The 111,857-nt window shown below is 36.1% G+C and overlaps 11 protein-coding genes, 1 long non-coding RNA gene, 1 other non-coding gene and 2 pseudogenes across 16 annotated transcripts; 4 read left to right on the forward strand and 11 right to left on the reverse strand.

Annotated features, from left to right (window-relative positions):
- Positions 1–16,311: 16,311 nt before the first annotated feature.
- LOC104725091 (protein transport protein SEC23 G) lies at positions 16,312–19,702 on the forward strand. The gene is made up of 2 exons (XM_010443696.3): positions 16,312–17,446; positions 17,807–19,702. Exons 1-2 carry the CDS (start codon positions 16,733–16,735, stop codon positions 19,469–19,471), a joined length of 2,379 nt encoding a protein of 792 aa, XP_010441998.1. The 5' UTR covers positions 16,312–16,732; the 3' UTR covers positions 19,472–19,702.
- Positions 19,703–19,786: 84 nt separating this feature from the next.
- Positions 19,787–25,616, reverse strand: LOC104725092 (disease resistance-like protein DSC2; annotated as a pseudogene). The gene is made up of 4 exons (XR_015572978.1): positions 25,121–25,616; positions 22,287–23,404; positions 21,900–22,202; positions 19,787–21,815 (listed from the first exon to the last, which is right to left on the reverse strand). The product of XR_015572978.1 is annotated as a disease resistance-like protein DSC2 (transcript).
- A 6,556-nt stretch (positions 25,617–32,172) lies between these two features.
- LOC147934870 (small nucleolar RNA R71) lies at positions 32,173–32,279 on the reverse strand. Its single transcript, XR_015573317.1, has one exon. It is a non-coding gene; the product is annotated as a small nucleolar RNA R71 (small nucleolar RNA).
- A 4,059-nt stretch (positions 32,280–36,338) lies between these two features.
- On the forward strand, positions 36,339–39,287 carry LOC104725095 (uncharacterized). The gene has a single exon (XM_019232794.2). It carries the CDS (start codon positions 36,619–36,621, stop codon positions 38,521–38,523), a length of 1,905 nt encoding a protein of 634 aa, XP_019088339.1. The 5' UTR covers positions 36,339–36,618; the 3' UTR covers positions 38,524–39,287.
- Positions 39,288–40,274: 987 nt separating this feature from the next.
- On the forward strand, positions 40,275–41,609 carry LOC104725096 (transcription factor bHLH92). 2 transcript variants are annotated; one of them, XM_010443702.2, is made up of 3 exons: positions 40,275–40,692; positions 40,970–41,260; positions 41,376–41,609. In XM_010443702.2, exons 1-3 carry the CDS (start codon positions 40,345–40,347, stop codon positions 41,451–41,453), a joined length of 717 nt encoding a protein of 238 aa, XP_010442004.1. In that variant the 5' UTR covers positions 40,275–40,344; the 3' UTR covers positions 41,454–41,609. The 2 variants fall into 2 exon arrangements, with proteins under 2 accessions (XP_010442004.1, XP_087328798.1); XM_087472672.1 differs by having other exon boundaries at positions 40,970–41,609.
- Positions 41,610–41,799: 190 nt separating this feature from the next.
- On the reverse strand, positions 41,800–43,374 carry LOC104725097 (small ribosomal subunit protein uS19w). The gene is made up of 4 exons (XM_010443703.3): positions 43,212–43,374; positions 42,953–43,101; positions 42,818–42,875; positions 41,800–42,294 (listed from the first exon to the last, which is right to left on the reverse strand). The coding sequence occupies exons 1-4, from the start codon at positions 43,212–43,214 to the stop codon at positions 42,046–42,048; spliced, it is 459 nt and encodes a 152-aa protein (XP_010442005.1). The 5' UTR covers positions 43,215–43,374; the 3' UTR covers positions 41,800–42,045.
- A 688-nt stretch (positions 43,375–44,062) lies between these two features.
- On the reverse strand, positions 44,063–47,752 carry LOC104725098 (uncharacterized). The gene is given in 8 exon segments (XM_019233256.2): positions 44,063–44,388; positions 44,469–44,587; positions 44,674–44,789; positions 44,883–45,015; positions 45,018–46,574; positions 46,681–46,764; positions 46,857–47,234; positions 47,589–47,752. Coding segments are annotated over 7 exon segments (2,487 nt in total). The 5' UTR covers positions 47,215–47,234; positions 47,589–47,752; the 3' UTR covers positions 44,063–44,268.
- A 1,307-nt stretch (positions 47,753–49,059) lies between these two features.
- LOC147934871 (uncharacterized) lies at positions 49,060–49,515 on the reverse strand. The gene has a single exon (XM_087472837.1). It carries the CDS (start codon positions 49,513–49,515, stop codon positions 49,060–49,062), a length of 456 nt encoding a protein of 151 aa, XP_087328963.1.
- Positions 49,516–56,796: 7,281 nt separating this feature from the next.
- LOC147934872 (uncharacterized) lies at positions 56,797–59,822 on the reverse strand. The gene is made up of 2 exons (XR_015571713.1): positions 59,583–59,822; positions 56,797–59,277 (listed from the first exon to the last, which is right to left on the reverse strand). It is a non-coding gene; the product is annotated as an uncharacterized LOC147934872 (long non-coding RNA).
- Positions 59,823–67,941: 8,119 nt separating this feature from the next.
- LOC104725100 (ureidoglycolate hydrolase) lies at positions 67,942–71,031 on the reverse strand. The gene is made up of 12 exons (XM_010443706.2): positions 70,485–71,031; positions 70,296–70,381; positions 70,147–70,221; positions 69,909–70,037; positions 69,748–69,834; positions 69,454–69,662; positions 69,261–69,363; positions 69,093–69,184; positions 68,954–69,016; positions 68,550–68,790; positions 68,264–68,304; positions 67,942–68,170 (listed from the first exon to the last, which is right to left on the reverse strand). The coding sequence occupies exons 1-12, from the start codon at positions 70,686–70,688 to the stop codon at positions 68,073–68,075; spliced, it is 1,428 nt and encodes a 475-aa protein (XP_010442008.1). The 5' UTR covers positions 70,689–71,031; the 3' UTR covers positions 67,942–68,072.
- Positions 71,032–77,533: 6,502 nt separating this feature from the next.
- On the reverse strand, positions 77,534–80,516 carry LOC147934873 (uncharacterized). The gene is made up of 6 exons (XM_087472838.1): positions 80,309–80,516; positions 79,292–80,218; positions 78,546–79,196; positions 78,362–78,449; positions 78,202–78,307; positions 77,534–78,025 (listed from the first exon to the last, which is right to left on the reverse strand). Exons 1-6 carry the CDS (start codon positions 80,514–80,516, stop codon positions 77,534–77,536), a joined length of 2,472 nt encoding a protein of 823 aa, XP_087328964.1.
- Positions 80,517–86,265: 5,749 nt separating this feature from the next.
- On the reverse strand, positions 86,266–87,192 carry LOC104725101 (proteinase inhibitor-like). The gene is made up of 2 exons (XM_010443707.3): positions 87,026–87,192; positions 86,266–86,628 (listed from the first exon to the last, which is right to left on the reverse strand). Exons 1-2 carry the CDS (start codon positions 87,042–87,044, stop codon positions 86,417–86,419), a joined length of 231 nt encoding a protein of 76 aa, XP_010442009.1. The 5' UTR covers positions 87,045–87,192; the 3' UTR covers positions 86,266–86,416.
- A 1,491-nt stretch (positions 87,193–88,683) lies between these two features.
- LOC147934874 (inhibitor of trypsin and hageman factor-like) lies at positions 88,684–89,265 on the forward strand. Its single transcript, XM_087475922.1, has 2 exons — positions 88,684–88,800; positions 88,890–89,265. The coding sequence occupies exons 1-2, from the start codon at positions 88,782–88,784 to the stop codon at positions 89,087–89,089; spliced, it is 219 nt and encodes a 72-aa protein (XP_087332048.1). The 5' UTR covers positions 88,684–88,781; the 3' UTR covers positions 89,090–89,265.
- A 764-nt stretch (positions 89,266–90,029) lies between these two features.
- On the reverse strand, positions 90,030–90,424 carry LOC104725104 (proteinase inhibitor pseudogene; annotated as a pseudogene). The gene has a single exon (XR_015571365.1). The product of XR_015571365.1 is annotated as a proteinase inhibitor pseudogene (transcript).
- A 19,008-nt stretch (positions 90,425–109,432) lies between these two features.
- Positions 109,433–110,120, reverse strand: LOC104725105 (zinc finger protein JAGGED-like). Its single transcript, XM_010443709.3, has one exon. The coding sequence runs from the start codon at positions 110,040–110,042 to the stop codon at positions 109,626–109,628; it is 417 nt and encodes a 138-aa protein (XP_010442011.1). The 5' UTR covers positions 110,043–110,120; the 3' UTR covers positions 109,433–109,625.
- Positions 110,121–111,857: the final 1,737 nt, after the last annotated feature.

Genomic DNA, 111,857 nt, shown 5'->3' on the forward strand with positions numbered 1-111,857 from the left:
AAGCGTGACACCTCAACTTTTGTGTGAGAGCTTCTCTATTAATATATAGTGGATATTAAAAGCAAGTAATAAACTGGGCACAAAGCTCTCTGGCGACGACACGCCATCTTTTCTTCAATAATGTTTCTCTTTTAATATATAGGGGATATCATTATTAGACTATTTAGGGATGCATATATTTAATCTTAGTTTTATAAATAAAATTAAGTTTTATAATTATTTTTAATAGTTTGTTATTGTTTCTTAAAATTTATGAAACAATAAATAAAATCTATTAAATAATTTCAAAACTATTGTTTTATTATTTTATAAACGAGTATAAGATTTTATTTGGTTAGTTATTAAATTAATTAAAATGCAATGATATTTTTTGTAATATGTCACATGATAGTAGAGTTAAACTTCTAACAACATTGTTTAAATAAGTATATATATATATATATTAAAAATTTGGATTACAAATAATAAAATAAAAGGGTAAAATGGAGTTTTAATATAATTATAAAAAGAAAGGGGTAGTGGAAATAGAGATAAGTATAGATAAACAATTTATTTTTCGAAAATATACCTATATAAAAAAAGGTTTTTAATTTTTGAAAAATAAAAATGAATATTAAATTAATAGTATCTTTAAACACATTGTCAGTCCTTCTCACTCAGAGAGACAGACACAGACCCAATGAATAAAAGCGAATTGACTAAATTCAATTTATTCTCTCAATTTGCCCAACCAAACTATCCATCTTTTTTGTTCGAAAAACTCCTTTCTCTAGACAAAACGACAAAAGGATTTTTTTTCTTCTTCCTTCTACTTCTTTTTGAAAAACAATCTAAAACCATGATTTTGGAGGATTTTGTGAAATTTGCGAATTTTGAGATTCTGAGTGATTTTAAGTTTTTAAGGATATTTGGTGAATGTTAGATGAATAAAGGATATAGTTTGGTGTAATTGTTTTAATAGACAAGAGAATTTTAGACATTTTATACTTTTAGCTGAACTATAGTGAACTGCTCGGTCTTCGCTCAGTCGGATTTTCAATGATTTTTGGATGAGTTTTGTAAAAGTGATCTAATTGCTCCGCTGAATTGCCTTTAAAAAACATCAATTTTCATCTCATGATCTATCTGAATGGACAAAGGAATATAACCTAATCATTTTTTTTTAAAGGGTTCGTAATAAAAATCTTCATCATAAAATTATGTTGTTATTGCGAAATGAAGAATTAAATATCCAACCTCACATAAATTTGTTAATAAGTTTACCATTAGTGACTAAAAATAAAAGAGAGAATATAGAAAAAAGGTATGGGAAGCAAGAATAAGAATCAATTTTAATGTAAAAAGTTTCTTTGGTTTAAAATTTATCTCTTTTCAATTTTTTTCTATTTTTTTAGCTAAAATGAGTTATATATATGTATATATATATATATATATATATTAGACTTATGAAAGAAAAAAGAAAAATAACTATGGGAAAATTCCTAAAAAAAACCTCAATTTATTTTTATTTGACTTTTAATACAGAATAGTTTTTTCTATATATATGTGTATATATATATATATATTAGACTTATGAAAGAAAAAATAAAATTAACTAAAACATAAATAATTTTGGGAAAATTCCTAAAAAACCTCAATTTATTTTTATCTAGACGTTTAATATAGAATAGTTTTTTATTGGAATAAAAATATCTAATATATTAAATTGTTGTCAAATAAAACCTTATGTTTAATTCTCTTTTTTTTCAACCTAACAACCTTATCTTTAACTTTAGTTTGACTACAGTTATATATTATATATAAAAATTATACCATTATCAATTGTGCTAAAACTTTTTTAACGAAATTACAAAATACTTTAGTTACAAGTTGAAATGTTGAATGACTAATATTTCCACTACAAGAAACACGGATTGTAACGTCATTTGTTTTTATACTTAACGTCATTTGTTTTTATACTTAACGTCGGTACTAAACCGATGTTAATAATTTAACGTCATTTTGTTAAACGACTTAACATCGACTGACGTAAAAAGATTTAGCGTCACTTAAAGAAGTGACGTTATATTTAACGTCAAAAGAATAACGTCGGTTCTTCTCAATTATAAAACCGACGCAAGTATGCATTATATATTTTCTTTTTATACTGATTATTTATTAAAAACAATACAAATGTGATTCAACAAAAAAAATTGTAAAAGCCGATTCATATAAATCATTCCAGATATCTATTGATCAAAATACAAAATGTAATTTTGTCACTGTCTTACAAAACATAAACATAATATCATAGATACATTTACCAACTCAAAAACTCCATAGAGTAAACCCCAGAGCCATAAACATCTCCTTTCTTGGTGAATGAGTTATCTGCTCGAAACATCTTCGGAATTGAGATAACGAGATGGTCCTTTGATGTTGGCAGCATGTTCTTCATTATAGTCCAAAGTCAGCAACCTGAAGTAAAAGACAATCCACCATGAGCAAAACTCGGAGTCGGGGTGGGGTGGTTTAGACAGAGATTTCAAGGAGAATGAAGATATATTTACCTAAGCTCTCATGGATTGACATTGACCCACCATCAACTTGTTTCTTGGATGATTTGATCTTTGTGGATTATAGGATGGACATTCTAGAATGAATTTAATTGAACATGAACATGGGTTCTGAAGATATGTTTTCTAGATACGCATTAAACTGGTGGATAGTTTTAGTAAATTACCCCATCATGAAGATACTCTAGAGTCTAGACATTCTTCTCAACCTTCCATAGAAATGCCAACGAACACCAACTCTTCTAATATAGCCAACATAATCAGTAACTGGAAAGTAACAAAAACAACATCACTGTTTGTTAATGTATCAATATGACGGATGTAGTGGACTCTAAAAAGATTCTTACTTCAAACTATGGAGTGTAAACGAAAAAGAAATCATTAAGGGAGCAAAGTTCAATAGATAAGCACCATTGTTCACTTTCCCTAGCTATTTATGAATAGTCCTAGAGAAATAACAAGATTGTAGAACTAGAGTCAAGGGCTGTATCAGTATAACTAAACTATATAGTATTTAGTTTTTGTGAAGTGATCCCAACCTGTTGTTGGTGTTTATATGTTCAATTGAATATGGTTTCCTAATAAGTGGAAGAGAATAATGGTTAAGGCTAACCTTTTGATGCCTAGCAATCTTTGCGTCCTCTACTTCTTAATATGATCTTTTGGTAGTCACCTTATATATAACACATGACCATACCTCAGGACCTGCAACACAACTATTCTCATAAGCACTCAAAATTCAAGACCTGCAACAAAAAGTTATTTTTCATAACCAGTCTTGAGAATTTTTGGTTGTGGTAGAGCTCTGAGTCGCTAAACTTTTTCTCCATTCCTGATTTTGGATTCATTTGCCCACAACAATGAATCAATACACTCACTTGTGCAAACAGAACAGTAAAATCAAGTGATATACCATCTACTCGAATCACTAACTCTCAATATTATCAATTTTCTCATGATTCCTGCAAATATCTCAACTAGAAGTAATGTTCATGATTGAAAAATTCTTCAAAATAGAAATCTAATCAAAACCTTACCTTCTACTTACGATTTATGAATCCTACCCAAAAAAATTCTACAAAACTATCTATCCCTTACCATTACAATCCAAGTTATTCATCAGAACCAGAATCAAATTACCAAATGCATCTCAATCGATTATAGAAGAGTACTCTCAGAGAAAGAGAAAGCAAACCTGGGATCGAATTGAGATATAGTTCTTCGTCTAGGGATTTGAATGTCGATGGAGATTATCAATTTGAACGAATCGGAGATGCAAAAGAACTCCATAGAACCGAATCAGAGATAAAATAGTATGAGTTGATCTGGATCGATCCACAACTCACAATTCTAATGAAACTTATTGGTTTTGTTAAGGAAGAAATATATGATTAGTTATTTTATGTTAAAAACTTAAAATTGAAGTCGGTTTAGTAACCGACGCCAAATCCCTTCCCAATTTAATTTTTAACGTCAGTTTTGAAAATGACTTAGAAAAAGTGACGTCTTCTACCGTATTTGTTGTAGTGTTCAAGTTTGTAACTAAATATTAAATATTAAATATTCTCCTTTTGCCTGGTTAGTGTGATGATCATAAACCCCATCATAATGACATTTCAATATTGATGTGGTCAGTCTTTGCCAAAAGGTACGTGGGGCTTGTTGTCTTTGTTATTGTTGGCGGTAAGTATAAGGATTATGATTGTGCCAATCATCAACATCACCTTTTGTACGCAGAACAACATTTATTGGTTTTTCTCGAATAACATTGAAGATATAGTTGTTTCGGGACTTTCAAATATGCCATAATAGCCAGAAAATTAGCATTTGTGTATTTGGAGGAAGACCATTTGTATATTGCATATCCAAAAAGTGTTAATGAATTGTTAACTAGTAAAAGATGCCGATAATAGCAGATTGATAGGGATATTAAAATGTTCCCAATTTCCCATATTTGTTTGGCTTGTGGACAGTAGAAAAGAATAGGAAAACATTTAGACAAATAGAATCCAAATTCATTCGCCTTGAATTTAATCGAGTAACAGAGGGTAAAGATTTTGAAAGAATGCGCCAAAGGAAGTGTTTTATTTTTGGTAATATCTTAAGCTTTCAAATTTTTGTTTTCAAGCTTATTGATCCATGTGGTATTGGTGGTTGCTGTAAAGGTATAGAGAAGCACAACACATTGATTCACACTTGGAATGCGCCAAGCCAACGCTTTAATATTTATTCTTATCAAACTCTTAACCGCTTACAAGAATAAATCTAAGCACTCTTCTCTTCTCTATCTAACACAACACCCTGTGTAGATCTAAGAGAGTAAAACCAACTTTCTCTCTTTTTATCTATAAGAGAAGAAAACCAACCCTCTCTTTCTCTCTTTTTATCTAAGAGAAAGAAAACCAATTCTCTGCGCACTTAATCACCTCCCTGATTAACGTCACAGAGAATTGAGAATACCCCTTCTAAGCCTTATTTTTGTGGCTTCGAAGTTCACAACTATATCAATATTCTAGAATGCTCAAATGGGCACGTCAGCTCACACATCCACATCAGCAACTCAGGCGTTTGTGATTTGATGCAGCTTCCTGATTGGCACATGATATGTATGTATTTTACACTCTTTCATCATGCTTTTGTCATTCATTTTGTTCTCTTAATTCATTCTTTTGCATTGTTTTAGGTCTCTTTTGCATAACATGCATATCTAAGTAGTCTTTGCATTGGTCTTGCACGCATCTTGCATATTGGAGTTGTTTCAGGTGTTTTAGGAGGTGTCCAAACCATCAAATGCAAACAAGGATCAGGAAAGCAATTAAGCGACTCGATCTACACTACCGAGCGACGCAAGCTTCCACGTCTTTGATCGAGTCGAGTGAAGATTTTACTTTGGGATTCAGCTTTCGACATCTTCATCAAAGTTGTAGGGAATTTGATCATCTTTCCAATGCTGTTTACTTCAAGCCAATCGGAGTCATGGTTAATGAGTTATCACCGTTTTAGTGGATGCACGTACGTTCTGAATTCCGACTCGACCTGCACGCAAAGGAGAGCTCCCCCTCGATGGGATGTTAGCAGCGACTCGACCAAGACGTCTCAGGAGGGCTCCTGAGCACCCTCAAGACGCGACTCGATCAGCAGCTCTCAGACGACATCCTCAAGCCGCGACTCGATCGACGTTCTCAAGCCGCGACTCGATCGACGTTCTCAAGCCGCGACTCGATGGACACTCTCACGTCGCGACTCGATCGACACTCTCACGATGCGACTCGATCGATGCTCTTAAACCGACGTCCTGGTTTTGTCCTGAAGACGCGTCCGAGAAGGATTCCCAAACCGACGTTCTATATTGTCGTTTTATGTTTTAGAGATTTCCATGTTTTACTATAAATACGTTTTGTTAAGTTTTCACTCGGACATCTTAGCTTTTATCTCGTTTTTGTTCTTTCCCCTAAGGTTTACCCTAGCCACCAACTTGACACTTTTTATCCCGATATCTTTGAATTTATTCAGTATTTTGATTCGATTTCTTTTCAAAACTTGTTCATCTCATTTTTATCTATCTTAGGATGCTTGATTCAATGTTTTCTGAGTTTGTATCTTTGACTATGATTTTCGGATCTGAGTAGTGTGGTAGTTCTTGAGGATGTGATAGATTAGGTGGAGGATCTTAGGATGTAGAGTGTTTAAGCTTTGATTGTATGATTCCCTTATGGACTAGAGTTATAAATACTAGTTTCTCTCTGATCAATTGGAACTGGGTTTTAGATATTTCCGCATCCAAAAGGTGTTTGATGAAATGTCTGACCAACTAGTGCCAGAGACTTACGTTCCTAGCCTAAGAGATTAGTTGTCCAGGATGTTTGTTGACGTGAATGAACTTGATTTTCATGCCATGCTTGATCATGTTTCTCTAGCGAGAACTAGGTTTGGAAGTGGTTGAGTTTGAGTAGCTTCTGTCAAGAGATTGGATTAGCTAAGTTGTGATGTTCATTGTTTAGGGATAGTTTGCTTGTGGCATGTTAAACACTCTGTAGACTAGGATACTCCACCGACATCAATTACTCCCATCCTTAGGACTTCTATCTTATCTGATTGTTTCTGCATCCTTAAGCTTGTTCTTTATTTCTGTTCCAATAGCTTGCTCATTTGTCTCTGCTCATTTAGTTTGTTTTTGCTCTCTTAAGTTATTGCATTTTAGCTCTTGTTTTGTAAACTTGTTTTGTTCTTGCATCTCATTCACTCTAGGTTGTTAGACAAAAACTCATTTCGAATCTGGCTTAACTTGTGACTGCTTGATTGCATCTTGAGTGATAGTAAAGATTTCCATTTGGATTGACACCTTCTGTACTACAACTGCATAAGGTTAATTGAGACCTACTAGGACATACAAAAATCCTAGTATCAGCACAACGCTCTGTTCGGTACAACGACTTGTTCTTCACAGCTAGTTGTTCCAGAATCTGCATTTACAATCTCCCCCTTTTTGACTGAGTTTGATACTCAAGCATCTCTCTGATTCATCCTGAAAAGACACTCCAACAAACACAAGCCAAAAACAGAACAGACAACAACTAAACAAAACAACAGTCATTATCTAGCAAAATCAATCAACAGTTTGTTCAAACAGAACTATGATTAAGAACCTAATAATCAGAAACCCCATCGGGCTGCAGCGGAAACCATGTTCTTAGTAGCTCTCTAATCAGACTTAATCAATTGGCATATTTTCAAACATTAACAACCTAAGATCAACCAATTACTCAATTAAGTCTCCCCCATAAACAATGATTCTCCCACTAAACCAAGTAGCTATAGGATTCTCCCCCGTAAGCACAGAACTCCTTATCAGAATTATATCAAAAAATAGAATCAGAATCATTCTCCCCCAGCTTGAGTGATCAACTAAGTCAAAAACAGACATATGTATCACAACAATATACTGAGTTATGGGAATCACTTACCTGCTAACGGTGCTTCGCATCCTTAAGCATTTTGATAATCAGCCTTGTCGCCTATTGAAACAGCTTCATGTGTGTAAGCACTTCGACTCTTCTTGCAACCACAACTTGTGTATCATGTTCTACACTTTCAAACCTCTGCTTCACTGTAGATATCCTTCATTCTTGCATCTAAACTAGTTTCTTTGAACGATTCTACGTAGAGTCTTGTTGCCCTTACCTAATCAGATCAGCTAAGCACATATCACTTCTCCAATTCGTCATCTGTAGGGAACTCAAGCATATGATCATCTGTTAACTCAACTATCATCAGTCTCACATGTCTTATACCATCCTAGCCATTTACTCCATCACACTCACACAAAGTGTGATAGTACATGTGAGAATCCAAATGCACAGTACTTCACAGGAACATTCACTGTCTTGATCAAACCCCTGACAGTTGACAGATTAACCCACAAAACTCATATACCTTTGGTTATGTAAGGCTTAATCTCAGACACAGTTTTCAGAAGTCCAACAGCTTCAAACATCCTCACCCATCATTATTGGAACCAAACACAAGCATTCGTTCTTCAATGGATGTAAACGACCTAAAACATAGTATCACACACCTCTGTTTTCACTGCAGATAACGTGTCTCATCACAATCATATGCACCTGTGGATCATCAATGGTGAGACGATCACATGTCCCTCTTTTGTTGACTCCACGACACTGAAGTTTCAACACACTTCTGCAAATGCTCTCTTAACACAAAATATGTCTCCTCGGTGATATAGACGATAATGCACACGTCAAACAGCTGGTGGGACATAGACACTTGCTTCGTAGCACAATCCATCTTCTGGTAACAGTCCCTTGCATCAAATACGTTGATCAAAGATGGAACTCTAATGAATAACCACCTGTTGTACAGACATGAAATAACAACTTGCAAGCACAATCTTCCGTCTAGGAGCACTCATCAGCCTCCGGTACATGTAGCTCCATTCCTTCGTATCATGGAACTGACACTATACTCATTTATCGATACAAAACAAGTATCAGTCTTTCGAATCGTCCTCAGACGCATGATGACTCAACAACAATCCTCTAAAGCCCTTTCACCACTGAGCCAAGTTGTGAGTTTCAATAACAGCTACTTCCAATCCTTCAATACTCCTGGTACACCCAAATATTTAGATGAACACGCAGTTCTTTGATCGTACTTACATGATCAATCTGTCGTTCAAAAAGTCAGACCCTTGATCAATTGCTGCTCTATGGATTTTACCACTTAGAGAATCATGATCATTCTTGTGAGCTGAAACAAATGAGCTTAAACCTGAAACACTTAACACACACATCAGTGCACACTTGTTGAAAACATACAAATATTTCTCATCAACAATATTTACAATTAGCCTCGTGTTTCAGCAATCAATCATTTGAATTTAACTACAAAACATTGATTTTACAACACATTTTTTCTTTTCAGCCTTTTATACACAACCTCAGACATCCAAACATCGTTAATCACAAGAAGTGAGGGAACCAGAAAAGCAATAGACCATCAAGAGCACTTCTATATTAATTTTTACTTCTTAAAGTAAGAGGCTTTCATACTTTGAGACCTGTTCTGTGATGTGTGCCAACTACTTGTTCAGGACTTCACCAGAAACTACCACAACCTTTTGTGAATCTTCAAAGAACAACTCTATGATCAATGGCTAGTCTTTCGCTCTGGCATGCCTTTGATTCTCATGGTTCACTATCAACGGGAAGTAGGCAGCTGGAATTTCCTTTGGAGAGTGCATTGACAGGAGTGTATCAAGTCATTTTTTTTTTTTTGACTTTTCATGATACACTACTTTAGAGCTGAGATTCAACAGACATGAATGATCTTCATAGTTTGATGATATGAACGATCTTCTGTTGAATCTCCTGATTTCTATCAGCGATATCACTTGACTTCTCAACCGCGGATATTTATACATTCCCTTGTTATTATTCTTCAAGGCTCTGGTGCAGACGTACCAGCCACATTACTCTGTTTTTTTTTTTTTTTTTTTTTTTTTAACTTACAAACCACTGGTACTTCTTTCACAATGGAATGCATAATAATGCCTCTCCTCAGCTCTTTGACCTCCTCCTTCACGAAAACGTTTTACGAGATCCCCAATATGAATGGGCATGACATGCAACTATTTTCCACTGACTCTTGCTTAGACAGAGTGTTGATCTTTTATACATTCTAGGAATTCCATGGCCTGTTCTGATGCATGTCCCTGTATCTGATCAACACAACTCACCGAACATATTAGATCTCACAAACACCAATGAATTTTCTCAGAATCATGTGTTGATCCAAGTCCAATGGTTTTTGTAAACAAATCAGCAATTTGCAAATCAGTGCTCTAATGTTCTATTACTATCAATTTCTCCACAACTACTATATGAATAAACTGAATTCAGGGTCCTGTAATTTAATTTTAATATCTAATACATGATCTACAACAATATTAGCAAACAAACAATTATCACACAAAATTGAAGCATTGTTTAAGAATGTACCGTATGCTGTTCTCAATTGTTTGATCCTCATCTGGTGGCTGAAACAGGTTCCCAAGGCATTAACCTTAGATTCAACAATTGAACAAGGTACCTTAACAAGCTTCTGAGCGTAGCAGAAGATCAGCTTTGTTCCCAGAAGGCAATAGCCACTTGATCCTTCACGATGATTTAGAGAGCGATATCTCTTAAAGTTTCTGCTAGCTCTTTTCGCATGTGCCTTTGAAATACTTGACAATCCTTTCAGCAGCTTGCATGTGTGATACTAAAACACTCACAACTTGCAAGTACATAATAGATGTCTGGTTTGCTGGTAAAATACATCTTCAGACAACTGATCAGCCCACCGTACCAGTTACCATTTACACTATCTCTTGAATCATCTTCTAAGATAGAACATTTCCAACTCTCATAGGTGTGACTTCATCTTCACTCCTTTGTTACTCACATGCACTAATCAAACCTTGTGGTGAAGTGAAGGTGTTGCGGCTAGCAAACTCTCCTTAGAGCTTTGTACGATCACTCATGCATTGTTTTCCACAACTTGTCCATGTTTGTCTCTTATGCAACAACATCTACAAACATAGTAACCACCTCTGTAGCTTCGCCTGTCTAAGATATATCACATTGTTGCAGTTTGAATCCATTTGTAAAGCTCTGCCTTGCCACGCCATTAACTGCATCCGAACAACTCTGTGTAGTAGCAGCAGACATAACAACTCTGCCCTCCTGAATCCGTCCAACAGCTTCTTGATGGATGTGATTCTCACAGTTTCCTGACTGCTGCAGCTTACACTTAACAACAACTAGTCAATGCACTCCTTCTGAGATCATGTCTATAGGCATCATAAAACACTGCTGATTGAGCTCTTTTGCTTGTGAATTAGGCGACTTCCATATATAATAGCTATAGTCAGAGCGCTGACCTTCGACTCGAATATTGTGGCACTCATCAACCGCCTGACATCCTTTCTCGGTGAAGGTAACATCTAAACCCTCATCACACAACCGACTGATGCTAATCATATTGGTTTTTAGACCATCGACAAGGTAGACAAATTCCAGAGTGGTCTGATCTTTACACGGAGATACACCTTTGCCTCTGTTTTACCTTCAGCTTCATCTCCAAAAGTGACCATGTCAGCTAAGCCTTCTTCAAAGTTTTGTAGTCTTCCTTGATTCACAGTCATGTGCCTTTAACAACCACTATCAAAGAACCAGTGCTTCACACAAAGTCTGTTGATCATCAACAGTGTGCGCAACATACCAGTTCATGTCACGCTTCTTGATGTTTACTCGCCTGCATCTTCGAACATCTTTGTGACACTCCTTCAGATGCGTGAGTGGTATATTACAATCCAGACACTTGAAACATGCAGCTTTGTGGAGGCTCTGACTTGCATAGTAACAACGACATGTTCTTTTGTTCAGATCTTCGACACTTCACAGTCTTGCCCTAACTTCTGATCTTGTCCTCTTCTTTCAACCTTGTGGAACTTCTTCTGGCGTATGAGTTGACTTACACGATTCTTAAATCTGTAACAATCAACCTTAATATGATCAGTCACACCACAATACCAACAACCATGCAAGTTTCCTCTCAGGTTGTTCACAAAAATCATCTATTTAATATTCTGCAAGTTGAACTCAGACACCCGTTTGACAGCATCACCTCTGTTTTGCAGTACTTCTGTTCCATGGCCTATGTATGAAATCTTCTCACCATACAAGGACCCATTAACTACACTCTTGACACCGCTTGAGTTTCCTCCATAGTTGCTCATACCACAATTTGCAATTATAGTACCCTTGTGAGTGATCAGCCCCCTGTACAGGTCTTTTGCTCCTTTACTCAGCTTCTTGTTATTCTTTAGCTGATCCTTAAGACGTTGTCTCGACAAAGACGAAATGACTTTCTCCTTAGACAACAATTTCTCAAGTGTGTAGACTCTACAAAGCAACTCTTCCTTCTCAGCCATCAGATCATAATTCTCCTTCTTCTGCAGAATCAGATCCTTAGACAGAGCGACGACTTGTTTCTCAACAGATAAACCAGCCACATCATCCTTAGGGTTCAAAACAGACTTCTGATTCTCATTATCTTCTTTGGCTGACTCAATATCACTCCATGTCAGACAAGATTTCGTATGACCACAGCCTTGACGATTTTAACACTTCAGCACGCTTCTTATTTCAAGTGTAGAACAATATGATTGAAAGTGTCCATAACCTTGATATTCAGAACTCTGAGATTCTTTCTCTGCATCAGATTTGGATGATGAAGATTGATGTTGACGTTGTACACCCTTCAGCCTTCTGAACTGCTTCTTGATCAGTACTTCCTCATTATCTTGAACAAACGTCTGAGTTTCTACAGTCTCCAGAGTGAATGATTCCTCAGCCTTCTGATCATTCTTTCTCATCTGCAGTTCATCTGTCTGAACTAATTTCACACCATGATCAACCTTCTGTTCATCAGAACTTAAAGCACCTTTACCATCAGATTTGTGAGGAAGATATCCATGTGATAAGTTTCTGAGAAATTCCTTGACAAACCTCTTATCCTTGTATACCTTCTTCAGCACTACAACTTCCTGATAAGGAGAGCTTAGTTGACAGTTGAAATGACAGGATGGTGATACATCAAATTTTTCTTTCTTCACCCTTCTGGTTTCCTCAAAGAAGCCTTCCAAACGATCCCAAGCTTCATTCGTCGACATATACTCTTGCACTATCGCGAACAGATCCATCAGCAAGCAGAGGGCTTTATTACAGTTTCTCCTCTCATGTTCGTAAGTGTTGGAAGTGACCATCCATCTTCAACAGCGAACCAGGCTTCCATATCATGACTCTGAATCATCTGTCTGAATTGTGTTTTCCAATCACCATAATGCTCAGCGTCAAACATCAGTGGATTGTTCTCATCAACGAACTGTTGTGGATTCACCATACCTCGTCTCAAGATCTCACCTGTTGAAAAGATACACAATTCTTTTATCAGGGGTCTGTTCTGATACCAATTGTAATATAGAGAAGCACAACACACTGATTCACACTTGGAACGCGCTAAACCAACGCTTTAATATTTATTCTTATTAAACTCTTAACCGGTTAAAAGAATAAATCTAATCACTCTTCTCTTCTCTATCTAACACAACACCCTGTGTAGATCTAAGAGAGTAAAACCAACATTCTCTCTTTTTATCTATAAGAGAAGAAAACCAACTCTCTCTCTTTTTTATCTAAACTCTCACCAGTGTAGATCTAAGAGAAAGAAAAACAATTCTCTGCACACTTAATCACCTCCCTGATTAACGTCATAGAGAACTGGGAACACCCCTTCTAAGCCTTATTTTTGTGGCTTCGAAGTTCACAACTGTATCAATATTCTAGAGTGCTCAAATTGGCTCGTGGCCTACTCCTAGAATATATATACACGACTTGAGAAACCCTAGAAGGCGAATCTCCAAGTAACAAGGGATAAGGAAATTGCTTGTTCCTCAAGCTTATCCTTTCTTTATTTGTAGCAGAGAATATTCTTTATATCTCCAAGTAAAATCTCGTCCATATCTTCAATATCAAGTCAGCAACCTTCCTCGACACATCATCACATCCACTCATGTCTTGCCACGTCAGCTCATGCATCCACGTCAGCAACTCAGGCGTTTGTGATTTGATGCAGCTTCCTGATTGGCACAACGCTCTGTTCGGTACAACGACTTGTTCTTCACAACTAGTTGTTCCAGAATCTGCATTTACAGTTGCTCCATATCTTTGTCAAAGTTATGCATTGCTAACCAGTAACTAGATCGAACATGAATGTTGCATGAGTTAACTCTTGTTTTGATCAAGTGACTCATTATATCTGCACAAAGTATAAATAATTATGGTGATATCGGATCACCTTGTCTTATTCCTCTTTCTGGAATGACCATTCCTTGTGGTATGTACTATTTATAAAGATAGAATAACTTATAGAACAAACTGAATCCATAATCTAGTCTATCCATTTTTCAAAAAAACCAAATAGAAGCATTGTTACCTCTAAAAATTTTCATTCCACCCTATCATAAGCCTTTGTAACATCAGTTTTGATAGCTATATAATTTTTTGAAACTCTTTTTCTGGCTTTTAGTGAATGAATCACCTCATGTGCTACCATAACATTATCAATGACTAAACGTCCAGGTATGAACGCAGCCTGTGTATCTGATACAATGGTATTCAAGTGTTTTTTAAGGCGGTTTACCAAGCATTTTGATATTATCTTTTACAGGACATTACATAGTGTTATTGGTCTAAAGTCAAATAGGGTGTTAGGTGAATTTATTTTTGGTATCATGCATATATTAGTATGGTTTATACCTGATTTCATGTAGGAGGTTTAAAAAAAAATCTTTCACTTCTTGTATGATATCATGGCCAATAATGTTCCAATAATGTCTATAGAAACGAGCAGTTAGTCTGTCTGGACCTGGAGCTTTGTCATCATTAATTAAACATATTGCATCATATATTTCTTCTGCACTGAAGTCTTTAGTGAGATCGTCATTAACTGCATAAGTCACAGTGGGATTAAAATCACCAAAATCAATCGGAGAAACCGACGTTCTACTTGATTTGTATGCTTTTGTGAAGTATTATTGAGCATGTCTTCCAATTTCCTCATCTCCTTGATGCATAATATTGGCATCATCTTTTATTAAAGAAATGTGATTTCTAAAATTCCTTGTTTTTGTTCTTGCATGGAAAAAGGCGTGTTACGATCACTACTATGTAAGACCATCTCCAATGTATATCTCTATTTTTTTTTTCTCTAATATAGAGTAACTAAAAAATAGAGCATTGTTTTCCTCCAATGTATTACTCTATTTTCAACTCTAAAATAGAGTTAGTGTTAAAAAATAGAGGTGAGAATATAATTGCTCTATATTTAGAGCAATCCTATCATTTTCTCTATTTTAGAGTAAAATATAGAGTAGGGTTGGAGCAAATGTTGCTCTATAATAGTATTTTGACTCTAAAATAAAGTGGGGTTGGAGATGTCCTAACCATTGGTTTATGCTCTTATTCTACCAATAGTACTCTTCATCCCGATATGCTTTGTTTAATTCTTGTTGCAGCCAAGGAATCCTTCGTCTCTCATTCATGTGTAGACTTTCCATTGCAGAGTTCAGAGTTGACTGAAAGTAGTCTATTCGTTTCGATGCATTCTCATTATCACTATGTTTGCTTTTTGCCATTGCCTTTCGGCAATTTGTTATTTGATCACAGATAGAAAAATAGCTTCCATCTTTACAGGAGTTCCACCCTTCTGCAACCACCTTCTCAAAGTTTTCAATCTGAGTAAGTCTTTTATCAAATATGAATTGTTCGTGTAACCTATTCTGAGGTCGAATTATGTTTGTGAAAATTGGTTTATGGTCTAAGCCATTGAATTTAAGAAATTTAGCTTCTGCAGTCGGAAAACTTGCCTTCCACTCTGAATTAACTATTACTCTATCTAAACAACATTTGACCGTGTAATTTCTTCTTTCCCCTACCCATGAAAATCTATCTCCATTGTGCTTTAAATCCACTAGATCACAAACTAATATCATGTTCTTAAAACTTCTAAAAGTCCATTCTTCTCTTGGTGGACCTCCTATCTTTTCTGCATTACCTATGATCTCATTAAAATCACCAGTAAGCATCCAAGGTCTTGATCTACTCTCACCTAAATTTTCTAAGTACTCTCAGAAAACATTTTGTCGGCTTGGAACAAGATTCCTATAAATACGAGACAAATAAAAACTTATATTATTAAAGTTAATATGAACATCTATGATTTGTTGATCCTGATACAGTTTGGATAATGAAACATTGTCTATCCACATCATAGTTAAACTACCACTCCTTCCTTGAGGGGTTTAGTAATAACATTGTTATATCCTAAAACAGAAGCAAATTCACACACAATAGAACACCTATTTAGAGTTTCACATAAAAAAACATAACATGTTATTTTAAAATACGACATAAATGCTTTAAGAGAAATTGTGTCAGCGACAAATAGATGCCCTGACAATTCCATGAGACAACTCTCTTGGAGGCATAGGAGTTTCAGTGGAAACGAAAAGGTATATCAATGTTCCAATAAACACAAATCCTCGCGAACTCCACCAAATTTGCATTCTCATCAAAATCGGCATCAACGACATAGCAAATTTGACTACAAATGTAGGTAACGATGGCGGTGGTGAGAAACTGAATCGGGATTCCTCTCACTTGAATCCAGAACAGGGTTGTAAAAAGGGAGAGTAGATTTGCAAATTAAAAATAAATAGAGGGTTTGTTTGCAATTTGCTCGGGAAAAAAAAAGAAAAGAAAAAACAGTGTTTTATTTTAAAAAGGGAATAAGCCTTTTATCGGAGAAGAACGAACTCATGGACAAGCTCTGAAATCGTAAAAATCAAAGAATGTTTTTTTTTTCTTCTTCGCCGGCCGGAAAAAAAACATCTACAAACTCCTGTGAAACTCTCCTAGTCCAATTCCTTTCCCTGCCCGTAGAAACCAAAACAAGCTTGAGGATCTGAGAAAATCTTTTCAACACTTTTTTTTCACAGATCCATGAATACGGATATTTTGAAAAATCCCCAATCAGTGAAATCGAAGATCTAAGCTATGGATTTCTTAGAGCTAGAAGCAATCGAAGGATTGAGATGGTCATGGAACTCATGGCCAACTACAAAATCCGATTGCGAATCTCTCGTTGTTCCACTAAGTATCATGTACACTCCATTGATGCACTTCTCTGAGCTTCCCACGATCCCTTATGATCCATTGATCTGTTCTCGATGTGGAGCTGTGTTAAACCCTTACGCTCGCGTTGATTACCAATCTCGAATCTGGTCTTGTCCCTTTTGCTTTCACAAAAACCATTTCCCTCGTTCTTACTCTGGGATCACTGAAACCAATCTCCCGGCGGAGCTTTTTCCGACTTACAGCGCCGTCGAGTACGCTCCGCCGCAGCGGAAATCGGGTTCGGCTACCACGACTCCCACGGCTGCTGCCAGTTGGGGTAATGGGTTTAATCAAGGGCTTAGATCAATGTCTTCGACTTCGTCTTTTTCGTCTCTTGCTTCTACTGTTGGAGGTGGTGTTGTGATTGTTGGTGAGCTTGGGCCTGCGTTTGTGTTTGTGGTTGATGCATCTATGGTTGAGGATGAGTTGAGGGCTGTGAGGAGTGAGCTTTTGTTAGTCATTGAGCAGTTGCCTGAGAATTCTTTGGTGGCTTTGATTACTTTTGATTCTATGGTTAGGGTTTATGATTTGGGTTTCTCTCAATGCTCTAAAGTTGTTGTTTTTCATGGCGAACGTGATCTTTCTGAAGACCAGGTAAATACCCCCTTTGAGATTTGGGACTCTTGCTTAACGTTTTTAGCTTCTTTCTTGCTCTAATGGTGGGATTTTATCTTAGTTTGATTAGATTGAAGGATGCAAATGCTTGAGAATCAGTTCCTTTTTGTTCAGTTTGAGGATTGTGTTAGTGTTTAGTTATATATATAGTTTGATGACTATAAGTGTGTTGAATTGTTCTTGCGTAGTTGGTTCATTGTTGTGATCTGAATACGTTAAACAAGTACTCTTTATCACCTTCGTGTGCTTCATCATGATTGTGTGTATCAATAGCTTGTTCGTCGTAGCTGTGTTGAATTTGACGGAGTTCTTATTCGTTTTCATGGAACATTTGAGCAGATACAACTATATCTCGGACTTGGATATCCAAAGCAGCTTCATCATGGAAAGATGTCAGCGATTCGGAAGCAGAGTTTTTTGCTTCCATTGGCGGAATGTGAGTTTAACTTAACATCTGCTTTTGAAGAAATCGTTCCTTTGGTTAATGTCAAACCAGGTCATCGGCCTCATAGGGCAACTGGTGCTGCGATCTCAACAGCATTGGGACTGCTTGAGGGATGTTCTGTAAGCACGGGTTCTCGGATTATGGTTTTCACATCAGGGCCTGCGACAAGAGGCCCTGGGATCGTAGTGAACTCGGATCTAAGCCATTCGATCAGAACCCACAGAGATATTATTACTGGTAGAGTGTCTTATTACGACAGATCTTGCGGGTTTTACAAGAAATTAGCAAAGAGGCTCTGTGATACCTCCGCTGTTCTCGATGTGTTCGCTTGCTCTCTTGACCAAGTTGGAGCAGCGGAACTGAGATACGCAGTTGAAATGTCTGGTGGATTTCTCTTACTGGGAGAGACATTTGAATCCGAACAATTCAAAAAATGTCTTAGGCATATATTCAGCCGCGATGCAGATGGGAACCTGAGTATGTATTTTGATGTGTCTTTAGAAGTTGTGACGACTAAGGATATGAGAATCTGTGGTGCTCTCGGTCCGGTTGTGTCATTAAGACAAAAGAACGATATAGTGAGCGAAACAGAGATCGGTGAAGGCGGAACATATACATGGAAAACGAGCACTGCCACAAATAAGACATGTGTTTCCTTCTTCTTTCAAGTGAGCAGCGAACAGAATCCAAAACCGCAGCCTGGTTCCGCGTTCTTCATTCAGTTCATTACTCGGTATCGGTATGGAAATGGAGGAATGAGGAAACGGGTTACAACGGTTGCTAGAAGATGGGTTGTTGGAAAATCTCCAGAAGTCTCGTCAGGATTTGATCAAGAAACAGCTGCTTCAGTTATGGCGCGGCTTGCAATCAACCGAGCAGAGGAGTGTTACGCCAGAGACGTTATTAGGTGGTTAGATGACGGTTTAATCCGCTTTGCTTCACGGTTCGGAGATTATATTCAAGAAGATCCATTTTCTTTCAGGTTGACTCCAAACTTCTCGCTTTATCCTCAGTTCATGTACTACCTACGAAGATCACAGTTTCTTGACGTCTTCAACAATTCCCCGGATGAAACCGGATTTTTCCGGTTAATGTTAAACCGGGAAGGAGTTGTAAACTCAATCATCATGATTCAACCAACGCTTCTTCGGTATTCATTCGACGGACCGCCGGTTCCGGTTCTCCTCGATATCCGGTCAGTAACTGCAGACGTGATTTTGCTGTTCGATTCATACTTCTACGTGGTTATCCACCATGGATCAAAAATCGCACAATGGAGGAAACTTGAGTATCATAAAGACGCAAACCACGAGACATTCCGGAACCTTCTTGAAGCACCGGAGATTGATGCAGCTCAGTTAGTGACTGATCGGATTCCAATGCCGAGGATTGTGCGGTGTGACCAGCACGGTAGTCAAGCTCGGTTTCTTCTTGCCAAGCTCAATCCTTCGGTGACTCAGAAAACAGATCATACTGGTGGTTCAGATATTGTTCTTACTGATGATTTGAGTCTTCAAGATTTCCTCGAAGATTTGCAATCTCTGGCAGTGAAAGGCTGAGAAATGTGGGAGCAAACTAGTTAATTGGTTCTGTTTTTGAATTGGTACAGGTAATGATTTTGACTAATTGGGTTTTGTACGAAAAAATTAATACAGTATTGGTATTTTAGTCATCATCTATACCTGTTATTGTCAGGTTTTCTGAATCGTTTAGATGGAAATGGGAATTCGAAATGTATAATTAAGTTTGGACCTGATTTATTACAGAAAGGTTTTGATCTTTGTGAGCTACTGTAATTGTGCAATGCGACAAAAAAAAAAAGTCCCCAGTAATTTTGTGAGACAATTCTCTCTTATCATGAGAAACATGTGAACTGCCTTAAGAAGTAATCACTAGAAAAGCAAACATAACTAGTTAATCACCAAATTACAAGGGATATAGGTTACATGACCATAAGCTTTTGTCCAATCTCCCATCATGCAACATATAAGTGACCAACCTAAACGATGAAGCACCACACTAGTATTTATACACAAAGTTTATCGAAGAGCTTGTTACGCATTTAGCTTCAGCTCCTCTTCTTTATTTACTCACGAGCACACTTGGAATGGAGGAGCGAACTCAAGTTGTGCCTTCTTTAATGACCCGATGGAGTAACTGGATCATGAGAAGCTTCTGCCAACGAGCCGCAATAACCCATCAAATGCCGAGACAATTTCTTGTTTAATCTCTCTGTTTTCTTGTCTTTTTTTCTTGCCTCTGAATAGATTTCTCCAGCTTCTTTGCTGCCTTCCTAATAGATACACACAGTTTCTTGTTTATCTTCTCTGGTTCTTCTGAAGAACTTGGACGCTTCCTTTTTGTGCTTCTCCTTGTTTGTAAAGCGGTTTCCCCAGCACCTTTGTTGTCTTCATAGTCCATATCTACAACGCTATCCTCAAGAGGCAGAGACGATAAGATGGGGTGAGCTACGTAGTCATATTTGGGGTGAGCTACATAGTCATATTTGCAGGGACATGCCTCTACGAATTGCACACCACATCGTAATATCTTGCAAGGAAGGCCCCCAAAATCAAACCGCAACTTGTCTTCTGGAATGTTGTCTTGCTCTAGCGTGAAATAAGAGTTGAGAATAAATAAGTGATCCTTCTCAAAAGTATATGACACATCTATGTATGGCCATTTATACACAGATGTAGAGTGGTTGCCTCTGAGGTGACAGGATATTTGGATACAGCTAGCAGGGACATCATTAGGCCAATCTCCTGCAGGAAGTACAACGCAAGCCTTGAATCTCATGGATCCGGAAAGATGCATATGATCTATATGGATAGTCAGTGAACTTCCTCTAGCGTGGTGACTAAAGTATTCAGGAACTTCCCTACCTGGTAAGATTGCATAGCCACAAGACCATTCTTCAATGAGTAGTTTACGAGCTTCTCGTATCAGTTTCACGCAGTTATTGAACTTGAGAATGAGCTTGGGGTTGTGATATGAGTTACATGGCTGAGATATGCTTTCCAGTGACCTACAGTTTTCTGCATGCAGTTCTGACAGGGAGTCTGGAAGCTCTGGCAGTGAGACAAGTTCCACACAGTCGTGAAGGTGAAGGGAGTGCAGATGTGAGAGATGTTTGATGGAATGTGGAATACTCTTGAAATCATTTTCACTCATACACAATTTTAAGGGGAAGCTATGGATCTTTTCAGGTATATCTGCCGGCAGACTCTTAGCTTGAACATTGTCCAACCTCAACAACAGCTCATGCTTAAAGTTAAAGCTCTGGAAGATTTGTACAGGAAATTTCCTCACATTAATGCATCCCGTAAAATTAAGCTTCTGGAGACGTATTAACTTACAAATGTCTGGCGAGATGTCTAGCAGCTGCTCACAGTATGTCATTGACAATATCTTGAGCCCATTGAGATTCTTGATCCAGTCAGGAATCTCAGTTATTCTTGAATAGTCCAGATACAACTTTGATACGGTAGCTGGAAGAAGAGGGAATGTTGTAACTGTTTCACAACATATCATTGTTAATCTCTTTAGACGATTCCAATGTTGAACTGAAAGAGGCACTTCTCTTATTGCTGTGAAGGATGCACTTAAAACTACAATTTCACTAGAAATCTCTGGAAAATCTTTCAATTTTGAGCACTCGCAAATATTGAGGAAGCTTAGAGACTTCAATGCGAGGTTTGCAGGAAAAGACTCCAGATTTATGCATCCCCCAAGGTGTAAGTAATTCAGCTTTTGAAGTTTTCCAAAAGAGGAAGGAAGTGCGGCCAAACTGCGGCAACGAGTCAACTCTATTCTCTCCAAATTTGTTGCTTTCGAAAGATCAGGAAGTTCTTTCAGGTTGACGGAGGCACACAAATTTATTTTCTTGAGACAGTTGAGCATCTGAAAATGTGAAATTCGTTGTTAGTTTGGACAAAAACTAAATGCACAATGCATTTTACCAAGAAACTGAAGCTATAAACTTACAGGGTATCCTTGCCAGAGCTTCTCCAATTTGCTCTCTCGCATATTGATTTCAACAAGAAATTTCGCAGAGAGTTGAGTTTGCATACATTTCATAGGACATGCTTCCCAATGGAGTAATCTGAGTCTAGGAGGTAAAGGCAAACAGTCCAAACCTTCATCTAAATGCAGTCTGGCCTTATCAGACCATTGTTTGTAAAATCTTAAAATTTGGAGATTATACATTCCAACGAAAGCTCCCTTACCTAGGAACAACTCCTCGATTTCAGACATGTTGAACGATATGCCTAAAACAGTTCCTGTGCCCTGAAATATTCTCCAAAAACAAAAACAAAGTTAGAACAATGTGATTCTTTGAGATCATTCTGAGAAAGCCAAATTAGATGATACAAACAAGGACTTACGTTATTATCTAGCAAGAACATCATTGATCGTTTTAGCATCCACTAGAAATTGACGTTTCCCAGGTTCATGGGTTGATTGTCTACGAACGATTTGTCGCCCCATCTGTTGTAACAAATTGTGCATCGTGATACGTTTGTCACTCGAGATAGATATGAGAGCCCTTTCGACTAGGACGTCAAGTCCACTTTCAATGTCAAGATCACTATTTTCAAGGAGCTGGGTCACACGATCTTTTCTTTCACCATTGAATAAGCATGCAACATGGAGAAAAATAGCTTTGAGATTATCATTATCACCTAAGCTATCATAACCAATTCTTAATATCCTTTCAATGTCTACATGAAGAGTGGCCTTGAGACTAGGTAGTGCACGAATCCACTTCGTTTTGCTTTTGCCACGCAATGATGAACCTAAAACAGATAGACCTAACGGAAGACGAGTGAGCTTTGTAACTTCATTAGCAAGCTCCACATATCCATCTGCTGGGGAATCTTGTCTGAATGCCGATTGACAAAATATCTGCAGAGCTTCAACTCTTGATGGAATCCCCACCTCATATATATGGTTGATATCATGCGCTTCCAAAATATCTTTATGCTTGGTGGTCACGATAATCCTACTTCCAACACCAAACCAGTGAGGTCGATCTGCTAGAGCATTTAGTTGCTCTATGTTATCCACATCATCAAGAACAATTAGCACTTTCCAGTACCTTAGCCTGTTTTCCACAACACCTAGATTTTTTATCCTCAAATCCTTATCGTTGAATAGTTCAGAGAGAAACCTTTCTTGCAACCTCAACTTCGAGCTATAGCTTTCATTACTCCAATAACTTCCTTTAACATTTTCCATAAAAAGAGTAACCTGAAAGTTGCTGGATAACCGATTGTACAATGCTCTAGCGATTGTGCTTTTACCAATGCCTGCTGGACCCCAAATCCCTATCATCTTCACTTCATTACTCTCAAGACTTAACAATAAACTCATCTTTTCTATATGATCTTCGATTCCAACGAATTCATCAAAATCTTTTGACAGCGTAGAATTCAACTCATTAGAAACATCTGTGCAAATTTTTTTTTATCATAGCCGCTTCACTATGCCTGAACAACAGAAATATAATCATTTCTTCATCAAAATTAACTAGAATTTGTACTAGAATTAAGAGACTCATATATATATATATATGTATACATACTAGAATTTGTACCGCGCCGGATTTTAATTTAAAATATTTTATATCTAAATATAATATTTTTAAATATAATCATTCAAATTTTTGAGTATAAATCTATACAAACACTAAACTTACTTTACTAAGTGATAAACATATATATTGTTAAAGATAGATTATAATCTTAATTTTTTATCAATGAAAATCATTGAATATAAATATAATTATTTGAAGTTTAAAATATAAATCTATATAAAAGTCATACTTATTTTACTAACCTATATATAACATATATTGTCTAGTGTCGCACTATTATTTTCTTGGTAAATCAACAATATATCATATGGTAACAAAAAAATGACTTAAGAACCTCACCGGAAGAGTCGACAATCTTATACCTAGAAGAATTTATTCCATATTCATATCCTATGAAAACATCTTTTTAAAAGTTTTAACATCAAATTTTGATCGTTGGTTTAATTACAAAGATAAATTAAATATATTAATATCCCACATTAAATGTAAATATACAAAGTTTCATGAACATTTTTAGTGTTATGTCGCTACAACAATGTTGTCCAAGTGCATCACCTGTCATAACAAGTTACATATTTTTCTAAAACCTCATATGTTATTTTCGGATGTTAATTTTGTGATGCAACCTCAGTTTCGTCTTCTCAAAAAAACATAGTCTATTTTAAATATATTGTTTCTCCCAATATTTTGGGTTAAGAGAATTTGAGAAAATTGATGAAATTTCAAACTTGTTTTATATTTTACCTTTTTATCATATTATAGAATTGTAGTTTTAGTTGATAATATGCCTTATGAGCTATGGTACACCTTTGATCAAAAAAAAAAAAAACATATGGTACACAAATCATATGTCACTTTTTGTAACGGCTTAAATATCATTTTTTATATTTTGTGACGATTGGTTTTGTTTTTTTAGATGGATTATTTTTCAAATGTCTTTTTCATAGTTTTCCCCAAAAAAGTGTGACCATTACAATGTCTTCATTTTTTATCAAAACTTTTAAGTTGAGTTGAGTAATTAATATTAATATTTATTTAAGTGAAATTTAATAATAAGTCTTTGTAGTATATGTTTCTTAGAAACTAATGTTTCACTTCAATTTTATTTTTATGTTTAGAATTTTATAAATACAATTACATAAATTGTTTTTTTTACTCTACCATGCATTACAATCTTACTTCCATTATAAAACTCATTAACCCATTCTAAAGTTTGCAATATAATCATTTTTTAGTTCAAATTTGAATAATAACATTATTACTAAAACAAATTCATAGTATTATATTTACTATTTGATACTTAATTCATTTTAATATAGTTATTATTTTTATTATTTAATAAAACAAATCTATATTATTGTTTTTACTATTTTAATATTTAATTAATTTTACTTAATTTATTTTTTAATTTATTTTTACTATTATTAATTATAAATAATAAATGTGCAATGAATAAATATCTAAGATAGTTATCTTTTATGAAAAATAATAATAACATTGTTAAGGTGGATGCGAAAAAAAAGTTAATTTTATATATATGAAATCTATACATAGTTCTATGGATTTGGAGATAGCAATGATAGTAATAGTTGGAGTGAAGAACACAAACCAGTTTTTTGAATGCTCTCCGGAAATGTTGGCAACATCAATTAAAGCTTGCTTCCATCTCTGCTTCTCATCATGTGTTTTCCCCAAACAACTTCTCTCTCTCGAAGCCCTTCCCAAAATCTCCGATCTGGTACCGTACATGAGACGGATCCACATCGTAGAAAACTGTCATCACCATCTGCTCTTGGGAATCTTTGCACTCCATGATCTCCAACAGTTCGTTTAAGCACCAGCTCGAAGAAGCGTAGTTCTTCGATAGAATGACGATTGAGATTCTCGATGCCTTAATCGCTCGTATAAGCTCTGGATGAATCGATTTGCTGTTGATTCCATTGTCCACGAATGATATGATCTTCCGGTGCTGGAACTCGTTGAGCAAGTGGCTGAGAAAAGTTTGTCGGACGTCTTTGCCTCTGAAACTTGGGAATATGTCGTAAGATGAAGATGAAGAAGCCATGAGGGAGATGGCAAATGCAGGGCTTTTTAGGCCCAAACAGTAAGCCCAAGCCCTGATAAACAACAAATAAATATGTTCATTTGCTTTTAGTTTTTCTCTTGTTTGATTTATCTATCTATGGCAAAATAAGTTTGTATAAAGCCAAAATCAATTTGGAGAACATATGAATATCATCATGTTACTTATTTATATATAGTTGTGGTATCTCATTTACAATTCAACTCTTACATCTCCATTAACTCTAGGAAAATTGCTAGATGTTCTATAATATTTTTAGACTAGATCAAGTCTCACTTTTTTTTTTTTTGGTGACCAAAAAAAAAAAAAAAAAAAAAAGCCTTAGTTATCTCCAAAACGTGAAGGCAGTAATCATGACAGATTTGTTGATATGTTAAAGACTTATTAAAGAGTACTTGTCAAAATCTCTTATTTGGAAGCTTAGCCGTTGACATTGATGTCCTCAAAGTTTGGATATAAGGAAACATTCATACAAACGAACGATTCCTGTTATTTTTTAGAATTTAGACGAGTCTTTGTCATGATATATATAGAAAACAAAACACCATAAAATCAGTCATATTAACTTTTCATTTTTTTTAGTTTGTTCAAAAAAAAAACTTCTCATTTTTCTTGAGAAAGTCACTTAAGAATCTGAATACAAATAAAAGGTAAAAAACTCATAATCCACTTTAATCACTACGAGCTCCGCCATTATCATGACCATCAACGTTAGAAACCATAACCCCCTTACGGAGATTCCAAATCATCAGTCACAAAATAATTTAATTACATCATGCAAAATCACAACCAAAACACCAAATCCAACAGTTATAAAAAAAGCTGATCGGAGAGAAACCAAAGATTTCGAAACAAATCTTAAATGGTATACACTTTTTCAATTATCAGTCAAATACGGAGGGCAATTATTTCTGATACATGATGTTTTGATATATAAACTTAACTGCTTTCTGACTCACGTATCAAAATCTCCACACGAAAGACCCCTCCACTTGATGTTTAATTATATTATATACTAGCTAGGTCGAGTCTCATGCGTTGTGCACGAGTTTGTTATATTAATTTATTTTTTTAATTAAAAGTCATTAAAGTTTGGTTAACTTTTTATCAATTTTTTTGAGAGACTTTACCATGTATTTACTGTATCTATTTTTAGAATTGTTTTATCTCTAATCATTAACTATATAATTAATTTTAAATGATCTGTTTATCATTTTCTAAATTATTAACGTACAATTTAAAAACTCTTTTAATAGTTCAAATATTATTATATTATCGATATTTGTTTTATTGAATTTTAAATTATATTATAGTTTATATTATTTGTATTCTATAACGAGGACACATTATTTTGTGATGTAGCTAAAATGCAATATAGTCATTGTGAAATTTATGATTGCAAAATAAAGTGTTGATATTTTGAATTCTTTGTAGATCTTGAATACAAGTTGAACATTCTTCTTCTTCATCTTGGGTGGCATGCTTTTGTGTTATTTCTAGGTCTTGTATTACATGCTTTTGTGTTATTTCTAGGTCTTGTATTACGACTTCCACATCAATTGTTCTTGTTTTATTTGGATTGTAGTATTCGATTTCAAAGAGCACGATGAGTGGTTGTGGGTTGGCTGGGTCAAATGTTATGTAGGTTATGTGTTATTATAATATTGTTTTTTATTTTTATTTTTACGACTACTCTATAATGGTCAGTGTTATTTTACTGATTTTGTTAGATTGGAACACCATACCGTAAAAATTTAAGTAGTTATTTTAGCTGTCTTTATTTTTATTTTTAAGTGGAATTTTAATTTTATATTCATCCAAAAACTATTTAACACAATTAAAATTTTGAAGTATGATCATTTTCTGTTAAAAGTTCATTCATATTATGATTACTAAAAAAACTCATAATATTATTTTCAATATTTTAAAATTTCATTTATTTCCTTAATAATTTATTAAAACGATATCAGAAAACAAATATCTTATACTCTAAGTTTCACCAGTTTTTATAAAAAATCATGAAAAGAAAAGTGTGTGAAATTTAAAATATATTTTTATTTTCTATATATTGTTTCTATTTCTAATCATATTAATATAAATAGTATAATTAACAATAAATTATTTTTTGAAATTATTTTTTTTCTGTTATATCATAGGGTGATAAAGCAATTATGTTATGATGATACCATTATGTTTTTTTTAGTACATATGTTTTAAAGAAAATCAAACGGTAACTTATAAATTACTATTAAATACAAATTTGAGTTGTGTCTTTAATACAATATATATGATTATTGAATATAATAAAAGTGTGTCAAATTAATATAAATATGTTTTTCTTCTATAAATTGTCTCTATTTCTAATCATTTTAAAATGAATAGTGTAATTAACAATAAATTAATTTTGAAATTATTGTTTTCAGTTATTTCATGGGGGGATAAAATAATTATGTTATGATACCATTTTGTTTTAGTACATATTTTTTAAAGACAGTCAAACTGTAACTTATAGAATACTATTAAATACAAATTTGAGTTATGTCTTTTAATACATTATATATGATTATTGAATATAATGTGATATATATATATATATATTAGAAAATCTTCTATATTTTTAAATTAGTCTATCATAAATTAATTTGGTTTCAGTTTTTACTTTAAAAGTATGAAACCATTTTCTATTTTTATTTGGTTTCAATTTGTTTATATTTTTTAGTTGGGTTGATCAGTATTTTTTTTAGGTTCTATGGTGTATGATTTCATTATGAAATATATTAGTTGCTAAAACTAAAAAATGGAAGGAATATATTTTTGTAACAATGTTGAAAAATATTCAAAAAGCAAACTATACAACAATTATCTTTTTTTTAACAAACTATACACCACATAAGATACAAATAAAATAAAATCAAATAAAAAATAGAATGTTAAATTTAAAATTAATGAGAATAGCATGTGTCACAAAAGTAGAGTGTCAAATGTCACTTTGTTTGGCAAAGTTAGAAAAAACCTTCTCTTAATTAGAAAATCTTCTATATTTTTAAATTAGTCTATCATAAATTAATTTGGTTTTACTTTAAAAGTATGAAACCATTTTCTATTTTTATTTGGTTTCAATTTGTTTATATTTTTTAGTTGGGTTGATCATTATTTTTTTTTTAGGTTCTATGGTATATGATTTCATTATGAAATATATTAGATGTTAAAACAAAAAAAAATGGAAGGAATATGTTTTTCTAACAATGTTGAAAAAAATTCAAGAAGCAAACTATACAACAATTATCATTTTCTAACAAACTATACACCACATAAGATACAAATAAAATAAAGTCAAATAAAAAAAATAGAATGTTAAATTTAAAATTAACGAGAATAGCATGTGTCACAAAAGTAGAGTGTCAAATGTCACATTGTTAGGCATAGTTAGAAAAAACTTTCTCTTATTATATATGATGGTTAGTAGCTGATTTTGTGGTAGATGACTGTTATGACTTAGAAACATAGGGATTAATCCATAAAGATTCTTATTATTTTTCACCAAATGGATCACCAATTGAAACCATGTAAGAAACATATAGGTTCCTCCAAAATAATGAATCTTACTAGATGAGTACCCGTGCAATAGCACGGGTTGAACTTTATATTATACAAAAATTATGTATATTTTTTGTATATTAAAATAGTTTTTCATATTTTAATTAATTTTTAATCAATTTTATCATATAATCTTAACATTTTACATTTAAGTCGTCATCCGTTATAAAGATCATAACTCAATTTATCATATAATCCATTACATTTAAACTCATATATCGCTTACACTTGTTAATTCGGAAGATTTTGTAAAAAGTTTGTTTATATTGTTAAATTTGTTTATATATTTTATTCTTCAAAGTGGTATTATTCTTCTGAATTAATTGGTTAATAATAGTGTGAATGATTAAGGTAAAATTTCTATAGAAATTACGGTTTGATGTTCATATATTTTACCTTGTTTTCCCTTAGCATATTCACATCTTTTGCATGATTTTCTATCACATTTGTTTATTAATGTATAGCTTTAGAACTGTTTATGCATTAGAGTAGATTTGGATTTCATATGCATAGTGTCTTGCATAAACAGGTGATTTTGGATCCTAAGGAGCATGGAAGGAATGCTGAAGAAGATTGAAGCTGTCAAGTGAAGAAAACAAGGGATTTAGAGCTGAAGAATCAAGGTCCGGAAGTCCACTCGACCGCCCACTCGACTAGACACTCGACCGTGTGCGGAGAAGGACTCGACCGGATGGAAGAAGCAGAAGAAGAGGCCACTCGATCTGGCACTCGACCGAGCACCTGGTCGAGTTGACCGAGCCGCCCACATATTTTGTCTTTTAGCATTTTTAGGGCTTTCCTTCCTTTTTCTATAAAATGTCTTTTACACTGCAGCCACCAAGAGAGACTTTTTTAGAGAACAATAATCTAGACCTAGTATTTACCCTTTTGGGAGTTGTTTACTTTTTGCACTTCTTTGCTTAGATTCTTTAGCCACTTTTGAGAAAAAACTAAGAAATCCTTGATACTTGTTGGTTCCATAACTTTCTAAGTATTGAGATTTTGGGTTTGATTTCTTCTTCAATATTGTAGATCTCTTACTCATCTATCTAATAATGCAAGTTTCATTGATTTATGGGTTTATGACTTTGTTCATCATGTTTTGTGATTGTGAGTAGTGGCTTGGGATCTTGAGGATGGATTAGGATGGATAAGGGTTATGGTTATTTAGATTGGTCAAGATTGATTGTTTAATATCTCTTCTGGGTTAGATGAACTCTATGTTATTCTTATACTGAGAGGGTAAGGGTAGATCTTAAGCTTCTTAGCATCATACCAATGTCTAAATTGCTAGATAAGGCTAATACTAGAGATTATCATGAAGCATGCTAAGAGATTAGATGTTTTGTTTGATTTTTGACATTAATGATCTGGTTGTATAATGTCTGCTTTGATATGTAATAACTAGTGAGAGCTAGGTCTAAGAAGTATCTTGGTTTGATTGTTATTGTCATGAGAATGGATTAACATGTATTAGAAGATCATTGTCTAGAGATAGCTCATTGTTGATTGAGGTTTGTTGACCAATTTAGATAACCATAGCTTGAGTCCATCCCATGAATCCATCCTTGGGACCTTTCTTTGTTTATTGATTTCCCTGTTTTAATCCTGTTATTTGCTTACTATTGCTCTGTTTCAATATTTGCTCTGTTTCTGACTTTCGTTCATCAACTCGACCATCCACTCGATCAAGCATCCGATCGAGTGCTTGCTTGAGCTCGTTCAGAGTTCCTGTTTAATCTTCTGCATCTGTCTAGTTTATGTCCTGTTTCATTTCCTGTTGCATTCCTGCTGCATTCATTTAGTTTCTGTTTAATCCAGTTTCATTACTTGTCTTGCTTTACTGTAGTTCATGTTCCTGTTTCATTATATTACTGCTTTGATCATTCTGTTTAATTTGCATCTAGTATCTTGTTTTAGTAGCTTAACATTCTGCATTTCATAATCATCATTAGGTTGTTAGTGACAAACATCTTTTATATTTGGCTTGACTTAGATGAGTATTCACATCCTGATTGCTTGCATCACACTCATTATGGTTTGACATCCTTTATGCTACAACTACATAAGGGTAATTGAAACACCTTGCATCCACCTATATTCACATTCATATCATCATCAACCATCACCACACAAGAAAGCATGTTTCAATTTGGCGTCATTGCCTGTTTGAGTGTTTGTTTGTGACATTTAGGATTTATACAATTCTAAGATTAAGTTATGTTGCTCCTTTGATCACTACTGATTCGAATTCTTCATCTGCTAGGTTGTTTTGAGTCTCAGGTACCAAATCGACATACAATTCGAGCTACCACTCGACCGTCTGCTGTTCGAGTACCTGATCGAGTCACAACCGGGATACAGTTAGTCGGCTCGTCTCAGTCAGTTCGACCTTCACTCGAGCTAGTGCTCGACCGAGTACCTGCTCGAGTCAGTGATCAAGTCTGTCACTGAATCAGTTGATGCAAACAAGATCTAAGGGAAATCAGAATCTTCAGAAGTATCTTGATCACATCAATCGATTACCAAGAGACCTAAGACAGCAGAGAACAAGAATACTCCAAGAACAAGAGAATCAGTTGCTAATGGAGCAACAAAATAATCAAGAGCAAAGGCCAAGGCACATTGGTGCAGGAGATGCTCCCAATACCCATAACCAAAGAGCTGGTATTGTGCCACCTGCAGTTGCCAACAATAATTATGAGATCAAGAGTGGACTAATCTCCATGATTCAAGCCAATAAATTCCATGGGTTGCCAGTGGAAGACCCCCTAGATCACCTTGATGAGTTTGTCAGAATTTGTGGCTTGACAAAGATAAATGGTGTAAGTGAAGACAGCTTTAAACTCAGGTTGTTCCCATTCTCCCTTGGAGACAAGGCTCATTTGTGGGAGAAGACCCTCCTTACAGGGGCATTCAAAACATGGGATGGGTGCAAAAAGGCTTTCCTAGCCAAGTTCTTCTCCTATGAAAGAACAGCTAGATTGAGGAATGAAATCTCTAGCTTTGCACAAAGAAACAATGAAAGCTTTTGTGAGGCATGGGAGAGATTCAAGGGTTTCCAAACTCAGTGTCCACACCATGGATTCAGCAATGAGTCTCTGCTCAGCACCTTATATAGAGGAGTCTTACCCAAGATAAGGATGCTTTTGGAGACTGCCTCCAATGGAAATTTCCTCAACAAGAATGTGGAAGAAGGATGGGAGCTAGTAGAGAACCTAGCACAATCAGATGGGAACTACAATGAAGACTATGATAGAACAGTAAGGTTTGTCTCCAATGATCAGGATGAGAAGTACAAGAAGGACTTGAAGGTTGTTCATGAGAAGTTGGACAAGATTATACTAAGCCAACAAAAGAACATTCATTTCCTTGCTGAAGAACAAGCTCCAGTTCAAAATGGGGAGAGTGAATTTGTTGAGATTTGCTACATGCATAATCAAGGAGGGTTCAAAGGATACAATCAGTTCAAGAACAACAACCTTTCCAATAGAAGCACCAATGTAGCAAATCCTCAAGATCAAGTATACCCACCTCAACAACCCCAACAACAAAATAATTATGCACCTAAGCAGCAACACAATGGTTCCCAGCCTCAATTGTGTTCCCCTCCAGGGTTTCAGACTAACCAAGGCCAAGAACCAGATTTGAGGGCTATGATGCAACAAATGTTGCTTGGGCAAGCAACTAGGCAGATTGAGGATGCAAAGAAGTTTGCTGAGCTGAACCAAAAGATAACTTCTCAGTATAATGATCTCAACATCAAGTTTGAAAGTCTGAACTCTAGAGTGAAGTACATGGAGAGCAACATTGCTTCTACTTTAGCACCAAAACCTAATCAACTTCCTAGAAAAGCTATTCAAAACCCAAGGGAGTTTACTGTAAAAGACATCTCTATGAAAAAGCTGTCACTGAGGACAGTGAAGTTCAAGCTGGGGAGGATTTGTCAATTATTGAAGCCCAAAGTAAAAATATCTCACAGCAAACTGAAGTCGACAAAGCACTCGACCAGTTGCTCGACCACACACACGATCGAGTACCTGATCGAGTGACTGATCGAGTTGTTCCCCCAGAAGCTGTTAAGCCTGTTAAATACATTCCTTCTGCTTACAAACCACCTCTACCATTCCCAGGACGTTTCAAGGCACAAAAGCTGAAGGAACTTAGGGAAATAATTGAAAAGAAGGAAGCAATGGCTTTACAACAAAAGGAAGTCATTGAAAGGAAGGAAGTGATGGCTTTAGAGGAAGAGGTTGTCATAGCATTCAAAGAAGAAGATAGAGGACCTGCTTTGGAACAGTATACCCCATATCCTTTGTACGAAGACATGCTACTTGAGATATCAAGGAAGAAAGCTCAAAATCAGGACAAGAAGGATCTTGAGGAGATTGAGGGAGTTATTATCCCAACTAAAATTGAAGATCCTGGTCCATTCAATCTGCCTTGCTCCTTTAGCTATCTGCACTTCAACAAATGCTTGTGTGACTTGGGAGCATCTATCAGTGTGATGCCTTACTCTATAGCACAGAAGCTTGGGCATACTGAATTCAAGTCTAGCAACCTCTACATAAGTCTAGATGATGGATCCAATACAGATGTGGTTGGAAAATTGGAAAACTTACCAGTCAAGTTAGGCAAGGCTAGGATTCCTACATATTTTGTGGTCATAGATATGGAAAAGGAGTTAGAAGACCCTATCATTCTAGGAAGACCATTCCTAGCCACTGCTAGAGCTGTAATTGATGTTAAGGAAGGGCTGATAACCTTGGATATAAATGAAGGCTTGACCATGAAGTTTGACATCAACAACCCAACCAACTTTCCCACTAGAGGTCAACCTTTTGTTCTTAAAGACAAGAGAGCTTATGAGGTCCCAAGTGAAGTAGAGACTTCAAAAGCTAAAGTCTCATCTCATGAGGAATCAGTGGAGAAGCTCAAGGGTTCAGTTCAAAAGTTGACTGAGCTAGTGAAGGATCTTCAAGTGCAACTCAACAAGAGGTCTTTGAAGAAGGCAAGACCAAGCCTCAAGATTAAGAAGAAACAAGGTTCAATCGTTAAGGAGGAAGTGATCAAGAAGCAACACCAAAGTGATCAAGTTGTACCAGGGAGGATTTCATCACCCCCTTGGTCTCCAAACCAAGCCTGAAAAGGCATCAAAAGTCAAGCTTAGTGACTTTAACAAGCTCACTAGGGAGGAAGTCCCTAAGGTATCATTGTAAATATGTTTAATTTTCCTTGTAGTTTTGATTTCTTTTCTTTTATGTTTGTGTTGGGCAGACCATTTTATGAGAGTATAAATGGGTTTAAGAAGAATTGGACTTGCAAAAGTGGATTCGCAAAGCCACTCGACCAGCCCACAAGAGGTACTCGATCGAGTGGACTAGAATTTCAAGCCCAATCGATTCAATTTTGTCTTGCACGATCGAGTGGAGGGAGAGAGAGGTTCAAATTTCAAATTTTGGTCAAGCACTCGACCACGTGGGGTCGAGTTACAGTAAAAAGTGAGTTAAAGATTCCCAATTCAAATTTGAATGGTATGGACGCTCCACCTTGTCTCTTTGTCTCCTTAGCTTCTTTATAAACAGCTAAACTCGATCCTATGCTTCTCACACTCTCTCATTTGCTTAAAACAATCAAAATCTAGCTTAAAATCTCTCTCAAGTTCATCTTTTTGCTCAAGCTTAGTTCTTTTAGTTTTTGGGTTACTAACCTATTAACTTTGAGCTTTGAGTCTATTCCTTTCAGTTTTCTCTCAAAATGTCTTCAAGAATTACAAGAGCATCTCAACAAGCTGCTGATCGCTCCTTGGGTCGACGTGATGCACAGCTTGCATCAAGAAAAGAAACTGGTGGAAGTACTCGAGCTAGCAAACGACCGAGTGATGGTTCCAGTAGTCGGTCGAGTGGCATGCCGAAGAGAAGACATCAGCCAGTTGAGGAGGATCCTGAGCAAACTGAAAGTGAAGAAGAGATGGAGTTCACTCTTCAAGAACACATGAGGAGGAACAAAGCAAAAGGAAAGAGGCCAGCTAAAGAACAACAAGAAGAAGAGGTTGAGAGTGAGAGTGAAGAAGAAGAAGAAGAGCAAGAAAAAGAACAAGAATCTGGTGATCTAACCCCAAGGCAGCTCTATGAAGCTTTCATGAGGATGAGCTTTCAAGGAACAAGATATCCACACAAGGAGACCATGGAGAAGCTGGGAATTGCTGAAAATGTGAAGTTTCTTTTTGAGAACTGCAACCTAAGCAAGTTCATGAATTTGTGAATAGAAGGGTATAGAGAAGAGAGCTGTGAGTTCTTAGCCACCATCAAGTTTCACTTCTACCCATCTATAACCTATAACCTATAACTATTATATAGTCTACAAAAAACGAAGTTGTGTACTTTCGTAATATTATACAAGGGATAAAAAGAATTGAGATTATACAATCAGCGAGAACAAGCTTGCGTAATTATAACAATAGCCAACCATGTCTCAAGGAAATCAACGATCTTCGAGTTTGATGAAAAGAGGAGAAAATTCAGATTCCATTCTTGAGGTACTCTCTAGAGACTGACGGTAAAGTTAGTCCAGAGGTTTCGTTGCGTGTGGAAGCTATGGGGATTCATGCTTGGCTGTCCACATTTCACCAAGTAATTCTTGACCAGGTCTTCAGCTCGTCCACGTTTCTTATTTGGGGTCCAAGGATACCGTGAGTGGCTCTTCTACTCTGATGCTACTGTACTGTGATCGGAAAGCAGAACATACACCAAATGTGTTGCTAGATCTTTTATCGTACTGAATAATTGTAATGTAGCATGTCAACACTAGTGTAAAGCTTTATACCATCTCACTTTACTGTTCAATTCTGGAGTTCCCTATAAGTGAGATGGTCTAAAGCTTTGCAAAAAATATGACTTGTGTTTCAAGCAACGTCCTCTTTTTTTTTCTGTTTATAAATATCTTAAGTCATTCAATTTAAAAACTTGCCTGTGAGAAACATGACTGGGAGAGGTCTCACTGTTACCCTCCTCAGTAAATGATCTTTATAGTCTTTTTGTCTTTTGGTTTTATAAAGTCAGGTAGCGTTATTATTATTATTTTTTTACGTAGAAGATTATCCAAATATAATACGGTATGATAATGATTTAAGAAAAAGGAAATAACAAAGGAAACATTTATCATCATATATACTGTATATACAAGAGATTATCTCACTAAAATAATATGATTTTTAAGAAAAAACAAAAAAGGATACATTTATCCATTATTGGATTCCAATTAGGATTCCTCCTGTTTTCTAAAATCCTAAACCAACACAACTTTGTTAGATATATATATCGACCACCTCAGGTCTTGTTTTGTCTACGATCTATAATCTCTCTACCGTGAAGCTAACAACAAGGAGACCTAGCAAGAGCTTTGTTTTTCACTCAAGAGGATTAAAGATGCAAGCAAGGAAACGTATATTCGCAATCTATGCGATTTCTGTACTCGTGTTGTATCTTCTCTTCATTGAATCTCCAAAATCTGTTGTTCCTGACAACAACTCACCGTTCAAACGAGGCTTACCTCTCTCCAGAACCGATGACCCCGTTACCATGAGTAGTAGTATTGTTACAATTGCGGACTGCTCGGACCATTGCGATGCAGAAGACTTAGGTACCACAGTTGTAGACTCCGACCATAATGAGAAGGAAGGCATAGGTACCACGTTTGTGGACTCGGACCATGACGAAACGGACGAGTTAGGTACCACAGTTGTGGACTCGGACCATGACGAAACGGACGGGTTAGGTACCACAGCTGTGACAGACCCTAACGAGAAGGAAGACATAGGTACCACAGTTGTGGACTCAGACCATAACGAAACGGACGAGTTAGGTACCACAGTTGTGACAGACCATAACGAGAAGGAAGAATTGGGTACCACAGTTGTAGACTCCGAGCATAACGAGAAGGAAGACTTAGGTAACACAGTTGTGGACTCAGACAATAACGAAAAGGAAGAGATAGGTACCACAGTTGTTGACTCAGACCATTGCGAAAAGGAAGGGTTAGGTACCACAGTTGTGGCAGACCATAACGAGAAGGAAGACATAGGTACCACAGTTGTGGACTCAGACCATAACGAAGCAGAAGACTTAGGTACAACAGTTGCAGACTCCGACCATAACGAGAAGGAAGACTTAGGTACCACAGTTGTGGACTCAGACCATAACGAGAAGGAAGACTTTGGTACCACAGTTGTGACAGACCATAACGAGAAGGAAGAATTAGGTACCACAGTTGTAAATTCAGACCATAACGAAGAGGACGAGTTAGATCCGTTGGTACCTCCTCGTAAAGCTGGCAAGAAAGAGAGAATTGAATGGTTCAGAAGAAAGCTACCTGAGCTGGAGATACTGAGATCGACTAGCAAGAGCAAGAGATTCCATTCAAGAGTTTTGGATCTGTACAAGAATAACTGCTCAGCTCAGTTCTTTATGGTATGGCTTTCTCCTGCAAAAACATTTGGACCAAGAGAGATGTTAGCTGTTGACACTCTCTTCACCACCAATCCTGGCGCATGCTTGGCGATTTTGTCCAACACCTTAGACTCCCCTAGAGGATACACCATCCTTAAACCATTGTTTGATCGAGGCTTCAACCTTATTGCTGTAACCATAGATATCCCGTTCCTCGTGAAGAACACTCCTGCTGAAGCTTGGCTGAAAAGACTAAAGAGTGGCCGCATGGATCCTGGTTCTATCCCCTTGTTCATGAATCTCTCTGACCTAACAAGACTGGCGGTGCTCTACAAATACGGAGGAGTATATCTAGACACAGACATCATCTTCCTTGATGATATAACAAGACTGAGAAACGCTATTGGAGCACAAAGCATGGATCCGAAAACAAAGACATGGTCAAGACTAAACAATGCAGTAATGGTCTTTGACATCTACCATCCGCTTATGCGAGAATTCTTACACGAGTATTCCACAACTTTCGACGGAAACATATGGGGACACAACAGCCCTTACCTAGTCTCTAGAGTCATCACAAGATTAGGAAACAAACCTGGATACAACTTCACAATCTTTCCACCAGATGCTTTCTACCCAGTGAATTGGATCAACATGCCAAAGCTTTTCAAGAAACCTGCAACCAGAAGAGAAGCAGAATGGGTAGAGAAGACGGTACAGGACATGAGCAAAGGGAGTTACATGATACATCTATGGAACAAAGTGACAAGGAAGATTAAGATTGAAGAAGGAAGCGTCATGTACAATCTCATCTCCACTCACTGCACAGTCTGCAGAAACATCAAAAACTCTCATATACTGTCTAAACAGACACAAGGGTTCTAGACTCAACTCACTGCACAGTCTACAGAATCATGAAAAAGTTTCATACTTTCTAAACAGTTACAAGGGTTCTCGTTTTTCAAAGAAGCTTCATGTATAGTCTCGTCTCTACTCACTGCACAGTCTACAGAAGCATCACAAAGTCTCATACTTTCTAAGCAGATACAAGGATTCTCGTTTTTCAAGGAAGCCTCATGTACATTCTCGTCTCCGCTCACTGCATAGTCTACAGAATCATCACAGATTCTCATACTTACTTTCTAAACAGATACAAGGATTCTCGTATCAATTCACTGCACAGTCTGAAGAAACATCACAAATTGTTGTTCTTCTTTTTGTTAATGCTTTTTGGTGTTCATATTTTGCATTACTCTTTCTCTTTGTAAATGACTCAAATCAGATAAAAACTGATTCGGAAAGAAGCAAACTTTCATAGAAAGGAGATGTTTCAAACAAGAACCAGCATCAGAACTAAAATCATATTAAAATTTACAGTGAGAGACAACAAAGTGAGAAGATGACAACCGTGAAGAAGATAACTGACGCCATCGCCGTGTTGCTGTTATCGAATGTGTTGTGTGTGTGTGTGTAATGGGGAATGTTCAAAATCACACATTTCAAAGCCTCATAACATTCAAGTTAATCTTTAAATCACACACGATGGGGCGGAATGGATGATACTGTCATTGATTCTGAAGTACGGTAAAGCGGACGAGCGGCGCCGGAGATGATTGATTCATCGCCATCGTTGCCGAGGAGAAAAGTCTGATTCATTCATGAACTTTTGAAGTTTTAATGAGGCCCAAACCCATTAAAAGCCCACTTAAATGAGTCCACCTAATATAGTTCACTTGATACGTTTTTTTTTTCACACATCGTTTTCAAGCAAGAATCGAAGTTGGTCAGATTACACGAATGTAATAATGAAGATAAATATACCTAGTTGGAAATGCATAAAGGAATCGCAGTCGGTCAATGTTGTTAAGTCAAGTCGTTTACACAAAGAAATTTCCTGATAAATAAAAATGGTTAGGAAACGTCAAAAAGAAAATCTAGTATACATACAACTTACAATATACTAATATAGACAGAAGAATAAACTAATGCCCATACACACACACACTAAAATCCACTGGTAATACCGCGGAAAATAAAATAGGTTTTATTTGGCTAATCGAAATGTTTTAAGGAGTACGTTACTCAACGATCGGGTGATAAAAAGCTAAGATAGCTTTAGTTATTAGAACAACGATGAAAATTTTTTATGTAAATTTAAGTGTTTTGTTTGATAATATTAAGTTTCATAAACTTGTTCTATTGACTATTTCTAACCACATATATATATTCTCTCTTTTTCTCCACGGTCTTGTGTTTTCTCAACTCACATTAAAGGAGATTTTGTACTAAAAGATTTTTTTTGGTTTTGAAGAAAAAAAACTATAGAATTTAGTTATATATAGCTTTTACGCGTCACTTTGCACAAAAACAAACAAAAAAAATATGTTTACGCGTCACATAATGTTTAATTTTTGGTGCCATTCTACGTCACTTGACTTTCACTAGTTTCATCTTTCATACATCACTTTGACTGTCTCTAGTTTTCTCCTACATACGTCATTTATCTTAACCAAGAATTTGAGACAACCATTCATTGTCCACGTTCTCAATATGCTTCACGTGTGTTAATCCAACTAAACCCGACGTGATTATATCATAAGATATATATATATATATATATATATATATACACACGAGAGAGACACACACAACATCGAAATCACAACTCAAGATTGTCATCAAACACTAATATAGAAAGAGAGAGAGATGGATGACTTCTTTCTTGATACGGTTTGTCAAGAAGAAGACAATTTATGGGATCTAATCGCCGATGACATCTCCGTTTACGATGACAAAAGCGTCAGTAGTGTACCGAACAGAAGCGCCTTTAGGCCATACGTGAAGGGCACGGAACCTTTGTTGATGTCTTCATCGAAAGTGAACGTGAAGAAGAGAATGGTGAATTTGCTGAGAAAAAATTGGGAGGAGAAGAGGAACGCGGTTGCGCCAGAGAAAGAAAGGTGCCGGCGACATATGTTAAAAGAAAGAACTAGAAGAGAGAAACAAAAACAGAGTTACTTAGCTCTCCATTCTCTACTACCATATGCCACTAAGGTACATTAATTAATTGTTGTGTTATACTAAAATTTAAATCAGACTTAATGACTTGAAAAAAAAAAAACAATCCTAGTGAATTAACACATCCGAAATTTTACAATGCAAAATGGAAAATTTGTAATTTTGTATAAGCGTTAGTGACTTTAGCAATTTGCATATGATAATTTAATTTTTTTTTTTGAATTTGATAAATTTCTAACTACATTACTCATTTGTATAGGATTGGTATGGAAACAAGTTTTTTCGACAAATATAATTTGTTTTTTCTTCTCAGAATGACAAAAATACGATTGTTGAAAAAGCTGTGGATGAGATTGTGAAATTACAAAGATTAAAAAAAGAACTAGAGAGAAGAATTAAGATGATTGAGGCAAAATCAGCAAAGGATGGTCATAATGATATGACTGAAACAAAGGTTAGGTTTAGTCTACAAGAACCTTTGTCTGGACTTGATTCAATGGTAGAAGTTCTTCATTGTCTTAAACCAATGGGGACAAAACTCAAAACTGTCCACGCCAATTTCTCTCCTCACGAGTTCTCTACAACCATGAACATCGAGACTCAGGTACATACATTTACACTATCCGATTTTATTTGGTTTGATCGGGTTTTGCCTTATAAAGTTATGATACTTATAAATATCTATTTTGATATGATATTAGTTACTTTATTCTTGACAGATAAGGGGAGAAGAGGTGGAGAAAAGAGTGGAGAGAAGACTCCAAGAAAGTGAATGGAAATTTCTATTTCTCTCATAAGCTTCATTTTTTTCAAAGATACTAATGAGTTCCTTTGTGTTGACTTTTTTTTTTTTCATTCATATTATTTTTTCTTATATTTATATTTGTAGATATGTAATTTAATTGGTTCTACTCTGTTGGCAAAAAATAAAAATAAAAAATAATTGGGCAGTACTTTTGATTTTTAAAGGTTATAAAAATAATATTACACATCTGAAAAAGATAAATTTATTACCGACTGTAATAGGAAAATCTAGAATACATCTATATCTGAAATCGTCAAAGAGGACGACCATAGAGTTGTTACAGAAGAAAAAAAAGATTGGATTAATAATTTTCACCTACCTAGTCAAAACGAGAAAAGAACCAAAAGAAACATCTCCCTGAATCATTAAGTTTTCTGAGTTGATGAACTATATTTGAAAACTTCAACATAAGTAAAAAAAATGAGTAGCAAAATGAAATAACTTAATACATGACTCAAAGTCTAAACCTTAAAAGACATTAAGGTTATGTAAAGAAGATAAAGATTAGTAGCAAAACAATAGAGATGGAAGAAAAAAACAATATAGAGTCTTGCATTGGCTTCCCTTAGAGTCTTGCATTGGCTTCACTTGAGAGGGATAAACCTGGAGGAATTGGTAGCACCAACACCAGGCCTACCGTGCTTAACCGGTTTGTATGAGATTGAGAACTCAGCCAAGTAATGTCCAATCATCTCCGGTTTAATCTCGACTTGGTTAAAAGTCTTTCCGTTGTAAACACCGATGATGCTTCCAATCATTTCAGGCACAATGATCATGTTCCTTAAATGTGTTCTCACTGCTGCTGGCTTCTCACCAGCTGGTGCCTCCAATTTCTGCTCAAAGACACAAAACCTTTGCTCTTTAGTGTTCAAACCCATTGCACAAAGATATGACATTATGGTTGCACATAAGAGAATTTGAGTAAAATTAAAATTCATAATCTTTAATGTCTTAAATATAGTCATTTGCTAAATGCTAGCAAAGATCAAACACAAAATTGCAAAGGGGAGAATGATATCTGCAAAGAGATGAAAATACACAAGTAATTAACACTATAGAAAATAGTGTATCGAGAGTCTGAATTATTACACAAACATGGCTTTATTTTCTCACACAAGGCTGATACTACAAAGAGTACAAGAAAAACTGATAACCTTTGAGCTATAAGACGTATAGCAATATATGGTTCTAGTAGCAAGCATCACATAAGCTTCGTTTTCTTTTTTTTGTGTGCAAAACATCACATAAGCTAAACTACCAGGAAATTAACAAAATCTCTCAACTTAACAAGGGAAAAGATACACAATTCCTACATTTTGACGATTAATGAGTGATGAGGGGATATAAGGGTCTTACCGCTTTGCGCAATTTCTTGATCAAAGCCATAGGCTTCCTGGTCAATCCTCTAGAGAATCTTTACAAGAAAACAAAAACACATAAGTCTCACAAAACCAAGAGACAGAAACTTTTCTTGGTTTCTAAGAATTTAACCTTCTACGGATACGGGCACTGAAATGCTTGACAAGATCTTCGGTCGACATGTCGAGAAGAGCATCGAGATCGACTCCTCTGAAAGAAAACTTCTTGAACGTTCTCTTTTTCACGATTCCAGCTGCAGCAACCTCTGGTTCGACATCCGCCTATAGATGATTCAATATATGACGAGAAATTAAATTACAACCACAATGTTCGAAAATCTAATGATGATCACGAAAACAAATTTCAGATATACAGAGATCGAGGAACTAACCATTGTTGGATTGATGAAATTCTAAAACTCTACAGAGACTCAAAACCAAAGTGTCTGCGGAAGCGACAAACAACTTTACTTAAGCACCAAATAAATAGGTAACACTGCCTAACCCTAGATTTTTTTTTAGTTTTTTTTTTTCGTTTTTGGTCCTTAGGCTCTCTTTTTTTTTTTGTTTTTACATCCGAGTCCATATATTTGGAACATGAGGCCAATAAAAATTAATCCTAAAATTTTATTGAAATTATAAAAAAAAATAGTTATATAACCCAACAATCAGATCTTTGAGATACAAGTATATTTACAATTTGTGAAGTCCACTTGTCAAAAGTTTTAAAGGTTGGTTTGGTGAATTTACTTATTAGCTCAGGCTACTACATTAGCAACTATCTTGTTCATGTGAATGAACTAGTCTTCAATTTGGTGACACTTTAAAAAAAATATGTGCAAATGCGCAAAGCAAAAATGACCATAGTACAGTGATGGATTTAATTTTTTTTTTCTTTTTTGGCTCAACGACAAACTTTCCATTCGCCTAATGATAAAAACTACAATTTTATAGGTTCACAACTTAGAATCATAATTAGGAAATGAAAGAGATTCCATCGCTATTCTAGTATTAACACAATCTTAATTAGTCTCCTGGAGCATATATGCTTGATGCCTTGTAGGATTGGTTTTGAGTACCGGAATGCTACCATTCTCGTGAACAAGTGACACACGGATGGGGCTTTGAATATAGATCCACTACAATACTATGTGTGGATATTAACTTAAAAGAGCTCCGCGGTGGTACTTGAGAAACGAGATCCTTTACAGACGCTAAATAAATAGTTAGAGAGACAGAAAGATGCGAACAAAACTCGCAAGTCTATAGAAGTTGGACATCCAGTTTTAGATCGTCATCTGGTTTGAGACATTCGATGTCCTCTGAACTAGCCAGAAATTTACACTCTCATTTTTAACCACACCGAAAAAAAATACATGTGTCGACGTAAAATCCTATTAAATAAATACAGTTGGTCCTCAAAACATGTATTATCTATTTTGAAAGATCCTAAAAGCCTAACATCTTTCTCTGCTGAATTTTCCGAATAAGTTCCTCTGCCGACGGGATGCTATCGCCGCTTCGACCGGTACTTTTCTCGACGCTCCGCCACCACACCTTCAACTCCTCCTGCTCAAGATAAGTAACGCAAAATATTCAGATATGAAAACCTTATAATACCTCAAGAAAGGTCGTGGTTTATTATATACCTCAAGAAAGTCATGGTTTGAGATAAACTGAGACTCAACAAGGCAAGTCATCCCTTTAACCTTAACTGAAATTGAGCTACTCTCTGAATCTCTCCTTGCGCTTTGCACCTCTGTGGTCCCTGGTTCAAAACCAACATATTTAAGTTGCGATTAAACCAGAAAATATGTGATTTTCGAGGATTGATTTATATACTAATGTACCAACCATCTATGCGAGCTACGTAGTACCCTGTTCCACCAAGCCCTTCTTCCCATTTCCCGAGCCTTAACCGCAAGAAGAACCCTTCAAGACCCGATACAGACTTCTTGGTATTTAGCCATCTGAAATAAAATGTCAAAAAGATGTCAGAGACTCATAATGTGGCAGTGGCAGTGGCAGGAGAAAAGTCTTTTAAAGTGTGAGCTGGAACTTACTTGAGAACGTGTGAGCGGGTCAAGCGAAGAACTTGAACAGCATCAAAGACTGCTTTTGGTACGTCTGTGAAACCACTTAAGGGCAGCAGCTTTGAGCCAGAGGTAGAAGCTAAAGCGTGCTTTATCGCTTTATCTCTACTCCTGAACTATACAGTGGAGCATTCGGGCATGTTGCAGCCCAGTGACTTAGCTGAAAACATCTAATGCATAGGCTTGACACTTCTTCTCTTCTATTCCGAGCACTTATGTTCTGTACTAGATCTCTGAGCTCAATATCAGTTACTTCCAGACAATCCCTTAAACAGTGACCCTTTTTACCGCAGTAGAAACAAACTAGATTCGTCCGTTCCTCGTCTGCGTTCTCAGCTAAAGAACATGAGGGAATGATGCATTTCATAGCTTCTAACTTTCTTTCAAACAAAGAAGCCATTATTTCTGAAGACTCTATTCTCATTGCAGAAACTTTGGGAAGAGCCGTGTTCTGTTTATCCAGCCTATCTAGCGAGCTGATACTGGGTATTACAACATTACTGTCTGCCAGCATCTTCTGCGAATCACGGGTTTGAGCTGCGTCTGAGGCTGAATCATTGGCCTTTTTCTGAGGGAATGAACTCTTAGAAGAAAATCTGCTTATCCACAAACTTTCAAGACCGGAATTTCTGTTGGTTACACACGGACTAACCTTCCCATCAGTTTCACCGCGGACTTTTGGTTCTTCGTTCGGCTTAGACTTACTAAGAGGCATCAAAGAGATGTTTGGCTCTTTGTTATCCTCATGTTTGTTCTCTGACGAGAGCGGTTCGCTTGTCTGATTAAATCCATCTTTTCCTGATGAAATGTTGGGTTCAGCCACTGGACCAATCTCATTACCAGATGAAGATAAGTGATCCCCTTTGGTAACGTCACATTGTTGTTCAGGAATCCAGGGAAGCTCCTGCAAAGAAGTAGCATTCGCATCATTTGAGATATCCATCTCCACGGCATCTTGACTTTGTTTCTTCGGACAATATATAGACTGGAAAAAAGACTGGAAACCGGTGTTTCTGCATCCGCTATTTTCCTTCACACAGCATGGATTCAACTCTTGTTGGTCAACAATCACATTGACTTGGCCATGGCCATGACCATTAGCATCTGAAGTGAGAGCTACAAAAGGAGAATCGTCTTCTTCATTACCTTTCCAGATTCCTTTTGTCATGTTTGATATCCAATTCATAAAAGAACTATCTTGCTTGAGCTTTGAAGTTGACCCCAAACATTCTTGACTTAGCGTTTTGAGCCGTTTGCTTCCAAGAATCAGCTGTTGCTCAAAGCCTGGCCTTTTCTTTCCCCTCGAGAGCAAACCCGCACTATTGCAACTTTCTACACTCCCGAAACTTTCATCATCATTTTCATTCTCATCAAAGTTTTCATCAGATAAAGCTTTTTCTTTCCCTTTCTCTTTGGCATGACGACTATAGGAGACACTTGGTCCAGCCTTCTCAACATCTGCCTCACCTTCTGGAAAGTATTCTCCTTTTCCTTCACATGCTACAACAGCAAGAATTGTGAGGTTGTTCTCATCCATTGACTCTAAACGATCAACTCGATTAATATTCATCTTATCCTCTTCTTCTTTATCTCCACGGTTAGTCGGTTCTTCTTGAGATCCAGCACTCTCCATCCTCAGCTGCTCATTAGCCAACAAAGCTTCTGTATCCAAAACAACCATACAAGACGAACACAACAGCTTAAATCCATAGTTGCCTGTTAATGGTAAACAGACTGACAATATAAACTTCATGTAATCATTTTTCACCTGACGATCTTTTGGAACTTCCTGCTTCTTCACTCTCTATATCATCATTGATTTCAACCTTATCCTCAACAGAACCACCAATCCCTGCAAACACACACACACAAGAACTCGTTATCAAAAAGACAGTTCTAGGGAACTAGAATCAATTCGGTACTGTTTCTTATCATTTTAGCAACCTGACAATGGTCTATTCATCCCGCTACACGCTTGGTTAACTTGATCTTGTGCTCTCAACTGGACATTTACCGTTTCGTCTTCTTCTTGTTGTTGCTGTCGCTCGATACTTGTGCTATTGGAACGAAGCTCCATGTTGGTTTGTCCTGAATCAAAGAAGTTAGGAGAGCGTAATTTTGCCTTTCCAGTGAAACTGAAATCTGCACATCTTAGGCTTAGACCGTTCCGAGGAGACCAAACTAACTCTGATAAAGCATCCACGGAAGCAAAATTCATTCTTGCTTCTGCATTTGCAACACTAGGAACACGACTCGAAGACGAATTCTCTAGCTCTCTACTTTGCTCATCTCCATCTCCCATATCTCCTGAAACCAACCACCCTGAGACATAACGAACCAGAACCCATACTAAAATTGACCTCAACCACCATAATCAACACATCACTTAGCTTACAAAACAAGTAACATACATCGATTCAAAACCCATTAAAAATAAATTAGGCAAAAACACACAGTACCAAATCATAAACCCATAATAAGCTAATTAGATCAAGCAAATGATAAAACTTTAATCTCAAGCAATCATTTTCACAAAACAGAGTAAAGTTTCTCAATTTCTGAAACCCTAAACCCAGAAACCAATCCAGAGAACTTGGAATCAAAAACCCAGAAATCTCAGAACACAAAGCATCAAACTTTAATAGAATTAAGAAAGAAAAAAAAAAAAAAAGTTACCTCCATTGGATTTCACTACTACTCCTCCAGCAAATTCTCCACTTAATAAGAAAACGAAAGAGAGAGAGAAGAAGAAGAAGAAGAAGAAGAAGAGAGAAGACGAAGAGGACAGCGCCAAGCGGCTATGGCTAACTTAGTAACTTGCTTCAAAAGCTTTTTTGTTTAGTTAACCTTGCATTTTGGTTGTTTATAAGGCCCCCAGACCGCCACGTGGTTACCTTACTCTCCATACGTTTCCCGCTTCCCCTAAATTATTAAAAAACTTTTTAGTTCAATTTTCTGATTCTGGCTACGATTTGTATATTTGGTTGGTATTTAGAACTTAGTGTAAAAATAGAATCAAGATAACGATACCAAAAGATTTGTAGTCATGCGAGATATTTTGTTTTAGTTTCTTGATTCTTCAAAGATTTCCTCCTCTACCCTAAAAATAATTTAAATTTTTAATCGTTTTCCTATTATTCTATACTATTTTTCTGTTACATTCGATTCTAAATAAGTTGTATTGTATTTTTTTCCCCAACAACTTAATATTACTTGAAGAACTTTATATAAGTCAATCCGAATGAATATTGATTACATATGTAATAAAATGCGTGTGAACGATAGAAATTTAGTTACGATTTGAGTTTTGTGACACAAATTTAAATTAAATTTATATAATTTTTTCTTTTGATAAAATAAAAAAAGGGGCATCATGAGTTATGTCCTCTTCTGCTGTCAAGTGGTTGTTTGCTTCTGTAACTGTACGGCTGCTTTGAATTTTCCACTTATAGCTTTAAAATAGATAATAGATATACATTCAAATTTTTCCATTTAAATCCAATGTTGATACTTCATACAGTATAAAATGGATGTGCATATATCAATCTTAATCAAGTATTGTATAAAGTCCCCAAGCTAATATAGGCCATATGTTCATATTTGTGTTATACTGTTATGTATTCAGTCCATGTAGGTTATATATGTCCATTTTTCTTTTTAGAATAAAAGAACACGTCGGTCTATTTTCTTTCTTACCATTCAATTTTTTTTTCCTTTTTTTGGAACTTTATGTTCTTTAGTCTCACTTTCGACTCTTATATTAAAACGTTGTACCTTATTCCCAATTTTTGAGCTAGTTTGACGAAAAGCATTTGACAATTGACATAGTGTATTTTGAACTATGTGTTGTTGATCCATGAATAAAATGAAGGTACAAGCTTGCATGGTAAAATTAATTGAACAATGAGATAGAAAGGAAACGCCTATGATTTTCTAATGATATGGTTTGGTCTCTAGTTATTTTCAATGTGAAAACTTTAATATGTCTTTTCACGATAATATAATATAGTTAATAAAATATATATTTTCTATGTCCCTAATAAATTGATGTTCTAGTATATATTTTTGTGTTTTTTTTGTGCAAACCGTTATTTATTAAATTCCGGTTAAAACGGTTCTGGTACAATAGTTTTAAGGGCTTGTTTAGCTAACACATCAGCTTTCTAATTACATTCTCGAGAGATAAAGAAAAGCTAATGCGATTGAAAGAAGAAGATAGATTTAGGATATCAAAGATGATCTCATGAAGCTCTTTAGGTGGAAATTCCGATTTGATGGCTTCAACTAATTGTTTACAATTGGAAGCGAGTGAGAGGTTTGGTAGTCCCATGTTGTGGGCATCATGGAGGGTGTGACGCATAGCTTCTGCTTCTGCGAGTAGTGGGGATCGGATATGAGAGAGGGTGGTCGAGCCTTTATAGTGTTGTCGGATGGACTCGCTACCGAAGATCCAGCCGCATCCTGCCAGTTTTGCCTCCTTGTGCCAGGCCGCATCCACTTTACAGCTAATTGTGTCAGACCTCTTTTGGAGAGGGTGATCTCGGGTTGGCTTTAGTGGCGGGCTCGGTAATGTCTCCTGGGCTTCGCACCATTCTCGTCCCATCTTAATGGCCTGGGATAGGGTCACTACAAGCAAACAGGCTATTTGCGACTCCAATAATCGTCGCTCAATAGTCGCAAAAAAGGGTTTTGCGACTCCTTTGCGACCATTTACGATGGTCGCTAAAAAACGGTCGCAAAATATGTTGGTCGCAACAAAGTCACTTATTTGCGACGGATTTCGGACTCTATAATATAGTCGTATATTAGCGATGTATATGTGACCCTTTGTGGTAGTTGCACGTTTCCGACGATACTGCAACGAAGTCTATTTGGGGACATTTTTGTGACTGTATAGAACAGTCCTATGCTTACAACGGTTTTGGGACTAATTTAAGAGTTTGGGTTTAGCGACTATTTTTGTAATTTGGATTGGTCACGAAGTGGTCACATGTTTTAAATTGGTGTGGTCACAAAATAGTCACATATTTTGAATTGGTTTGGTCACAAATTAGTCACGGTTTAGCATTCTTAAATCTAATTAATTTCGGATTTTGAAATGATATTAATCAAAAGGAATGATGATTTAAGGTACTAATCATGAAAACTTATCATCCATGATAAAAGATCATCCTAAACAGCCAACAAAAAATATTCAAAAGCAAGTTCATTAAAAAAAAAAAGGAATTGGAAGTTCATTAGTTGGAAGCAGTATTTGAGGAAGGGGAATTGGCAGCTGGACTGGTGCCTGGTGTGGTGCCTCCTTCAGTGTGTTGTGCATTGGTTGCAGGTGCAGTAGCTGGTTGGGTGGTTGCAGGTGTGGATGATTCAGGAGGAGAAACCATAAAAGCTTCGAACTCAGGATTTTTTTTCTTTCATGAAGAGGAAAAGCCTCTTCAGCTCATCTTGAGACTCTGGGTGTTCCTGATCACGTCGTGCATTCTCAGCCTCGTGTTCAGAAATCTTGTGCCGAAGTTTATCTTGAAGCTCTACAAGAGTTGATGGAGAAGCGCTGACATAACTCTCTGTCCTTTTTTTTTTTTTAGTGTCTCCACAAATGATCCAAGTCCAAATGGGTTACCTTTGTTATCTGTATGAGTACACTAAATCAAAAGATAAATATTCAGTAATCATCACAGACTAAATGGAGCCAGATTTATAAAAAAAAGACAGAAATGAATTTACCTGAAGGAAGATTTCGTTTCTTTCATCAAGGGAAAGATTATGATGTGTTGAATTCTCTGAACCATCTGGACCATCTTCATCCGTTTCAGATTGTCTCTCTTCTATGGTCTTCTCATACGTCTCAGCAACTTTTTTGGCTTTTTGATTCACAAATGATCTATCGGGACGAGTGTGTGTTTTAAGAAACACTTCCACCAGTGACACAGGACGCCCCAACTCTTCCTCCTACAATGATAGTGAAACAGATTAGTAGATGGAAATATCAGAAAAACTTTGAAGTGAAGTGGATGGAAAGAGAAGTCTTACCATCTCTTGATGAATTTGCACAAATAATTTCTGACCAGCTAAGTGATTGTGCACTCCAAGACCCCCACGATCACAGTTTCTGCACTTTGAAGCATTCTCACTCTTCTCAATGGCATCAGGGGTGTTCCAATGTTCGCACATAAGAGGCCATAATGTATCACCAATCCATGGTGGTTATACACCACTCCTCTTAGCTTGACTGACAATGCCTTTCATCCTTTTCTTGGCTATCTTCAAGAAACCTGCTTTAACGAGCTCAGTAATGTCGATATCCCAATTGTAATTCCGCTACAATAACACAAAACAGTTTAGTTAGCAACAATAACAATTCATATATAGAGTGCAGAAATAAGGAGTAAACCTTACCGCAAATGTCCTGAAATATCGCTCTTGAATGGGCAGTGGAGTAACCTTCCAACTGTAGTAAGGCCCATCAAACTTTCTCAAGATTCTAGAAATCGCTCGAGACAGCTGGCCTTTCTGCAAGTTAAACCTGTTACATAAACTGAGTAAGTCTACTACTAAATATGGACTTGAAACTATTGAAACAAACTATTGAGTATCAAACAACAAATGAGTAGTTAACCTATTAACGCAAACTAGTGAACACATTAAAGAAACCAAGTAGCAACTGAGTAACAACCGAAACAACCGAGTAAGCAGCCTAGTGAACACTTATAGGCACTTAAAGCAACAACTACACTTCTACACTTAAAGATACTTAAAGCAAAACCGAGTAACAACTACACTTCTACACTTCAAGAAACTTAAAGCAAAAGCAAAGGAGAGAGTTTAATACCGTAGTGTTTCGACTCCAGGGATAGGATGCTCAGAAAGAAGTGGTAGATGTTCTTGGCCTGGAAGAGCTAGCAAACCATCCAACAGCTCTTGGTAGTAATCGACATTTGGATCAGGGTTTTGTTCCTCTTGGTTTTCTTCTTCACCATTATCTTCCTCTTCATGATTAGGGTTTTGTTGCGTCAAACCAAACAGATCATTTGGAACTTGCACCGGTTGAGGAGGAGGCAGTTGGTGAGAATTCGAAGGTGGTGTATGTGTCCTCCATGGTGGATGTGTAGGATATATCCTCCGCAGTGGATGTGTACTCGATTCAGGATTTGTCCTCCGTGGTGGATGTGTACTCGGTTCAGGATCTTCCCTCGACGGTGGATGGGTACTCGATTCAGGATTTTTCCTCCACGGTGGATGTGTACTCGGTTCAGGATCTTCCCCCGACGGTGGATGGGTACTCGGCGTAGGACTTGTTATCGACGCTGGATTTATCCTCGGCGGAAACTGAGAAGGACAACTTTGGTGTGAATGGGTTGCCGACTGTGTTGCAGAATGTATCCGTTCAGAGGGGTTCGACGAATGAGAGGATGATCTGTTATTACCATTGAAGATTCAGACACCTGTGGCGGTTCTGGCACCGCGACCTCTGGAAGAACCCTTACCCTTAGGAGGCATTAGATCGAGAACGGAAGAGAAATCGATTTAGAGAAGAGGAAGGATAGGAAGGAGAGGAAGGAGAGGAAGGAGAGTTGAGAGATTGGATTGAGGAAGGAGAGGATTGAGAGATTAGATCGATCCGTTTGAGAGAAAACCGATCGATCTGTTTGAGAGTTGAGAGGTTTTTTGAGAGAGAACCCTAGATCGAATGGGAAAATAAATGAATAAGTGTTAAATCGTTTAATGGGTTTGCCTAGTTAATAACAAAACTCCATCACACTTTAGTCGCAAATCAGTCGCCTACAAAATAATTGGGGAGAAAAAAAACGCCAAAAATAATTAGAGAAATTCCACTAATTAAGTGGTGGGAAGATAAACCGCCAAAATAAGATAGCAAATCAATTGCAAAAATAGTAACAACGCAGTCGCATAGAGGTAGCAAATTCGTCCAAAAATCAAACAGTAGGGAAATGGTGGCAGGTTGGTCGCACAATGTTACTCTTTTGTGACTGTATGTTGTTAGTTGCAACCCAAAAGCTAGGTTTTCACACATTAAGAGCTGATTTGTAACATAAATCACTCATATAAGTAGTAAATAATAGATACAATAGCAAAAGTTAGTAAAACTTTATTTTTATATCACAAGATTTAAATTTTCCTAAAGTCCTACACATAGTTCCATGGTGACATGTAATGCTTAAGATAGTTTTGGAATTTATGCATGTTTGTTTTCTAAACATTGAAATTTTGGATGTTGAAAAAGTTTTAATAACTAAATTTATTCAAATACAAGCATTAATGTATAACTAATTATGTAAATACATCTCAAATATGAAATTTGAGATACAAAAAGATCGAGAGTCGGTAGGTCATCTCAAAGTAGTTGCTATTTAAGGTGTTAGTCGCAAAACCGTCGCAACTGTGGTTGCAAAGGTGTATTTATATTGTAGCAAATAAGTCCCACACTTTTTACACAGTTCTCCAAAAATCAAACAGTAGGGAAATGGTGGCAAGTTAGTCGCAAAGTGCTACTCTTTTGTGATTGTATGTTGTTGGTTGCAACCCAAAAGCTTGATTTTCACACATTAAGAGCTGATTTGCAACATAAATCACTCATATAAGTAGTAAATAGTAGTTACAATAGCAAAAGTTAGTAAAACTTTGTTTTTATAACACAAGATTTAAATTTTCCTAGAGTCCTACACATAGTACCATGGTGACATGTAATGCTTAAGATAGTTTTGGAACTTATGCATGTTTGTTTTCTAAACATTGTAATTTCGGATGTTGAAAAAGTTTTTATAACTAAATTTATTCAAATACAAGCATTATCGTTAAAAATCAGTTGATTTCGGGAGATCCAGATCGCCCCTAGTATCCACGGTACTAGGGATCCCACTCCCACTCCGCACGGGGGTAGACAGGTTAGGTGCTTGGATTTCTCAAGCAGATCTCTATTCGATTGAATGAATGCGGGATCGAGGGGTGATTTGAAGGGGGCCAAATGCCAGATCCGGGATGCAAAATTACATGTGATGAACAGGTAAAAACTGGTTTTGTCTTGTCCACAGAAGGGGCACTTAGCCTTCGAGTTGTTGGATATGGCTCTCAGGTTCTCTCATGTAAGTAGTGCACCTTTCATTGCCTTCCAGAGTAGGAGCATGTTCTTTGGTGAGGTTTTTTTATTCTATATGTTCTCTCACCAGCTAAATTCTCTAGTCGCAACATGCCCTTTGATGCTCTCATAATAGCCAGATTTTGCGGTATAGAGTCCATCTTTTGTTGGCACCATATATAAACATCCTTAACCCCTCTTCTACTTAGTTTGATGTCGAGAATATCATTTTCCAGGCACGGTAGTAGATCTCTAATCTTTTCTCTGTCCTAGTCTATAGTCACCGAGGAGATGAGGTGGGAAACTGTGAGGTTAAGGGTCTCCTCTGATGGAGGTCCCATTGGGGCTGATGGGGTTTCCAAAGAGATCCATGGATCTCTCAAGATCGAGGTGTCATGGCCATTTCCAATCACTTTCCGAGGCGTTGTTTTAGTAGGTCCTTCCCAATACAGTTTCCTCGCCATCCATAGGATGTAGCTGCAGGTGGTATACTGTCCCGAAAGGGCGTTGAGTGGCAGTACCTACCTAAGAGGATCTTCGCTAGCAGGCAGTTTGGTGAGGTTAGAAGTCTCCAACTTATTTTGGCCAAAAGAGCATCATTAAAGCTTTGTATATCTTGAAAACCTAGTCCATCTACACCTTTGGCTTTAGTGAGTTCCTTCCAAGAGACCCAACACATTTTTTTTCTCTCAGGTGCAGAGTCCAACCAAAATCTTGTCAGCAATGATTGTATTCTTTTGCACAGGGATCCAGGGAGTTTGAAGCATGACATAGTGTACGTAGGAATTGCTGCTAAGACAAACTTAAGCATTATCGTGACAACCAGCTTTTGGTTCTTTGTCGGATCCTGTCTACTATGAAAGTGAAAAGGTCCTTCTTCTTACGCCCAAAAAGTTCCTGTAACCCCAAATACTTCCCCAAACCTCCTTCCTTTGGTATTCCCATAATGGTTTTTGTTTGTTCTCTGATCAGTTTGGGAGTTTTTGCAGAAAAAGTAATGGTGGATTTCTGGGGGTTGATCAGTTGGCCAGATGCTTGCTCATACTTTTGGAGTACCCTCTGCAGGTTTGTGCATTCCTGGTGGTCTTTCTTACAGAAGAATATAGTGTCATCGTCAAAGAGTAGGTGGTTTATTTGAGGGCTTTTCTTGCCTAGTTTGAGGTCTTTAATATCCTCATCTGACATTGCTTTTTTGCAGAGTCCAGAGAGTACCTCACTACATAAGATGAAGATGAAGAGGGATACGGGGTCTCCTTGTTGGATCCCTCGTTGGGGATACACTCTGCCTTGGACTGCACCATTTAGGGGATAGGAGTATGAAACCGAGGTAATGTACTGCATAACCCACTGGATCCAGGTCTGGTAAAATCCCATTTCCCTCATTACGGCTCTGATGAACTCCCACTCCACTCTATCATATGCTTTGCTCATATCAGTTTTGATCGCCATGTAGCATTTTTTTTTTGCTTTTGATGTGTGTAGGTAGTGGAGGGCTTCATGGGTGATAAGGACATTATCCGCAATAGCTCTTTGGGACACAAAGGCAAAATGGTTTTCCGATATTAGACTTGGGAGAAAAGGTTTCAATCTGTTGGTGAGGATATTTGAGATTATTTTTTAGTAGACTGAGAAAAGTGCAATGGGTCGATAATCTTTCATTGTTTTAGGGCTTGAGATCTTTGGGATTAATCTGACATGGGTGGTGTTATGTTGTTAAGCAGGATGCCCGAAGAAAAGAAGCTTTGTATCTCGGTGATGATTTGTTGGCCCACTGTTTTCCAATTGGATTGGAAGAAACACGCCAAGAAGCCATTAGGGCATGGTGCCTTGTCGGGGTGGATAGAAAAACACGTATTTATGATCTCTAGGCCTGAAGGTATTTCTATCAGCATTGAGTTCATTTGCTCTGAGATACAATGGGTGATGGCTTCTTCCACTGTTGACTCTATTTCTCATGGCTTTGCAATAAAAAGGTGTTGGTAATAATTAGTGATTATTTTGAGTATGCCCTTTTCCTCATAAAAGGCGGTTCCCAGGTCATCCTCAAGTACGGAGAATTTGTTGATTGTTGTTCTTCCTTTAGTGATCGCATGGAAGAACCCAGTATTCTGGTCTCCCAAAGAGAGCCAGAGCTGACAACTTCTTTGCTTCCCAAATTCCTCCTCCTCCTTGTACGCCTTCTAGAGATCCTCATTGATCGAGGCTATCACCTTTGGTTGAGTATATGGGAGCGACATCGCTTTTTCCAGATTCTCCTTAAATGTATTAATCCTCAATTGGCTATTTAGATGTTTTTCTCTGCTCCATTTGATGATTGCATCCCTTCACCTCCAGTTTTAACTTAACCTTTTCGTAGATTGTAGGGTTCCAGCTTTTGAAGATCAACAGTGTGACCTCTGGGTTCTTCTGAAGTCGTCTGTCATATCTGAATATACTCTTCGTTATTTTCCTTTTCAGGTCAAAGTATGTGATCAGTGGTCTGTGGTCAGATGCTTCAAAAGATAAGTACTCACTTCTCACTGAGAGATATTTTAGTGCCCATTCAGTATTTTCCATGGCTCTGTCTAATCTGCAGAAAACTAGGTGCTCATGCCTTTTCCCTCTCCATGACAAGAAGTTCCCAGAGTGGCTGAGGTCATAGAGGTCACATTCAGACATGAAAGTCCTGAGATCAATAAGCGATCAGGGCCACCCAATTTTTCAGATGAGTCAATAATTTCATTGAAATCTCCAGTTAGTATCCATGGATCACTTCTGGTCTGGCCGAAAAATGAAATTTGATCCCATATGTTTTTCTTCTTGGTTTTATCAGGTTCTCTGTACACAAAAGTGGCAAAGAAAGAACGTCCTTCTGCCTTGATGAACGTATCGATGAAGTTGGGACTCTCCAATAGGATTTGGAGTTCAATGTCAGAGTTCCAGAGAAGTGCTAGGCCTTCACCTCCGGGAGAGTGTGGAGGTATTAGTTTCAGGTCATGAAAACCAAAATCTTACAGAGCTTTGTGGAATACTTCATTTGAATTCTTGGTTTCCATGAGGAACATTATAGATGGAGTCACAGATTTGTGTATCTCCTTTAAATGCCGGACTGTCATGGGGTTCCTGATACCACAACAGTTCCAGCTAGCTATCTTTCAGGAAGAGTGGGTGGTGGATTGTGAAAATCTACCTGCTTCATCACCATAGAAGGAACGATCTTGATTGATGGTGGTTGGGTTACCGTGGACGGTCCCCCTCTCTCTAGATGGTTCAAGGGGGAGTTGGTCGTTTGTTTTCTTTGGTTCCGGTATGTTTAGTAGAGTTTGCTACCGTAGGGGAGGATCTTATAGTCGTTGGTCTAGTTTTAGGAGAGAGTTGAATATTTGCATTATTCCTTTTACTTGACTTCGCTCCTAGTAGTCTCAAGGGGCTTTTGTTTACTAGTTTCTCTAATGGTTTTCGAAATGGTGGTCTACCTCTTCTTTTCCTACTTGTAAGTAGTGTTTTGCTAAGTTCATTAGGATCCCTAGCGAGGACCTCTTGCAATTGAGGCAGAGTTGATGGTGAAGTAGGCTGAAGGAGGTATCTGTTGCAGAGGGCTCTGGGGAGTATTCACCGCTAAGATTTGGGCAGCGGTGTCAGCCATCATACCACGACTCTCACCCTATAGTACTCTTTGTTTTTCGCGCCAAACTCTCGGTAGGGTCTGCAAAGGTAACATATTGAACAGTGACTTCTTTGAGTTCTCCCAGGATATCCTCAGTAGTGGGGGGGGGGGATTGATCCTCTCCGAGCCTGTGTCTAGTTGGTCGGTGCTTGGCAGTCTTTCGAGTGGTGGTCTCCTTGGTCTAGAATTTTCGGAGGTATCCTCCCAGGTTAGAGTTCTTGAAGCTTTTTCCCTCCACTGGTAGTTACTGTTACGCCCATGATGGTACTGATCACTTCCATATCGGTCCAGAGACTTGCGGGGAGGGGATATTTGATATTTAGAGGAGTGGTTCCCATAAGAGTTAGCCCTTGGAAGGCCTGAGGATTTGGGATGATGGTCCTCCACTCGTCTTCCGGGTGGTATGCGGGTCTCCTTATCTCTTATGTAACTTTGCTGTCTAGAATTCATCTCTCTGGAGAATTCTCTAGTTGATGTCTACTTTGGACAGGTCAGTTGTGGTGAGAAGAGTCACTGTGAAGGTGGGAACCAGAGTCTGTCGGGGCCAAAAAGTTATCCCTTGGCAGGTAATAATTTGCTTTGGTTGGTTGGGGAGTTGAGCAGGGAATGGCCTATGATTGGGTGTTCTTGTTAGGTATCTCTCTCCTCAACCCCGGACAGTCCTTTGTCTCATGAGATAGTTTGAGAGAGTAGGAGCAGTGTTTCTTAAGTCCTTTGTACTCCAGGTGGACCGAAGCTTCTCCTCCTCTTGAGAACTCGACTACTGTTTCTTTGGTTAAGGGTTGGAGGCCATTAACTGGCACCTTGATTTTTGCAATGGAGGTTGACATCTCCAGATCTAAGAATTCGCCCAATTCCTCTACAATAGCTTTGAGCATCTCCGGTTGCCATTAGTGTTTTGGGAGGCCTTGTAAGTCAATCCAGAAGGGGATCAAGGATGGAAAGGATTATGATATTATCGGTTCTCATCTCTGGAGGATGACCATCCATTGGTCATAGTGGTAAGGTTTATTATCTAAAACTTTTTGTAATTCTTCTTCAAAGTCAAAGGTAAGTTGGAAGCATCCTTTGCCCAGGTCCGCTTCCATGGCCTTTCATTTGAGATTCCATCTTTCGGCAGGAAGGGAAAGAGGGACCAAAGGCGTTGGACTGTTGGGTTAGTAAGGCGGCCAATGAGGGTTAAGGAATTTGCTTTCACCATTTTTGTAGTATTCAGTTTAGGGGCGCGAATGCACTTGCAGGGAGTGGGGGGGGGGGGGGGGGGTGGGGAGTAACCTCTTTCAACACCTTTACCTTGTAAGGAATTTGTGTTGCCATGTTTCAGCGGTTGTGACAAACGGGAGGTGGTGGTGGGGGTTCCAAAGGTAGTACGACTTACAGGTTTATGAACGTTTTCAAAGGTTTAGACAAGGTTAGAAGGGTTCCAGACAGTGGTTTAGAAGACTTACAGCGGTGGAAGGGAGGTTGTGGAGGGGGAGATTTGCTGGAGAAGATCAGCCATCGCATCGGAAATTGCCATATCATGATTCAGACTGCTGGATATTACTTCTTTTGGGGGTAAAGAGTAGGTGAGATCCGGATAAAAGAGTGCAACATTCCTCTTTTATTCTTCTTGTGAAGTGTGCCTGAGAGAAAAAGCCAGCTGTTAATTATTGCATCTATTATTGTTCTTAAAATATGGGTTTTGTACATAAAAGAAACTAAAATAATTTTTCTATTTTATGTTTTTTTCCACATAGCATATATATATATATATATATATTTTTTGAATGAATGCTAAATTTTATCCAAATCAAAAAACCCTTTGTACAGTAATTGCGTCCGTGGGTTGATAGAGTTTGAAAGAATCATAAAAAACTAAATAAAAAAAGACAAGCTCTAATCGAGAGGAGCCTAAGGGCGTGTCTGGAACCAAACTTGCAGTCCATACATGAGTTTGTCAGTGCGGAGACGGCGTATAGAAAATATCTTAGTTCGAATCAATGGTCCAATGTCTTCACAAGGTGAGGCGCTGCAGTCGAAGGTTCACCATGGCAACGCTTGTTTCATTCACACCAGATAGCATGAAATGTAGCTTGAAAAACAAGACGGAGAATATAGCAGGAAATCCCATTGAATGTTGAACTTGAGAGGAGGAAGATGATTTATGTAAATGAAGTCGTGTAATGGTGGCGACTTCATTATAAATTATAAATGGTTTATATTTAATGGTCACATGGCATATCTAATGGTTTATATTTTTCTATGAAGTAATTATAAATAAATTTATAAATAAATTTTTTTTTAATATGTGTGATAATGTCAAAACATCAATTTATTAGAAACAGAGTAAACATATTCTGTATGTGAATATCCGGTTTGAATTTTTTATTATCTGGATCTTGATCCACCCAATGAATATTTTTTTAGAACGGATCTTGGATCAAATCTTGGATTATTGGTCTCTGACTTAGGGACGAAATAAGGTTATCATATTTAAAATTGCATGTTTATAACGGTTGATCTGCCACAATCCAACACAAAAAGTTGAACCTAAATGGAGAGGATGAACCAATATTGATATTCCAAAAAATTCATATAGATTATATTTTAACACTAAATAATTATAATACAATTAATTCTTACAATACCAATTAATAGTTCAAAATAGAAATTTTTTTAGAAATATCATTTTTGAGATACCTTTTTTCAAAAATACATTTTTTGAACATTTTTATTTTTACTCTCTTTTATACAATTACGATATATTAAATTAATTTTTAGAATTTTTTTTTTAGGTTTGGATTCTCTATTTTATATTTAGGGTATAGTTTTTAGGAAGTAAAGTTTAATATTTGGGATTTAGGGTTTAGAATTTAGTTATTTTATATATTAATAACAGGTATTTTTGAAAATAGATACCACAAAATACTATTTAAAAAAAGTGACATAAAAAAAAGAAGTACTTTTGCAAATCTCCTTTATGCCAACAAGGGTTATCACCTTGCGCCAACAAGGTTATCAATCTAAACCTACTTTGCAAACATTGAAAATTTCTTTTTCGATGTTTGTCATTTAGTTATTTTAGGAGGTAGGTGTGGATGCAAAGAATATTGCACCTAGCGCCAACAGGGGTTATCAATCTAGTGAAAACTTCTACAAAGCTTTTCATAAAAAGAAAAAAAAAACTAAAATGAAAATTTATGAATTTCCATCTTAAATAAAAATGTATGGTCTATATGCTTGTAAAGACATTCCACATGCTACCCTAGACATGCTATGTCACTTGAAAAAAAAAGATTGCTTAACAAACTTACATATATACATATATTTCCCTATTAAAACTACATCTTTTATAATGATTTTAATTGGTAACCCACTAGAGGGATTTACATCTCTAAGTGATATCAAAAAAGTTACCAAAAAGTGTTACTTTTATTTTATTTTATTTTTTACCCTTTGGTTTAAAATTAGTTTGTACCAGTTTTAACTTTTAACATTTTTTTTTTTCGAACAAGCGGATTCAACATCTCTATCTAGTGAAAACTCTAATGTAACACTAGCCATATTTTCTTGTCAAGTTCCTTTTCTGAACAATATTTTACATCTTTAAGTGATGTAGGGGTATTTTTTCTGCAATACCAAATTTAAAACTGTAACCTAAATATATAGATACTAATTTCAAATATTCTACAGCCAGGGCCGGCCCAGTGAAATTTGTGGCTCAATACAAAATAATTACTTTTTAATGGATTTTATAGATAAAAAAATAAAACTGAAACTAAATCTTAAAATTTCGGAAAATGAGGCCTATTTTTGCAATAAAAAAGTAGATAAATTTAAAACTTGAGGCCAAATCTATAATTTTCATAAAATTGAGGCCTATTTTTGCAGTAAAAATAATTTTTAAGGCCTATTTTTGTTACTAAAAATCTCAAAAAATACGGAGGCCCAACACCCATGTGTCATAAGAATGGGTGAAGGGCCGGGCCTGTCTACAGCTAACCACCAATCATATCCTTTTTTTAGGATCCAATGATCCAAAAGAGAAAGGAACCAAGAAAAGAAAATGAAACCGTTGGGGATACGATGAAACATCGTCACGGACTATAAAAGTTTCTTTCATCGTAAGACCTTGTTTCATATTTTTGTCTTCATTTTTAGAAGGAAAATATCTATCACTCACAAATCACAAGTCTTGCTTGTAGCCCATTTAAATTTCCATAAATAAATAAAATTGAAAATGTAGATTAATTTGGTAAAGCATTAATATAAACTTAAAAAGTTGAAAGCTGATGGATTGAAAACAGCTAGCAATAGGTCCCAAATATTTAATGTTTGGTCATGGGTGTTATACCGACCTTTTTGTTTATGCCAACTACGTGATAGAATCATAGTCACATCTCTTGATATTACTTTTTTTTTTTTGGTATCAATGTAAAAGAAAGTCTCTTGATATTACTTGAATCAATTGGACTATTGGAATATGATAAATCGTTAAATCACATAGAACCATTTTATTTATTTATATATATGCACCTTAGCTCTCGAGTATTGAGTACCCACAAATTACTAACTTTCAAAATCTTTTGTCGTGGAGTTAAACCTAGCTCGCATGAGATTTTTTTTTTGCTTATCTTTTATGCTTAACAGATTTTGGTTGGGCCAAATTTATAAGTCGAAAAATCTTTACACTAACCCCAACTGCAAAGTTGAAGAGGGTGTGGAGACGATTTCGGTACACATTACTTTTTCTTCATTGGCTGTTGAGCTCTCTAATACATGCGAGAGTAAATCCAAACATATAAAACAAATGATTGCTATGTAAATTGCAAAAAAAAAAAAAAAAAAAAAAAATTGCAATATTTGCAAACTTTTCAAAGTAGCGACTGATCATCAAAATTACAATAAGATTATTTTTAAAAATATTTTCTTGCGAATCTATTATAATAGAGTTTTCTTCTCTGTTCTAATGAATAACAGTTTTGGAGATGTCTAAAAACTTTGAAATACTAAACCTAAGGTTATTTTAGGGTATATTTCTATTAATTAACCCTAGTAACAGTTTGAAGTTCTAAAGCAATCTGTATATTAAATTTACTCATCACTGGTTTCTATTTTTCCTTTGACAAAAACTAAAACTAAACAAAAATTGCACTGCACGTAAAGATCTCTTTCAAAGTAAAGTATGAACACATTACATGTTTTTTTTTATCTTTAAAGAAAGTAAAAAAGAAAATATGATAATTATGCGGGTCAAGTCAGAAAAGGAAAGTGAAAGTGACGATCATGCAGCCAGGTATAAAATACTATTACGTAATTAAATCACGATCTTTTTGTTTGTCTCTATGAATGAATTATAAATCCACTAATAATTGCATACTTTTTTTTTGACGATACCTGTGTTGTCAAAAATTTGCATACTTATGATCAATAGAATTGTACTGTATTACTGTTAATCAATACAGCAGTATTGAATTCACTTTTTCCCACTGCCCTCTCAAAATCATCATTTCGGTGATTATTTTCTCGTCTGATGATTCCAATTTGGTCGACCATTTTTATTCGAGTTTTTAGCTATATATAAGTAGTATTGATACACATACATATGTATACTTTTATTTGGTCGATCGTGATTTCGGTAAAATATTGATATAGAAGTATACATATGTGGACATCTGATGGAATCGAGGGATCATCTGATGTTATACTGCGACTATGCGCTGCTCCTCTGGGAAGCGGTAAGAGTGAGGTTAGACCTCCCTCAAATAATTTTCACTTCTTGGTTGGACTTGATCTTGTGGACAAGAACAAAGAACAGCAACTCTCCCTCAACTCTTAGAAAGCTGGTAGCTCAATCAGTCATATTTGCCATCTAGAAACAGCGAAACAACCTACATCATAATCAAGTTCAAGTGCCCCCCTCTGTGCTCTTCAAAGGCATTGATCGGGAGATAAGGAATGTGATCATCGCTAGACGTCTGAACAAACAGTTTAAGAAACTTATGAGTTTGTGGTTATAAGGATTCAGTCATTAAATTGACTGAGATTTATTGTTCTCTTGTTTTATTTTTTGCCAAGAAAACAATTGTAAGGGTGGAAACACTACTATTTCATTTATATGATATTTGCAGTTTAGCAAAAGAAGTATACATATATGTACCATGTATTATCAGAATATACTTACAAGTTTTTACCGAAATGATTATACTCTGTATGTACAAGTTTTTACCGAAATGATTATACTTACAAGTATACATATGTATATTATACTCTGATAACTGAACTATTTAAATAATTAATAGGCTGTATTATATCTACTACCTTTTCCACAACAATACTATTATTGACCAAATAAAAACAAGTGCATGAGAAGATATATAAATAGTGAAAAGAAAGAAAACATTTATTTTTGAGCCAATTTCCACACTGATTTCAACAAGATTTTTCAACGAAAGTGGTAAAAGAGAAGGAAAGGGAAAAAGAGATGTGCCTAATCAATTAAAGCTGCCATTAATTTCGATATCTTCTTACCTTTCTTCCTACAATTAATTAATCAGCTACTAAAGACCAGTTCATATTGGTAGTATAAAGTTGTGACGTTACAATATTTATAGTTTTGATTACCATGACCATTGACAAATCATATTGTTTCGATCTTCAAGCTGAAATAATATACTGCATCATCAATTTCTTGTTTTTTTTTAACGATTCACGTTAGTCAGAAAATATAATAAAGCATTTGACAACACTGTAAACCTTACCAATATATTCACACCAATGTATATATACCGATATGCGAATAGTTCTATATATTTTGTCAAAAGAAAAAAAAATCGTTTATATTGTTTTGTTGGAGAAAATAAGTTTATTTACTAATCAAGGTTTTAAAATTTAAATTATGAAAATTAGATATGCCAATTTTTTTGATATACTCGAAAAAACTATTAGATACCTTATGGAACGGATGACACAAACACATGAGAGTGTCATGTTCTTTCTTGGCTTGCGGGAGATTTAGGTTACCGGTTTAACGATTGGTCTTCAAGAAATCAAGATTGACAAAGCAAAACGTGTAAGTTGAGGGGAATGAAGCCTGGTCCGACATCATCATCAGCGTCATGAGATGGAATGGTCTCGAGCCAGGCATCATCCACCTGAACTTTTGGCTTAGACAAAGAAGTAAAAAAAGACGAAAGAAGAGAGAAGAGAGATGACTAGAGGAGAAGTCTATACGGCTACGGCCATATGCATTTTTAGTTTATTAGGAGGGCTGCCCTTTTATTACGCCAAGTGCCTGGAGACCATTTTCTTATTTTCCTTTCAGTCAATAATTTTTTTTTATCGAGAAAGAATTATGTAATACTGTACTACTATACCTCTTTGATAGAATAGTGACATCTATTAGAAAAAAAAAAAATTCATACTAATACTCCCTCTGATCTGAAATAAATGTTGTTCTAGGAGTGATTTTCCTTTTTTTTATTAAGTGTTGTTCTCTTTTTTCAATGTGATAATACTAATTAAATTACTAATATAATCTTAACTAAATTAACACAAATAAAAGAGAAACAAGAAATAAAATTATAAATTAGTTTTAATTGTGAGGTCAAAATAGTCATATTGTACACTTCCTTAATCTAAAAGAATTTTTCCAGAACACTTATTTCAGATCAGAGGGAGTATACAACAAAAACAAATTGTGTCTCTCATATGTTGACACATCAGTTTTGTGTTATAAGAAGTTGACCCATCATTAAAAACACAAACTAATCGAAAAATAATAATTAATTTTAATTAATACACATTTTTATGGACAAATTTCATTATTTTCCTTCTTATTATCAAGTGGAGTTTATTAAATGGAGTTTGTCAAATAGAGTATAAAAATATCAAAATACTAGATTTTAACTCGCAGTAAACAACAGACATATACTTTTAAATTTTTAATTGTTTATAATTTAGGTTGTATGTGTATTGTTTGTGAGAATTTGGAGGTTTTTATATCAAAATTTGTTTTTGGGAATTTTTGCATGTAAATTTGACAGGCATCAAATTTTTAGGGTGATGGTAGAGAGTTTTTTTTTGTAAATTGTTTATATCTTTATAATATTTTGTTGATTGTAGAAACTTTCTTGATTTGGTAGAGAGATTTACAGCGATTTTAGAAAATTTGTAGACATTGTCGAATTTATGACAATAAATTTAATTGATTTGGTCAATTTACCATATTTTATTATTGAGTGTTGTGCAATTTTGTAGTAATTAACAATGTAAAGAAAAATTTAAATAAGCATAACTATATGGGTCAAACACAAAATGTATTTTAAAAATGTTAATATAAATACACTTATTTTTTGTTTTTTTTAAAGATACACTTATTAGTATTAGTTACTTTTAGGAGATGTAAAATAAAATACTTTTAAATCAGTTTATATTACATTTAAGAAATTTATCATAAATAGTTAAATAGTTTTACTTACGTATAACAAGCAACATGGTCTAATTAAATTTACATATTTAACAAATTACAGAAAGAGATTATTTACGAAAAATATATATATTATTTCAGAAAAATCAACATTATTTTTGATAAATATATTGATACAATTATAAAGTTGCTGTGAAAACATTGTCATTTTAGAACTAGTGTGGAACCAATTGACCAGATTGGCTATGGTAAAATTTTCAATGTAAAGCCAATGTTGACGGTATGTAATCATTAAAGTCAAATCGGTGTCACTACGAATCGCTACGAACCAATTTCAGATATCCAGAAAGCATGGATAAAAGTTTGGTACACTAAGTGTCCATTTATATGTATGAACTCAACTTATACAACACGACTAGATTAAGACCCGTGCTAGAGCACGGGTTGAAATTCATTTTATTTATATTGTAATTTTTATATAAAATATAATTTATATAATTGTTTTATAAAAAAATTTTGGATAAAATATTATGCAATAAAATCATATGTTAAATATGATGACTTGAAAAAGATACTTATTTTGTAAGTTTTATATGGTTAATGATTCTAGATAACTACTCGTGCTATACCACTGATTAAATTTTATTTTATACAAAATTTTGTATATTTTCTATTTTAAAATAAAATTTTAATATGTTGTATTAGTTTAGGTACGTGAAGTTATTTCAACAATGTATATTCTACCTCATGACTTAAATGTCATTATAAGACATAATTTTGTGAATTTGGTTTTTAAAAAGCGAGTTATTATATTATGAGTAATTTAATATATTGTTATACTTTTTGTTTTAATATACTTGGTTTTTTGAAATTTTTTTTCATATTATAGTGACATATTATTGACATTGCTATAACAAACCAATTTAGAGTGTTTATAGTTTCTAATTCTAACTTTAATATCAAGTTTCAATCTTATAAAAATATTTCAAAATAAATTATTTAAAGTTTATTATATTATATAAAAATATATAATTCAACAAAAAAGTATGAAATTTAATTTAAATATTCAAATTTTGACCCGTTACTCAGTAAAAAAATTAATTCAATATATATTATTTTTAAAGAATAATATTAATAAAACTTGAATATTTTATAGATTAAATCATTTATTTTTGTTTTTAAAAATTCAACTTATGGTATATCCGGAAATAAAATTATTTTTTAATTATAATAAATAATATGATAATTTATTTGTTTCAAAAAATAGACTCATATATAAAAAGGAGAGGTAAAGTATAACGATAATTAACAAATTAATATGTTAGGTTAGATATCAAATGATTTTATTTGATGAATAATTTAATAAAATAAATTAATATGGTAAGTTAGATGATATCAAATGATTCTTTAGAATATTCTCTTTAAGATTTTTGGAAACAATAAATCCAGACTATACAAATAATATAAAATTTAATCTATAACTTATTTGTAACCAACTTATTAAAATTATATAGTCTACAAAACAATGTTTTGTACTTCTGTTTTATTATATAGGAGATTAGTTTTAAGAACGGAAAGTTATAAATTAAGAGAAGTTTGGTATGTCAAATAAAGACGATTCCCATTTAAACAATCACATTTCCACTTTAAGAATTTTTTCTATTTACAAGTCAAAAAGAAAGAAAAAGTGTCTTTTGAAAACCATCCACAATACTATTAGCTGCAGAAAAATTAGTTCCCCATCACAATCTAAGAACTAACTAACATATCACAACTTCTGTCATCATCATCTTCATCAAACGTCAAATTTATTACCTAAGAAGTATCGTATCTAAACTTGATAATTACAATAACTTCTAAAGATACTGTGCGACTGATATAACTTGATAAGTGAAGCCTCATTTATTAATTTTTCTTTACATTGTCAAAGATACATATTTGAGCACAAAGAGAGAAGAAGAGGTAGAAAAGAGAATGTGCAAAGCTTCTGCATGGGAAAGAGGGTTTGCATCAGTCTAAAGAGAGCTTAGCCAGAGTGAGGGAGAGTACCTTTACTCCATTAGCCATGTCTTCAAGAGATGAGTATTCTTCAGGTTTATGGCTGTATCCTGCAAAATATCACACACAACAGAAAAAAAAAAAAACTTAATCGGGGATGCTGATTCGATCAAGATCACGGTCTAACTGGTTAGCATATATACCTTTGTAGCACGGGATGAATATCATACCCATTGGAGATATCCTGGAAACAGTAATCCAACAAAGTTCAGAATCACTCTAAGCCAGAACATTGATAGTAGAAAGTAGACAAATGCATCTAACAGATCTGATCAATTTGAATTGTTCTAAGGTTATGAGTTAGTTATCTCCAGGGGAGTAACTAAAGAGTTGTTGTTTGTCACAAACTTGCAAAGCTAACAGGGTTGATGCTCCATTTGAACGTTTAGGGTTGTATTCCAAACATGAAACTTGTGACTTTTGTAGTACCTGGCCATGAAGAGAGAATCATGATAAGCTCGGCTTATCATCTTCTTGTGTGACAAGTTTAGCTCTGTGGCTGCCTCTGCCATTTTCTTGATTATTAGTTTGTCTGAGAGCGCTGGTGGATCTTGATTTACAATCTTGAATTCCGATAGCTTCACTTTTCGTTTTGTAGCTATCGTGTTAGCAGATTCCTGAATTTTCTTGATTACTGTGTTTCTTCTCGCTTCATCAATATCCCTTGTATCTTTTAAAGAACACAAGACAGGTAAGTCAGGAACTTAGTCTCAACGATCAAAACCAAAACACTCAGAACTACTCTCAACTTCCTCAAGAGCTCAGTTAAAGCATGTATATTTTACCAAACTTTTTCTATTAGTAGGTGTCATGGAACGAACATAAGGAATTACCGATTTCAAGATGGGATTTGCTTGGAATGCTGTTGATAGCCCCAGGATGTTGCTCCAGAATACCTTACCGCAATGATTCATCTTGTGATTAAGTTCCATTGAGAGTAAGTTCTTTATAAACTAGTGAGCCAAAACTTACCAACAGTTCCTACAGTATCTATTGACTCTGACTCTAATACATGTTTCTCCACGGCTAGAGCCAACTCTGCAGCCGCAAGCCCAGCATCATTTCTAAGAAAACCATCATTACACATTAATCAGTGTACTAATGATTAAGTAGACAGTTCAGTCGTATAATATAGCTCACCTATATGGCATAAGCACAGCACCAGCATGACCTCCGTTGCCTTCAAATTCGACTTTCAAACTTGCTGGAGCAGCAATTGCGGTAACTACACCGATATCTAAACCTGTGGTCAAATATGATCTGATATAAGCATAAAATGAAAAAGAGAAAAAGGATGATGCTATTAGATGCAGAAAAGGGAAATTAAGCGGACCTTCATCTTCAAGTATAGGTCCTTGTTCGATATGCAACTCTATAAAAGCAAAGTAACTTCCTTTCTTCAAGAACACACTAGATAAGTCGTCATCTTCGTCTTGTGCGTATCCAGCTGATCTAGCTGCTTCTATAAATGAAACATTTTGGCCATCAACAACAGTAGTTTTTAGTGCTTCTGCAAGTTCTTTGCTTCCAGCAAGCAAGCGGCTGTATCAACAAAGTTTACCAGTTAGAAAATAAAGAAACAAAACATTGATCTTTTATTTGTTCATAAAGATCAAAATAAGAGTACCTTCCTAAACAACTGATCCCAAATCGGGTTGGTTCTTCAGATGTGAACAAGACTATCTCCAGAGACCTTTTCGGCTTAAACCCCGACCTTATAAAAACAAAGATCATCAGGAGACACAATCTTAGACTTCACTTTCTATAATCCAAAGATTCTGGATATACCTTTTCAAAACATTGATAGCTTCAACTGCACCCAAAACACCAACAACACCATCATACTTGCCAGAATATGGAATAGCATCTATATGAGAACCAGTGGCTACAGCAGGAAGATTTGGTTCTGAACCATCCCTAAGTATGAAACCAACACATCAAATGAATCAGATAATCAAACATAAAAATCAACAAAAACTTATCTTCTTAACGAAACGACGAGCAACTCAAAAAGAGAGAGCCAAACCATTTGCCAAATATGTTACCAACAGCATCTTCTCTAACAGTAAGACCAGCAAGTGCCATCAAATTCTTCACATACCTAACCAAATCAACCAAGAATTCAGATTAACAAAAAATCTATACTTGATTACTCAATCAAGTAATTCAAGTTACCGTCGAGCCAAGACATCTTTGTCAGTATAAAGAACTCTGGTGACTGATGGAGAAGGAGCATCAGAGAAATTAGAAAGCTCATCTATCTAAAACCAAACCAAAACAAAACAAAAAAGATCAAAACTTTAGAAATCTACTGTTCTACTTAACACATAACCGAATAAGATTTCAAATAACACTCCTTTGAACCTGTTTTTGCAGTCCTTGAGCATCAACGGAGAGTGAAGAAGCGAGATTGATGGAACCGAATTGACCCGGTTCGTGAATTGGGTACCCGGAAAAATCCTCCATTGTTCTAATTGATTCATGTTGTTGTTGTTGAGCTAAGCTTGAAGGTAGAAGAAGGCAGATAACAAGCAGAGTAATAGAGCAGAAGCGTTCCAAAGATTCCATTTTTATTTTTTGTTTTGTTCCCGTCGAGTGTTTTTGATTCTGAGAGAGAGAACCACAAATATATAAAGTTCATTTATATTTGGTATCTTTATTTTTGGGAAAATTAATTAATTAACCGTATGATTAAATTATGATAGCATTATTATTGTCCAAATTGTTTTTTTTCTGGGGAATCCTCAAAACTCAGTGGGAATCTGACAGAGAGTTTTGTTGTACTCTACTGATCCTGATCTCATCTCAAGTAGAAACTCTTTTAAATTAAAAATTATAAATTGAGTTGATATCTTTAGAAATCTCTTTGAGGTATTTGTTCTGAGATGGATCAAATTTTCGCGGTAGTCTCTATTTTTGGATCTTTTCCTTTTGCCTTTGCAGATCTTTTTGATATTGACTCTTGAGGATGTAATTCCGCGACTTATGTTCTCTTCCGATTTTTTTGATCTTTTTGAGGGTTTCTTTTTTGGTTTTTGTGTTGTAATTTGTGTTTCCCGAATATCGGATTTAAGTTTCCGGAGATGTCTCTGTTTTCCTCCGAATTTAGGATTTCAAAAACGCATTCCACCCATGTATTCTACCTTGTATTATATAATGGAAATCTTTAGTGAAAAAAAAAATCTTTAGAAATCTTTGTTCTTTTTGTATCATTCATTCTTCTATGGTCTCTTTGATTTAAACCGCCGTTAGTAGGAATGAATAATGATAGGTATCAGCAATTTTATCTCATAGCGGCCTGTTTCATCATCTGAAAAGGCCCAATTGGGTGGATCAACTGCTAGTCTCTCTACTTAAGTAGAGCTTGCGGGGATGATCGATTAAGACTTTTAAGGGGTAAAAGGCAAAATCAACCTCAACTATCTGTCGAACGCTTTTTCGTACCTAAACTTTAGTATCCTATAAATAATAACATGAACGATGTTAAAATTCAAATTTGTTACCTGAACTATATGAAATGTTGTCAATTTTAACATTTGTTTGAACGGTGTTAAAACATAGTTTAATGGTGGTGAGTCAGACGACTTGTGGCATCCATTTGGCACTGAGACGATTTTTTGATGTTTTACGCAAACCACGGGAAAGAAACCTGGTTAGGGATAAGACTCAGACGTGTTCAAAATTGTTTGCTTTAAGGACAGTTGATCCTGAACGATTCTTGGGGGACTTTAGTTCTCCTAGTACCGTCATAGTCTAAGACTCTGTGGCTTGTGAGTATGACCGGTATATCGACTTTAGATGACGATCTAGGGGCGCACTGTAGGGTGGCAACCAAAGAGACAAATATTGGACTTCCCTAATATGTTATGGCATGCGGGCTTAGGCCTGATGAGCCAATAAAACTCAAGGTCGAGACCTATGAGTAAAGAAAGTCCAAAAGTCGAGAGCAAATAATGTCTAGAACGTGAGTCTATCGCCTAGAGGTGACCTTCGTAGATTGGTCGGAGGAGTGCGAGCCGTGGAGATGGTTGCACGAGAGTCATTGGTTGATGGTTGTTTGAGATTTGAGGACGAATCTATGTTGGTGGGGGAGAATTGTAACATCCGCGAGCCGGACAGTTTGGGATGTGTATCGGTCGATGCAGGTGTTGCATCGATCAATGCAAGGCCGGTTTGTCACGAAACGAGTTAAGTTAAACGTTGCGTTTTGGAGTTAGGAAAAACCCTTAAGTCGAGTGTGTGTCGTCATTAGTGGTGTTTAGCCGTTTTTGAGAGAAAAAGAAAGAGAGAAAGAACTTCTTAAGCGTTCTTGCGAGTTTTAGTGATTTGTGGCTGTTCTTGGGAAGATCTGTAGTTGGATCGTTGTAGGAGCCTGCTAGGAGTGTAAATCCGCCTGTTTAGAGTTAGGTTCTTCTTTGGCAAAGGTGAGTGCAGGACCATGACTTATCTAAGCTTGAGATTTCTCTGATTTTCTTCTTTATGTGTTATATGGTTGATTTCTTAGCTTGTTAGTACGTTTTTGTGTCACAAGAGGCTTTGGGAGGCTTCTTTGTTGCATTGGATTGTGTTTTGGTGGTTTAGAAACGAAGATCTGGCGAGGAGCTTCGGGGAAGAACGATGCTCGGCATGTGCGTCGGTTGATGCAATGCGAGGACGATGCGATTTAACCTAGGAACATCGGTCGATGCTATGTGGAGGTGTTGATCGATGCAATTAGGGATTTTGCGTAATGTCGAACGTGCATCAGTCGATGTAGTGTTGGTGTCGGTCTATGCAGGCTTGCGTTGGTCGATGCAACTCCAGTTGGTGTCGGTCGATGCAGTTGTCCTGGTTGTTTGTTGATTGTTGTTTGATGGTTAGAGTTATCTCAATTGCTTGTCTGTATAGCCTTTTAGATGGGAGGATTGCCTCATTGAGTGTTTCTAAAATTCTCACGCATCTCATATGTGTTGTGGTGTAGGCAAAGGCAAAGTATGATCGTGGGATCAAGGCGATGAAGAGGAGGATGTTCTAGTGGCTCGTTTTTGTGGTCTGGTGATGTTACTATATTTTACCATATTTAAGGCCTTGTTTAGTTCATGTTTTGCATCATATAGAAATGATTCCTTAGGTTTTATAGCCATTTATGTCCAAATATGCACTTAGGATGTTTAGAAGCATGCATTGCATACATCTGTGCATTTGGAGTATTATTAGGTGTTATGGAGCTCTAAAAGGGTAAGGAAGGACTTGGTGTTATTTCTGGAGCTAAACAAGAGGACTGAAAGTATCAGGAAGTGGATTCGCAAGGCAACTCGACCACAGCACTCGAGCAGGCACACGGTCGAGTACTCGATCGGATTCATAACGAGCTCCTCAAAGATCGATCCACATGAAGATCTTCCGTTTCGATTCAGCTTCCGCATACTTCATGAGAGTTGTAGGAAATTGAGTTAACTTTCTAATTCCGGTGGTTTCAAGGCAATCAGAGGTGTAGTTCAAGAGTTATCCAATTTTACTGAACGGATATCATCCCAGATCGAAGACTCGAGCTACGTGACGGACCAACCACTCGACCATGCACTCGACCGAGCACATGGTCGAGCACTTCCAGCCGAATCTCTGTTTTGTCCTCTAGCTAACTAGGGCTTCTCTCTCTTTACTATATATATGTGCTGGCACTTGTGGCCGAAAAGGGAAATCCTGGAGACCCTTTAGACACCTCCTAACCTAGTTTTTGCCATTTTTAGCTACTTTTACTTTATTGCATAATCTCTTATCTTTTCTCTAGAGTTTCATTGATTTGTAATCATCATAACTTTTTGTGTGTTGAGAATCTGAGTTTAGTACTTTGTATTGAATTAAAGATCTCTCTCTTATCTTTCTAATCATGCAAGTTTCATTAATTTCTGGGTTTATGATTTTGTTCATCATGTTTTGTGATTCTTAGTAGTGTGTAGAGATCTTAAGGATGGATTAGGCTGGGTAAAGGTTATGGGTGTTTAGATTGATCAAGCTTTATTGTTATACATCTCTTCTAGATTAGATATGATCTATGCTCTTCTTATACTGAGAAGGTAAGGATAGATCTTAAGCTTCTTAGCATCACACCAATGTCTAAGTTGCTAGATAAATCTAAGTCTAGAGATTATCATGAAGCATGCTAAGAGATTAAATGTTTTGTTTGGTTTTTGACAATAATGATCTGGGTTTTAATGCCTGCTTTTATATGTAATAGCTAGTGAGAGCTAGGTCTAAGAGTATCTAAGCTTGATTGTTATTGCCATGAGAATGGATTAACAAGTATGAGAGGATCATTGTCTAGAGATAACTCATTGTTGATTGAGGTTTGTTGATCAATCTAGATAACCATAGCTTAAGCCCAGCCCATGAATCCATCCTTAGGACCTTTCTTTGTCTATTGATTTCCCTGTTTAAATCATGTTTATTGCTTGTTGTTTGCTCTGTTTTCATTATTTGCTCTGTTTCTGTTCATTCGCTTGTCAACTCGACCCCCCACTCGACCATGCACTCGACCGAGTGCTAGGTCGAGCTCCATTTTACTTTCTTGCTTATGCATTGTTCTGTTCCTGTATTCTTCTGCTTATTAGTTAATTATGCTTAGTCTTGTTTATTGCACTTGTTCTATAGTTTAATTCAGCATCAGTATTGTCTTAAGTTGCCTTAGTTCATTGCATTTCATTATTGTCAATAGGTTGTTAGAAACAAATCATAATTATATTTGGCTTAACTTGAATGCATTGATCACATCTTGACTGCTTACATATCACACTCTTTATGGATTGACATATTTTATGCTACAACATCATAAGGGTATTGAAACACCTTGCATACATTCTGATCATCTTAGCCTAAGTCTGTTTGTTTGCATGTCATCATTCATTCATTCATAGGTTAAGATAGAAAAATACATGTTTCATCTGGCATTTGTTAGGTTGCTAGAATTGAGTCATTATAATGTTGCTAGGTTACTGGTTTGATGTTTTATGACTCTGTGGGTTGATTTGTTATGGTTATGGTAGGGGCGGGGGCCCAACGGTTAGTGATAAGCTCAAATTAATCTCTGGAGCTACTCTCTCAAAAAAGAGATCATTGTAGTACTTAGTAGTCAAATCCACAGAGACTCAAGATCAAACACAATAGACTATGGAGTTTTGTTATTATGCTAAACATGTTAATTTAATTATTGAAAAGCAATGCAAAATTAAATAAAAGTGTTGTAAATTCAGATGATCAAAAAGCTAGGCCTGGGGAATCTCTCGTAATTGTGAAATATTAAATCAGTATATTAATTAAGGTTCAAACAATTAAAATCGGATCTAGAACTCTAAACACAATTTGTAAAATAAATCAGTTCTCACTGCAAATATTATCTAAAATTAAAACCAGAAAATCTAAATCTCTTTGTAAATTTCTAGCTTATAAATCAGCTTTAAAATCAGGTTTAAATTTGTTCATAAAATTACTAAATCAAATCTCTTTGTAAAAAATAATTTTGCTCATCAATGGTTTAATCAGGAAAATTAATTATATTCTCCTATCAATTTATTTTCCTAAGTTATTAATTCTAGGTGATCAATCAAGAATTAATGTGAAGAACAACCAGAGATAAAGATCATAAGAGATAATGAACCCTAAAAATTACAGATCTAATAAATCATAAAAACCCTATAAAAACCTGAACCTAACAAGCAAACTACTCAGACATGTTTAAAGAAGAACAAGACATAATTCTGAATAACATGCAATAGATATCAAAGGTAAAATAGAGAGTTTAGAAATCTTCTCTCTATAAAAGAATTCAGATTCGTCTCTCCCAAAAGCTTTAAATATATCTCTCTCAAAAAGCTGCTTAGAAAATAACTTAAGGGTTTCTAAAACCCAAAAACAATATATAGCCTGTGAACTTGTCTGGTTCCACTTATGCAGCAAGATAATTAGCTATATCAGCATACCAGGGTTGGTTGGAGCTAGTCAGAGCAGCTAAATCGCCATCATTCAACCACTCTGTCTCGGTGAAACAAGGGTGTCGACCGATGCTATTATGGTGTCAGGCGACACCTTCTGCATCCGTAGACAGACACTTTGTTTCATCAGTCTGAAACCATGTATCCACAAAATAAACATGTTCTTCAGGTAAACAGTCATGTATTGGGACATCATCATCAATTCTAATCATGGACAAGTGATCAGCAACACCGTTCTCAACTCCCTTCTTATCCCTCACTTCAATGTCATATTCTTGTAGTAGAAGCATCCATCTCAAAAGTCTAGGCTTAGCATCCTTCTTCTGCATCAAATACTTTAATGCAGCATGATCAGTATGAACTATAACCTTTGAACCAACTAGATAAGACCGGAACTTCTCAAAAGCAAACACAACCGCCAGCAACTCCTTCTCTGTTATTGCATAGTTTTTTTGTGCATCATTAAGTGTCCTGCTTGCATAATAGACTGCATGAAGTTTCTTGTCTTTTCTTTGTCCCACTGCAAAGTCACTAGCATCACACATAACCTCAAATGGCAGATCCCAATCTGGTGGCTGAACATTATGAGCACTCACAAGCTCTTGCTTAATCCTTTCAAAAGCTATTCGACATTCATCAGTGAATTCAAACATGACATCTTTGCACAAAAAAGCAGAAAGTGGTCTAGCTATCTTGCTGAAATACTTGATGAAACACCTATGGAACCCTGCATGCCCAAAAAAACTCCTCACTGCCTTCACATTTTCTGGCATTTGAAGACCTGTCATCACCTCTATCTTTGCGCGGTCAACCTCTATTCCAGCCTCTGAAACCCTGTGACTAAATACTATGCCATCTCTGACCATAAAATGACATTTCTCCTAGTTAAGCACTAGATGTTTCTCTTCACACCTTGCTAATACATTACATAGATTGTCCAAACAGTTCTTGAATGAAGATCCATAAAATGAAAAATCATCCATGAATACCTCAATATAATCTTCAATCATATCAGTAAAGATAGACATCATGCATCACTGAAATATCGCAGGAGCATTACAGAGACCAAAATGCATTCTTCGGTAAGCAAAGGTACCATAGGGGCAAGTGAAGGTGGTTATCTCTTGATCATCATGATGAATCGGAATTTCAAAGAACAAGGAATAACCATCCAAAAATCAGTAGTATGGATGATTGGCTAACCTTTCAAGCATTTGGTCAATGAAAGGTAGCAGAAAGTGATCCTTTCGGGTTGCAGCATTCAGCTTCCCTCAAGAATCTCTTCTTATTATAGCTTGTGAACTTGTCTAGTTCCACTTCTGCAGCAAGATAATTAGCTATATCAGCATACCAGGGTTGGTTGGAGCTAGTTAGAGCAGCTATATCGCCATCATTCAACCAATCTGTCTCGGTGAAACAAGGGTGTCGACCGATGCTAGTATGGTGTCAGGCGACACCTTCTGCATCCGTAGACAGACACTTTGTTTCATCAGTCTGAAACCCTGTATCCACAAAATAAACATGTTCTTCAGGTAAACAGTCATGTATTGGGACATCATCATCAATTCTAATCCTGGACAAGTGATCAGCAACACCATTCTCAACTCCCTTCTTATCCCTCACTTCAATGTCAAATTCTTGTAGTAGAAGCATCCATCTCAAAAGTCTAGGCTTAGCATCATTCTTCTGCATCAAATACTTTAATGCAGCATGATCAGTATGAACTATAACCTTTGAACCAACTAGATAAGACCGGAACTTCTCAAAAGCAAACACAACCACCAGCAACTCCTTCTCTGTTGTTGCATAGTTTTTTTGTGCATCATCAAGTGTCCTGCTTGCATAATAGATTGCATGAAGTTTCTTGTCTTTTCTTTGTCCCACTGCAAAGTCACTAGCATCACACATAACCTCAAATGGTAGATCCCAATCTGGTGGCTGAACATATGAGCACTCACAAGCTCTTGCTTAATCCTTTCAAAAGCTATTCGACATTCATCACTGAATTCAAACATGACATCTTTGCACAACAAAGCAGAAAGTGGTCTAGCTATCTTGCTGAAATACTTGATGAAACGCCTATAGAACCCTGCATGCCCAAAAAAACTCCTCACTGCCTTCACATTTTCTGGCATTTGAAGACCTGTCATCACCTCTATCTTTGCGCGGTCAGCCTCTATTCCAGCCTCTGAAACCCTGTGACTAAATACTATGCCATCTCTGACCATAAAATGACATTTCTCCTAGTTAAGCACTAGATGCTTCTCTTCACACCTTGCTAATACATTACATAGATTGTCCAAACAGTTCTTGAATGAAGATCCATAAAATGAAAAATCATCCATGAATACCTCAATATAATCTTCAATCATATCAGTAAAGATAGACATCATGCATCACTGAAATATCGCAGGAGCATTACAGAGAGCAAAATGCATTCTTTGGTAAGCAAAGGTACCATAGGGGCAAGTGAAGGTGGTTTTCTCTTGATCATCAGGATGAATCGGAATTTTAAAGAACCAGGAATAACCATCCAAAAAGCACTTGTATGGATGATTGGCTAACCTTTCAAGCATTTGGTCAATGAAAGGTAGAAGAAAGTGATCCTTTCGGGTTGCAACATTCAGCTTCTTGTAATATATGCACATTCTATGGCCGGTAACTGTTCTAGTCGGGATTAGTTCATTCTTGTCATTCTTCACCACTATGACTCCACCCTTCTTAGGAACAACATGTATCGGACTAACCCAATTGCTGTCAGAAATCGGATAAATGATCACAACATTCAGCAATTTCATGATCTCCTTCTTTACAACATCTTGCAAATTTGGATTCAGCCTCCTTTGATGCTCAATAGATGTCCTAGCTCCCTCCTCAAGATGAATCCTATACATACATATATCTGGAGAGATTCCTGCAATATCATCAAGAGAATAGCCAAGAGCTTTGCGAAACTTGCGCAGCTTGCTTAGCAGTAAAGTGAGCTCTGCGTTGTTTATAGAAGCATTAACAATAACAGGATAAGAAGAATTTTCACCTAAGAATGCATACCTTAAACCAGCAGGAAGAGGCTTGAGATCAAGCTTTGGAGCTTTCTCTAAACTCCAATCTGAAGATTTTTTAGCTTGTGAAGAGGTACTAACCAATTCCTCTTGTGCAAACAACTTCTTCACTTGCTCATTAGCATCAAGCAACTTGAAATACCCAGAACAATGTCATCTGGATGCTCAACCTCTTCAACAGAAGCAACCAATGCTTTCTCTAGTGGGTCTTCAGGATGCAACTCCTTGAATACGTCTTCAACTAGATTAGACAAGGTGTCTACATAGAATGTCTGCCCATCAATGGTTGGCCTCTTGACCAACTTGTCCATATCAAAACGCATTTGTAGATCACAAATATTAAGCCCAATTTGCCTCTTCTTGACATCAATTATAGCTCCAGCAGTGGCTAAGAATAATCTTCCAAGAATAAGAGGGTCCTTAGGTTCTTCTTCAATCTTAATTGGGACATCTTCAAGCACACCAACATGAATACAAATTGACCGATCCGCAAGGATAAGAGTGATCTTGGTGGGTTTGAAATCTGTCATTCCCAGATTGAGAGCTACTGATCTTGGCATCAAATTGACACTAGAACCAAGATCACACAAAGATCTAGCAAATCTGTTAGTGAAGGTAGTGCAATCAAGAACAAAACTACCTGGATCAGGAAGCTTATCTGGGATCTTGTTCTGGATTATAGCACTGACTTGAGCTGATATCATCATGACTCCCTGCTCAGCCAAATCCTTGGTTACCATTCTCTTGACATATCTTCTAAGCACTAGAGAAGTCCTAACAGCATCAATCAAAGGTAGCTCAATAATAATCTTATCCATCATGGCCTTGCATTTAGCATCATCTAGCTCTTGTTTGGACTTCCTTGGGTTCTTGGAGAATGGAACCTTGGGTTTATAAACTCGTTCAGCCACTGGAGTGGAAGATGTGGCACTCGGATTTTCTGCTTGTGACTGGTGTCGGTCGACGCCATCTTCTGGGTTTTTGTCCGAAGCTTCAGGTGATAAGGGCGTTGACCGATGCTCTTCAGTGTCGGTCGACACTGGCTCAGCCGAGACATCCCCATCTTCGTCTTCTTCGATCAACTCATGCAACTCATCTCATTGAATCATTGTAGGCATTGAATGTAACTGTTTACCGCTTCTCAAAGTCACTGCATTACATGAATGCTTAGGATTTGATTCAGTTCTCCCAGGGAGAAATCCCTTTTTCCTTTTGGCGGACCCAGCAGTTTGTGCAACCCTCTCCAGTTTCTTGAAAAAAATGTTCAAAGCTTCAAATTTGCCATTAAGCTCAGTGTAGAAATTATCAAGTTTCCCATTGAAAGTTATTGTCATTTGCTCTTGACCTTGCAAAAGCTGCTCACGCATAGTTTCCATCCTACTACTTTCAGCTGTCTTAGGAGGAGGGGACTGATATGAGTTATTACCATAAGTCCTTGTGTACCCGCTGCTTTTTTATTGTTTCTGATAGTCAGGCTTGGGTGGGAAACAAGAAGAATTGCCCTGAAAGTTACTGCGCTGGTTGTTTCCACTGTAAGGCTTGCTTCCTTGCTGATTACCAAACCGCTGACCTTGGTTTCCATAGACAAAGTTGACATCCTCTTCTTCATTACCTTGCTCAGGTTCGGGTTCATAAGTTTCCACTTCAGCAGCAAAGTGAACTGATTTCTTATCAACCAGGAGGTTGTGAACTGAATCAAGCTTAGCGTTGACTGAAGGCAGCTGGTTTGCATCAAATCCACCATGTAATCTTTTCCTTTCAGCATCAGCTCTCTTAGTGCTGTTGCTGCTGGCCAGATTCTCAAATCAAATTCTTAGCTTCTTCTGGATATCTCGTCTTGAAATTTCTATGGCTTGCAGCATCCAAAGCTAACTGATACTCCCAATCACACCCTCTGAAGAAAATACTCAGCAATTAAACTCTCGAGAAGCCATGGTGTGGACAGTCCCTCTGATAAGCCTTGAATCTCACCCAAGCTGCCTTGAAAGCTTCATCTGGTCATTTCTTGAAGGAGAACAGCTTGACTCTCAGCTCATCAGTTGCATCATCATAGAAATAGTTCAGGAAAACCACCTTGATGTCTTGCCAATTTCTCAATGAACCGGGTGACGACTGCTTCAACCATTAAGATGCTTCTCCTGCAAGTGAGTATGGAAAAAGCTTGTAGTAGATGTAGTCTTCAGTCACCCCATTGGCCTTTATACTAGTCACCAGATCCTCAAAATGCTCAATATGATCCAGAGGCTTCTCATTTGGCAGGTTTGAGAAAGGTCTCTGCCCAACTAGCTGGAAGTATGCAAGCATCAGCTTAAAATCATTCATTGGGAATGGAGGTGGAACAATTGCATAACGGTTTTCATACATCAAATCAGCTCTGTTGAAGTCTGCAATGGTCCTAATCAAGTCCCGGGGTTGATCCGGTCTTCAAACTGGGTTCTGGACGTGGTTGGCAGCTCCACGTACGCCTGCTGGAGGTGGGTGTCGGTCGACACCTTGTTGGCGTCGGTCGACACCATTGGCTTGTTCTTCGCCTACGACAATCTCAGCAATCACATTGCCCTCAACATCAATCTTTTGGCCCTGCTCATTGTGCAAGTGGCCCTCTTGATCCCTCAAAATACCAGCCTCATCAGCTCTCAGAATGATTGGATTAATCATCTTCAAAGATTTGGCTGCTTTTCGGTTTTCACGCCTAACTTCCCCAACTCTTGGTTTGAAAGCTTCACAGTTGGACCAGTCTTGTTGCACCTTGTGTTAGGCTTATTAGGCATATACCTGAAACACACAAGAGAAGAGAAACAAAAGCGTGTAAGTTGCAAATAAAAAGAAAAATTTAGACGAAATTAAAAACTCAAATCTAATGGTAGATCAAAGAGTCCCCGACAACGGCGCCAAAATTTGATAAGCTCAAATTAATTCCTGGAGCTACTCTCTCAAACAAGAGATCACTGTAGTACTTAAGGATCGAATCCACAAAGACTCAAGATCAAACACAATAGACTATGGAGTTTTGTTATTACGCTAAACAAGTTAATTTAATTATTGAAAAGCAATACAAAATTAAATAAAAGTGTTGTAAATTCAGATGATCAAAAATCTAGACCAATGGAATTTCTCAGGTAATTGTGAAATATTAGATCAGTAAATTAATTAAGGTTCAAACAGATAAAATCGGATCTAGAACTCTAAACAAAATTTGTAAAATAAATCAGTTCTCACTGCAAATATTATTTAAAATTAAAACCAGAAAATCCAAATCTCTTTGTAAATTTCTAGGCTATAAATCAGCTTTAAAATCAGGTTTAGATTTGTTCACAAAATTACTAAATCAAATTTCTTTGTAAAAAATAATTTTGCTCATCAATGGTTTAATCAGGAAAATCAATTATATTCTCATATCAATTTATTTTCCTAAGTTATTAATTCTAGGTGATCAATCAAGAATTAATGTGAAAAACAACCAGAGATGAAGATCATAAGAGATAATGAACCCTAAAAATTACAGATCTAATAAATCATAAAAACCCTATGAAAAACTCTGAACCTAACAAGCAAACTACTCAGACATATTTAAAGAAGAACAAGACATAATTCTGAATAACATGCAATAGATATCAAAGGTAAAAGAGGGAGTTTAGAAATATTCTCTCTATAAAAGAATTCAGATTCGTCTCTCCCAAAATCTCTCAATATCTCTCTCTCAAAAAGTTGCTTAGAAAATAACTTAAGGGTTTCTAAAACCCAAAAACAATATATATATATATATATATATATATATATATATATATATATATATATATATATATCCTAAAACACGTCAGGGGCTTGTGTTGCAATTGTGGAAAACTTCGGGAAAATTTGTAAAATTTTCAAAACTTGGCTTCTCTCGTCGGCTAAACAAGGTATCGACCGACACTAAGGCGTTTTCGATCGATAGCATCAGTCTGAATTTATTCCAAGTTGGTTTCCTTCAGTTAAACGCTACAAAATTATCCGAATTGCTTCATTCCGCTCCATCCGTGCCAAAATCTTAGAAAACCTGTAAAGACTCAAAAACATCCTACAATACAAATCAAAGGACTCAAAAAGCACACTTATATCATGGTTAAAAACCATAAAAACCATGATATATCAGTTAGCGATACCGTGGACCAGAGTGGGACAGCTGAGGGCGTCAGCGAGTCACAGAGCTTCTAGGAGGGGTCCATGAGTGTGGCCGGTGGAGGTACCGATAGGACCGTAGGCGCCGAGGGAGTCAGTGTGGGCGGTGTTTGTGCTAGGTTGGCCGGTGGTGCTAGGGTTCCGGGTACGGAAGTCCCAGCAGGTGGAGCCCCTGGGGGAGGTGTTGACCTGATGGGCTTGTTAATGCAGTTGTTGGAGCGGTTGCCAAGAGCTGTACCGGCACAGGCTCATGGGGTACCGCTAGTGGCGGCGGAGGTGCATCAGCAAGTTACTGTGGGTGCCAGAGCTCACTCCCTGTATGTGACCATGCTGAGGGAGATAAGTAACATTGGTACAAAGCGGTTTTCAGGTGGTTATGACCCTACCATTGCAGATGCGTGGAGGGCGAGAGAACTTCCAGTCTCTTAGATGTCCTCAGGAGTTTTGGGTGTTCATAGGGGTCCATTACCTGGTTCAAATGCTCACTTGTTGTGGAAATCAGTGGCTGTCAGGAATGTGCAAAGGGAGATGACTTGGGTTGACTTTGTGGAGGAGTTGAATCGCAAGTACTTTTCCCGGGAGGCACTAGACCAGTTGGAGGTTCAGTTCCTACAGTTATCTCAGGGGACTCGGTCGGTGCGGGAGCTAGACGTGGAGTTCAGTCGACTTTTGATGTATGGGGGTCGGGTGATGGAGTCCGAGGAAGCTCAAATCAGGAGGTTTATGAGGGCCTTTCGTGATGATTTGAGGGTCCACTGCAGTGGGCCGAGCTACGCTATGCGTGTAGAGCTTGTTATCATGGTCGTGATACGTACGTGGAGGCCTTACCTTTTAGGAAGAAGATTTTGCATACAGACGGATTAGGTAAGCCTGTATTACCTTTTGGAGCAGCGGATTTTGACGCTGGAACAGCAGAAGTGGATGGGAAAGCTTGTTGGTTATGATTATGAGATCACATACAAGGCGGGAAAGACTAATGTGGGTGTCGATGCGTTGTCTTGGGTGACCGGTATTCCCGTGCTCAATGCTATTTTTGTGCAGCGGACGTCCTTATGGGACGACATTCGAGGGTTGTCAAAAACGGACGAGTATATGTAGCGAGTGGGGAAACTTGTGAATTCACGGCCAAGGGAACCATATTCTTGGCGTGATGGGTTGCTTTGTTACAAGTACCGTGTAGTGATACCTCCTACTCCACCATTGGTTCCCCAGCTTCTACAGGAGTACCATGACACCCCTATGGGTGGTCATTTGGGGGTGTTACGCACCTATAAGCGTATTGGTCGGCAATTTTATTGGCCATCTATGCATCGTGTAATCAAATAGTACGTGGCAGAGTGTGACGTGTGTCAGCAGGCTAAATCGATGTCCTTATCACCCGCAGGCCTTCTCCAGCCCTTGCCAGTTCCGGATAAGGTATTGGAGGATGTGTCCATAGACTTTGTTGATGGCTTGCCTTGGTCGAATGGTCACACGGCCATTATGGTGGTCGTTGATAGGTTAACCAAGTCAGCTCACCTGGTATCATTGGCGCACCCGTATACGACTAAGATGGTGGCCGAACGGTTTGTGGAACTGATTGTTAACCTGCATGGCATGCCACGGTCCATAGTGAGTGATCGTGAACCGGTGTTTGTGACCTTTTTTTGGCGAAAATTTTGGAAGTTGGCTTGCACAAAGCTAAGAATGTCATCATCTTACCACCCACAGTCAGACGGACATACCGAAGTGGTCAACCGGTGCATTGAGCAGTTCCTGTGGTGTTTTGTCCAGAAACGCCCCACGCAGTGGAGTTCGCTCTTACCATGGGCGGAATTTTGGTATAACATGTCTTACCACTCTTCCACTGGTATGACTCCTTTTCAGGCGCTATACGGTCGAGCTCCACTGCGGTTCCATCGTATGAAGTTGGTTCCTCCAGCCTAGCAGAGATCGATGAGCAGCTCGCATCTCGCGACGAGCTACTGACGGAGCTGAAGCACCACCTTCACAAGGCCAACAATCGGAGCAAGCAGTTGGTTGATGCTAAGCGATAGGATGTTCAGCTGGAGTGCGGAAGCTGGGTTTATCTCTGGCTCCAGCCTTATCGGCAGCGCTCTGTCCTTCAACGCACGTCCCAAAAGCTGGCGCATAAGTTCTTTTGGGGCGTTTCAGGTTGAAGATTAGGTGGGCGCTGTGGCATACCGGCTTAAGCTGCTTTCGGATCTCGCATTCATCTCGTTTTCTACGTCTCTCTGTTGAAGCCTCATGTGGGGACTATGGTGCCGGTGTTGCGGGAGCTTCCCCCCTTATGTGAAATTGGTTACCTCCACTTCCAACCGGAAGTAGCGCTCCGCCAGAGACATGTCCAACTTGGTTGTAAGACTCACACTGAACTGTTGATCAAGTGGAAGGGCTTAGCGGACGAGGACGCTACTTGGGAGAGTGAGCAGCAGGTCGGGGAGAGTTTCCCTGATTTCATACCAAGCCTTGAGGACAATGTTATTGTTCGTGGGAAAAGTATTGATGGGCTCATACATGAGAAACGGCCCGTCCGCGTTAGAAGGCCTAACCCATGTTATGTGGTCTAGGCGGTTGGAGAAGCTTCGGAAACTTAGTGTTGGTGGTTTTGGTTTTTATTTTTATTTTTGGATATTCTTGTTTCTTGTTTGGTGTTATCTCTTGGTATTCTCTTTATATCTTTAGGACTCAATAATCTCTCTTATAGAAAGCAATAAAACAACCATAGAAGATAGTCATATCTACCTATTAAAAAATTCTTGTGTTCTTGTTTACCAAACTCTGATCGAGACCTAACATTCTCGTTTGTGTTCATAAAAACTCAAGAACAAATAAATTTAACTAAAAGCTGAGATATTGGGAGATCGACTATATCGAGGGTGTTATCATGAATATATTCTTTTCTTTTTAATATATATATATATATATATATATATATATATTATATAGCAATTGTTTATTATTATAATCAAATAAACATTCAAATTGAGGCATATAGATGCCTCGTTCTTTATTACAACATTTACAATGAAGCATATCTTATTTCACACATACATTACACATCAAGTTCCATATTGCTTCACACACATATATAACAACAATTAAATTAACCAACGAAAGGGATTTGTGTGACGATGCCGTGGTCATTGACACGAACATAAACCCTGTCGCAAACCACAACCGCCAAAACAATTGCATTTTCAGAAATAATCTCAGCCGTCACTTTAGTGTTCTCTATATCGATGATCTCTTTGGCTTCTTCTCCTCTTTTCCCTACCAATTCAGGCCATGAGCTCTTCATCCCTTCTCCTGCAGTATCTATGCATATACACATTGTCACATTACATAATATTACTAAAATTGTTATACAATATGATGATTATCATGCATGCCTAATGCCTTCTTTCCAAAAATAAAAAAAAAAACTATCGTGCATGCACTCATATATATATATATATATATATATATATATATATATATATATATATATATATATATATATACGTCTAAATAGTTACTTATCATAACCTTCTCAATCAAACTACTTGTAAATCATGTGCAACTTTTATAAGAAACATAACTTTGATGTTTTAATAACTTTTTTTATGGAAAATATATATAGCTATATTTCTGAATTCAAAATAAATCTATAGTACTTTATAAATTTTGTAACTCTATCTTGCACATGCTAAAAGATGGTGTATATCTATAATACCTGGGCATACGTCTGACATTTCTATTCTCTTTTTTTTTTAAACCTCTTTTTTCCTCTCTTTCTTCTTTGGAAGGTTATAAGTTATGAAGATTGTAAAAGAAACCAAATAACTATTTATAGAGAACTTTGCGGTGGCTATTCACTTTCTTTAGGATATGTGAAAACATAGAGAAAGAAAGAGAGATTCGTACGCTTTTGACCCAACGTGATGTTGTTTTCAAAATTGTCAATTTCGTATTACTTGACATGTACCTATTTGTCAATTATATATTGCTAAGAGTTTCGCCTACCTTTTAGATACACGTCAGAGATAGATAAGGACATGTGACATATTTTGTATATGCAAATGTTTGAACACAATATGGGGGCTCTAAAATATGTAACTTGCACGAACATATTTGTAATGTTTATCGAGAAAGTCGTGGATGGTTTAAATATGATATGCAGGCCGGCCGTAGGCTCCCGTGATGAATCCAATTTCTGAAACTGGTAGCCATTTTATGCAAGATATTGTCCATATTTTTGAATTTTTCTTCGACACAATTTTAGTTGTACTTTTCTATCTACATCACAAAACATAATATTTCCGACCGTCATAAAGTCTTTCATCTAAAGAAAATGTATGCTGGCGTATATATATGATATATGTCATATGTATATATCTTTTTTCTTCTGTTTTAATTAAATTTGTAGAAATTAAAAGAAGACCATTCATATTTGAATAGTTCAAGTTGACTTTTATATATTGGTCATATATAGCTCTATCCACAACTACATTTGCATTTACATTCACTCTTTAATTTACGCATTTGTTTACTTTTTCTCTTCCGTAATAAGTACTTGTTCAAAATCTGATTACTTACAAGTAAACTAGACCCGTCTTGATCCGGCTTGTTATTTAATTTGTAAGATACTTACTTCTTGAACCAAAGTACATAAATACAAAAAAAAATCTCATATATAATACAAATTACAAAACATTCTAAGTTCTAATTATTTTTTAGCTTTCTGATTTTGGTTTTTGTAAGTTATAAACTAGAAGATATATACATTCAAATAAATTATTCAAAATTTTCCTATATTAAAGCAAATAACGGACAAACAAGCTAGATAAGTGAATTTGTTTTTAAGACTTGATATTTGCCTTGTACGTGTAAGTCATAAATGTGTACTTATTAATTATCCGGTTGTCAACGAAGTGCTTGTTGTTTTAAAGCAGGTACGTGGCAAGTAACAGGTATTTGCGCCCATGTCTACGTACTCTCCTACGGCGCAAACCGTTCAAAATATAAAACGACGTTATCCATTGTACAAAATAGATCTAAAGAAACGAAAGCGCACGGATAAAACAAAAATATATATAAGATTATTGGAGTTTCGTATCTATTAGAGTATTAGTCATTAAACAAACTTGACAGTTGCCCCTTGCCACTTGCCACATCACATAGATCAACATCATCCGGATGCATATGCGATTAATTGTGATATACACGATACGGTTGCTTTATAAATTAGAATTCGTTTAGTTTAATATATAGTAAGTTGTGGGTGACTTGAATACGAGACGGTATAATTCTATCTTATATTATAATTCAAAAAACTTGGGAAGTCAATATTGAACAACCAATGTACTTGAAATCTTCAGAATCAACGATCTATAAATACCATGTTTGTTATCCGGAGAAGAACCCACAATACGAACTAACTAAAGTAAAGTCACGTAAACCTACACATCAATACATTTACTCAAGTAAAGATGACAAGCATATGTGAAGGTATACATATTACATACTTAACCATCATTATGTGATGTCACTCTTAAAGTTTTGGTCCAATTCTTATGTGTTAATCAATTCATAAACAGATCCAGGTAAAAGCTCGTGGCCAGAGCTGATGGGAACAAAAGGAGAATATGCAAAAGAAGTGATCGAAAGAGAGAACCCCAAAATGAAAGCAGTTATCATTTTGGATGGAACAGCTGTTCCTGAGATCTTTATTTGCTCTCGTGTTTATGTTTGGGTCAACGATTGCGGAGTCGTTGTTCAAATTCCCATAATCGGTTGATTATTATTATTATAATACGGTATATATATCAAATGTTATGTAACGTACTCCATAAAAAATAACGAGTATAAATTATCGTTTGTTTGTATGACAATGTAATAATAAAGAGACTATTATGGTCTCTAGTTGTGTGCGATCATGTTATTGGTAAAATAAAACTGAAGATTGTGGTGATACTTTTATTTTGGGTAATGGGTTTTTTTATTTATTATATATATTTGTAGCTAAAAACGAGTTTTTCCAATGGCTAAAATTATCGTATATTGTAAATGATTGTGAATTTGCGATATTGTGACAATTGATAATATCATCGCTATTATTTATTTCACGAAATGTTTTCAAACACACGAAAGAGACATGATAGAATTAGAGAAACTAGAGACGAAGTTGATAATCCATTGCAAAGTCGTGAATGATTTAAAAACAAGTCAAAATTAAAACATGTCACTAGTAATTTTTTCAATACTTTTTCCGTTTCGCAATCGTCATTTGATTAAGGGTACATTGAAAAGAGACATTTAGACTTTGGAAAAAAAAAATTTGGTGTGTAGTGTTAGTGTATCAAATTATAATTTTATGTATCATTTATGAAAAGAGATCATTTATATATATTTGTTACGACCATTGAAAAGAGATACATTGAAAAGAGATCATTTATGAATTATAGTGTTAGGGTACATAGAAAAGAGATCATTTATGAATTACGACCATTGTTATTTTATTTAGTTACATATATTTATTATTGTTAATTTTCAGTAAAACTAGTTCACGATGTCCTTAATTTGATTCCTTAAGGGTTTGAATTTATCCCAATTTATTAGACTAAAAAAGCCAAATTATTATGATATACACGAGATTCGTCGTTAATTATATTTAGTTTGGAGTTTGTATATATAATCAAAAAGTTGACTTTCGAAAACAAAGAATAAAATAGAAGAAGTTAGTTAACTATAACTATTTGACCATTATAAAAACATACAAATCGAGGCATATATTATATATATGCCTAGTTTCTTTATTACAACACTCGCAACAAGTATATCGTATATATTTCACAGATAAATTATTATGTTTTTTTTTTAAAGGGCTTACATTACATATTAAGTTCCACACTGATTCTTACACACATGTATCATTAAATTGCCCAACGACCGGGGTTTTTGTGACAATGCCGTGGTCATTGACACGAACATAAACCCTATCGCATACCACAACGGTCAAAACAACCGCATTTTCAGATATAATCATAGCCGTCACTTTGGTGTTCTCTCTATCGATGATCTCTTTTGCTTCTTCTCCTCTTCTCCCCACCAATTCAGGCCATGAGCTCTTCATCCCATATACACATTGGCATATTACAAATATATTTATTAATTGTACTAAATTATGATACTCTATGATCATTTTATGATTGATTATCAACTATATATCATGCATATATATATATATATATATATACGTACGTAATTTTCTCAATAAAATATTTGTAAATTATGTGCAACTTTTTTAACAAACATATCTTTGATGTGTTTATAACTTTTTACAGAAATTTTAGGAATTATTTCAGAATATACATATTTCAAAATAAATCTATAGTGCTTTATAAAATTGAAACTCTATCGTGTACATGCTGAAAGATGGTGTTGATATATATAATACCTGAGCATCCACCTGGCATCTCTCTTCTCTTTTTTTATTCTCTCTTAGTCTCTTTCTTCTTTGGGATCGAGGTATTGATTTATGAAGATTGTTAAAGAAACCAAATGGCTATTTATAGAGAACTTTGTGGTGGCTATTCACTTTCGTTAGGATATTTATACATAAAAACGTTGAGAAAGAAAGAGAGGTTCGTACGTTATTGTCAAGAGTTTGACCTATACTTCATTAGAATATAAAATTAATATAATGATGTGTCATGTGAGTGTGTGTAATGCTTATCGAGCATGTCGTGGGTGGTTTCGATACGGTATGTAGACCGTTGGCTATCGTGAATCCAAAGCCTGCATTTCTGAAATTGATGGCCATTTTATCATTTATATAAATATTATTTCAATATTTAGGAGTTCTCTTCCGCACAACATATAATGTTAGTTTAACCACTGGTGCGTTGGACTAGTGGTTTAAATGCAGTAGTTGGATTCATGTGTTCTCTAATTCAATTCTCGGGGAAAAATGTTTTACACCATGTTATAGGGTATCAGCAAAAACTGGTTTCGTGTTATGGGGAAGATTAAAATCCAGGTCTGAACTTCTCCTAGTTAAAAAAAAAAAACAAAAAAAAAAAACATATAATGTCAGTTGTATCTTTGTATACATGGTTTGGTTTGACCACAAATCATAATATTTTCCATAGTAAAAGGTGCAAATAGTTCATATTAAAATAAATAAAATGCGAAATTCTAGTGGAATAAATTGAAAAAGTAATGTTTTATTCTTCTTTAATTTGTTTCTCTCATTTTAAATGGATGAAATATTTTCTCAAATTTATTTTCTATGTTCATCAATCTAACATGAAATGGGACAAATGACGTGAATATATATTTTCTTACGTTTCCGTGATAAACGGTAAAATTTGAGATGGATCTTCAACTATTCTCATATGATACACCGAACCATTTGGAGCCAAAGTCTTTCCTCTAAAAAAAAGTGTATGCTGGCGTATATATCTAAATCTTATGTATACATTTTCTTATCAATAATTTTTTTTTGTGAAAACGAAACCAACATATTTGAATAGTTCTTACCACAGGTCCACAGCCGCATTATCATTTTCATTTGCATTTGCATTTACATTCAATCATTAACCAAATACTCCAAGTATAGGTTGGCTCTTAAACTTAATTTAATGATTAACTAAGTTAGACCATCTCCATTGGTCATCCATTAGTGAATGTCAAGTTAATAAAAAAATAATAAAAAATAATGAAAAATCGAGAAAAAAGAGAGACATAAGATCTCTACCAAAATTTCCAAAAGACACTATCAGATCTTCCTCTCACTATATCATAATCTGATTGGTTGATTTTTTTTAAAAAAAACAAAATTTAAATTAAATAACATTATTTTTTTAAAATATTATTTGAGAATCCAATTTTAGAGAATTACCTATGATGATGCTCTGAGAAATTGTTATTATTAATAGAAAAACCTATAGAAAAATGATTCATTTGAAATGAAGAGGACGAAAATGATATATTTTTTGAATTAAAACTTCTGCAAATTAACATCATTTGTCGTTAACGGTATGGTTAACGGCAAAGTAATGTTGTTAGTTACTCGGTCATCAAATCTAACGTCACGTATTTTGTGGTTTGGTCAACGAAACATAATGTTTAAAATAGTTAGTTAATAAAAATTGATGTTTTAGTTGACCTACAACAAAATTTATGGTTTAAATAGTCAAAACTTGAAAATTCATTATTTATATGACATTTTTCCCTTTCTCGTTTCGATCTTTTTTTTTCCTTTCCATTTTTATATGATAATAAAATTTACAATACAATGCCACTTCTTAAACCCAAAATCCAACGCTACTAAGAGTCTCTTTGATGGCTTGAAGTCCCTATAGTCGTTGACTCCAGCTGACAAATTGTAACTCATGTGAACCAAGTTTCGGTTGATGGTGTAATCGACACCATGAGGGGTGTCGCTTGACACCGTCAACATGGTTAGGGTTCGAGTTAATTCTAATTTCTTGTATTTAAGGTTGAGTTTGATGTCCAAGGGGTTTGGTTAACTGTTTTCGTCCCAGAGATAAAAGGAAGTGAGAAGAAGGTTCCTAGTGAGTTTCTTGTGAGTTTGGAGAAGCACTTTCTTGTTCTTTTGAGATATCTCCCTGTGAGTGGAAATTTGAGGCTAAGGATGTGGAAGGAGCTTAATGTGGTTCTTTTCTGGTTGTTAATCTCTCTGTTTTGCAAAAGTGAGTGCATGAACATGGCTTATTTAAGGTAAGATCTTTGTTTCTGTGATTTTGTGAGTTGTTTGATTGATTTCTTTGGGTGTTTTGTGCTTTTCGTGACTCATGTGGCTTGGTTTCACTTGGGAATGCCTTGGACGCGTGTGAGGTGTTTGGAGGCAGAAGTCAGAGCTGGAAATCGAAAGAGATCGCTGCTTGGCAGGGGTCGACCGACACCAAGGCGAGGATGGTGTGAGGGCATTGATAAGTGTTGGTCGACATTATGTGGGAAACAACCCGACCCGTTTTTTTTTTATAATAATAATTAACTAATTAACTAGTGGTCTCATATCCACTAGCCACCTAACCACAATCAACCAAACAGCAGAAAATAACCAACACAATAACTTAAACCAATGATCAATAAACAATAAACCAATAACCAATAATTCAATCCAACAGTCATAAAACATAAAACCAGCAACATAGCAATGTTCTAATGAACATAAAACCAGCAACATAGCAATGTTCTAATGACCCAACTCTAACAACCTAACAGAAGTCAGACCACCAAACAACGAGCCACTAGAACATCCTCCTCTTCATCGCCTTGATTCCACGATCACACTTTTCCTTTACCTGCACCACAACACATATGAGATGTGTGAGTATTTTATAAACACTTAGTGAGGCAATCCTCCCATCTACTAAGCTATACACACAAGCAATTGAGATACCTCTAACCATCAAACAACATACAATAACCAAACAACAAACCAGGACACTGCATCGACCGACACCAACTGGGGTCGCATCGACTGAAGCAAGGTTCATTTGCATCGACCGACACTCACACTGCGTCGACCGACGCATGCTTAACATTGCACGAAATCCCTAATTGCATTGACCCACGCTTCCACATGGCATCGACCGATGCTCCTAGGTCGAACCGCACCGTCCTCGCATTGTATCGACTGATGCACATGCCGAGCATCATTTTCCCCCGAACCTTCTCGTCGGATCTCTGTCCCTAAACTACCAAAGCACACAAACCAAAGCCACAAAAAGCTTCCCAAGCCTCTTGCGACTCAACAACATTATAACAAGCCAAATAAACAAATAAACAAGCAGATCAAAGAAAATCTCAAGCTTAGATAAGCAATGGTCATGCACTCACCTTTGTCGAAGAAGATTCTGACCCTAAAACGATGGATCTACGCTCCTAGCATGTTCCTACAACGTTCCTAGCTTCAGATCTCCCAAAAAGAGTCACCAAACTCCCAAATCTCACCAAAAACTTCAAGAACAGTGAAGAACTCCTTTTCTCTCTTCTTTTCTCTCAAAATCGGCTAAACTCGACCAAACCCTCGAGTTCCCCCTTTTATAAACGATTTCAGGGTTTTCTTAACCCCAAAATGCAACGTTTAACTTAAACTCGTTCGCAAAAACCAACCTTGCATCGATCGACACCATCCCTGCATCGATCGATGCACATCCTAAACCGGGATTTCTGTTCGTGGATGTTATAATTCTCTCCCACCAATATAGATTCGTCCTCGAATCTCGAACAATCATCAGCCAATGACTCCCGTGAAACCGTCTCCACGACCCACACTCCTCCGACCGATCTATGAAGGTCCCATCTAGGCGATAAACTCACGTTCAATGCATTATTTGCTCTCGACTTTTGGACTTTCCTTTACTCATAGACCTTAACCTTGAGTTTCTATTGGCTCCCCATCAGGCTGAAACCTGCATGCCATAATATTGGCTCTTCATCATGCCTAAGCACGCATGCCATAATATATAAGGCAGTCTAATATTCATCTCTCGGGTTTCTACCCTACAGCGCTCTCCCGGATCATCATCCGAAGTCGATATACCAACCGTATTCACAAGCCACAATGTCTCAGAATATGGTGGTACTAGGAGAACCAAGAACAGTGAAGAACTCCTTTTCTCTCATTTTTTCTCTCAAAATCAGCTAAACTCGACCAAACCCTCGAGTTCCCCCTTGTAAACAATTTCAGGGTTTTGCTAACCCCAAAACGCAACATTTAACTTAAACTCGTTCGTGAAACCAACATTGCATCGATCGACACCACCCCTGCATCAATCGATGCACATACTAAACTGGGATTCCAGTTTGCGGATGTTACAATGTGGAGGTGTATGTTAATGAAGATTAGGTACAAAAAATAAAGTACAGAAAGTAAACAACAAAAGAAATTTATTAACGAGGTTCGGTTTTTTCTACTCCTCGGGACCGCGTCCAGATTTCAATTCCACTAGAACAAGAAAGCAAGTACAACCTATTCCCAAACACGTAAATCAAGCACAATCCTCTTAATTCACCGCTCCATTCTATTATATGAAACCTTAAAAATAAACTCTACCCTTAACTAAACTCACATTGAGCCTAGATTTCAACAAAGATAACCTAACCTTGGGCTAAACCTTCCTTGAGCCTAGACTTCAGATCTCCAACTCTTTGAAGCAACCTTCACACATACGTCACACCGACGAACAAAGAAGCTTGAAAACACAAGCACCAAACCACAAAACTAAGCCGCACATAATGAGAAAGCTCTCTAGGATTTTGATAACAGGTTTTTCACCCAGGGTATCAATTCCTTATGCAGTTGTAGTACAAAAGGTTATCAATCTAAATGGTTGTTATGCTAGCAGATAAGATGCAATCAGAAAAATGCAAATCTAGCCAAGTAATAAGTGGGGTTTTGACTAACAACCTAGTGTTAATAGTAATAAAAAGAATGAAAGAAGAACTACTCAACCTCGATACACAATGCAAGCAATTGAGTACCAGATCAAGTAAGCGGTCGAGTAATAGGAAAACTAAGAAAAGAATGATGAACAACTCGAGGGCCTACACGAAGTTGGTGATCGAGTACCTGCTCGAGTAAAGGGACGAGTTAAAGGTAAAAACTTAAATAGTCAAATACGAAAGCCTCTAAGGATGGGGTAATCAGTTCATAAGTATTCCTAATCGATTTAGAACATTTTACATGTCTAAAGAAATTTATTCCCTAGACAGTGGATATCTAACCCTTGTTAATCCATTCTCATGGTAGAAACAATCAACCTTAATCATTTTCTTACCCAACTCTCGTTGGAGAAATATGACCAAGCAGGCAATAACATCTGATCCACTAATGTCAATGAATTCCTTACTCATCTAATCTCTTAGGTTAAGTGAATAGATTTGTAGCATTTGTTGGTTCAAGCATTTCAACAAACATCTCTTGATGGCAAAACACCCTAGATCTAGTCTCAACCTCTCGGTCTGAAACTAGCATTAAGAACAATAATCTAGAAGGGAATTTTAATAAGAACAATCAATCTAAACATCCTAATCGATTAAGAACACTCACTAACTTATCCCATCCCTAGAAACTTTGGTTCACTACTCAGATCTCATGATAAACGACATACAAGCATAAACAAATGAGAATTGCATCGAATGAAATATATTGAAAAGGAGACAAAAATATAATACAGAATCGTTGTCGAAAAGTAGATGAAAAAGGAGTAAAAATCAAATCCTAACAAAGCTTCAAAAGTGTAAAATCGTTTTCTCTCTCTCTCAGTAGCTCTCGCTCTATGGTTCGTGAGTGTCTGCGGCTGCCTAGGGTGAGAAAATAGGAAGGGGTTTATATATGGAAACCCCTTTGACCTAGCCGCCTAGCTCTGCCGAAGGTCTACACAAGGCTAGGGTCGGGTACCCCCTCGGGTTAGGCTTTGGGTTGTTCTTCTTGCACTCAGACCCTCTTGATCGGGTTAAGGTTCAGACTATTCTTCTTGCACGATCACACCATCTGTGGTACATGCTCGGGTTTTGCTTCGTTCTTGCTCTTTTTAGGCTCCAAAGCACCTGTTTTCATCCAAAATGCACAACTGCGACAATGTCGCACCCTAAATAACCTAAATGCAAATTCATAAGGTTAAGAACCTAAAAATGCTAAGGTTAGGCTATATACAATGCAAAACATGGATAAAAAGATGCCTAAGAAAGTATAAAATAGAGAGTTATCATGTTTTTATCCTTTATGCCTCAGCTCTCTTATCTCTCAAGGACGTGCCCAACAACTTCTTATATATCCATCAAGACTTACTAAACACCATATGAGAAGATTTCTAAATTCCATAAGAAAAAGCTTTTTTCCTTTTTGCTGTTTTCCTTTTCCTTGTAAAACTCCAATCTAATCAACCAATGAAACATTAGTTTTCCTCTTTGATTCATCCTCAAACTTTCCTTTAACATTGCCTTCTGAGACATTCTAGAAACTTCACATGCACACGAACCAACAACAATCAGTTTTACTTCTTGTATCACAAAGACACTACTTTAGATAGACCAGTACATCTTCATTCTCCTCCATTTTAACTATGTTTGTGAACTCATCAATTCAAAATCCTAAACAATATCACCAAACACATCTTAATTCTCCCCCTGAATGAGTTACAACATGGTCAAAGCTAATTGGAAAATTCTCCCCGCTTTGCAATACGCGGTTGATAGCTTAGTACACCTCTATAGACATCATCTTTTCTAACCCAAATCTTGTTGCGCCTTAGACCTCCAAGATTAACCTCTCTAATGAATCTGAAATAGTTCATCTTAATATGTCCTTGAACTCCACAATGATAACATGTAGGACCATGAAACCTTACATCATAAGCATTCTCCATTTGGCTCCTCTCTCTCAACAATTTGAAACATCTTGGTCTAATATGTCCAACAATACCACAATGATGACAAACAGGTCAAAAAAACTTATCTAGGTGCATTCTGCAATTCAGAAATTTTTGTACCATGCTCTTTCATACATACAGTCTTTGAAGCTGTCTCTGTCACAGTTATAGTTTTTGACACAGTTCCTGATGCAGATGTGATTTTTCCATTCGAAACAAACACCAGATCCGATTATGAAACTTTTTCTTCAAATCCAAGGCCACACGTATATGTCTTGCCAATACTCGGAATATGATCCAACTTATTTGTACCATTATTAAGCATCCTCAAAAAATTTTGAGTTTCTTCAAGTTGAACATTAGCTTGTGATGCTTCATCTTTTTTTTTGTTGCATATTTCTCTATTTCAATGACTTTAGCCTCTAACTTGAGCTTCTCCTTAATCAAAACTGAATTATCCTCAATTACTTTAAGCTAATATTCATACAACATCTCATACTTCTTACCAAGTTTTTTATAATTCATACTCTTTGCATCTTTATCACTTTCAGATTCATGTTCTATTGTAGTTGCAGATTTAGATATAATTGGAGGTTTTGCTGCATACACAGATGCAGATACTGTTGCAGTCGCTGATGCCCTTTACATTCAAAACAATGAACATTCTTTGTTGAACTTCTACCTTCTTCATCCATTCTATTCTTCTTCTTTTTTCCCCTAAGGTTCAGATATTTAGCAAACCCTTTTGATAGCATAGCCATTGAATCTTCATATAATGATACCTTAAGAGCAACTCCAATGTCAACTTCCTTCTCTATTAATTCCTTAACTTCATCTTCCTTCTTTTAAACTCCTTCAGCTTCATATGTTTTGTTTAACTTAAAAGCTTTAAGAATCCCAACAAACTCATCAAAAGCCATCTCATCTATATTATGAGCTTCTTCAACTGCAGAAATTTTTAACTCAAAATTTTGCAGGGAATGATCGCTTCAGCCTCTTCACAAGTTTTTTTGTCTTTGTAATATTTTCCAAGAGCACAAGTCCCATTAGATATATCGCATAATTTGGGACTGGACTCAGCCACAAGTTCTGTTTTTTTTTTTTTTTATTCTTAAATTCTTAAATTATGATGCCAACATATCCAACTTTGTTCTCTTAACACTTGTCGTTCCATCAAACATATTCTCCAATGAGTTCCACGCTTTTTGAGCTGATACACATTGAGAAATTATGTGACACCCTAGTTTCAGTGACATGCAGAGAGGTTTAAAAGAATTGATTTGGCCACCTATGTCACTAAATTGTACTTATTTTTTTGGTCAAGGCTCCTGAGAGAACTCCACAGTTAAGCGTGCTTATGCTGGAGTAGTCTTAGCGTGAGTGACCTTCCGGAAAGTGACTGTCGGAACTATGCGAGTGAGGGCAAAACACAAGGAAAGATCATGTGGTGATTTGTAGAGACGGTAACAAGTCTTTAAAGCCTCCCGGACGTAGCAAACCGACCGTCGGATATGGATGGGCTCACGGGCCTAGTGAGAGGACACCTCACATTTTTCATGGTGAAGGCATGCTCGTCCACACTCCCTATAAAAGTCATCTCTCTTTTTCATTTGGAGAAGAGAAGAGAGAGAGCTTTACCCAAAGGCTGTTGGAGAGAGTAGTAAATAGTTGAGAGAAATTTGCTTAAGTGTGAGAAGCTTGGATTGAAGTTACTGCATCTGCGAGAAGAGGTGGAAGCTAGCAAGTGATTGAGTTGGAGAAGCTTGAGTTCTTCGAAAAACAGTGAGTTCAGGGAGCATTGATCCGATCTAGTACGGAGTTGGGAGACTCGTTCTAGATTCGGTTTGCATGTGCATATAGATTGAATCTTCATGATTTCTTGGTAGATTTCTTTGAAGTTTTGCATCTATTTTTTTGTGTGTGGTGAAGTGTTGAGGTGAATGCCATGGTAGATCATGAGCGTGGATGTTGATCCGTTCATTTGATCTATTGCACATGAGGTTTAACATTGTTACTTGTTGTTTATGTGTTTTTAAACCATAAACGTAAGTAAAATGTTTGGGGTGAATTCCATGGTGGATCATAAATGTTTATTCTATCCATTGCATGTGAGGTTATGTATTGTTATTTAAAGTTTTATGTGTTCTTTAAGGCCATAAACTTAAGAATCAAATTGTTGGATGGTCTTAGTGCGTGGTGTTCGTGACGGGAGGTCTGACTAGCCATAAGTGCACTAAGAATGGAGATGTGACTGACCTTCCCTGTGGAACCGTTACAACATGCACCTTAACATAGTGTTGCATGTAGTTGCGAAGAGCTCGGTGTCTTGGTTCGCTACCTTGACCGAGGCTGTTTACGCGACGGTGTAGTTGGAGTTTATTTCTGGTTGCATGCCTTTGTGGTTGTAATGCAGATATAAAAAGGGAAAGGGATGGAAAGCAGCATATCTGGGCCCTAGTAAAACTTGTTTAAAAAAAAAACTTAATTTCAATTCAGGTTTTGCATGTTGCATTGATTGCTTGCTTGTGGTTATTTGCTTGGCTTATTACCTTCTGCATGTTTTCTCTGATTGATTGTTGTGAAGTGGTGATTGATTCCTTGTGATTTGGGGTTGGGATGGGAATCTAATCTTCTGCAGGGACCCCTGAGACTCACTAAGTAATCTTAGATTACTTATGATAGTATTTGTCTTACAAGTGACCACTAGAGGGAAGCTAGAGGGCGTGTTGGACGATAGGATCCCGGAACAGTTTTTATTGTGCCTTTGTGTAAAGAAAAGTATGTTTTATTTGTTAAAAGAAGTTATGTATAATCTTTTTGGCGTTAGGCCTGGCCACAAAATTCTACAAGTTTTTTTTTAACTTTATGAAATATTTTTTTATTTAATAAAGAAATCGGTTTTATATTTCGTGTACGAGTAATGGCTGCTAATGACCTAGTCCGGGTTGGCTCAACACTTGGGCATCATGAGAGTTGGCAAGCCTAAGTGATGTCTAAAGTGTTGGAAATACCACTGATAGACTGGTTAAAGGTCTAAATGGGTTTTAGAACCTGGGCCGGATCGTTGGTGACAATTTCCAAAGTAGCGTCCCAGGGCCGTTCTGGGAGGTTCCGGCCATAGGACGGTTCCGGGGTGTTACAGGCTCCCAACCAAGCTCAATCGAATTCCAACAATCTTATCAAGGTTTCTAATAAACGTTTGCATGTGAACCTTCTAATATCCTAATTTGATGAATCAAGCAACGCTAGTCTTATCATATATGTGACTTCCTGATACGACTTCATCACAACTGATTCAAAGCTCTGCCTTACTTCCGAAAACTAACCTCACCCTTGATCTACCTGAAACTAGACTGAATCTCTATCGAGAACCCGCTCTGATACCACTGGTTAATGCGGATGAGGTATAAATAATAAAGTATAGGGAGAAAACAACACAAGAACTTTGTTAACGAGGTTTAGTTATTCCTACTCCCCAGGACCATGTCCAGATTTTGATTCCACTAGAACAAGAAAGTAAATTCAACTTATCCACAAGCGCTTAAATCAAGCACAACCCTCTTAATTCACCGCTTCGTTCTATTACATGAAACCTTAAGGATAAATCTCTACCCTTAACTAAACTCACACCAAGCCTAGATTTCAACCAAGATAACTTAACCTTGGGCTAAACTCCACCTGAGCCTATACTTCAGATCTCCAACTCTCTGAAACAGCCTTCACACATACGTCACACTGACGAACAAAGAAGCTTGATCACCAAGCACCAAACAGTGAAACTAAGCCGCACACAATGAGAAAGCTCTCTATGGCTTTTATCCTATATGCCTCAGCTCTCTTGCCTCTCAAAAAAGTGCCCAACAACTCCTTATATATCCATCAAGACTTCTTAATCACCATAGAGAAGATTTCCAAATTCCATAAGAAAAAAACTTTTTCATTTTTGCTCTTTTTCTTTTCCTTGTAAAACTCTAATTTAATCAACCAATGAAATATTAGTTTTCCTCTTTGATTCATCCTCAAACTGTCCTTGAACATTTCCTTCTCAAACCTTTTAGAAACTAAGCAATTATATATTACTTATTATATCACACAGACACTACTTAAGACAGACCAATACATCATCAGTGTCGGTCGACACTGGTAGGGTTTTTAGAGATGTGGAGCAGGTGTCGCTTAACACCATATGATTTTCGGTCGACACCAGGTGATTACTATCGGTTGACACCATCCTCAGCAGGCGGCTGACGTTTTTTTCCTTTGTGTATTGCTTGGTTTGTTTGTTGTTTCTTGATTGTAGCATGTGGAGATCTTATTGTTTGTGTGTGAAACCCTCACTAAGTATTTCTAGGAATACTTATGCATCTATTTTGTGTTGCGGTGTAGGTAAAGGCAAAGTGTGATCATGGAACTAAGGCGATGAAGAGGAAGATGTTATAGAGGCTCGATTGTTTGATATGTGCTTTTGTTAGGTTGCTAGGATGGAACAATATTGTCTAGAACGGATATTTAGGTTTCTGGTTCTATGACTTTGTTTTATGATTATTGGCATTGATGGAATGTTGTTGGTTATTTGTTTATTTAGTTCATTCGTTAATGAAATTGGTTTATGTTATTGACTGTTATCTGCTGATTGTACTGGATTGGGGTTAGGATGTTAGTGAGTATGGGATCACTAGTTATTACTGTATATATAAAAAAAAGCGGGTTGGGTTGTTTCACAAATTCAGGTCTGATGAATCTAAATCAAAGTAAGAATAAATAGCTGATGCGGATGCTGATTCGGATGCTGATGCATCGTCCTTGTTCCTCATAGCCTATAAAGACAACTCCATGTTGGCCATCTACCATTTCGTTTATGTTTGTGTTTGCCATTCCCATATGGCGAAGAAGAAGCATAATATGGCATGTATTCACTATAAGACTGGTGAAATCCATTATTATTGTAACTCTTAGCCTTGCCAGAGATCCCGAGATATGCACCGCCATGATATGAGTACTGGTTGATGAACTATTGTGTATATGGTATACAGTACTGTCCATTGAACTGTGTTCATATTCCATTAGATCGTTGGTGATACCAAAGTGAGGGAACTCATCTGTCATCAGACTCTAGGCCATTCTCCCTATATGAAGATCAGTACGCCTGATGTCGGTAGTTATATGGGTGTGTTGTAAGGGTTTGTTCTATGATCCTCATAGATGGTTGTTGGTTCTCTGTTTGAACTCAAACCACCGGTCAATAAGAGCCCGCCAGACGAAACATCCCAAGAGCCAACGTTGATAGGGAAACTAGATTGATTGGACATTGAGTTAGGAGCCAGATCAAAATCTAATCGATTGATATTTCTATCAAATTAATAAAAAAATTTATCACATTTCAAATTTTTATTAAAAAAAATCAAATTTTATATAATATAGTTTATTCTTAATAATGCATAAACAAAACTCAAAATGCAAGATCTTTGAGAATTAAAGGAATATATCGTCAAGAACAACATATTAAAGCTGATTTTTTATGGGAACAAAAAATAAGATGGGAGACAAATGCAAGCAATTTTATGGTACTATGTTAGTAAAAATGATGCTTCTTGAATGATTAATTGATTTACATAGATTTTGGTTGTAAAGTTTAGCAATAATTAAGAGAATACATAAAATTTCTAAAATTCAAAAGATCAAAAAAAAAAATTGAATGCATGTATTTGTTTCAAGGTTGAGAATGTTGTAATATGATGGTAAATGGTAAAATTAATTGTGAATCTATCTCTCTAGATTTAGGAGTTCGATTCACTTTTGATCCAGATTTTGGGTCTTTTTTATCACTCTGATCCTCTCTTCCTTTTCTTTGAGTTCTTGCTTTGTATTTTGTTCTACAACATCCTCAAATAGCTAATTCTTAGTAATCTAACTCTCAAAACTTAGAAAGAACACACAAAATGGTAAAATTTTCAAAACTATAAGAATATATGCTTTAAAAATTGTAAACATGAGAGATATTATTGGTGTATAGGCCGACAAATCCATGTTGGGTTGTATTAATATTGGTTATTATAAACTCTAATATTGTTGTAAACCCTAAGAATTGGGTGTTATATAAACTCATGTATCATTGATTAAGACAACATAATAATAAAGACTTTCTTCGAAACCCTTTCTCTAGTTTTTACATGGTATCAGAGCAGGCGATCCTCATGGATCTAAATTAACGCTTCCGCATTATAATCTTTGTGAACAAGAGAAAATCATGGAGACGGTGACCTTTGGTGGGTAAGACATGGGAGACGGTGAAAATGAAGACGATTGATATGCTCAAATTTACCCTAGAGCTACTCTCTCAAATTAAGAGATCACTGTAGTATTTAGGGATCATATCCACAAGGACTCCAGATCACACAATAGACTTATTAATCTTTTAATTATGCTGCGACAAGTTCCGAGACTTCTCATGCGGCAAGTTCTGGAATGGCCTTTGTCCAACAAGAGCGAAGTAGGCAGGCTTCAGCTCAAAATCATTCCTAGGGAATGGAGGAGGGACAATTGCAGAGCGGTTCTCATAGAACAAGTCTGGTATGTTGAAGTCCGCAAGAGTTTTGACAAGCTCTCTATTGTCGTCCTGCCGCCTCTGAACATTCTCTGCATCGGCTCTAGCATTGCATCGATCGACGCTAAGGTTGCGTCGGTCGATGCCTTCCTGGTTGCGTCGATCGATGCCGTTGTTGCGTCGCTCGACGCCATGTGCATCATCCTCAACCATGACGAGTTCTTCCTGAATAACTCGTCCTTCAGCATCAAGTTTCTGGCCTTGCTCGTTGCGCACATGACCCTCTTGATCCCCAAAAATCCAGCCTCATATGGTCTCAGTTTGATTGAGTTTACCATCTTTGTTGATTTGGCTGCTTTCTTGTTGTCACGCTCTAGTCTTCCAAACTCTTGGTTTGTAAGATTCAAGGTAGGACCTATTTGATTTTTCCTGGTGTTGGGCTTAGGCATATACATGAAACACACAAGAGAAAAGAAACAAAAGCGTGTGAGTAAAACAGAAAAATAAAATTCTAGACAAAATCAAAGAGTTTAATCTAATGGTGAATCAAAAGAGTTCCCGGCAACGGCGCCAAAATTTGATATGCTCAAATTTACCCTAGAGCTACTCTCTCAATTCAGAGATCACTGTAGTATTTAGGGATCGTATCCACAAGGACTCTAGATCACACAATAGACTTATTAATCTTTTAATTATGCTAAATCAAAATATTAATTTAAAAACAATGCAGAAACAGAATTAAAAAGTGTTGTAAATTCAGGAATTAAAAAGCTAGGCCTAGGAAAATTCTCAGGAATTTATGAAATATTAAATCAATCAATAAATTAGGATTCAAGCAATTAAGATCAGATCTAGAACTCTAAACTCTTCTGTAAAATAAATCAGTTCTCATTGCAAATATTATCTAAATTTAAAACCAGAAAATTAAAATCTCTTTGCAAAATTCTAGGTAATAAATCAGCTTTAAAAACAAGTTTAGATTGTTCACAAAATCACTAAATCAAATCTCTTTGCAGAAAGTAATTTTGCTCATCAAAAGGTTTTATCAGGAAATCAATTATATTCTCATATCAATTTATTTTCCTAGGTATTACTTCTAGGTGATCAATCAAGAATTAATATGAAGAACAACCTAAGATGAAGATCTAGAAAGATAAAGAATCCTAAAAATAACATATCTAATAAATCATAAAAACCCTATGAAAAACCCTAATCCTAACAAGAGATCTACTCAGACATGATTAATGAAACAAAAACCATGGATAAAATAGATATCATTAAATTCAAAAGAGAAGAACAAAGGAGTTTAGAAAAGCTTCTCTCAACAGGGCTGAGTTCTTGTCTCTCCCAAAAAGCTCTCAAGGTCTCTCTCTCAAAAGGTGGCAGAAAATAAAACTTGAAAATAACTTGGGTCTAAACAATGACCCAAAAATCCTATTTATATTCCTAAAAACGTCCAGGGACTAATGATGCAAATATGGAAGACTTTGGGGTAACTTTATAAATCTTCAAAACTTGTGAGAAAACTTCTGATTCTTCTGCTGGATGATGCAAAGATCGACACCATCACTTGCATCGACCAATGCAAGTCTCTGAACTTGTCTCCCAACTTCACAGCTTAGCCTCAATGCTTGAATGTTCTCCAAATCCTCCTATTTAGCTTCATTATGCTCTCATCCATGCTAAATCCTATAAAGACTCAAAAGACTTTAAAAATACCAAAAAGACTCTATAAATAAGACTTATATCATGGCTAAAAACACCTAAAAACCATGATATATCAACGATGAAGACGTAAGCAATAAGGGATGTGTTCACCTAATTGTTTCTTGATCCCATGGATTTTAGTTTTTACAAAATTGTAAATTATTCGATTTGATTCATACTTTTTTCCTATAGAATTGGGTTTTTTTTTTTTTGCATTAACTAGTCGGGTTTTATTTTATTTAAACTAATTATGATGATTTTAGGGTTTATGGTCTACACTGGTTTGAGTTAGGATAGTCCGATTTGTGTAATGACCAAAATTAGAAAAATTATTTGTAGAATTGTAGGATTTGCTTTTTACCAAGACCAATGACGAGCTGAAATTCCATCCCTCTTTCTTTTCAAAATTAGAGTTTATACCCTAAAAAATCTGTTGACATGATTTTTCCGTTGAGAGTCCTCAACAAGTTTCCACGACATATGTGTACTGTTTTATGATTGAAAAGTTTGCATTTTGCACACCACGTTTATCATATGGGAGAGCATTGGTGTATAAACCGACAAGTTCATGTTGACTTTTTTTACATCGATTATTATAAATTTTAATATTGTTGTAAATCTTATGAGCTAGATGTTATATAAACTTTATATCGTTGATTAAGACAAACAACATACTAATAAAGACTTTCCCCCAAACGCTTTCTCTAGTTCTACGGATATAAATTCCTCCGAATAAACCTTTCTTTGTCCGCAAACAAACATCAAAATGATGGTTCAAAAAAAAAGTTTGAAGACTGTTTATAACCACAAAGGATTCAACGTAAGGCTTAAATGCTTCGCAAACAAACACTTTATAATCACTAGATGAATACCCGCGCACTGCGCGGGTTATCTTTTAGCGATATGAATAATTACATTTTCACTGTCATATCAGATTATATATTGAGTAGTCAAAAATGAAAGTACAAACCATGGTGATCAATATCATGTAACTAAAAATTTGGAGTAGCCACCACACATGATTGAATTTTCTTTTTTTCTGGTACTGTAACAGTAAGGGAAAAAAACTGTAGTAAATTTGGCCAATTCCCAAGTCTTATAATCTATTCTACCTCTTAAGAATCAAACACAAAATAACCAATTTCTTCTTATTATGTAGTAAGATTACATTTAACAACACACATACCCGCCTTAGATACATAAAATATAAATTTAGACAAAATCCTTAAGGTTCACTATAGTGAGAATGAACTTGCAATCCTGTGTATAGTTGAGCAGATAGAGTCATAGAAAAAAAGTTTTCAGAGAAGGAAAACAACACAACAATGTAAAATTAAGAGAATTTTATTTTTTCTTGTTTGTTATCGAATGAGAATGAATATAATCACTTACAAACTATAATTAAAAGAACTAATTAAACATCTTTCTCTATATATTCAAGATTCCTGCCATATAAGGATTTGTTTTTTTTTGAACCTGCTACACCATACCAAAGCAAGAAATATAGAAATATATAAAGAAAACAGTAAGCAAAACATAGTATGCAATTCCCATACTGAATAAACTAACTTGTAATCTATTTTGAGCAAAAGAAATAAACCATTACTAATGCATTGACATAGTATAGGTAAGCTACAAAAAATAACCAGTTAGAACCACTATAAATTTGTTCATGTGTGGATATAGACCCTTGAGAAGCCTAAAAAGCCACAAGCTGTACCCATCAGCAATTTGGAAAAATAAGCATACTAATCAGTTCCAAACTTCCAATTAGATAATTTCTAGATGACGTTAAGATTGTCTTAACATTAGTATAAGACAATTTTTTTCCTTTAGAAAATTGAGTCTTCTGTTAACTTCAGCATTCTAATCTATATTCTAAAGCCAAGTTCCGTTGCTGATTTCTTCAAAAGAGTACTCTATGAATATGTTTGATCTTCAAGTTCTCATTTCTTTGTAGTTGACTTTCATCTTCCACATCTTCGTTCACTACAAAAAGAAAATAGCATGATGTGAGAGATATTATAAAGGAGCAGTTACTACAAAAAATTAAAGCAAGAGAAGGCGAAAAGGGTCGAAGTAACAGTTACTACGAAAATCAAGCAAGAGAAGACGAAGAGTATCAGTCAAACAATATAAAAATTTTAAAATGATAGGTTAATTTTAGTCATGGACATGTGACACTCTCTCCATTGCTGATTGCTGATGTGGCAGAAGGATGGAGAGAGTTGGCCAACTTTCATAATATAAATTCCACTTTTATAGAAGAAAACTAATGAGAAAAAGTAATTATTCCATCTTTTATTTAAAGTTAATTAGTCAAGTAAAAAAACAGAAGCACGTCCGTTTTTCTTCCCAATTTCTTCAAAAAGTTATGTAAAAAGTAGAAAACATCCCACTACAAATACATGGTAGAGAAATACTCTTCTTACTTTTGCCTTTCTTCTCTTCTCTTATTTTTTCTTCACTTTTCTTTATTAAGCCCAACCATTTCCTCTCCTTTTGACACCATGTTTCCAAAACCAAAACCTCATACCTAATAAGCACAAAACTGCCCTTAGTTTGATAACCTCATGGATCACTAAACTATCTTTAAAGAAGATCAGAGTTGTCGTTCCCCTCTTATACAAAATTTTGTACATGTTTGCATTTACGAGAAAAAGCTTCTCGTAAGCAAACAACAAGGGGAGGAAATGAATGTTAAGGTGGAAGTGGGGAACGATCCTAAAGGTGAGATGTCTATTTAAATTAACAAAGAGTGATACAAAAATACATGATAACTCAAATTAATGTTTCACTAAGATCATTGTTAAGTGACATGCACTAATGTAACCAACAAGAGTCATGAGAATACAAAAAAAGATATGATAACTCAATTGTTTCATATAAGACAATGATTAAGTGACATGAACTAAGTAACTAAGAGTCATGCAGATCAAAGTAGGCAGTGTGAAACTTTAGCCCTTGAATGTTTTATAGATTTTTGAAGAGTTTTTGGTTTTTTTACAAAATCCAAAATGCAAAACTGAAAACCAAATCCAAAAATTGAAGTAGAAAACAAAATCCCGTGGCCGTCATCCCAAACGCCTGTTCTTCACATCATCTACGCGAAAAAATAGTATTTTCTCCACTGTGTGAACTCAAAGAAAATTAATTTCTTAGTTCATTTGCTGATGGATTTCGATGTAAGCCACATATTTGCATTTATTTTACATGCGGATGTGGTGGTGGAAGACCAATTAATTTAATTCTTATTATGATTGGTTTATTTAAAATCTTGCAAAATGTTGTCACTTTTGAATTAAATTTCGAAGATGTTGACAAATCATGGGATAGATCTGACTTCTTATTTTATGAACGTAACAAAAATCTCTAAAACGTTTGCCTTTTGTTACACTTGTTGTACCTTGTTGTAAAACAGTCTTTTTTTTGTGTGGATATAATTACAAACAAAAAAAAACCCTATAGCAAAACTAATATGATATCAGAGTAAAGATGTATATAGATATCTCATAGAAAGATCACAAAACATGCAAAAACAAATAAACCACCCAAAAATATCTTACCCTTGAGGCCTTGACATATTCATAATAAACGCCTCATATATGCTTTCCTAGATTATATAATATACACCAAAAACGTATTGATACATCTATAAATATGTAAGAAGTTGATGATCATAAGCCAAGACGCAGCTCCAAATCGATTTCATCTCCTTCAACGACGACGTGTTCTCTCCTTGCAGCCATCGAGCCGATTCGTAAGTGTTGCATGTAGTTCGAAGTGGTCGTCCTCATCACGACGGAATCTGCATGCTCGTAGCCACCGCGATCAGACGACACGTGGAAACATCTATGAGTTTGTGAGAGTGCCAGGTCAGCATCGTTTGTCACCTTGGCCTTGTTGAGACGGTCACGTCGATGGATGTTCATGTGACCACCTAAAGCTTGTGCGTTCGTGAAACCTCTTTTGCAGAAAGTGCACTCGTACATTCGTCTCGTCACGTTGGAGACCGAAGACGACGCCGTGTGACGGTGCCGAACAGCTCTGCTGGTTTCTGATGACGTAGACGACGATGATCTCTCACAGTCCATATTTATATATAAGTTGCTTCGATCGATAGAAAGATATTTTTGAAGAAATGTTCAAACTTAAAAACCCAAAATAGGACTTTGAGGGAAGATGAAAGAGCAGTCACATGTCTAGGGGTGCATATAAGGTGGTTTTTTATGATGATAAAGAAATCAAATTTATTCATACGACTGTTTACATTTTTGTTTTTGTGTGTTTACATGTTTGGAAGACATGATTTGGCTTTTTCTTTAAAGGTATATTTTTGTATCGATTTTTTTTTTTAATTATCACCGTATATTAATTGTTGATTTTGTTTTAGTCATGTATTATTTAGCTAGTACGTAGCTAGGTTATAATGTAGCCTATGATTTAATTATTAACTTGCCAATAATAGCAAGTTTATATAGCTAATTCTAGGAAGCAAAGCAATATCATACCATATATTAACTGTATGTAGTATTTTATCATCAATTTAAATGTATGCTCCGTAAGATTTACATTTGAACTTGTTCATTTAACTAGTTCCCACTCAGTCTCTACTAAATCAGAAATAGAAAAAAACAAAAATTTTGACATGTGATTTCACAATTATCTTAACTTAAGTTTTTTTGTTTTGTTTCCAACAATACACATGTAGAATTAAATTCGTTCTTTTTGTCAGCAAACCAGTATATATTTTTCGTCTCTTGTAGTTTTACTTACAATACTCGTATTCAAAACAAGAACATTAAAAAATAATGAAAGAGACATAACGAAAGTTTTGATTATAAATCACATAAAATATAATTAAGTCAATCCTCACAGTAATCCAATAAACTGAAATCCAAATAAACCTCAACTAAACTCTTCCATTAGTCCATAAAATTACAAGAATGGTGACAATTAAAAGGCAAGGGAGTGGTTTAAAATCAATCGTGTTTGTTTTATTGCGAAACATTCATTTTGTGTTTGTCTTGTAATAGTCCAACATTTTATCGCAATTTGATCGGCACATAACCAAATTTATGAATTTAATAGTTTAGTCTCCAGTGACTGCATGCTTTGTCTACTACTATCGATTTTTACCGGAAAAAGGTCACAAGATATATGTTGATGAACGGCATTGTACTCAAAATATAAAAAAAACACATTATCACTTATTTCAAGAGAGATTATTGATAATACCATATTTTTAAGTATTGTTACCAAATTATCATCAAAATTTTATATTTACTAAAAATTCGACAAAATCTAAAATTAATCTTTTAATTTTTAAACTAAACCTAAACTCTAAAAACTAAATCTTAAACTCTAAACACTAAATCCTACTTTTTAAAAAGCAACACTCTAAATATAATAATTAACCCCTAAGGCCCTGACCGGAAAAGAAAAATCTAAATCCTTAAAATAAATTTGTTTTAGTAGTATTTTATAAGTGCGGGATTTGAGAAATTTTTCATATTTCAAAGTATATCAAAAGTATAAACATTATAAAATAAAATAAAATGAAATAATAGATTAATGCGTAATCTATTGACTCGATGGACTGAAGAAGTTTGGGCTTGTTTCCATGTCTTTTTGATCTTTTTGCTTCTCTAAAACCTAAACAGTTAATTTCTTAGTGATATGTAAAGCAAAAGAAGAAAAAAAAAACTAAACTATATATTGTTACGTGCGAAAGAAATATACTAAGTTTTTTTCATCATAAACAATCTTTTATCTATTGGGACAGCTCTGCAAAACCAAGGTGTCATTTGATAGCAACTCGAGTAACTTTGATTCGCTTAATTTCTGCCACATCATTGATTGATTACGTATATGCACACCTAATCCGGTGTGGGTCTTCTTTTCTCCTT

This window comes from Camelina sativa, chromosome 11 (genome assembly GCF_030686135.1).
Source record: "Camelina sativa cultivar CO46 ecotype springtype chromosome 11, ASM3068613v1".
In the NCBI taxonomy this organism is placed as follows: Eukaryota; Viridiplantae; Streptophyta; class Magnoliopsida; order Brassicales; family Brassicaceae; genus Camelina; species Camelina sativa.

What these genes read in the sequence shown, in the direction of transcription:
- LOC104725091 (XM_010443696.3), top strand. Translation starts at nt 16,733, where the DNA reads ATGGATTTCTTAGAGCTAGAAGCAATCGAAGGATTGAGATGGTCATGG. An exon ending in GTGATCTTTCTGAAGACCAG is followed by an intron (nt 17,447 to 17,806) that starts GTAAATACCCCC and finishes ACATTTGAGCAG; the next exon opens with ATACAACTATATCTCGGACT.
- LOC104725095 (XM_019232794.2), top strand. Translation starts at nt 36,619, where the DNA reads ATGCAAGCAAGGAAACGTATATTCGCAATCTATGCGATTTCTGTACTC.
- LOC104725096 (XM_087472672.1), top strand. Translation starts at nt 40,345, where the DNA reads ATGGATGACTTCTTTCTTGATACGGTTTGTCAAGAAGAAGACAATTTA. An exon ending in TACTACCATATGCCACTAAG is followed by an intron (nt 40,693 to 40,969) that starts GTACATTAATTA and finishes TTTTCTTCTCAG; the next exon opens with AATGACAAAAATACGATTGT.
- LOC104725097 (XM_010443703.3), bottom strand. An exon ending in AGTGCCCGTATCCGTAGAAG is followed by an intron (nt 42,876 to 42,952) that starts GTTAAATTCTTA and finishes TTTCTTGTAAAG; the next exon opens with ATTCTCTAGAGGATTGACCA. An exon ending in TCAAGAAATTGCGCAAAGCG is followed by an intron (nt 42,295 to 42,817) that starts GTAAGACCCTTA and finishes GTCTTTGAGCAG; the next exon opens with AAATTGGAGGCACCAGCTGG.
- LOC147934871 (XM_087472837.1), bottom strand. Translation starts at nt 49,515, where the DNA reads ATGGGACGAGAATGGTGCGAAGCCCAGGAGACATTACCGAGCCCGCCA.
- LOC104725100 (XM_010443706.2), bottom strand. Translation starts at nt 70,688, where the DNA reads ATGGAATCTTTGGAACGCTTCTGCTCTATTACTCTGCTTGTTATCTGC. An exon ending in AGATACTGTAGGAACTGTTG is followed by an intron (nt 69,017 to 69,092) that starts GTAAGTTTTGGC and finishes CATTGCGGTAAG; the next exon opens with GTATTCTGGAGCAACATCCT. An exon ending in CAAATCCCATCTTGAAATCG is followed by an intron (nt 68,791 to 68,953) that starts GTAATTCCTTAT and finishes GTTCTTTAAAAG; the next exon opens with ATACAAGGGATATTGATGAA.
- LOC147934873 (XM_087472838.1), bottom strand. Translation starts at nt 80,516, where the DNA reads ATGCGTGAGCAGCTTTTGCAAGGTCAAGAGCAAATGACAATAACTTTC. An exon ending in ATCAAATCCTAAGCATTCAT is followed by an intron (nt 80,219 to 80,308) that starts GTAATGCAGTGA and finishes TGATCGAAGAAG; the next exon opens with ACGAAGATGGGGATGTCTCG. An exon ending in TCCAGATGACATTGTTCTGG is followed by an intron (nt 79,197 to 79,291) that starts GTATTTCAAGTT and finishes AAAAATCTTCAG; the next exon opens with ATTGGAGTTTAGAGAAAGCT.
- LOC104725105 (XM_010443709.3), bottom strand. Translation starts at nt 110,042, where the DNA reads ATGGACTGTGAGAGATCATCGTCGTCTACGTCATCAGAAACCAGCAGA.